Source organism: Mchenga conophoros, linkage group LG7, assembly GCF_057382185.1.
Source record: "Mchenga conophoros isolate Kocher_MC1m ecotype Shallow Benthic linkage group LG7, M_conophoros_male_GT1.1, whole genome shotgun sequence".
NCBI classification, from domain to species: Eukaryota; Metazoa; Chordata; class Actinopteri; order Cichliformes; family Cichlidae; genus Mchenga; species Mchenga conophoros.
Window position 1 is genome coordinate 2,806,679 of NC_140532.1, and position 114,574 is coordinate 2,921,252.

The window sequence follows — 114,574 nt, forward strand, 5'->3', positions numbered from 1 at the left end:
AGTGGTGCTGCTTTCAATCATTGTGCAAATGTCCTGTTTATAAGGTTGGGAAACCTGCAGTCATCTGAGCCTGAAGACGTCACCTGGATGATGACGAAACGTTTCTCCCACTGAAAATGTCCAGATGAACAGAATCAGCGTTCTGGGATTTCCTTACCTGGATGACTGAGCTTGTAATGACATTTCTGTGTCAAAAAACTATCCTTGTTTTCTTAGAAGACATAATGATACCATAAAAAGTTTTACTGTGTTTTTGTGGGTATTTTGTCAACTCCATTTACATATAGGGGATTTTCACATATTTCACTGAAGAGGCATGTGCCACCCTGCCTAGACCTCTTGCCCCTCCTTTGTCCCCCCATGTAAAAAATTCTACAGCTGATTCTGCTTTGCTGCTTTGAGTCCAAGACTTGGCAATTAAGGGGATTCACAGGAAAGAACATAGCCACTGAGAAGTGAAAGATTAATTTTAAAATTACTTTTATCCATCACAGTCAAAGGAGCTTGCAAAGAAAAGCGTCTGGACTTCTTTAAGTTGCTTGAAGACGTTTCACCTCTCATCCGAGAAGCTTCTTCAGTTCTAAGGTCAAATGGTGGAGAGTCCCAGATATAAACCTAGTGGGAGTTTCCCCCCACAGAGGGACAAAAGGACCCCTGATGATCCTCTAATCGCCTGAGCCAAGGTGTGAAACTGGGTGTGGGTCCCAATCAGCCAGAGTTTCGGGTGTGTTCATTGTGAAACCTGGCCCCACCTTATCATGCGAATTCCTGAGGTCAGATGGCCCAGGATGTGAGTGGGCGTTAAGGCGTCTGGGAAGGATCTCAAAACTGGATTATAGATGGCAGAGAGTTGGTGTCGTAAACCCCGCCTCTGTTCAAAGATGGTCGCTCACAGTGGACATAGATGGCTTCTTTCACTCCTCTTTCAAACCATCTGTCCTCTCTGTCCAAAATGTGAACATTGGCATCCTCGAAAGAGTGACCTTTGACCTTAAGATGCAGATGGACTGCTGAGTCTTGTCCTGTGGAGGTGGCTCTTCTGTGTTGTGCCATGCGCTTGTGAAGTGGCTGTTTGGTCTCTCCAATGTAGAGGTCTGAGCATTCCTCGCTGCACTGTACAGCGTACACCACATTGTTAAGTTTGTGTTTTGGCGTTTTGTCTTTCGGGTGAACCAGTTTCTGTCTGAGCGTGTTGCTGGGTCAAAAGAGTGTCCTTTATCCTTAAGATGCATTTATCCTTAAGATGCATCTTAAGGTCAAAGGTCACTCTTTCGAGGATGCCAATGTTCACATTTTGGACAGAGAGGACAGATGGTTTGAAAGAGGAGTGAAAGAAGCCATCTATGTCCACTGTGAGCGACCATCTTTGAACAGAGGCGGGGTTTACGACACCAACTCTCTGCCATCTATAATCCAGTTTTGAGATCCCTTCCCAGATGCCTTAACGCCCACTCACATCCTGGACCATCTGACCTCAGGAATTCGCATGATAAGGTGGGGCCAGCTTTCACAATGAACACACCCGAAACTCTGGCTGATTGTGACCCACGCCCAGTTTCACACCTTGGCTCAGGCGATTAGAGGATCATCAGGGGGTCCTTTTGTCCCTCTGTGGGGGGAAACTCCCACTGGGTTTATATCTGGGACTCTCCACCATTTGACCTTAGAACTGAAGAAGCTTCTCGGATGAGAGGTGAAACGTCTTCAAGCAACTTAAAGAAGTCCAGACGCTTTTCTTTGCAAGCTCCTTAGACTAAGATGACCTGGATGACTGAGAACCTTCACAGACTTTATCCATCACACATTCCTAAGCAAATTCAATCTACAAAAATGTATTTATTTGTATTTATTTATTTTACTAATTTTTAAACATTTAAAATAGAATTAACCAGTACTCTCAATATTTGGGTTAAATTAAATGAATAAAGAGAAGGTTCATATATGTTTGAGGGGTTTGCCACATATTAATGTATAATTTCACATGAACTGTGCTGTTTTGAGGTATTTGTGTTTGTGTGGCTAATGGTTCGCCCCCATCATGTAATATTTTTATTGACATTGTGTGTGTGTGTGTGTGTGTGTGTGTGTGTGTGTGTGTGTGTGTGTGTGTGTGTGTGTGTGTGTGTGTGTGTCTAACACCTGGCTGTGACTATATGTGGCCCTGTCAAGAAAGTGCAGCGACAGCCTTCAGCTGTCTGCTTTCACCGACTTCTGTGGATACATACCATTATTGCTTTTTCCAACAGTATTTTAATGCAAATTCATGTCTTCCTGCAGTAACTGTATCCTTCATTCAAGCTGAAAACATGTTTAAAAAAAAAATAAAAAATTTCAAATCATATCCACAAAGGTTCAGGAAACACAAATGATATACTCTAGCTATTTGCTTCTGGGTTTAACACAAAGTAATACATCCTTGTGTTAGTAAAGGATGGGCTAAGAAAGCAAAGAAAATTGATTGGACAGAATAGAAAAATAGACTCACAGTTGAGATATAATGATGCTGCAACCATGTGACAAAACCAAGTGTCAAGAGGTTAAACGGCATCCAAACTGGAAGATTTAAATGTGAAGTAGCTTGATCCTTACTTACTTAAACCTTAATTAGGTGCAGCCTCATTAAGGTTTAAGTAAGCTTAATCTTCAGTGAGTGTAACTTTTTTCTTGTAGTTTATTCAGATACAGTTCATAGTAATATATGGTAGGCTTAGTGCACCATGGATGCTTTTATTTTCAATGCAAAGCACCAAGAATTTCATTATTAACATGCTACATGGCAAGTGTCACAAGGCTTTGCATATAGCATTTTAAAATATTACATATTCATCTGTTACTCATCACTTTCTAATCATCTCGATTGTTGATGCTTCATGCCATCCTTTCCAGTGTTGTCAGATCAAATAATGTCAAAGAACCCCAATGTTCTAACTCCAGGATGGGAACATTTTTCAAAAACACTTATCAAAGACTTTTAAGTAACAAAAAAAAGATACAAAGCTACCTTAATGCAAGAAAGGGCAGGGGGCAATACCAAGTTCAAAGTTTGTACAAAGTTGCAAACACTTAAACTTGTGACTATTTTAGCTACAGCAAAAACCATAGTTACATGTTACCAGCAGGCAGAGGTGGGTAGTAACTAATTACCTTTCCTCAGTTACATTTACTTGAGTAACCTTTTGTAAAACAATTACTTTTAGGAGTAGTTTTACTTTTTACTTTTACTTGAGTAATATTATTATAAATCGCTACTCTTACTTGAGAAAAATTGCTGGCTACTCTAGTCAGTGTGAGTAACTTCACTGAATGAATGATAAACAAGTTTAAACCAAAAATGAATGAGACACAGACACAAACCTACAGTTTGTGTCAAAGCGACACTTGTTGTTTGTACATAAAGTTTGTTGATTTAATTCTATTCTATCTGCTGAGCCTGTTGTGCCATTTGGAGATCAAATCAATTAACACCATATATTGTCACTGGGAGTACTTTACCCAATTTTAATATATGTGTGTGTGTGTGTGTGTGTTTTATATTGAACAAAAATTGATTTGGAAAAGTGTTTCTTCTGCTTAGATGTATTATTTTGTAATCATGTTATTTATATGTAGCGAAGTTGGGCTAAACTTTATATTTTTGTCTGTCTGATTGTCTCATTTTTGAACATTAAATCAGATGTTATGATCAGTTACTCAGTACTCAAGTAGCCCTTTTTTACTAAATACTTCTTTACTCTTACTTGAGCCATTTTCTACTTTTACTTGAGCAAAACTATGTTGAGGTAGTGCTACTAAAGAATACAATTTTTGGCTCCTCTACCTCTGCCAGCAGGTAAGGTAGGCTGCCCTGTAAAGAGAGTTCACAGGTGTAGCGTCACCAAACTTCGTCACCCAATCAGAAGTCAGCTGGGTGTGACGCGAAATAACCAGGCGAGATTCAGCGCTGTTTGTTGAGACCGCGTAAAATGTTTGTAGCCTACTGCACACGGAAAGCAACCCGTTATTTCCTAAAACTACAAGTGCTGAGGAAGTTTATTGATAGTACGAACTTCTACTGGCTTGTTATTAGTTTCTGAAGGGAAAATTCGCTGTAAGCTAACAAATGTATTCTTAAGTTCACCGGCGTTGCTGAAGCTTGCTAGCTAACTGATTAACTTCAAGGCCACGTTTTTACAGAACGACTAAATGTTGTAAAGCATGTTTTTTCCTGGTCTATTTGTTGCAAGTATGCTATTTAATGTTCTCTGTACTCTGCCAAAGAACGTGTGAAAGATGGGGCGGGAGAAGGACGCTAAAGAAGACGAGAAGGCCAAGCACAAAGCGACGAAACTGAAAAGACTGAGTGACAGTGAACGCGCAGGAGCTGGGGGAGATAACATCAAGAAGAGGTGAGTGTTGCGCGTGTCTGCTGGAAAGCTATATATACACACATGTATATGACAGGCACAGTTTAGCGAACACTTTATCATTATTCCATCATGAGAGACTGAGGGGCCATTATCAAATCAGCTCCCCGAGCCACCGTGTCCTGATTGCAGCTCCCTGATGATATATGCATGTGACCTGACTGAAGCACGTCCAACATCTGTTCAGCGTCGACACAGGGACCAGATCAAAGCTGTTTTTCGCAGGGAGCTTTGCCTTTCATGTTGTAGAATGTGGAGACAAATTAATTTGGATTAAAAAATGTTAATGAATAAGTTGAGCCATATGGCAGTATGGGTGCCGCTAAATGGGGGGAAACAGTGTTACTGGAAGACTGCTGTACTGGCTGAGCTGTCACGCAGGCTGATGCCATTGAGTGCATGCATTAATTTCACTGTGTACAGTGGGTACTCCATCTTCATATGAATAAATTAATTTACTTTGATATCTGATGCGTTTATTAGCATGCATATGTGAGCAGACAAATGAATGTGGAGTGATCTGTCATTGGCTTGTGTAATTGATGAGAGCAGAGAGATGAATAGACACCTGAAAGCGGCACTGGCAGCAGAGCAGACGGCTTTCTGTGACAGCTAGCCTCATGTTATTTCATGGCACACTGACTGAATTACTGATAAAGGATCAACTTATCCTTCTCAGGTACAAGACTCGGGGAACTAATTTTCCTGAGCAAGTGGCTCCTGCTTTAACTGGCGAACTGCCTCATTCAGATGCTGAGGATTTGTAATTTAAAAAAGAGAGGAGTAATTACAGCTCAGTTTCATTTGGCATCCTGCTCTGAAGGTTGGAAAGGTCACAACTCAAAAAAAAAGCAGGCTCAGGGCTGTGGGAGGCTCCTCTGGGACACTGCTTGTCTGATTGGTGGCATTTTGTAGTGTTGTCTGTCTAGAATAATCGTATCTCGGCGTGGACACGAGTCTAACATCATCCTAATATGCCCTCAAGCCTTCACTTGATAACAGCATAGCTCTAACTGTCTGTTAATGCAGTGCTTCTCTGACTTGTCTTGTTTCAAAGACGGCATCATTAACAGCATTTTTCTTTTCCTTTCGTCTGTCATGGCATCCCGATGAACAGCCCAAATCCAACTAAAGCCACGGAGAACATGGATAAAAGAAAATCTCATAAAAAGGTAATTTTTAAAAAGCGGCCTATCAGCCACTGAAATGTGACCCAGTGGGGAGGGATCATTCGTGTCCGCCTATAACTCATGCATATTCCACATGAACATGAACAAATCCCACAACATTGTCTAACTCAGTGGTTCCCAAACTTTTTTTGCTGAGCCCCCCTTTGTTTTACAAGAAAAATATTGAATCAAGAATGTGGGATACTGTCCGTGATTTGAACAGCCCAGCGCTGCTCCCGACGAAGGGAAAAGCAATTCTGCAGGGGAGACCTACCTCGGCACTTGTGCAGGTGAAGCCAAAGGGAAGATTTGCTTCACCATATTTTCTAGACTTTGGCTTAGAATGAAGTTGGTTTGGAAACATATTCAGCGATGCTTCATCTCCTGCTTTGCGTTTGTGTGGGCGCCCCGTGCTAGCAGTGTCCAAGCGTTTAGTTTTTTTTCTCCTTGGCATACGGGGGTGGGCCCCACACTTTGGGAAGGTCTGGTCTAACTGTTTGCATATTAATAATAGTACTTTGTATTACAGTGTGTAACATAACCCGATGCTATCCGGTCGTTAAGTGATGACACAACGAATCCTATTTCCGGGCCTAAAGTAGTCTGCGTTTAATATGGCTTTTGTGTTGTTAACATGTTTAATGTTTTGTATTTTCTTCTATTTAATCTCAAAAAGCTCCTAAAACAGTCAGTGATCACTGTTGACCTCCCTCGGCTTTTATTACCGCTAATCATTTATTTAAGCTCAGTTTTTAAAACCTTAGGATGTAACTACAGCCCAGCCCATGCAGCAGTATATGAATGACTAACCTCGTATTGTGGATGGATTATCTCAGTTGTTCTCCTGGCTGAAGTTTGGTCCTTTTACAGCATCCTGCCATGCGATTGCATTTGTTCCTGACCACCGAGAACACTCACGGTAACTTTTATCGAGTGGAAAAAAGTTAGCTTGTTTATATTATGCTAACATAGCTGTGTCGCTAGCGGTCACGTAGCACATCATTATATACCAGCTAGCCCAACTTCAGTAACCCTACAAACGTCACTGCTGTTTAGTTTTCTGTCTTCATTTATGTTGGAAGTGATAACAGAGCTGTACATTTTAATTTGTTTCCAAAACCCCGCAGTCAGGACATGCTATATTGTATTTAGATAGAAGCTAGCGAGCTAACTCCCTGCTAACTTCTAACTCCGTTAAATGTCATAAATTCCGTTTTCATGGATGCCTGGATGTTAAACTCAATTGTTACACCTGGTAGAGCAGAACGCTGATCATTTTATTAAAGATGAAAGACTTTAGACAGTTTTTCAACTCTCAGTAATGCCACAGTGATCGTTTGATATATGGACCTGCAGCGGAGTTTAGACCCAGACACGGCTAGTGACGTCAGACTGAACGACCGGATAGATTTAAGGACTGTAGATATTGTTTCATTGTAAGGAATCTTGATTATTCTCGGAAAAAGTTGCTATTTAAGAAAAGCCCAAGCTTGTAACCTTGAGGTGCAGCACTGTTACAGAGATGTGAAAGAAATGAGTCGCACTTTTTTTTTTTTTTTTTTTAACACTTCTGGTGCTTTGCTTAAGATCGAGGTCCAGCTGTCTGTCCTTGAGCTTTAATCTATGTTATTCCCTTAGGTCAAGACACCAAAGATGGAGAATGTTGAATCATCCAGCAGCATCAGGTAGGGTAAAAGTCCTGCTACCAGCACTGGATTACTGTTGAAATGCTGAGATAATAATCTCACTAAGCTTTGGTGTAACTGTGCCAGAGTTTTCCTTTTTTCTTCTTCTCCCTCCTGAGGTGATGAAAAATTAATTCTTGTGTTTTGATGTTCAGGGTCCCTGGACAGAAGCATTCCCATTTTCTACAGTGTGTTATGTTGTCTTTCAGAAAATTAATTTTACTGTGCACTGACGACAAATATCTTTGGCTTGTCTGCAGTGAAATAAATGAGACTGCATAGTTTGAGTAGTTGGATGCTCAGCGGGGTGTTGCCAGGATGGCAGGCTGTGGCCGAAGGCCCGCTGCGTCAAATCTGTTTCACAGCAGTGTTTCCATAGAGTTGTTAATGGATTATTTCCCAGATGTGGATTTAGCCCAACCCAATGTTCTGAGTGACATTTCAAAGGAGATGTCATATGGAAAAACGTTTTGTGAAATTCTGGCTTTTAATGTTTCCCTTTAGGGTTTTTTTTTCTCCCCCCACAAAGGCTCAGGTGGTAACTGTGCTAGTTGAGTGGGTTTCGTGCAGAGAGCAAAGTTAAGGCCTTGCAGGAGAGTTAGTGAAGAAACATAAGGCTATTAGAACCACAGACCGTAAATGTCAGTGCACACAGACCCAACCTCCTTTTTATAGCTTTTTATGGATTTTGCTCAGTAGTGCAGTATACCACAAAAATATAACCGTTTCTACTAGCGCGACGTTTTTTTCCTTTCATTGAGCAGTTGAACTGAACATCTTGACCTCGGTACTCTTACGTTTGCAAAGTTTGACTGAAAAGAGAACAGAACGACAGATAAAGCGTTTTCCTTTCATCGTCTTTTTCCAAAGTGAGCATATTACACGTTACATTAAAAATCCCTCACTTCCTCCATAAAGCCTTACACAGAGTGAACCTTCACTAACTAATCTATTCAGCTCGGCTGCATTTGGCTCAAATCCTTCTCTTCCTTCTCATGACTTCATGTTAAGCGTCTGATTTGTCAAAGTAGCTACAATAACACAACTTATCATAGTAAGACTCACTAATACTAATGATGATAATTACTGGTTGTGTTCTGTTTCAGTGTTTCTGAAACTCACAAGTGTGATAGGTTGTCAGGCACAGAGTCCACTTTTCTGTCACATGTTGTGAGCTGTGTGGATTCTCTCCAAGTACTCGGCATTCCCACAGTCCAAAGACGTTAGCTTGGGTTAATTGATTCTATATTTGTTTTATTCTGTGGGGTATACTGGTACTTTATTCTAATTGTATTGTAAAACAGATATCTTTGTTTTTCTGCCTGAGTTCATACAGTATTGGGTGCAGTGACCGGATGGAGTCATAGACCTGAGAACCCCAGGAATAGCTCATTACCTTCAATCTGAAAGCATCAGGGTCCTGCTGTAGCAGAAAGAACATTATCCTGATAAATGCACAGTGAATAGTTGCTACTATAGTGCCTTGTAATTTGGATCAGTAAGCCAATTTGGCAATTATGTGCTACGCTGCTTTACATTTTCCACATTTTGTTCATTTCCAGAATGTTGTGGGAGGAAAAGGAGAAAACTAATTTTTATTAGCAGCAGTGACTGTAATTTGTTGATTTCTTAATTTGGGCCATTTCTCTACCCATCAAATCTTCACTCTGCAGGGAAATCCAGGCTTGCACTTGTGTAATTACTCCTTTTTTTTCTCTCCTTTTTAAAATCTCTAAACGCTGTCATTATGTCATTATCATTACTGTCGATAATTTTACTCAATTACCACAATTATGCTTGATTTCTTATGGTCAGTGAGTCATCACGGTGTGCTTAAAGATTTTCTTTCTACGCCAAACAGGAGGGCAGCAGTGAAAAATAAGGCATCAAGCTTTTATTCTGCATGTTAACTTTATTAAGTTGATACAAAACCATCTACTCAAGTGAGATTAAAAATGAATAAAATATAGAACACTTGATAAGAATTCAGAAATGTGTTAGTCTAAGTCTTAAAAAACTAAAATAAGGTCCGACTTGGGTCCAAAAAAATTAAAATTAAAAATTGTGAATTAAATTTTGAAGGCTTGCTGTTAAGACTAGAGCTGCACTTTGGAATGAGTATTTTAATAATTATGCTAATATGTCAGCAGAAATGTGTAACTCTGATGCTACAGAGTGGATACATTTGTAGCTAAAACTGTTCATTTTGTCGTTCAGTGAATCTGTGAAACAGGAACTACAGGATGATGCTTTTACAGCAAAGAAGAAAGGAGTGAAAAGGAAAAGAATTAAAGATGACCCCAAAGAAGGCACCAGTGATTCTGCCAATTCACCCACGTAAGTCTGACCAGGTCTAGAAAAAATCCTTGTGTGTCCTTCTTCATGTAGGATCACTTTTACTGAAAGCTGCTGCAGAAAAATGTACCTTTCATGAGTAATTCACTTAGTTTTGTATGCAAGCCATTAGTTTCTTTCATTCCCATGTTGCATGCAGCCTGAAGAAGAAGAAAAAGCAACGTCATCTCGAAGAAGAAGGTGATGGAGTGGCTCAGACAAAGACGTCAAAGAAGAGAACACAAAAGGTAAACTTCTGTCTCCATCGGGGTAATCTTGCACCTACAACAAGTTCAGCACGAGAAACATGGTTCATGGTGAGTTTTTTTCTCTCTTCTGCACAGATGGTAAAGAAGGAGGAAGAAGAGCAGGCTGTGTCAAAAAAAAGTAAGAAGACAAAGGAGGAGATTGAAGAAGCAAGACAGCTGAAGATCAAAAAGAAGGAGGAGGAGGAGCAGAATCGCTGGAGATGGTTGTGGAGTGCTCTTTTCATCTGGACACTCTTCCCACCCACACATACAAACACAAAGTGCAATTTTAACTTTCACTGATGCGTCTGTACTTTTTTATCATCTTGGTTTTTGTCAGGTGGGAGGAAGAGAAGTATGAAGATGGGGTGAAATGGAAGTTCTTGGAACACAAAGGACCCTACTTTCCCCCTGAGTACCAGCCTTTACCTGACAATGTTCACTTCTACTATAATGGTCAGTTGAGTGTGTGATTGAAACAAGGGTGACGGGTACAGGAGCTCTACTTTTGTGTCTTACAGATACTGTTGAGACAGTGTTAAATGATTTTACAAGTTAGATGCACTTCAGTGTAGGCTTCTCTGCTTCTATACAGCGCAGTCAGACATTACCGACATCATTTACTGATACGTCTGCCTCACTCTAAAAGCCAGAATCAGCTCATGTACGAAAAGCCTTGTGTAGGTCTCATTTATGGAGAGCGTTACAGTTGTCCTAGAAAAATTATGAATAAATAATTATACAAGAATTTCATTTTATGCCAATAATTTACGTCATGATTGTCTGTATTCCTAATCTAGGATTACCAGTTATGTATCAAATCAATAAAATGTAAGAGTGAGTTCAATCTTAGACAGAAAAAAGGTTCAGTGTCGATTCAAGAGGCTGTGATGGATAGTCTGTTAGTTTCTTCAGAAGCTTTTAAAAAGGTTTATTAAACTTTCTTTAAGAAAGATTTTAGACTGATTATCAAACCTTCATGAGTGTCCTTCCAGAGCCAAGGCCAAAGCTCCATCCTCTTTAGTTTAAGTGCTGCTCTGGTCACGGCTTAGTTTTGTAGAAGAGCAGTCCTTTCCAAGAAACCTCATCAGTTGCTGTTGGAAAAAAAAATAATGAAATGTTACATTGCAGTTCTGAAAGGTATTCATGCAGTCCTGTGAAATTTTCTTTATGCAATACAGATATTTAAACCCCTCACATTCACACACCCAGACTTCAGGCCTGCATCAAGATCATGTGTAGAAATGAACACGGCTCTCACACTGATACAAAAAAGGAATCCCTCCCTGCTCATGAATAACCTCCACTGCCTGTGATATCCATGTATGGCTTCCAGATATTCACAAAGTGCCGTTGTTTGCCCATGGCAATGTATGAATCTGTGATTTCCTTCTTCCAGAGTCCCATGGAGGCTGCATCCATACTTGTCCAGCATAGTGCAGTGGCTCCTCAGGCTCGAAGCAGTCCATAGTCCAGTGATTTAGTCTGCTTTATCAGTACACAGTTTAGCCTTTAAGGGGATTTTAACCTTAAACACTTCAGACAAACACTTGGTGACATCTTTCCAGAATTCCTGAATTTTAGGACATTCCCATAGACAATGGAGAAGAGTTCCTTTTTCTGTATTTCGTACAAATGTCCAGAATGTCATTGGACATATGATGGAGCCTGACGGGTGTTATATAGGTTCTTATGAGCCATTTATATTGCAAAAGTTTAAAGTGTGTGTTTGTTTGTTCAGGTTACTTTATAAAGTCACTTCAGCTCATTGGGCATAAAGGTGCAGCCACACAGTTTCGCTCGGGATGAGGTCTGAGCTTGGACTGTAATTTTAAGACAATCTTGTGAACGCTAGCGTACACACATCCTGACTTTGTTTGCTCACACAGAAGACATAGCCGCACGCTATTGGGCCTTTAGGATTCAAGACGTGTTTGAAGCTGGATACTGATTGATGGCTGTAATTGTTTTTGCTTTGTTTAGCAGTCCAGCTGCAAACGGGGTCCTACGGGGACTTGGTTTGTTCTGTTAATTCCTGCACGTGCATGTTTTTAAAGGTTGGTCCTAGCAGTGGACTTGAATGTAGATCACTGTCCTTGCCTCTAATCCTACCTCCCTCTATCCACGGGCTAGTCTGACAGCCTGGAGGAGCTAAGGTGGGGGTGGTACTGGGTGGTGGATCTTCAGAGGACCCCGAGCTCCCAAAGGCTTGTGTTCTTGACTAGTACGGCTCGATAAACGTATAGTTCTGACAATAAGGCTTGGTTGGTTTAATGCTGTTAAAAATGATCTCAGTGTAAGTGATGCTGCTTGTGTGCAGGTAAAAAGGTAAAGCTGAGCCTGGCGGCAGAAGAGGTGGCGGTGTTCTTTGCCCAGATGCTGGATCATGAGTACACCACCAAGAAGGTGTTCCGCGAGAATTTCTTTAAAGATTGGAGAAAGGTAAAGCCAAATGCATCATGGAAGTTGGAGTAAGTTACCTTTAGGTGTGATTATGAGTTTAAAATGTGCTGCAGTAGACTGGTGGCTCCAAAGCCAGCTGGGGTTGGTGTCACCACATCTGCAAACTTTGTCTTCATGTAACAGTTTTGCAAAAGTTGCGTATGTTCAAGCCTTTTGTTAGTGTGAGTGCATCATAAATAGATTGTATGTGTGTAAATACAGGACGAGTGTGACTGGTACATGCTCGCTGGTGTCTGTCAGGGTGTCCTCTGCATGGAAAAAACACCGTGCCAAGCCCCTAGGCATATCATGCAGAATTAATTTTGCGCTGCTTAGTGCTCAATGCACTTGAAAATACGATTTATGTGAAGGCATTGATATGCTAATCCAGACAACTAGCTCTCCTGCATATGAACAAATCCAATTAAACTGTTTTATTATAGCCGGAAAAAACTCTCCTCGGTCCACTGCCCTCAGTGCCCGCCCACTGTCGGGTGTCATTCATGCTTAGACACGCAGGCTGACTGCCTGTCCACGCTGTCAGTGTTCCTGGAGGTGTGTGTGTGGTTATGTGTAGGTCTCTATTTGCATCTCATCTTCTATGACGGTAGATAACAAAACTGGGCTGTATCAGTTTGATGGATGAGAGTCATTTCCTTTATTCCTAAAGTTTGTGCCCATGATGGATTGTGTGTGTGTGTGTGAAACATTTAACCATTTTGTGTGCATTTCAAATTACGGTCAGTATTTTTGTGTGATTATTACTGCACTGTTTATAAAAAGCACCTCTGTGGCAGTAAGTGACAACTTATTAATACACTTGATCATTAATTATTATTAGCAATATGTCATGAAATACAGATTCTTTCCCTACAGCTAGACAGCACATTGAAAGCCACTGATGATATTTCAGCATCACAACAGCTTAGAGCTGCAGCTGAAACAGAGTTGCTTTGCCCTGTTGGTCACCTCTGATATGACCTCTGGTGACCCCTTGTGAAACAACTTTTGGCAATTAAAGTTGAAACTCAGCTGCTCCACCTGGCCTGTCAGGATTCTTTATTTAGCCTGCTTAGCAGTGACCTTACAGTGTTCACACTCATAGCTACTGTAGTTCTGGGAGTGATGTGTTGTTAAAAGTGCTAAATACTGGAAAGCTGTAACATTTTCTTATGTTTCTGTGATGCAAAACTGCAGCTTTGACTGTCCCCACTTTTTAAATGGCTTGTTAGGAGAAAGTACTGTAGCCTTTTATGACAGCACCAGTTGTTTTTTTTTCGACTCTGCTTCACCTCCGTAAAAATTAGTAATTAAAGGAAAGGTCGGTGATCTGTTTGAATCCTCCTCATCTAGTTTTTCTTTTTGTTTTTAATGATGCATTATTGCGTTAATTTGTTATATGAATAGACAAATGTTATGCACTCTGTTTTCATAGCTGGTCAGTAGGGCTGCCACGATTAGTCGACTAGTCACGATTACGTCGACTATCAAAATCATCGACGACTGATTTAATAGTCGACGCATCGTTTGAAGCTTTGTAAGATCACAAAGGACGCAGGAATGAGTAGTAGGATTTAAGAGTGTAATAACGGACTGAAACAGAAGATGGCAGCACTGCATGTACAAGGATGCCAGCTGCCGTTAAACCCCGAAGAAGAAGCTGTGTCCCAGAATTCATAGCGCGGCCCAGCTCAGTTTCCAACAATGGCGGCAGCTAGTTAGTGTTAATATTACTCTTATTATTCTTTCTGGGTCACAAAATAAACGTTTAACATATTTTCAGGTAAGAATGTAGCTGTGTAAACCTCAAATATCTGCTCAGTTTATCAGGACACCGCATATTTTCAAAAGCGCTCCGACGTTTTTGGAGACGTCTGTTACCCACTAGCTCGATAGCTAGCCGGGGGCTAGGCTCACTAGCGCCGTGAGAACACCGGACTCCCGGCAAATCGTTTTCAAACCCACCGTCTTTTGCTACTCAGGTTAAACATGACATATGAGTCACTTAGATAACTTAAACATGTTATTGTTTGGCTTTTTTTAGTATTTTATTTGTTCCTGAGTAAATCTGTTTGGCTGAGATTAAAGTTTTTACACAGCTGAATAAACGTCAAGCAGACAGCTGATTATCAGAAGTGTGAGATGCTGGACTATATACTATCATGTCTTTATTTTTAGTTAGCACAGACCGTAAACACTTAAAGCTGTAAGCTAATGATAGTTATATAAGAGCAGATGCTGCTGGTGCAATAAGCTGTACGTTTTACGTCCAATGGATGCTGATCTGATTAGTCGACTAATCACAAAAATAATCGGTGAATGGTCGACTCAAAATAATCGTTTGTGGCAGCCCTACTGGTCAGTGAATATAACAAAGCAATGCTCTGTACAGAACTCTTAAGAGCTTCTTCTGCTGACTTTATCACAACACCGTCTTTGACCCCTTCCTCATTTCTTATTTTTTTTTTGCATATTTGTCACACTGACATGTTTCTGTTTTTATTAAAGCTACATTCTAAATATAAAATTTAGCTTTTAAATGAGTTCATCTATTCAGGTGATGAAAAAACTATCCCAACCTGCCTGGCCTAATGTGATTAAGTTACGGCCCCTTAAACCTAATAACACAGTTAGTGATGATTTCATTTATTAAAGGCAGAAAAGCCCAAACCTAATCTGAAACTGCTTGTGGCACCGTTGGCAGCGAGAACTGCAATCAAGGGTCTAACTGTCAGTCTTGTTGTGGAGGAATTTTGGCTCTTTTTTGCAGAATTGTTTTAATTCAGCCACAGTGGAAGGTGTTTGAGCACGAGTGCCAAGAGAATCCTAACCGGCCTAACGTCCGGACTTTGGCTAGGACACTTCAAAACATTCAGTATTTTATTTTTGAGCCGTTTTGCTGTTATGTTTCCAATCATCGTCCTGCTGACTGTGTCTTTGGTTTTGGGCATGTGTTGCTATGTATTTTTAAACACGTCTGGCAGTAATCTGCAGTGGGTGTGGTCAGTGAGACTGAACTCAGCTTTCCAAAATTGTGGTTAATCAGATTTAACAGGTGGGTGTTCGTCTTCACAAGAAACGGGTAGGTGTGGATAGTTTTTTTTTTCTCCTTTCATCAGCTAAATAATATAAAAAGTGCAGTTTTTAATTGCTCAGATTATCTTTCTCTGATATTTGTTTGATCTGAAATGTGTGAGAAACTAAATGGATAAATGGAGGTTGTTATAATTTTTACAGCAGTGTAATTGCTGTTTGCATCACTGGAGGCGAAGACACACGATCAGTTTCTGCAGTTATTCTATCATCACTTTAATTGGAACCATTTACATCATGTTATTTTTTTCCTGTAAATATAAAAATAAAGAATAATGCTCACTACAACTTCCAGATTGTTTTGGTTAATAGCTTGCGTGTTCTTTTTGTTGCTGCTGATATTCTCAGACTTGAAATGAGACTGTATGCCTCAACACACTTTGTGCTTGTGTAGGAAATGACCCATGAGGAGAGGTCACTGATTCAAGATCTTGATAAGTGTGACTTTGGAGAAATCCATGCCATGCATAAAGCCAAAACAGAGGCAAGGAAAAATATGTCCAAGGAGGAGAAACAGGTAAAGCTCGCGTTCCCTTCTTTGTATTTGTATGCTGCTGTCTTCATAATGTGTAGCGTAATAACTGGAGTAAGTCCAGAGGAGCACCCTGTCCGTTTCTGAGGTAACGCGATCTGTATCTGAAATCTTTTTGTAGGCTTTGAAAGAGGCAAACCAGAAGATAGTGGATGAATACGGCTACTGCCTTCTGGACCACCACAAAGAACGCATTGGCAATTTTAAGATTGAGCCTCCGGGGTTATTCCGAGGTAGAGGTGAGCATCCCAAGCAAGGCATGCTGAAGAAGAGGATCCAACCAGAGGACGTCATCATCAATTGCAGCAAGTGAGAGTGTGATTGTGAAATCAGTGTATAGTTGAGTACAGCTTTAGTTTCAGTCCCCTCCGTGTGCCCTTGTGGCTCAATGCAGAGCAGTGACATTTTCACTCAAAGAAACAAGTTCTTAATACACAAACTGTTTAAATGTGTAGAATCACAGGCTTGTTTTGTTTTTTCTGACAGTGTTCAAATCAACATGACTAATATTATTTTTTTTGTTACTTTTTTTTAGGCTTAAATCTGTATTTGAGCTGTGCATCAGTGCTGGTCATTTACATACTGTATTGCACTTGTTCTTGCTCTGGCAGAGAATCTCGTATCCCCGCACCACCCGCTGGGCACCACTGGAAGGAAGTTCGACACGATAACACCGTGACATGGCTCGTCAGCTGGACTGAAAACATCCAGGGCTCCAATAAGTACATCATGCTTAATGCCAACTCAAAACTGAAGGTGAGCTATCTGTTGCATAATGGGGGGGATGCACATACAAGTGGGTACAAAGAAACATGCTGTCAGAGCTGCAGACTTTGGGTTCAACAAAGTTCAGACTACTTTAGCAGCACAGTTCTCAAACTGGTTTTGAAAAAAACTAGTATCTCAGATTATTAGAATATTGTTAGATTTGTCTGCCAGTCCACAGGTGGTGGTCCCCATCTTTAAGAAAGGGGACCGGAGGGTGTGTTCCAACTACAGGGGGATCACACTCCTCAGCCTCCCTGGGAAAGTCTATGCCAGGGTGCTGGAAAGGAGAGTTCGTCCGTTAGTCGAACCTCGGATACAGGAGGAACAATGCGGTTTTCGTCCTGGTCGCGGAACACTGGACCAGCTCTTTATCCTCTCCAGGATACTTGAGGGTGCATGGGAGTTTGCCCAACCAGTCTACATGTGTTTTGTGGACTTGGAGAAGGCATTCGACCGTGTCCCTCGGGGTGTCCTGTGGGAGGTGTTGCGGGAATATGGGGTGTCTGGCCCATTGCTACGGGCCATTCGATCCCTATACAACCGTTGCAAGAGCTTGGTTCGCATTGCCGGCAATAAGTCGGACTCGTTCCCGGTGGGTGATGGGCTCCACCAGGGCTGCCCTTTGTCTCCGGTTCTGTTCATAATTTTTATGGACAGGATTTCTAGGCGCAGCCAAGTGGCGGAGGGCTTTCGCTTTGGTGGCCTCAGAATCTCATCTCTGATTTTTGCAGATGATGTGTTTCTGTTGGCTTCATCGGGTGAAGGCCTCCAGCTCGCACTGGAACGGTTCGCAGCCGAGTGTGAAGCAGCGGGAATGAGGATCAGCACCTCCAAATCTGAGGCCATGGTTCTCAGCCGGAAAAGGGTGGAGTGCCCACTCCGGGTCAGGGATGAGTTCCTGCCCCAAGTGGAGGAGTTCAAGTATCTCGGGGTCTTGTTCGCGAGTGATGGGAGAAGGGAGCCGGAGATCGACAGACGGATTGGGGCTGCAGCTGCAGTAATGCAGACGCTGCACCGGTCCGTCGTGGTGAAGAGGGAGCTGAGTGTAAAAGCGAAGCTCTCAATTTACCGGTCGATCTACGTCCCTACCCTCACCTATGGCCACGAGCTGTGGGTAGTGACCGAAAGAACGAGATCGCGGATACAAGCGGCAGAAATGAGCTTCCTCCGAAGGGTGGCTGGCCTCTCCCTTAGAGATAGGGTGAGAAGTTCGGCCATCCGGGAGGGGCTCAGAGTAGAGCAGCTGCTGCTCCACATCGAAAGGAGCCAGCTGAGGTGGTTCGGGCGTCTGACAAGGATGCCCCCTGGGCGCCTCCTGGGTGAGGTGTTCCAGGCATGTCCCACCGGGAGGAGGCCCCGGGGCAGACCCAGGACACGCTGGAGAGATTATATCTCTCGGCTGGCCTGGGAACGCCTTGGTATTCCCCCGGATAAGCTGGAGGAGGTGGCTGGGGAGAGGGAGGTCTGGGCCTCTTTGCTTAGGCTGCTGCCCCCGCGACCCGGCCCCGGACAAAGCGGATGAAGATGGATGGATGGATGGATGTTAGATTTGTATTGTTGATTGTCATTTATGCTTAGAAATATTTACTTATATACTAAGATCAATTCATACATTTAAAATACAGAAACATCCAACTTCTGAAGCATGTGTTCAGTCACTGGTTGATGATTCTTTACCATAAATGACTTCATTGTGTGCCGCATGGAGCCGATCGGCTTGCTGCTTCACTGTTATTGGCTGCTTTGATAACAGCCTTTAACTTGCCTGTTTCTCATTTTCTTTTCTGACTAAATGATAAATTCTCTATCGGCCTCAGGTCGTCTGAGTTATCTGGTCTATCAAGTACAGCAGTAACACCGCTGGTGTGTCACTGCATCAAACTAAACTGAGATAAGCAGGATCAACATAATATTTCATTTTCTCAAACTTGAAATTTTTTTCACAAGCTGTAAGTCAGATTAAAATGACAAAGGCTTGAATCATTTCACTTTACATGTAATGGACATGATATAAATAAATTTTTGAGATGCATTAGTCAGTGCTTCAGTTCTGATATTTTCCAAGCTCGCATTATGCCATTTTAAATAGAAAAGAATAAATAAGTATAAAGATATTTTGCTGTGTGTTTCGCTCATCTTCTACTGTTGTTCATGTGGTGAGCAAACACTTAGCCACTGTCCTTCAAAGATAACTTGATAAATGTTGGAATTCATCATTCAGAACATTCAAGCTTTGTTTGATCTGTCACCAAACATCTCTCTATTCATTCTGTGGACTCCTTCAACCAACATTGTGAATGCTTTAATCCCACATTAAAAATATGAAATGTAACAGAAGCGTCCCGTTTCCAAAGGATTTACTTTTTCTTTCCCTCTTGAACGTAAGAAGCAAAACCAAACCGACTGGAAAAGCAAAAAAGCAGAACTTCAAAACACCATTTTCATCATCACCAAAAACTGCATGTGCACCAAACGTTTGATATAGAATATTTAAAGTGAAACTCCTAAGAACCTGTTTACAAGTCATGGGTGGAACTACATGTGAAATAAGTTGTGGCTTCAAAGTGAGTAGAACTGATAAGTTTCTTCATTTGAACTAGTTTGATTCTGCAGACTGCAAGTTTGGGGAAAAAATGAAAAAGAAGTTTGTAGAATTAGCTGCTCGTGCAACATCCTCCTCCAGGCTAGAGGCTGGCTGTAAAATTAGACGAACTGTTGTGCTGCAGAGTTGCGTAGTAAGTAAATCAAGAATCAAAACCTTACAGAAAGAATGCAGGGGAATGCAAATAACATTATAACCAAGTTATAATAAAATAAATAATTTGAATGGTTTGCATTTTGTCAGTTCAGCTCCAGATCTGCCAACTGACAAATGGTTGTTGTCCTGCTTCTGATATTATTCACAGAGCTGATTTAAATGAAACGTTAGCATAAACACAGCACAGATTTACAAACAAATCACAAACCTGGACACTTTTACACATTATGTTGAGCTATAATGCATAAAATGTATATTCTTAAACAAAATTCGTAATTACTTTTGCACAGCATGTCTTTTATCCCGCCTTCCTTCTCTCGCCCCGCCCCTCCCTGAGCCGGAGGTTTCTTCCTGTTAAAAGGGAGTTTTTCCTTCCCACTGTCGCCAAAGTGCTGCTCATAGAGGTCATATGATTGTTGGGTTTTCTCTGTATTATTGTAGGGTCTACTGTACAATATAAAGCGCCTTGAGGCGACTGTTGTTGTGATTTGGCGCTGTGTAAATACATTGAATTGAATTTGATAATCCAATATGAGTAAACCTTTGCAACATGTTGTTGTTCTGTGCTCTGTTTGCTGACTCGTCTTCCTTTCCATCTTTCATGCATAAAGGTTAAGTTATTCCGCAGTTCTCCGTGACTGTATCGGCACGTTGACTGATGGAGGGTTTAATTGTATGTAGATAGCAATAAATAACCAGAAGCAAACAGCAGACACAGAATGTTGTCTTATAGTGGAAGATCCTGTGTTAGTGATTGTTTCAGGGCTTTTAAAGGAAAACCACTTTTTCATCATTTTATTTTATAATTGTCATCACCTGTCACTTTTGCTTCGTGTTTCCGTTTCATGTTTAGTCTTTTCTCTCTTCCTGCTTATCTTGCCTTTCTTTCTTGCAGGGAGAGAAGGATTGGGAGAAATATGAGGTTGCTCGGAAACTGAAATCACGCGTGGATGACATCCGTTACCAGTACCTCCAGGATCTAAAGTCCAAACAGATGGTTACACGTCAGAGAGCTGTGGCGCTGTATTTCATAGACAAGGTTTGGGTTGCACAACTGATATTACAAATTGTTACATGTTCACACAGCAGAACTAGAAAGAAACCTTCACACGTGAGCTTCTCTGATATCTGTCCACACGGCCTCTGTCGTAGCTTTGCTTGTGATGTTTGCATGAATGTCGAGAAAAACTGACGACTGCAGTGGCCGTGTAAATAGGCTGGAGCAAAGTGAAGATATTGGAAATCAATTCAGTATGTCTTGATTGCCTTTTCTGTTTTCCAACATAGTTGGATGAAAATCTTTTGCAAAGTAAATGGATTACATGTAGCCATTTTCTTCCAGAGACTTCAAGCTAATTATCTCAGTCTGTATGAAGTGAAATGATGGATTGAGGACATGATTGCTTTTGGCTCATGCCAGAAACTGTTTCAGTTGCCATTTTTGTCTTTCGTTTGTCACGAAGGTCTTTTTATTAGTGCGTGTATATATTTTAACGGTTGTCTGACTCGCATGCGTGCTGTGTACCTTGTGATGGAAAAGCTCGGCGTGTACTTCTGCATCTGTGGTAATCTCTGTATCCTCTGACCCAAAAAGCTGGCCCTGAGAGCTGGCAATGAGAAAGAGGAGGGAGAGACGGCGGACACGGTGGGTTGCTGCTCGCTTCGTGTTGAGCACATCACTCTGCATGAGCAGCTGGATGGCAACGAATGTGTGGTGGAATTTGACTTCCTGGGTAAAGACTGCATTCGTTACTACAACAAGGTTCCTGTCATCAAAAAGGTAAAGGAAGAAATGACATAAACACGTTGGCACTTAAACGGGTGGATGCTAAACAGTGTTCTCATGGGTGCACAGTGGTCAGCGTGATCGCTCTAAGATCACAAATGGAGGCAATTTTTAGCCTGGTTTCTCATTAAGATAATCATGTGCGCATCTTTGCATAAACCTGTACTTGTAACACACACAACCACACAATGTTGGCAGCTCTTTCCTCTTTGAAATCATGGATGTGTGTGGGGAGCAGCTACACTAATCTCATCATCAGGAGGAGGAACAGGAGGGTATCTTTGTTGATTTGATTTTAAACTGGAGCTTAATCTGTCTTAGTTTATAAACTTGTGTGTAGGGAATTTTGAATGGAGGAGAGACGGCTGAGCCGCTTTACACACAGCAAACAAACTGCCTGAATGACTTACTGGACTACAGACCCGAGCCAAAACAGAGCCAGCCAGATGTTGTGACAGATACTGTTTTAATACTTTATATGGTCACTAATTATGGTGCTTATGAGCAATATCATTACCTTAACAAGTACATGCACTTGTTAAGTGCACCTGCAGTGATGATTATATTGATTAGAGGTGCTGTTTGTTTCAGTAGCTAACACCCTGGAAACTCTGGGTTTTCTCCTCCAGAGAGAGTCAATTACTGGGGAAAGACTCAGGTTTTCTCCCCTCTGACCTCTGCTTCTACTGCACCTGAACCAGCTGTTTTATTTCGTCATTCATAAAATTGCTATCAAACGGCACAGCAGAGCGAATTCATTTGTAGAAGTTTTAAAACCCCTGTTAGCTGTTAGTTCACTTTTTCCTTGTCTTTTTTGTGTGACTGCTTTTATAGTTTATCAGTACTCAATACAAGGACAGAGATCAGCTTAGAATAAACTTTGTAAGTTTCTAATTGTGTGACTGTGATGCAGCTAACAGCTAATTCCTGCACTGGAATCACTGCCCGTAATAACGTTTCTCTGTAAAGTTGTAGGCGAATCATAAAATCAAACACTGACGTCACACAGATAGAAAAATGACTATTGGGATCCTGGAGATGATGAATAGTATATAATATTTGAGAAAAGTTGAGGAGGAAATCACTTTAAAACAGAACCTAATACATTTTAAAATCACTTTTTAAATACACGATGCAGGAGGTCTGATTGTAATTTGATTACATTTCATGTTGAAATGTGTTCAGATTGAGATTTAGTCCTTGTACAGTTTCTGAAAAGTCAACATAGTTTCCACTGAAACTCTAAATCAGAACTGGATCCGCTAACTGTCCAGTTTGGAGTCCACATGCATGATTGTTCCAAAATGGGTCAAGATTACAAACTGAGACTGGATCATACCTGGATCCAGTCTGGCTCCGGGCATTTCCAAGTCTTATCCCATCAGGATCCATTCATAGTGGCTTATTTAAAACGGCTCAGCCTTCGTCCAAAACTGAGCTGAAATGTCTAAAATCTAGCCGATCAACGTGTCGATGGCTCTTTAACAGCCCGGACACTCGTGCACATGCTCGGTTCAATTAACTGTGTTTGTTCACTCTAACTCTGCTCAGCTGCTCAGGAACCGAAAACTATTACAGAGATGATCTTAGTCACTCAGCTCGGTTTATTTTTAAACTCAGTTTGTTGAAGATGTTTCCTGGAGCAGCGCCCTGAATCTGCAGTTTGTAAACAGTAACGCTGTTTTGGAAAAGTCTTTACTAATGTAGTTCATGTGAGGCAAATCTGTCCATTCTCAGTAAGACAAGACATCAGCAAAAGCCACTGAGTCCAGTTTATATCATTAAAATAATCAAGGTTTTGCCCTTTGGTTTTTGGCACAACTCACTGTGGAGAAGGTCACACGTGTCGATGTGTGCAGAGCCCCAAGCGCAGAGGGAACTGAGATTTGTCCGAGGGATGCAGTTGTGGATTGGATCGCTGCGTTGGTTTAATTTGTCAGGCTGCTTGAGTAGTTCAGTCTGCAGCTCTCGGATCCAGAACCACAGCACGATGCTTACATAAAGTGCTGCTTCTGTCATCTGGACGCTGCACTGATACGCATGTAGTTCTGGGAAATAGATGGTATTGCAAGTTTAAGCTTGTGTTGCCATGTATTTACAGATAAAGGTGTATTCAAACGATTTATTATTGTGCACACATACAAATGCTTTGTTTTCAGGAGAGAAAATAGAAACTGAAGGCAGCAGATAACCTGTACTTTTGCTCCTAGTTCAAAACACTTGGTATTACATTTGCTACAACGTAGCTTAATAGGATCTGTCAGCAGACCTCATTTTTAATGTCACCTCACATGACTATAAGTCCTTTTTTTTTTTTTTTTTTTCGAGCCTTCTTGATGATAAATCAAACAGCTTACTTTCAAAGTCACCAGAGAGCCGTTTTACAATGTAGCGACAAGAAACCTGCTCAGATTGTTTCCAGTTCGCTGTCCTGACACATAACAGGCAACGTTTGTGAGAGAGCACTTTAGTAAAATAACTGAAACTCACTTCTGATTGATTACAGTTAAAAGAAGGTTCATCATGTTTTGTCACAAATGATTGCGAAATTAGTCTCGATGTTTGTTTGCTGGACATTAGTGCAGAGAATTGAGGGGCTGCCTCAGACTTGCAGGACCTTGACGTGTCTGTATCTGATGCACTAAATGATAATGCAGACTTAATGAGCAGGTTAGCAAATATCACAACAGAAGAACAAAATGTGACTGAAAACTTGACAAAAGAAAGAAGTCTAGAGTCTGTCAAACAGCTGTCTCGTGCGGATGTGTGTGTCTGTGTGCGCACACGTGCATATATGCATATGTAAATTTTTAACTCCTCCTCTGGTGTCAGCCAGTGCTATCATCTGTTGCAGAGATGGGAAAAGAAATGTTAGCACCTGACAGCCAAAGTGTTTTGTTTCTTGGCAGAATGTATAATTATTCAAATGAGTGCATTCAAAAGCATCACATGAGCTAGAATTAATTAGTCCCTGCATATTTTAGCATCATCAATTCCATGGAAAATCACTAAGATTGCTGCTAAATGTCACCAGGAATAAAATGGAACAAGAATGGAAGAGAGGAATGTTTAGTTCTAATATCTGGAGATATCCCAACACATTGAATGCTGTCATATGTATTTCACTTATCCTGTACATTTTGCATTGACAGTTTTTCTCAATTTTTTCGAGTCATAGAAAAAAGCACTGGAATAAATAACCGAATCATTTTAAAGGGAAGTCCTGTATGTTGTTCGTTAGCATCAGGCTGTCAGTGCGTGGCCACCGCTGTATCAACTTGGACGACGGCCTGACTTTTTCAAAGAACCCAGAGTGTGAGGACACATGTGGATGCGTAAATACAGACACATACTGATTTACATCTCACGCCCAAAGCATCGGTGCTTTGCTTTTTATATTTGCAGCTCGTCTTTCAAAGGAAACAAAATTGACACACAAATCAGCCGGTGAATATGTCAGCGTGTTTTATGAGGCAACACATCTGTGGCTCGTAATTGGTGTCTTGCATATTTTAGTAGTTTATTTGGGGAAAGGATGCATCTGTGAAACCCACAGAGTCACTTGAAATGTCAGATTTAATTGTGCCAGTTTTAATCCTCTGGCTTTGAGATGGACAAATAAAGCGAGGCTCCAAACATGCCCCACAATTGCACTCTGATGTGTGTGTGTGTGTGTGTGTACCTGTAGTTTTGTGGTATTTTTAGACCTGTCAGAAAATATTTTCTGTTTGGTTTTTTTTAATTTCATCAGTTTTTTTCAGCCAGAATCCACCAATGAAACATAAACCCAAGAAAAATCTAGTGCAGCACCTGTGCAGATCTATTAAATGTTCTTATTTCTCTCTATACATGTTGATGTACTTTACCTGCATCTCTTTTCAGGTGTTTAAGAGTCTTAAACTTTTTCTGGAGAATAAACAGCCCGGAGACGAACTCTTTGACCGCCTAAATGTGAGTCTGTCTCAGCATGCATCTCCTCCAACATGTTGCACCTTTTATATGATCATTGCTATTAATGTGTCACAACATGGGACATTATGGGAGTTTTTTTGTTCACATTTTTAGCTGCTACACAAATGTTGGTGTCAAAAGCAAGCAGCTGATTTGATTTGAGTGTGAGGTTGTTTAAAAAGGGTGAGGGACCCCCCCCGAGTAATATTTTAAGAAAACAGAAAAAAATGGTGGAAGCAAAGTAGAATTACACTTTTTATATTTTCTAGGGACAGAAAGCTGCAGTGAGGGGAAAAGTAGGGACTAAATTGTGAGGTGTAAGAGATGAGATTGAATGAGGATGAGCCGTTGGTGTGGAGAGATGAAAGGGCTAAATTAAGGAAATGGGAGGTGCAGAGAAGGGCTCGAATATTGGAAGCAGGGGGGAGACTGAAAGCAGAAAGGGAGTTTCAAAAGGGAGAGGGGATGGACCCTGGCAGATAAAAATGAAACTGTGCGCGTGAAAATTGAGAGTGAACATGTTGGGCGGATGAATTTCCACACATCAAAATGTGGCATCCTCTGAACCTTCTCCTCTAGCTTCAGGCAGACGGCAAAGCCTCACAGAGTGCTCGGCTTTCTCGAAAACGACCTCACTCATCTGTTTGAGACAATAACTGATTTCTGAAAAATACCTGACTTTGCGATATGTTCAGAGTAACAGTGTTGTATAAAAACATACAGAAGAAAATGCAGATTAAGATTCATGTGCAAGATTAGAGAGCCAGTCACGTGTTTGGCATATTAAGACTGACAGGCAGGAGAAGGATGTTGCAACACAGGACAGGAATGTGAGGAAGAGATGAGAAAGATGGAGCAATTGAAGGAGGGAGTACAGTGCTTCTGCTCTCTGCCCTCCTGTGTGTGTCAGGAAATGTCAGTGTCTGTTGGAGGTGGAATGGTAATGGCTGCAGAGGGCAGGCCTGATTGACACCTGGAAAGGCCAGGACACCGAGAGAGCAGAGGCAGAAGAGGTGTGTAGTAGTAGATGAAGCAGTAGAAAAGTGCCAAATGGTCCAGTTGAGGGGTGGTTTAGTAGAGAGGGTGGATGATTGGTAGAAAAAAGGATGGGGAAGGTGGTGGGAGGGCAATTTGGAGAGGTGACAGGCAGGCAGCTGAGAAGAAAGGGAGAGTGGGGATGGAAGATGGGTAGAAATGTAAGGAGGGGGGGAGATTCTGACATATACCCAAATCAGCTTGGCTCATAAGTTTGCTGTTCATTATTGCAACACTGATGATATTATACCAGCACGAGTTTTCTTCTTCTGTAGAACACGCAGCCTAAACAAAAGGGCAGAATAAGAGCATTGAAGCAGCTGCATTTGTCGATTAAATGATGTATTCTCAAACACAGACTCAGGAGTGCTGAGTTGTCAGCGTCCCCAAAACAAGCTAGTTAATGTTGTGTAGTTCAGCCGCATGGCGAGGTAAAAGTGTTTGTTTTGAATGCTGCGGCAGACGGCTGGGTGAAAAGATTTCTATGGCAGAAATGGTGCAGATCGTGATAACGACAAGTACTTTTTTGTGCTTGGAAAGTGCCTTAGTTGAAGCCTGCAGGCACAATTTAAACTTGTTTTTATCTGCTTTTTTCAATTTTAGAAAAGCAGAAAGTTTATTTTTCTACATCTGCACTCAGCTACACAGACTGGAGGAAAGACATCAGGAGACGAGGCTTATGAGTTAGACATCAGTGAAGATGAATTTCAAGGAGTGTGTGTGTAGCTGCCATCACCTGTGTGTGAATGGGTGGATGACTGAATGTAGTGTGAAGCGCTTTGGGGTCCTTAGGGACTAGAAAAGCGCTATACAAATGCAGGCCATTTACCATTTGCACACTGGTCGTGGGTGACAAAGCACATTCATTATTTCATTATTTGGAGATTTTGTTTAAAAGCTGCACATATTGATGGTGAAAGAAGAGCTAGAGTCTCAAATAGGACAAAACATCCTGGGCAGATGAACTTAAATACTTTATTTCAGTGTTTTAGTTAAATGCATTCACTTAAAGGAATCACTGTTAATTTTGTGGAGGGTGAAGCTGAAGGAGAACAGGATGAGTGTTTCGGGTTTTTTCATCGGCCTGCTCCTTCTTATGGTGCTGCTTTGTAGGCCGTGAGATTTCACATCTCTAAGCATTCAGTGTCGTGTCTTAGTGAATAACATTTTAGAGAAAGACGAGGAGAGTTGATGCTCATCAATATGATTGCAGAATGCCTCGCTAAGGTGATTGTGGGTTTTATGAGCATGCACACAGATAAACACACACATAGACAGACATTATGTTAAGGTCTGGATGTCTGATCTGTTTTGAAATTGCAGGTATTTTCAGCTTCTCTGGAAGCCTCTTTACTGAACTCCACATCATTCAGGTTAGCTGTAATAACTACATCTTACAAAGATGAATTAAATTACAACCAGCAGTGTGTTGTGGTCCTTACGAGCTCCTTTATTCGGTACATTTTCCCTCCACTCTTTTGTATCATTTACCCATCTATAGGAACCGGTTTTGTTTTTTGGCCGAGGAACCGATGCACGCAAATTAGACCCAGTGAGAAATGAAAAGCACCTCATCATAGGCGGTGTAGAAAGGCAATAGTCGATATTTCCCTGGCATTAGTAGCCATCACAACAAATTGGATAGCAGTATGTTAATGAGAAAGTCCAGTATGTTGCATCCTGTATTATAGATAGGAAATTAGAACTGTGGTAATGACGCATTTTAATAACGCCTTAGGAGAAGACATGGATGACACACACACACACACACACACACACACACACACACACACACACACACACACAGCGCACCATGCCGAGGGAGTTGGGGGTGTGAGAGGTATCGTACTCGCCCCATAGACTTGCAAACTCCTTCATTAGCATCGTAGGGCCAGAGTTAGGTAGCTCGTTAGCAAGGCAGCCACAGCAGCAGATGCTTCTACCTGCGTGCTCGTGCTCCAGCACACGCATGCACACATACACTATATGTATACATGGAAAAACACCCACTCAGCTTGCAGTGAGACACAGTGATACAGGCCTGTGGCCCCAGTAGGTCCTGATCCTGATGATTAAACCAGCATCATTATTATAGACTATCAGAATTACTTCTGCTTCACATCTGAATGCTTTCATCCATATTCAAAATGCATGTGACGCCTTCCTCATCAAGTCTATATTTGCACCTGAAACTGCCGTGTGTGCATGAGCATATGGTTTTTGCTCTAACTCCAGTGAGTCCTCTCACACTGTTAACTCTGTTTCATCTGTTTTGTAAAGACTGCTGTTTCTCAGGTGTTAATGGAAATGTAAACTAGCTATATACAACTTAAACTTGTTATAACACCTGCAGAAATGTCAGTGAGACATAGAATTATGATCTGTTTTATTCTCCCTGATCTAATGGATGATGATAATGAAGTCAGAGATTCTATTTTGATTTATTTGTAAGATGGAGATTCTTTGCCACCGCAGTGGCACATTACCACAGTGCCACCTAGTGGTAGATGGCATGTGTTGATTGATGTGTTTTCTTTCTTGTTCCTGTTTCTCGTTGCAGACCAGCGTTCTGAACAAACACCTGAGTTCTCTGATGCCCGGTCTGACTGCGAAAGTCTTCAGGACATACAACGCCTCCATCACTCTGCAGCAGCAACTTAAGGAGCTCACAAACAGTCAGTCACACCTGCTCGCTGCACTGTAACAGTCTAAATTGACTTTAAATGCTCTGCACCACACATGAGCATTTTAAAGCGGTGGCTCGTGTTCCTCAGGTGCTGGTGCAGGGCGGTTAATAATGTAACTTGCCATCAGTTCAGCTCATTGTGTCACAGGGTCCAGTGAAAACAATGCAGTGACCCTCTTTTATATTTAGCCGGCTTAGTTCAAGGTATCCTGATGTCAGTCGGGTTTCTCAGTTATGACAGGAGTACATTATCACTAAACCCAGAGCCGTGCATCTCGGTCTCGCTCTTATCAGAGTCCCATTGGCTGCCTCGGCCATGATTTTTCCCTTTCAGAGATAGAAGTGTCATACTCGTCTCATTTCTGGCTTGCCACTGAGAGCCAATATGCAGGCTGACATGTGGTTGCAGGCAGTGTTGTGTGAACCACAGGAGGAATAGATGAAGTTAATACACGTGTATAAATGAAATAGGAGAATGTAATTGTATGAATGTGACTTGAAGCTTGATGTTTTGTCGCTGTGTGAGGTAATGGCATTAGGCGTGTCAGCGTGAGTTTCTCTTTAATAGTTTCTGTGCATAATTCTGGTTTGATATCTGTTCTCACTTGGATTTTTTTCCTTGTTTAAATACAAATTACTTTTTTTTTTTTCGTTCCTCAGAGTCTGACAATGTGGCAGAGAAACTGTTGTCCTACAATCGAGCTAACAGAGCAGTTGCTATTCTGTGTAACCACCAGCGGGCGCCGCCAAAGACCTTTGAGCAATCCATGGCTAACCTTCAGGCAAAGGTAAGGGCAGCTTGATTGAAAGTTACTTTAGTTTATATTTTATTGGACACAGTAATTTAAATTGGATTAGAAAGGGGCGATCGTGGCTCAAGAGTTGGGAGTTCGCCTTGTAATTGGAAGGTTGCCGGTTCGAGCCCCGGCTTGAACAGTCCCGGTCGTTGTGTCCATGGGCAAGACACTTCACCCGTTGCCTACTGGTGGTGGTCAGAGGGCCCGGTGGTGCCAGCAGCCTCGCCTCTGTCAGTGCGCCCCAGGGTGGCTGTGGCTACAATGTAGCTGCCATCACCAGTGTGTGAATGTGTGGATGACTGGATGTGTGAAGCGCTTTGGGGTCCTTAGGGACTAGTAAAGCGCTATACAAATACAGGCCATTTACCATTCATTTTTTTGTATTCTTCTCATTGTTAATTGACTGAAGAACAGATGAGAATTCAAGTGACAGTAAATGGCCTGCATTTGTATAGCGCTTTACTAAGGACCTCAAAGCGCTTTACACATCCAGTCATTCACACACTGGTGATGGCAGCTACATTGTAGCCACAGCCGCCCTGGGGCGCACTGACAGAGGTGAGGCTGCCGGACACTGGCGCCACCGGGCCCTCTGACCACCACCAGTAGGCAAACACGGGGTTAGTATCTTGCCCAAAGAGATTTGGATCCACAGCCTGTCCTTTTGAATTTAAATGTGGTGCCTGTGTGAGAGCTTGTATCCATATGTTCTCCACCCAGATTGATGCCAGGAAGGAGCAGCTGGCCTTAGCCAAGACGGAGCTGAAACAGGCCAAGAAGGAGGCCAAGACGAAGGGGAGTTCGGACCCGAAGTTGCAAGCGTGAGTGTCAGTAGTGGTGCGGAGGGGGACAAAAGAGAAGCTTTGGTAACATTTTGTCCTGTCCATGCGTTGGACTGAGGGCTACCACGAAGTAGCTTTAACCATTTTGGCAGATACCTGATATCCTCTGTCCTGAACATTTTATTTCTTTAATACAACCAAAAAAAACAAGAGCATGAAACTTTACAGGTGTGTACCCGAGATCAGAATAAAGGTTTTAAAATGGTTGCGGTGGAATCCACGGTGCACTGCTGGAGTTACGTCATCGTTCTTTCCTTTTTCTTGTATGCCTCCTATTTTTAGAATATAATTAATTCATTCATTCGAGTGACCCTCAGGCAATGAATGGTTTCATGATATCTAATATTTTCATCACAGGGTAAATAGGAAAGCGCTGAACAACTTTGAATGCGTTTGCAATGACAGCATCAGATTTATTTCCCCCCCCCCCCAGTAAAAATGTTTGTTTTCGGGTCTTTTCTACTATTTTCAAATATTTACACAAACTCCTCTTTAATTGTTACACTGTGAGAGGAAGTGATACAAAAAGGTTCTTCCATCCACACATATCTGTACCAGTGATGATTCCTTCTCTGTCAGGCTGGTGGAGCGGAAAAAGGCAGCAGTGAAGCGTTGTGAAGAGCAGCTGCTGAAGCTGGAGGTCCAGGCAACCGACAGGGAAGAGAACAAACAGATCGCTCTGGGTACCTCAAAGCTCAACTACTTAGACCCGCGGATATCCGTGGCCTGGTGAGTGAACACTACCAGCTGTTAATTATATAACACAAGACGTATACTGATATTTTCCCTCAGACTCAGAAGTGATAGCTGGTTTGTTTGAACTTTACCGTCTGTGTACCTCTGTTTCTAGGTGAAAAGATCTAAACCTGAATAAAGACGTTTAGGCTCATTTTTAATATTCCTCCCATCTATTCAGGTGTAAAAACATGGAGGTACCTATAGAGAAAATCTACAATAAAACCCAACGGGAGAAGTTTGCCTGGGCCATCGACATGACAGAGGCAGACTTTGAGTTCTAACCTAAAACTTGTTCAAGTCTCTCGTCTTAAAAGGTGACATAAGCTGCAATTCAGGAACCACTCCGTTAATTTTACATACAGTACTTCAATGCTGCATTTATTGTATTTTCAAAGACTGCCCATGTTGTACTTATAACTGTGTGGTATGATCGAGCTGTGCTTAATGTGCTTTTGCTTAGTGGTGTTTGTTTTTGTTCAACACTTTCTTTGGAAAAACTGCTGTTATTTGCTGTTTGTATGTTTTTGTTTGCATTAATCTGAATAAAGGTTCCCATTAGGCAGTAACGGGCCAAAGAAGCTGTCACGAGTTCTTAAACACCACTTTTGGGGAAGTGTTGTTTCAAATGCATAATTCTGCTGGTGTCGGTTTGCATTAACAAAGACAGTTTGTATAAGACTGAGGGCCAGTTCATTCTAAACACAGTGCTTTAAAATTAACAATGGGAAACACTGATTAGAATGCAAATAAAAAGGCAGTAACTTTAAAATCCTTTAAACCCCATATTTAATTAAAATGGTACAAAGACAACAGATTTTGCTTTTTGGAAAAAATCAATGAAAATATATGCATGCGCTGATTTTTATTTAAGGGCAGAAATACATTTAAACAAACTTTTATGACCGGTGTTTTCCAGCGTGTTGCGTGACCTCTTCTTGAACTGATGAGACTAAATGTTGTAGTTTTTAAAGTAAAAGTTGCATTTTCCAGTTCATAGTACACTAAAGTTTACAGTAGATAATTTCATCTGTGGATGCGATGACAGAGTCTTTAATGACAATAAGTGCTTCTGAGCCCAGTGACTGAAGATTCTTATTTTTGTGCCGTGTCACTCCATACATCTGAATATATTATGCACTGTCCATGATGGGCTCACATACTTATTTGCTGTGTCATTGTCCTTATTAATTCTGAAACCCTTGGTGTCCCTGTGGTGCTCATGATGAAGTTTCAACATGCAGGGTTTAAATGATTCCGGTTCGTTTTTATTATTTACATTTTACAAACTGTCCTAACCTAAGAGGTTGATTATAATTTCATTACATTATAAACAATATAGATTTAAAAACCATGCAACACTGAGACGTTCCACAGAATTTGCATCTGAAAATACGATTCTGGTTTAAAAAAACAAAACTACAGAAAAATGCAGAGCACCTCGGAGTTGGATGTATTGTTAAAAATTCTGTCAGCACCAGAGGGGTATGCTACGAAGAACATTCAACACAGGCAGGCTCTCTTTGCTGTAGCTGGCTTGACAAAACGTAAATCTCCAGTAAGAGATTTGTTTTCAGCTCAGTGCGCGCTCGTGTAAAAAGGGGTTTCATGCATCGTGACTCTGTGTCCACGCAAAATGATCCAAGTGCCATCTACTCCAATCTCAGACGTTATCAGATGGTGTAAAAACTGGATTTGGTGCATAAAGTGGTAAACATTAGAATTTATTATGTTATTGCCGAGTGTAATTTCAGTGCTGTCACCTTAGAAATAGTTCTGAGTCTTTTAGACTGGATACATTAAATGTGCCTGATGTAAAGGAAATGCACAAATCGCTTTCATTTGTCAGCAGATTGCGAAATGAATTTCACATTAGTACTCTTTGTGTGGGTTCTGTATGCTGGACTAAATCAGGGGTGTCTAACTCCAGGCCTTGAGGGCTGGTGTCCTGCAGGTTTTAGATCTCAGATCTCACCCTGGGTCAACACACCTGAATGAGATGATGAGGTCATTACCAGGCCTCTGGAGAACATCAAGAGATGCTGAGAAGGTCATTTAGCCATTTAAATCAGCTGTTTTGGATCAAGGACGCATCTAAAACCTGCAGGACACCGGCCCTCGAGGCCTGGAGTTTGACACGGCTGTACTAAATAGTTGGGATAGGCTCCTGCCCCCACACACACACATCTTAACTGGATAAGCAGGAAAGAGATGGAATGAAGTTTAACATTTATACATTTTTTTTTTTTGCTTCACTAAAATAAACATGCACATACATAATGCAATTTCCTGACGATGATTTTAGTGGTTCCACTAAAGTGCAGCTTAACAACTTGTGACACATAAAACTTATTCCCCGAACATGCGTATAAATAACACTTTTTAAAAATGCGATGGATAAAAAAAAAATAAATAAAAACTCTGAAAATATGGATTTTTAAAACAAACTCTGAACATAACCTGCGGCCGAGCGGCTTACGTCTTCAGGTTAAGTGACCATAGTGACTTAGGTTAAAAGAGCCGCTTATCTTAAAATCAGTTTTCATTACAGAAAACTGATTTTAAGTTTGACCAACTCCAATAACTCACTGATCTCACTTCATAGTGCACCCCTCTTTCCAAGTATTGACCATACATGACAAACAGCCGTGTATTAAATAGCTTTAATAGAAGACTATCAGGATTGGAATGCATCCCACACAATGGTTGTAACAGTGCTCACTGTGAAACACTGCTAGCTTTAGAGATTCGCTGCACCGTGTTGGTGCGGACACTGGGTTAGAGGTTTGTACTAACCTGTTAGCCTGCAAGTTTTAGTCCTCGTCAGAGGCTAGGGCAAAACCAACACTGTCTGCTTTCGTGTCAAGGAATTCAACTACTGATATACATGTATATGAAAATAACCTCCAGGTTAGTACGCTAAATCTGCAATCCTGCACATGAGCACTTGAGGTGCTGAAGGGCATGTCACACTACTCTAGCTTACAAGTAACGTTCAAATTTTCAAGTCATTACATAACCATTTCACAATATATAAAAAAGCATTTCACACAACGACACACCAAATCAATATTAGTCATTTTCAGAATGGAAAAAGTCTGCTGCTCCTGAATACAGGACCGACTTCACGCCTTGTGATTTAGGAACCTGTGGGACAGATTTAGAAAAACATTCACTATTAAAGCTGACATTCAACATATTTACAGGAAAACTGACAAAGCTAGATGTGCCGACTACTTGATTACCTTCATTATGATCCTTGACCCTCTTTAGCTTTTTCTGGTGTTGCCTCGATCTCCTCGACACCAGCCTGGGTCATCAGGTCAGCAATGTTTTTTTCCAAGTCATCAATACGTGTGCTCATTTCATCAAGTGGAGAATTAGTTAAGGCTGGTAATTACAACTGGAAATCACAAAGTCAGCTAACACGGAACAAATGACCCAGCCTACAATTATTAACTTTGATGCATATAATCAATACAATGTTTTAGATGATTATTAGGATATTCCTTCCAATGATCTGGTCTGACATGGTCTGGAACTTGTCCTGCATCTGTTGCAGCAGAGTCTGAACCTGTGGAGGGGAAAAGAGCAGAAATTATAAATGAAACTGGAGCCACTTAGTAGTTAAAGTTTATGGAGATATAAAGTGAAGTCATAACACTGCCAGATACAAACACTTAAGCATATGGTCTGTGAATCTGTTTCTATGCCAACAACTTAAAAGCTTGACTATGGATCTATGATTTACTGTAACAAGTACACCTGCAGCGCACACCCCCCCCCCTCCCCCCCATCTCTTCATTCTGCATCTCCTTCACATAACAGTCAAGTTAATCCTCAGCTTCTTTAAATCTGTGTGAATACGACTGTAGGAAACTAGGTAATGCATAACAACAAATGACTCAAACTAGCGGAGGTGGTTTTTAAACGTTTGCGAGGTTTACTGAAGCTGAACGTCTCTCACTGACCCCCATCTCTATGGCAACACTCAAACACTGCCTACGCAGGCTTTGTCGTATAGGAAACACTAAAAGAATCATTAACATATAATCTGTACATTTTAAGGTCTGTGTGAAACTGCGCGATATTCAGTAGTCAGACACTGATAAGGGAAACCTACTATATATAAGTGCCAGGTGAATAAGGATAGAAAATGTACTGCAGGTAACTTTTACATAATTCTGTGCAGTTTACTCGTTGGAATTTGGTGATGCCATTTACATGACCGGTTGACCATTACATAACATTCTGGAGCTAAAGTCTGGGATTGTGGTTTGGATGCAACAAGCTCAACACACACTTTGAATCTAGAGTTTTACACACCAAACAAAATCCACGAAACACCGCATAAGTGCTAAAATTTGCTAGCTCAGATAGCTTGCTATCGTTAGCATTGTTATTGGCTTTGCTAGCTAAGGCTAAGCTACTGTGGCTAAAGCTAGCTTGCCTCGCGATCACGACTCACCACATTGGTAAGGTCCTGCACCGATTTGGGGTCCGTCTCAGCCATGTTGTGATGTAAATGATTATCAGCGCCTAAACAGCACAAAAATTCAAACCGCTATCTAGCGACTGTTTTGCTATCTACTCGAAGTAAGCAATCTCGCACAACACCCACAGCACAGTCAGCTGTTCCAAAGCACAGAGAATCTCGCGAGAGCTGCTCCAAAGTACAGCGAGTTTTGAATGGGCAGTACAGAGTTGTAGATTTTATTTACCCCACGTAGCTTCATAAAACTCCTGACATTCAGATATTTGTTCAGTGCAGTAGTCTGCCTCATTTAGGCGTCCGGGTCATAGAAACATGCACACAAAAGCCTTTGTTAAATCTGTATTAACTAAAACAAAAGATAGAAGTCGATGTATCCGTGCGAGTGCGTGTGCGCCTGCCTGCGAGTGCGTGTGCGCCTGCCTGCGCGCGCACGTTTCTCCTCATCTGAACGAGTTGGATTTGAAAGTTGGAGCTGCCGGGAGCCCGGTGTGTTTTGACGCCGAAGAATTCGTGTGCGGGTTTTGTTTATGTTACAAACGGGCGGAAAGTGAACGACGAGGCTTGGTAAGTAAAGCTTGAAGTTTTAAGTTAACTCTTAAATTAGGGAACTTACTGGGGTATAAAATCCTTATAAGGGGCGATACAGAATCAGCCCCAGTGAGCTCGCTCTACTATTATAGAAAACGGTAGACTTTCTTTGGTGATTTAATTTTTGCCCTTAAAAGTTCTTATTTGCACAGGCTTATACGAAACCTTCATCTGTTTATAACAATGTAACCACTCGCTGTGAATGCTGGGCCTCTGTGTCTTGTTACTCTGAGGCTGGCACAGTAGCCTAAAATTGATGTCTGGAAGTTCAGGCATGTTAGCCCAACCCAAAGAAGCTATGCTTTGCTTACGTAACAAAGCTCGTTGTGTTATCAGATGTAGTCCATCACATTTGGGCTGCTCTCATGTGATGGTTAACTTCTACAGCAGGCGGAGGGAAGTAGCTGGAGACGCCTTGGATTGTTAAATTTCCTGAATAATATTTAACTTTGGAAAACACGTAGAAACCTTTTTATGGAATGTGTTAAAGGTCTGCTGCAGGTTTTCATTCACTTTGCATTGTTAATCATCACACCTTTAAAATGCTTTCTGCAATGTTGGTGTTTTTACAGCCGTTATGTCCTTATTACAAATAAATGCCCTCTGATGTTAATCAGGCTGTACACAGGAGATTCCACTCAATGCATCTGCTGTTACGTTGAGGAGAAAAGGTTAACAGCAGCAGTCTTACAAGAAGAGAACCTGTTGGTGAGGGTTTTGTGTTATCACGACAAAAGTGTGTTGACCCAGTGCTGACTGGATTTCCAGGTTTGACTGATTCGTCAGCTGAGCCTTGTGACCAATCAAAAGAGCACATTCATTCTAGCGCGTTTCAAGGTTTGATAATGAAAATATTACACAGTCATTACTGAACAGGAACACAACAGTACCCACAAGCATGATGCCACTGCTCACTGTTGTTCAGCATGTGTAGGTCAGGGTTTTGTGTACACAAAATACGTTTGTTTTTGTTTTGTTTCTACTGAAGAACAACAATAGGGAACTGGAGTTTTAGGGAACTGTATGAAATCAAATTTACTGAAACATATTGTAACACTGTTTGGAGGGAAAAGAGAACTACTGTGACCATTTGTAATAAAGTAAAATAAAATTCACTTCCTGCTGTGACAAAACAAATTTCCCACGTGTGGGACTAATAAAGCTTATCTTATCTTATCTTATCATGCCAAGTAGTCACAGTAGTCACTTTGCATTGCTAATAATAATATTAATTTGAAGATTTAATTTAAGAAAACATTTTGAATTACCAGGACCTTTGTTATGAAGACAGCCTGGTAATAGAATATGTTTAACTGAACATTTAAGCTAAGAAGAAAAAAGAAAAGCTGGTGTATGCAGTTTGACAGAAGTCGGTGCAGATATGCATTTTGACTTGTTATTTAAACAGTGTGGTAGATCCCATACTGGTCACCTTAGTAACGCCCCTAGCTTCACCAGCCGGTGACTGTTTAACCTCTCCTGGCAGTCCATGTCCTCTGTTGCTGTACATTCCCAGACCTTTGACTCCCACTTGTGATCCCTGTTCTGATATGTGGCCACTATAAAAGACAAGAAGTTTAAATAATAGAAAAGTAGTTTGCTACTTGTCTGTCCTCCTTGACCTATTTATGTAATGAATTAAAGTACAGTATACTATTTCCAGACAGTCATGGGTCCATTTATTGTAACTGTTGGGAAACCTGAATAAAAATGAACATTTTCTTTGCTGCACCTCTGTTTGGAATCACTACTACGCCTGCCTGTAACAGCAGAGCTTGCCTAAGATGTGTTATTGAATGATTTTGATTGATGGAAATGGATGTAAAACGATTAGAAAAATAAGATAACTGCCAACATTTAGAAGTTGTATTTGGACAATAATGAGCCTTTTGTACTTTAAAAAAATATAAAAAGATAAACATTTAACAGCTGTTTTTGACTAATCAACCAGCAAATATGTGAAACTGTAACAGACTATGCAACAATGACATAGTTGTCTACTTCAACATTATGTTCTGCATAAAGAAGCTTAAAAGCAGTATTATGCCTGCCTTGTATGTGTGCATTGATAGGCCAGAATCAGCTGACTGAGATCATTTTGGCTCTAATATGAAAGTATATTGCTTCATGTTTTATGTAAGTTTGGTTGTTTTGGTCATCATGCACGGGCTACTTTCCTGTAAGAGATTTAGTGCTGGAAATAAACATGAAAATTGTGATGTGAGATATAAGAATGAGGCATTTAATTGCACTCGGGCAATGTTAATCTCTGGTTAGTGACTCTGGGCGCCTCATAATGCCCATTAATGATAACGCTGCTGACCTCCCATTACTTTGACTCTCTGACAGTGGCCTGCTGTCTGTCAGATCTCCTACTGCTACTCATCCACCTCCTGAACACTCGTAATATTCCCTTGCTGTGATGGATGCCGAGGTGGTTCTCCAGGAGGAGGACATGGAGGGCTCGTGGACGCTGCTCTCCTGGCTGGCATCATTCGTAATGGTGTTTGGGGGAGCCCTGCCTTATGTGCCGCAATATCAGGAGATCCAGAAAAGCAGCAACACTGAGGGATTCTCCACCAGAGTCTGTCTGGTGCTGCTCATAGCTAACATCTTGCGTATATTTTTCTGGTAAGAAAGCATTTGTTCTTTACTCATAATTTTTATCCTTTTGCTTTTCTGTTTTATTCCTTTTAAAGGTGCTAACCTGTCATGTCAGCCTTGAGGCTCTGTATTTAAATACAGCTGATCCTACCGGACTACATGCTGATCTATAAGAGCTCTGTATCTAAAGTCCTGATTGATTTTGGTTGCCTTGGTCTTGTTCTTGCAGGATAGGGAAGCAGTTTGAGCTGACCCTGCTGCTTCAGAGTGTGGTCATGATTCTCACCATGTTTGCCATGCTCCACCTTTGTTGCACTGTGCAAAACGCCAACAGAGTAAGCACCAAGCAGCATCGCCTTTCAGGTAACCGCAGCTTACCATGCAATCACTGTCATGAGCATTTACAATTACAGCAAGTGACGCATCCAACATTCAATGCTTCCCTGTGTCAGCAGTTTTAGGCGAGAACTCCTGCTTCTTTCCAAAAGAGGGAGCTAGTGGAAAAGCTAACATTGCAAGATTGCTGTTCTCAAAACACCTTACCTATGAGAGCTACTTTTTTATATTCTGACTTGTCCTCTGTATATTGAATTCTTCTTTTCAGTTTCCAGTGTGACGAATACGCAAACACACTGAACACAGTAAAGCTTGAAATATCATTAAAATATCACGTTAAAGAATGTGTAAGAAGTGCAAAGCCAAACAGAGACCATCCACTATAACTGCAAACCCTTCTTTAACCTTATGGCATAACCTGAAGTGCACCTCCCTCAAAATGTAACTACATGTCATGTTCATGCAGCCTGCAACTAGTTTTTAATTTATCAATAATCACGGTCTCAATGTAAAAAAATGGAAACTAATATAAAAGCAAAATTCTGGAGTGAGATCACTGAAATTGTCCAAATTGATGTGAAGGGATGAACAAGGCACTTTATTTGTTTCTATTTGCTGGCACTGCATGTAAAGCACCAGGACTCAACCATAAGGTGAATATGCACCAGCACAAGTATAAATGTCGGCAACAACGTCGACCACTAAACGTAGGTTACGTCGTAGACGCTACCGCAGACGTCTAAAACAGCCATTAGTCAGTTTGTGTGGAAATAAGCCGGGTTACATGGTGGCATTGTGACAAATATGTCTTCATAACATGAATTATAGAGTACAGCAAGGTAAAGATTTGATTTAAGGTGCACAGGCAGCAGGTCTGCAGAATGTCGGCCCATCCCACCCTGTGAATTACAGGATATCTCTTCTTAGAGTGCGTGTGCACGAAGTATAAGAAATGTGATGGAAACACAAGCATGTGAATGTGTTTCTTAGGAGGCTGTGGATGACGTATTGGTACAGAGTGAGAGCAGATGATGTGAGCTAAGATTAAGCGCACCAATATCAGTGTCTCCTCTGAATTGTGTGTGTGTGTGTGTGATGCCAAGACGGGGAACCCAACCAAGATTATTTACAGGGTCTATTTTTATAGGCTGCTGTCTTTTATAGGTAATTGTGTTTTTTACAGACGCTCGAGTTGATTGCCAAATATCCTGACAGAAATTCAATCTTAGTGCAGTTTTTCTTTTTTTGTTTTATTAGACAACGAAGTAAAACTGAATAATGGAATCTTGTAATAGTCTGATCATGCAGAGCACAACGTGTTATTAAAGACATAAATCACGATAACTGATTTTAGGTTGATGGATATGAAACAGGGAGAATATTTCTTTGTAAAGACGAGCAGAAAGCATGTCTGTTTGTTAGGCTGTCAGAGGCAAATCCCTCTAAATGAGTTTTGATTGAGGAACTACAGACTGAGTGTGTGTGTGTTTAGACAGGAGAGTAATGATCATCTTTATGTTAGACTGTGCTTCTCTTGCCTTTACAAAGAACTGATCTATTACTCATCAGCAGCCCCCTCCCCCCTCTGTTTATATTATTTCAGCCTACGCCAAACAGTTTTTGTGGTGAATAAAATAGTTTATTGTCTGATCGTCTGATTTCCATATAGGCTGTTTGTGAACGTGTAGCAGTGAACAACAATTCTGCCTGCAAGCCACTGAGGCGTAAACTGTTAATCAGAGGAAACAGAGCGATTGATTTAAAGCGATCTTTATTTTTTAATCACACTATCAGATAAAACACATCATGAACACTCTTTCACATTAAGCCCCTCGCTCTCTCTTAAGGGCAGCTCTGAGGTCCAGTTGCGATGGGGGATGGTGGGGTCGGGACAAGAATAGATCAGAACGGCTCTTCTCCCCAGCTGCCTGCTCTTCCCTCCACGTTTCTTGTGCAAAGTCTTTCCAACAGATCAGGGTCATCTCTATGTAAAATAGTTACTTCTAACCATGATGCATGTCGGCGTGGTTTACAAACACGGAGCTATTTTTGTGGCTCCTTCATTTCTTAGCTCCTCGCTCAGAAGTCCTGACTGCTCTTTATTTTTCTCTTCTTCTTTTTCTCACACCTTCCTCCACTGTTCTTCTACTCTCCCATCTCCTCCTCCTGTCGATCCTTCTGTTGCAGTTTCAAGGGCTCCCACTTCTTTTCCTTAACTTCTACTTTTATGAACAGATATCTGAGACTGCCAGAGTCCATGCTGAGGTCATCTCTGATCCACTTGCTTTAATGCCAACTTCTGTCATCTGCCTACTAACCTCATTTCCACTGCCTCAAAGCACACTCGAGCAGAACATAACCTGACTGACTGAGGCCAAACAGAGAACTGCATGTCTCCTGTGAGTGTCATTCTCCCACAGTTAAAAAAAAAAAGATTAAAATTTTGCAGTGCTGAAAGTTTTTTTCTTTCTTTTCTGTTGGCTATACCAACACATTGTTGTTGCGTTCCTAAATACATTAAGATATAGTGAAATGTTTCTTTTATAACATTGCTCTTATTACAATATTACATAGTCCAGTGTATTACTTACCTTTTTACGCTTTATAGAAAGTAATTTATGAATTGCTCATTACATTACTTTTTGCATTACTCCTCAGCATCACATAGGAAGCACTGTCACTTAATTGCCTATATAATATGAAACTTTCCATCTACATGTATATATGGATATCCTGACAGTGAAGACTTATCAATGATCTCCTTTCAGTATTTAGTTCTTATCACAAAGCTGAAAACAGCTGGGAGCACTCGACAGCTGCTTCGTGTGTTAGCACGCTGCCATTGAAGCTGGATGCTGAGATTTGATATCGTGCACAGGAGATGGGTTTGTTTTTTCTTCTGGATTTCACAACCTTGTGTCCAAAACATTAGCATAATGTGCATATCTCCACCCCTGAAGATCTGTAGACCACTGTGCCATTTAGGCTATGGTTCACTAATGATGTTTTACTCAGAGCTGACTCTGGTCTTCTCAGCCTTCCTGTCCTTTTGTATCTGAGTTCAGCCTTCGACACGATCTCTCCTTCTAAACAGACTTTCCTCTCTTGGCGTCTCCGACACACCCCCAGCCTGGTTCCAATCATATCTCCTTGACCGTCTATTCCCGGTCACTTCTGATGTACCCCAACGTACAGTCTTAGGCCCTCTTCTCTTCATAACATACATCCTCCCTCTTGGTACCATTTTCCATAAATTTCATCTTTCCTTTCACTGTTTTGCTGATGACACCCAGTTAAATCTCTCCTGCTGGCCTGATTCCTCCCTCCCACCTTCTCTTATAGAATGTTTATCGGAATTAAAATCCTAATTTTCTAAAGCTCAATGAGGATAAAACTGAACTCCTTCTTGTCGGCACTAAATCCAACCCACTGAAGGCAAATCATTTCACTCTCACTGTTGATAACTCCACAGTTTTCCCTTCTCCTCAGGTTAAGAGCCTTGGTGTCATCCTAGACAGTTCACTGTCCTATAAATCTCACATCAGTGATCTCACCTGTTCTGCTTATTTCCATCTATGCAACATTAACCGATTACGTCCTTCTCTTTCCACCCAGTCTGCGTCCATTCTTGTTTAATAGTCTCGTTACCTCCCGCATTGACTATTGTAATTCTCTCTTGCATGGTCTCCCCCAAAAATCCCTCCATAAGCTTCAACTGGTTCAAAACTCTGCTCCCGGCATTATTACCAGAACCCCCTCCTTTTTTTTTTCTTGCGCCTGTCCCGTTTGGTTCTTTTGCCATCAGAATTATTGTCTAAAGGCAAAGAAAGATGCCCAACAAACTTCCTCCTACAAGCGCATCACCTGTCATGTGATTACTGAATTAAGGAAAGTACCACTGCTTATGAGAATCACAGTTAGGCGTCTCCAAATAGGTTTGAAACTGGTGACTGGGAGTTCCTTTTTGTGTTTCTGTCACTAAGATGTGGTTAATAGTAAAAATTTGTAATTGTTTTCTCCTCAAAGGGTAGGTGTAAAGCCATTGTTGCCCGGTAACAGTGCCTCCTGCTTTTGTATTGTATACGTGAAAACAGGTAATTGTATAAAGTTGTTGCCAGAATGGCACGACAAAGAGAAATGTCAGTCAGATGAGCAAGCTCGCTTCTTTCAAGGATGAGCTTGTTGTGCAAGTTTTATGCCCACACTTTTTTTTACTCCGGCTTTCTTATAAACAACCAAAGAGTGCCAGTAACTACATCATGGCATGTGAAAAAGGAAGTGCTGTTTTTGGCTTTATGCACAAACTGTAGCACAGTCTGGAAGTTTCTTCAGACTATCTCACCAGGAGTGCTCAGACTTTAGAAGTGAAGCCAAGCTAAGAGATAACAAACACAACTACACAGCCTGGATTTTCTCGTCAGGTCACCTTCATTATTATTTATTGTTTTTGTACTAGATGTGTAAGGTGTGTCTGTGTGTGTGTGTGTGTGTGTGTGTGTTTGCATCCTATACAGTAGCTCTTTCTGTCTCCTTAATCCATTGATGATGCAGTGATATCAGGATGAAAAGTCAGCAGAAAACAGAATCTGTTTTTCGTCTGCATCAGCATTGTTACTCTGCCCATTTTGATGCCCTCTGCATAATCGTTCATAGAGGTGAAACTTCATATATTTGTGGTTAAAATGTGTTCTTGAGTCTTTGTCATAGTCTCTGCCTGTGCTCACTCAGAGTTATGACTTTGCAAAGTCTTCAGTACCTGCCCCAGGGTGCCACATTAGCAGTCCTGGCCTTATAATGCAGGAGTTTGAAGCCAGATAGAGAAGTAAGGGGTCTGAATATATTCAAAGACACACGTGACCTCAGGCTAAGTGTCAGATTGGTGCAGACAGTAACTCTGAGTATGTGAAAGAAGAGAATTCTGGGGCTGGATAAAAAAAACTTGATTTAAAACAAGTCAAGAATATCTAATGAAGTGTAATTACTGAGCTACTGTGAGGTCACTGAAAGTGGAACACCATAAAAGCTGAACAACATCCTCCTCTGTTGGCTGAAACGGGTAAAGCACACACATTTAACGTTGTACTTACAGCTTACGTTTGTGTGAAGAAAGCGTGTTTGAAAGTTAGCAACAGCTGCTGTTTAACATTCTGTTTGTTACCTTACCTCACTATAAACAGAAGAGGCGGGGCTCTTGATAACTAGCGTTGACCCTGTGGTCTTCCCTAAAAGCATTATCACTCAAGACAGTGGAAGCATGATAGGAATTGTTGAAGTGTTCACGAATCACCGTCTCTAATGTGATAAAATGAACTGCTACTCTGTCCTCTGTTGCCTCATAAATTCAGATCATAGCTGCCAGATGCAGCCGCAGTTCTTTGAAACAATACTGCTAACTTGATTTTAGAATGTAACAATTTCAATGAATTAATAGATAGAAATTAGACACGAGACACACCTGTGGGTTCAGCGCATCAAAATAAAAAGTGAAGGAAGCTGAATATTTGACTTATTTTTGAATTTCCACATCAAAGTTATGGTCGTGTTGTACTTAAATTGCTCGTGTTAACATACTAATATTAATTCAAGTACAACTTTAACATATACTCATAGTTTCATACAGTCCAACAGCTCAGCTTTTGCTGACAAAGGTTTTAATGAAGTTATTGATGAAGGCCACAGTTAATGAGACTGATGCACTGTTGTCTCTCTAATAAATGAAGTGTGTGTGTGTGTCTTTGTTGTTTTCTAGCATCTGTTCATCAGGTCTGCTGTAGAGCTGGGTGGGTGTATATTTCTGTTCCCTCGAGGAAGTGCACTTGTATTTTAGCCAAAAGCTGTTATCCTGTCACAGCAGTTAGACACAGGTCAGACTTAGGGCCCGTTCTTCGTACCTCGCTAAGTAAGTTAGCCGGATTTGACTGTTGACGATTTCGCGTGATCCTGGATCGTTCGGTTCTTCGAAGCCCATCCGGGACTTGCTGTCATAGCAACAGAGCCGTAAGCGTAAACCTGCTGGGGAGCAGGTTTACTTTATGTAAACAGGATTAGATCGCGGCCACGCAGGTATGCCCGCGTCATTCATACGAAAGCAACAGCGATATTTTACCACTGTTTCACCATAAATAAATAACATCAATGTAACTAAAGATAATGCAGTATTTGATCCTTTTATTGATGTCACACAGATACATACAGGTCATTTCCTAAAAAAGGGAAATGTACTATTAACATTCTATTACATGTATGTGATTATTACAGATGTAATTCATATTTCAGAGTAGCAATTGCAATTTACTTCGTGTAATCAAGATGGGAGACCACGGCTATAAAAGCGAAGGTGGATTTGGGAAGCCTGTCGCAGCCATGTCCTGTCCGTATACGCGAGCCACCCATTGTGGAAGGTGCAAGATTGATAAGGAGAGTCCTCAGAATCCAGCGTATATTGCGGGATAGACAGGATCCTTTAGCTCAGCGCGACAGTGTGCTCATAGAGAGATATCGATTTTCCCGTGAGGGTATTATTCACTTAACCAACTTGTTGACGAGGGGGTGCAGGACCACCACCTGTCTTTTTTTGCGCTGCCCCTTTTCTTGGTTGCTGTTATAAACAAACAAACAGATTATTCCAGGGTCTCTGTCCAAGAGACGAAAAGCAATATAAGTGATAAATATTACCATTCTGTAGAATATTCTTATATTTCACTTTTACTTGTTCCCATGTTCTAGTGGGTCCTGTTGTGGCTCTAATGTGAAAGGGGATATAATATAACATAATGTAATATAATATTGGATAATATAGTGTGATATGATAAATCTACCCTACCACCTACTGGTGTTGGCCAGAGGGGCCGATGGCGCAATATGGCAGCCTGGCTTCTGTCCCAGGGCAGCTGTGACAGCTACCAGTGTGTGAATGTGAGAGTGACTGAATAGTGGCATTGTAAAACACTTTGGGTGCCTTGAAGAGCGCTATATAGATCCACTCCATTATTATTGTTATTATTAAATTACTTACGAGTTTAATTTGTCAGCAACTTTCGGCCAGCCCTCTCTCCTTGCTTTTGCAGCCTTTGCAGTGTTCCCTTGCGTTTTAATTAAACTCTGAAACTCCTGAAATCCCTCACTCAAGAGTTCTTGCTCTGCTGCCGAAGAATACCGAGCGCGCTCCTTCGACATTTTCGCCGACCAATCAAAGGGTTGCCAATCAATGTTTCTACTATCGATGCGTAGCCCCTGTTGGGCCACCCAGTGATCTCACATTACTTCATCCAGCTATACTAATCGTCAACAACAGGTGTGTTCGGGGAACCGGAATAGCGAGCTCAGAGTTAGCGCGATGATTTGATCTTGGATGTAGTAAGCGACGTACGAAGAACGGGCCCTTAGTGTACTAGTAAGCCTGTGTAGCGTCAGCTTGTTGTACACTGTCTGTGTCCAAAGCTCTTCTAATCTCCGTCTTATGTCTCTGCTACATATCCAGCTCATACTGTGCAGCTCTTTCTGAACTATATGCAGATTTGTCACTTGATGTGAAGTCGCTGTGGATGCTATCTGTAGTTATTATCAGCTGTCCAACAACTGAATCACTGTGGTGGTTATCTCAAAGAAAGAGACTAATGAGGGCTGAGGTTGTGTTTGATATCAGGAGTAAGCTTGAATAGTTTTTAAAGTGACATCAAACCTTTGGTTTTATTTTATTTTTTTAACTAGCCACACATATAGTCAAGGTAAAGGTACCAATGTTTTATGTATCAGGACACAATGATGAATCATGTGGTCCTTAGTGTGTCTTAAAATAATTTCAATAAAAACCCAAATGAACAACATTTGAAAACTAAGGCTAAATACAGAAGCAGTATGGGAAAGTTGAGCTTATAGAACCACCTTAAGCAGCTTAAGCAGCTTAAGCAGCTTTTAGAACCACCTTAATCAGCGATAAGTTGTTTTACAGTTTAGAGTAAAATTTCAATCATATATATTTAATCTCTGTAGTATTCTGGATAAAGCTATTTCTTATATTTTGTAACTTTGTAAAATATTGTATTATTTACCCCAACTGGTCACAGCAGATGGCCCCGCCCCTCCCTGAGCCTGGTACTGCTGGAGGTTACTTCCTGTTAAAAGGGAGTTTTTCCTTCCCACTGTCGCCAAAGTGCTGCTCATAGGGGCTCATATGATTGTTGGGTTTTCTCTGTATGTATTATTGCAGGGTCTACCTTAAAGCGCCTTGAGGTGACTGTTGTTGTGATTTGGCGCTATGTAAATAAAATAAAATTGAAGTGAATCGAATTGAATTGAGTTCAGTCTGTTGGAGCAACTGTAACCACATAATTTCCTTAGAGTAAAGTATTCTGTATGACTTCAACAGTCTCTTACATTGTTGTGGAGGCATTTTGGGCCACTTTCCTTTACAAAGTTGCTTTAGTTTATTGAAGTTTGCAGGTATTCATTTATAAATCGCTAGTTTTAAGGTCTGGCACAGCATTTTAATAAGTTTGAAGTTTGGACTTTGACTAGGTCATTGCAGCTCCTTGATTATTTTCTCTTTCAGCCAATCTGTTGTAGATTTGATGCTGTGCTTGGTTTCACTGACCTGTCGCTTGACGGCTAAAGCTCGGCCCATTTTGGTGTGCAGAGGAGTTCAGCGTCAACTCTGCAAAGTGCCCAGGTCCTGTATGGCTGCCAAATCATCACCTTTCCACCACCGCTGTGTTTGACAGTTGGTGTGAGGTGTTTGTGCTAATATGCTGTGTTTAGTTTTCCTCCAACTTGGCTCCGTACATCATGGCCATATATCTTCACTTTGCTACTTTATCAGTGTCCAAAGGACATTGTTCCAGAGGTCTTGTGGTTTGTTTAGGTGGAATTTTACAAGCGTTCACCACGCTGCCTCGTTCTTTTTAGAACAAAAGGAGACTTCTCCTGACAACCCTTCCACACAAGCCATGCACATTTAGGCTTTTTCTAGTTGTACTGTCATGAACTTTTACTTTTTACATGCTAACTGAGACCTGTAGAGTCTCAGTCCGCAGCTCTTTTTCTTTTGCAGTTTCTCTGAGCATTGCATGTTCTGTCCTAGGGGGGGGATTGTTATGATGTTCACTCCTGAGAAGACTGGGAACTGTTTTCCACCTGTGAATAATCTTTCTGACTGTAGAATGATGGACTGGAAATTGGTTGGAAATTGACTTGCAATCTTTCCCAGGCTGTTGGGCAGCAACAATTGCTCATGTGAGATCACTGCATTGTGTTAACACACAGCCGGAACGCTCCGGACCACCAAACTGCCAAAACGTCTGTTTTAAAAAAAGGTGCTCACACTTGCTCAGGATCAGATAATCATTAGCAAGCACGTTCTGTTAACAGCAGTTGGCTGCTACTTAACATCCTAATTGCTATAGAAACAGACACTGATTCTATATTTTGGCATAAACAATAATAATAATAAAAATGATAATAATAGCACAATCTAGTATGTCTTATGTTGTTGCAGTGACCTAACTGTAAAACCTGCTACAGACCAATTTTCTGTTTGTTTTTCTAATGTACTGATATGTGAAATCCTGGATTTGAAAGAATGCATACTTTATTTATTTAGCATGACTGTAGACACATGTATGGGTGGGCTCAATGTTAGCCTGTGCATGAGATTCATCTGGATGCCCGTTCAAGAGCAGTGCAACTGAATTATTGCAGGTAAAAGTTGGCAGCCCTATTCCTCCTGCAGTAAATGACTTCTGTTCACTGTTCTCTGGTGTAAACCCTCAACTTGTTTTCATTATCATATTGAGAAAGTATCTTTTTTCAGATAAAAACTGTGTGGTCTCAAGACTAATTCTACTGTGTACTGTCTTTATTTTCCTATGTTCGTTTTTATTCACCTATAAGGGCACACAAGCTGAACGACCAGACACCGTCCAACGATGGACTCTGTGTGTCGTCCAGTATTAAAGGTGCTTCACATGATGTGCTGAACAAATAACTTGCAGTTTCAGGCTCTGCCCAACATACCACAACAGTAACACACTCACAGAGCAGCGCATTAAATGAAAACCGCTGCTCACGCACATCTGCATCACTGCGGTGGCACAAATCAGGTGTAACAAACATTGACCGAGATTATGTGCAGCCTAAATTGAATTTACATATCCTGCAACAGGAAAAAAGTGTTTTGCTCACTTTCAAAGTGATGTATTTTAATTAAAGCCCCGATAACAGCTGAGTTTTATTAGCAAGTCAAATGAAGTCAGCTAGGTGAGAGGTGTTTTATTAGCAGCCAGGCATACTGGATTACTCCAACAGGATAGATAAAAATGCAAATAAAACGAGGGGGGGTATTTGCAGTGATAATTTTTGTTCCCGGAAGCTCAAAGGAAAGTAGCAATGAGAAAACATTTTTGAGACGAGAGATAAGTGTTATAATTAGTTTTGGATTTGATAAGGCTTTATTCATTTATTTTTATATATTGCATTTGCAACAGGAGCAGTAGGTTTTTGGTTGGTAATAAAACCAGAACATTGGCGACTCTTCCATTGGTCTCATGGACCAGGCGACGGTTCATCCCTCAGGGGCGGTTTGTTCCCAATCATGCAGCTAGCATTTTTCAAAGTTTATGGGCTTTTTAGATTTGTACCATGTAACACATAAACCTAGCAGGAACAGTACTGGTGCAACAGGCTTTTTCATGGGTCACATGTGCACATAAGAAAGTCTTTGATAATGTGGCTCTTTCAGATCAGTGCTGTGATATGGAGCCTGGTGGCACTGTCGGGAATAATCATGCATTCATATGGCTTCAGATGATTCCATTTACAATATTGGCAAATTGTCTGTGACAGTGTGAAGTTTTTTCATACTCTGGGGGAAAAAAAGGATTGGTTCACCACTCAGGACCTGACTTTTTCTGATTATTTCACACCCATGTAAAACTTTTCAGCTGCAACAGGCAAAAAATGTTTTTGTAGCTCTTTTATACTCCAGTTGTACGCACGCATTAGCCTGCTGTCCGGTCAAATTGTCAACACGTCTTACGCGGCATCCACTCTGAATTTCTTCCGAAGAGAGGATTTGGTTCTTCTAAACCAGGGGTAGGCAACTCCAGGCCTCGAGTGCCAGTGTCCTGCAGGTTTTAAATCGCACCCTGGGTTAACACACCTGAATCAAATGATTAGTTCATTCCCAGGCCTCTGGAGAACTTCAAGAAATGCTGAGGAGTCATTTAGCCATTTAAATCAGCTGTGATGGATCATGGACACATCTAAAACCTCCAGGACACCGGCACTCGAGGCCTGGAGTTGCCTACCCCTGTTCTAAACCAACATGTCTGCCCATAGCTGTGCCTCAGTGTAAAGTTTACAGCAGCTTGTCAGCTGGTTTGATTCTGCCCATGGAGCAGCTCCATCAGTCTTCTTTTAGAGACGTTTTCTGAAACTTGGATCGAGTTTAAATCAGAATGCATGTTTTAATTGAACTACCTGATGCCCTGCAGGGCTTTGCTAACAGAAGAGAAACCCCTCTGGTCTGTCCTGATACCTTGTGGTTATTTATGGATGTGGGTTAGTAATTCACAGAGTTGTCTCTGACCCTGTTGACCTGGTTGTGTCAGTCAGGACAGGGTGTCGCCTCATTAGACCAACACTACGGAGAAGACCTGACAAACAGATAGCATCCATCACATCCGTCTCCACTACATAACCTGACAGCTGTGTGTGCCTAAAGAGAGGTTCGGACATCTACCCATCTGTTAGTGTGGTCTGCTGTGTGTGTGTGTGTGTGTGTGTGTGTGTGTGTGTGTGTGTGTGTGTGTGTGTGTGTGTGTGTGTGAAGGACAATCTCAGGGGGTGTTGTACATCTGTGAGGGTGTGTGTGTGTTATGTCAGTGACGACCTCCATCTATCAGTCCAGGTAGATGCTAACTGAAGATGAAGGCAATACCATGTAAGTTAGGTAAATGAGATGGTGCTCTATGAATTACAAAGAATGAAATATAAAATTACCACTCGTGTAAATGTTGTTTGTTCTGATTTATACTCAAGAAAGAACTGAAACCACTTTTCTTTATCATCTTTTTCCTTCTCAGTTTTCCGTCATGGTGCTAGCTCCTGATACGCTCTATGCTGTGTATACTGATCAGCCAATAGCTGATAATTAGCTGGCTTCCTTGTCGGTGTCTATCCGTTTTCCGCTCTCATCTGTCTGTCTGAGATGTCTGGAAAGAAAGATTTGTTTTAGTGGCTCATCTGAGTCAAACTGATTATACAGATATAAACACACCAGACTCACAAATACAGTTAGCTGGAAAAAAAATTTTCTGTACTCGATTTCTTATTTTTTTGCAAATTTGACTATGAAACAAAGATATCCCAAATAAAAAGTTTCAAAATTATGGTTTATGTATTAATGAATGCATTTCTGAATGAATTAAGGGAAAAAGCAACCCGAGTCTACCTGGCTCTGTGTAAGTAATTCCCCCCTAAACCTGATAACTGGTTTTGCCACCCTTGGCAGCAACAACAGCAGTGGTGTTTGTGATAACTGGCAGTGAGTCTTTTGCATCACTGTGGAAACATTTTGGCCCACTCTTCTTTGTAGACTTGTTTTAATTCAGCCACACTGGAGGTTTTTCAAGCATGAAAGTCTGACTCTGACTGGGCCTTTCCAAAGTTTTCATTGGTTGTTATTTTTTCTTTTTTAGCCATTTAGAGGTGGATTTTCAGGTGTTTCCAAACTTTGTCACGCTGCAGTACCTGAGTGCCTTCGAATTTCCAGGGTATGAACTGATCGCTGCTCATTCTCCTGGTATAAAATACACTCATGGTTTCATCGGTTACGGGAACTTTCAGGTCCTGAAACAGAAAGCAAACATCACACTATCATCAGTGTCCACGCTACCATTCTGAGATCATGTGAACTGAAATGAGTGAAGTATCCTTTTCAGTCATCGGTGTGCTTTTTGCCTTGGAACTCTCCTGTGGATGCCATTTGGCTCATTTTTCCCACCTTTCTTTAAGACTGATCTTAACTGAGGCAAGGTGATGCCTGCAGTTCTTTTGTTCTTGGCTCTATTTTGGCCTCCTGGATCCGTCATTGATGTGCTCTTGGAGTAATTTTCCTTTCCTGTGAAGGTTCACCGCTGTCCCTCCAGAGGCTTTCTCTCCATTGTGGATAATGGCTCCCACTGTGGTTTGATGGAGTCCCAAAGCCTTAGATGTGGCTTTGTAACCCACTCCAGACTGATAGATGATGCTGATAGTTGTTTTTAGTTAGTGGCACGATGTGTTGCTTTTTCGAGATCTTTCCTCCTTCACTTTGTCAGACACGTAATGTCTTGATTCATCATGTCTAACAGTAATCAGATCCAGCCAATTGGAACTCAGTTTTATAATAACAGTTAATTCATGATTTTAAAAGGGAGGAAATGACTTTTGCACACTGGTCAGGCAGCAGTGAAATCGTCATTTAAAAACTTCATTTTTTGTCTTTAGTTGAACGATATTTGTTTGATGGTCTGAAACATGTAATTGTGGCAAATACGCCCAAAAACGTATGACGGGGGAAATGCGTCTTCATAGCGCTGTACATTAAAAATGCTGATCATGGACAGCTGGCACCTCTAAGAATTCCTTCTATGCTGCTGCTACAAACACCTCACAGTTCTTCGTGGGTCCGTATTAGTGTTTTAGTCATTTGCTTCCCAAAGACAATGATGCTGCGTAATAAACACTGATTGCTGTGAGGTTTAAGCTCATTATTTCCTCATCCAGTTGTGCTGAAATGCAGTTGGCCTCAGCCGTTCCTCCTTCGCGCTCTCACCGCTCAGGTTTTGCGCTCTGATCAGGCGTGATCAGAGGGAATATGAGTCAAATTTTAAAAGCCCTCAGGCTCTCTCATTAGAAAACTTTCTGCCTCTCACTAAGACCGAACCTGCTTTTACTGTAGCCCTGAACTTTTTTTGACATTCCACTGTGGGTGTGAGGACGCAAATGTCTGGACATGGAGTCGTTTTGAACAAAGTGTTCGGTGGTCTCCATGTGAGGAGGGTTTTGTCCTGAGAATATTCACTCTTCCTTATCAGTATCCACATTTATGTGGATATTTGGCCAAATATGTCATTTCTAGCCTGTTTTTGAAGTTTGTGACACGATTTAACGCGTAGTCCTCGTGTCAACCACACGAGTCACAACAGTTTGAGCTCCACCTCAAACTTGCCACAAAGTCAAATCTGCCAAAGTTTTCAGTGTTAACTCTACAACAATTTAGAGATAATAATTTTTGCACAGGAGCAGGAACTTCCAGTGGTGTGTAGTAGATGATGTAGCAGGGAGCTTTCCTGCTGTCCTAATTGGAGAGGTGATGCTGCGCCCTGGGCACTCTGCCATCTACGAGATGCTAGACTCGTCTCCAGCATGTCACACAGCGCTTCCTGAGAACATCGGTGCCTGGAGGACTGCCCTGAAACAAACACACACACACACACACACACACACACACACACACACACACACACACACACACACACACACACACACACACACACACACACACACACACACCACTAATATCATAAGACAGTGATAGAAAGATAGACAAACTGCAATGCCACTGAGGAAACAGGATATCACAGAGACAAAAACAGACAACCAGGTGATGCGAGTGTCATTATTGTTTGTTTATGCTCGTTCTTGTTTGGATGAGTAATTTTTAATCTCTTGCTGCTTCCACAGTTTTCTGAAAGCAGGCACTCCACAAACAGCTCCGGTTTATCAGAAGCGATGGAAGCACAGACAGTGTTAGTACACACTGATGCTTAATAAGGCAGCGATTGGCAATGTTTAATTATTATTTGAATGTCGCGCGAGTCATTTAACACATGGCACACAGTGCAGTGCGGCCATGATTTAAATCTTTTCGAGTTCACGCTGTGAACTTTACGCCGTGCTGTTATTGAGTTTTCCGTTCCGCTTTTAGACGATTGATTTTCTTCTCTTAGATTTAGGAGAAAAAGAAGTTTTGAGTCTGGAAACCAAAATGCTGTTTGAATGTTTGGATATGTAACTTGGCTCTGCAGTTAACGTCAGAGTCGCTCTGTCGTAAGAAGGTGTAAAGTAAAATATTCTCTCTACAGTAAGTCGTCTGTCTGTTTTCCCCGACATCCTTTTTTGCATTATTTGCACGAACTTTTTAATTTATTTTTACTTCCTGCTCATCTCTCCAACCCTATAAATCTTTCTTCATTCATCTACTCTGTTGAAACAAGTGGACACTGATGCAATCTCGCAGCAACTGCCCGGCTGCTGATGCTCAGGCTGCTGCTGCTCAGGCTGCTGCTGCTCAGGCTTCTGTCCGTACCGGTATGACAACGAGCACCGATGCACGTCGCCTGTTATTTAGATCAGTGTCTGACAGAGTGTTGAGTGATGACTTTTGAGAAGATTTTTTTGCGGAAATCTTTTCGCCGTCGGCTGAGGTCCTTTAGGGTTCGTATGAAGCGCTATGTTTGCACCTAAAGATAAGCCCAGATTCAGCTTATTAGCCTTTGGCAGTCAGTAGTCGCCCATGTTTTTCTCCGCTGTGTAGAAATGTTAAAAAAGCCAGCTGAAGCAGATAACCTCCCTCTGATTGACAACATCAGGGCTGCAAACACAAGAACATAACACAATTTCATGCTTATAAGTGTGTATTTGTTATGTACTTGGCATATCTGCTGTTGTTTGCTGCAGTAGCAGAACATCTGCTCTGTGGACACCTGGTATCAAGAGCTGCTGATAAACGCTCATTAAATTGCTGTGGGCGCTAACTTTGAACAATGTTTCTCAGCGAAATAATGACTTAATGTTGCTGCTGTGCTTGTAATTGTGCTCTCTGACTGAGTAATGTGATAATTATACCTGTGTGTGTGTGTGTGTGTGTGTGTGTGTGTGTGTGTGTGTGTGTGTGTGTGTGTAACACTGTGGATACAGACGTCCTGTGTATCTCGCTAATGTTGCCAACTCGTGTATCACTTCCAGTCGACGCACGTCGTTGTCTTTGTTGTCTTTGTTGTCTGGATCTACGGAAACATTTTTTTTTACAATTTTTTTGCTTTTGAACATGAATGCACATCTGGCAGAAGATCACACTGTCAGGTACGGATTCTTCTTATTCCTTTACATCTTTGTACGAGCTGTGAGAGCATTTGGATTCATTTATAAAATGATAACATTTTTATTGCATTCTCCATCTGCACGCTTCAAGTACTTCTGACAAAAGTGCAGCTGTACAAATATAACGCTGCATTTGTCAGCCTATTGCAAAACATGCCTGATTATATTTTCATGCATCAGGTCTGTGTTCCTGCTGCAGGGGGGTCGCGGCGGTGACGTAGATGGAGCTCTCGCCGCTGTTGCTCATGTCATGTGATCCACGCAGTCACGGCGTGCACGACCTCACTCCTAGCTCTGTGACCGAGCGGGGAATGTGCAGGGCTGTTCAAACATCTACGGCGTTAACCACGCTGTATCAGCTTCCTGAGTTTGCAGGCATGTGAATCCCAACATGTTTACATGCGTCATTGGTACAGATTTGCATAGATCAGCTAAAAGTCGTCCTGCAGCCTTAATGCTTTTGCGTAGCTGCATGTCTGATATTTTCCAGTATTTCAAAGGAAAGTCCAGTTATTTAATGTGAACAGAGTTTTTAGACATGTGGGAGGGTTGAACGTGGTTTATGAACGCTCCTAATTCTGTTGCTTAACATTACATGACATTACATAATGTTGTAATGTCAATACATTCTATTTTTGCAAGTGCTGTGAAGTCTTTGCCCTGTAATGCTGGTCTGTGTATATCATATGTTCACTTAAGGCTTTATTCCCCTCCAGGAATCTGCACATATTAATAAAGCACAGCATTAAAGCATTAAGAGGTCTTCTTCCAACATAACCCTTAGACTAATACACAGACACGGCCCACATAGCACATCTCTGCCATGAAGGTCATGTTGTTTGGTCAAGAGAGCTTTTGTCACACCCAGTGGTCTGCAGCAAAGAACAGTACTGCTGCTTATCTTTGATTAACACCTGCTTATCTGAACAGAAAGAAAGCCTCCCATTGATAATGTATCTGCCGAAGTAAAGCTTTAATAAACAGTGTGTACCTTTTTCCTTATCTGGACCTCCTGATTCTTCCATCTGGTCAACAGCTGATTATTATCAGAACAGATCACCTTCACACACACGCTTAGCTTTGACTGCATTAGAGCGTCTGTGTGTGAGTGAATCTGCATTAAGCGGAAAGTTGGGAGAGAAAAGAGGAAACAGGTTGTGTTCTACATATGTGTGCACCGTGTATGTGCATGCACATCATGTGTGTGTTTGTGTGTCTGCGAGAGACCGTCAAGACAGGACGAGAGAACAACAGAGCCAAAGTGTAGTTAATTTGATCTCATGCTTCTCTGTGTCTGTCATGCTCTCGCAGTGTGGATTAGAGTGGGTAGAGTGCTCCGCTGACACCACACCTCCTCGCTTCTGTTCACTCCACTCCTTCATCCTCAGCACCAAGGTCACAGCATTTCAGTGCTTCGGCCTCAATGCTGGTTGTCATCCATCAGACACTCTCCATCCTGGACAATTCCAACTGTTCAGTCTTTCACAGCCCTTTTGAATCTGCTGTGTGGACACAGAACGGAGCTGCTTTAGAGCTGTGGAGCTAATGGAAGGAGCCTGAGTGATCCAGGACATTTGGATGTTGTTGTCTGCCTACATCCACTTCAAAATGTCTAATAGCTTTGCCTTAATCTGAAGAGTTTTTAAGCAGAGATATTTGGTGTAACGTGTAATGACAGAAATGGGTAAAGAGAGCAGACGCTTACTAAATGCCACATAATTTGCTAAAATGCAGCTCCTGAATATTTTAACTGATAGCTCAGCGGTCCCCCGCCTGTCCCCAGCCAGGCAGTATTTTCACGGACCGGCCTTTAAGGTGTTGCGGATAAATACAACAAAATAAAATGATCCGACCAAGACAAAAAATGTGGTATTTTGTAAATATAATAATAAACATGAATTCACTGTGTAACTTTATTAGCAGCGTCCTCCTGAAATGCGCCTACAACACTGAGTAACATCCTCCGCTCTGCCCCATAATGCTCTCTGGTCGCTATGGTCATGTGTAAACATTTCTTTCAAAATGAGACACACAATTACAACACAGGAAAAGACCCCGAAAACCATAAATGTCACACCCGAGCCTCAAGTCTCGCGGCCCGGCGCCAAACGACTCACGGACCGGTACCGGGCCGTCGCCAGGGGGTTGGGGACCGCTGTGATAGAAGATATATTAATAGTAATAATTGTGTAGTACTGTTTGAGACAGGTATCATAACTCTAAAATCTTCACCATATAAGCCCATCGGCGTGTCTGGTCCAAATGAATTCCTGTCAAACATCAGCATTAGGAACTGTTTTTTATCGTAAGCTACAAAGCTGACGTTACACGGCCGACTCTGTCTGGGAGCAGGTGTACGTGAACATCACACAATCATAGATTCACAGATGTGTTTTTGTTTCTCATGCAATGTGCTGAGTGCAGCGAGAGCAACAGAAACATTGTTATTCTTGTACTTATCCTGGTGCATGAAGGGACATTAGCACAGTCAACTTTGCTGGACTTTGCAGCTCAGCGTCAGCTCTGTGCTTTGACGTATCAAACAAGTCCTCACAGCTCAGGCTCGTGCTACTCTGACAGCATGAGCTGCCAACACTGGCTGAAAGTGCCAGTCTGCAAAAAAGTAGAAGCGAGGCCACGGATGTTTTGCTTCATCTGAATCACCTGAAGTTGCTCCTGCTGAAAACAGACTCCGATCCGTCTGTTATTATCTTTAAAGTTTCTGAGAAGAAAAGAATGAATAAAAAATGACTACTTTGGAGAAACTGAGGACTTCTTGTCTTTTATGTCAGTGTGTTAGAAACGGGCTTCGGTGTTTGGGATTAGAGGGTGACGGCTTATCAACTGGCATCAGTAACAAAGCACAGCTGCTCACTCAGCCTGTATCTGAAAAACATGTGAAACACAAGAACAACAGCACTTAATTTGAACCAATGTTCTGCTTTCATTTTGCTGCAGACAGCAAATTCTAAGCAAAAAAACAACTTAAAAAAGAACTTGCTGAAGTGTCTTGAGGCCAAACTACCTTCAGACTTACCCAAATTTGGGAATTTCAAAAAGGTTGAAGACATTTACGGATTGAACGGGCATGCAAGGTAAGATAGAGGATTATGCAGCTGCTGTTGGGGCAAATGAAGGACAGTGGCAGCAAAAAAAGCTTTTAAATTTTGATTTTCTCTGCTTAACGGATTTTACAGTGTAAGAGAAACACAGAAGGACTGAGGGAGGATAAGAGTCATGGAAACATGTGCCAAGTGCTCCTTGTGACTTGAGGTTGGTTGCACAGTTTAGCTGTGTTGTACTGCTTCTATCGGATAAAGTGAGATATCAAGGATATCTGTGAGTTATTAATGCTAATACAGCTCGTTAGTTAGTCCTCATCTCAGTCAAAGGTTAAAGAGAACACACACACACACACACACACACACACACACACACACACACACACACACACACACACACACACACACGCCTTCATCTTCAGTTAGCATCTACCTGGACTGATAGATGGAGGTCTTCACTGACATAACACACACACACAATCTGGTACCCACACACCCTCACAGATGTACAACACTCTCTCTCACTCTCACACGCACACACACACGCACACACACACACACACACACACACACACACACACACACACACACACACACACACACACACGGGGTGTAAAAACAATCACTAGTGGAGAAATCAGTCATGGATCACAGGAAGGTCAAAGCCTCCCACCTTCAAAAAAGTGCTACTGCAGCAAAAATGCTGTTGACAAATGACTGTTTGCTAAAAACCACAAAGAAAAGACTTTCAGCTCCTTATTTTCTTAAGTATTTTTCAGAATGTGTCTTTCTCTTGTAGTAGCCAAAAGGACTGTAAAGCTGAATAACTCATTTAAATGGTAATAGTAACGTCGCGGTGTATTGCACTCACTGTTTATTCATTTTTAGGAAATCATTTTATTAAGTCTCCCGTTGTATCACATCATAATCTTTCATGTAATACCTCCTGAGTGTGCTGTTAAGGCGACAGAATCAGCTCTTGCTGCGTCGGCTGTTTGCCCTTTGTTGCACTGGCTGCTAACATTAGCATTGCTAATCTCTGTTGTACAAAGAAAAAGTCTGACCTTTGCCCTTTGACCCTTCACCCCCGGAGTACAACTTGTTGTATTATCTTTTGCACACACAGGAACAGCTGTTTGGTGGTTGATTTGGAAACTGAAAAGTCCAACACATCCCATCAGACGTTAAGAGCTCTTTATCCTTCCAGGTCTAGTGATGCCTGATTTGAGAATGCACCACGTCACAGTGTGGGGTGTTCACTGATTGTTGGTGGGTATATTTTGTATCCTGCATGCTTAAGGCAGCACCCTCACCTAACACAGAGGTAGAGACGCGGACTCACATGTGGTAAGTCAGCTGTTGTCCTTATGTTGCTTTATTTCAGGAAGAATCGGCTGTTTGTTCCACTCGGTTTAGATATTCCACTATGACGATTTCCATGAGGGAAGAGATTCAATTTTCTGAAACCAGTTGCTTAATGCCAGTGTTCACATTTTGACGACAGCTTGGGGGCATTGATATTCCAGCCCATAGATTTGATTGGCTATCATTAGCCATCTTATGGCTTTCCCTTGACTGATTGCTTTTCCAGCCAAGTAATCTCAGTTTCAAGTAAGAGTGCCAGATGACGCTCTAAACCCAGAGAATTGGAGAGATTCAAAAGTGTGAACCCAAGTGACTCTCTTACCTTGCAGCCTTTCAGCTTACGGCACCTTTTTAAAAACGTTTTCCTTCATAAAGCCTCTGTTAAAAGGCTCACAATGCCTTAGCCTTAGGCATTCAGGCAAGCCACTGAGAACTATCGACTGCTGAATGCATTACTTGGATGTTTTTGCATGAATGACTTTGATGATACACAGAACATTATGCAAATTTGTGTTCTTTCTGTGAGTAGATATTTATAAAAAGATGCACGCAGGCTTTTTAGCTTTGCCAGATGTGGCCATGCGGGGATGAGAGACTTTACCGCTGTGCTCCGTGGGATTATAGAACAAGTTATTTTATTAATGTGCTGGACATAAAAGATTAAAATAGAAGACATACTTACAGTAAATTGGGCACTGAAGCAACAAATAGAAAACTGTATTAAAATGAAAATTGAAAAGATGCTGCAACAGAACACAAATTGAAATTAAAACAAAACATTGTTAAGGTATCGCGCAAACAGACAGAAGCTAATGGAAATTAAAAAGATTGCATTAATTGCAGTGGACATTGAGAATTCCCTCGGTGATGTACGATGATGAGATTTAACCTCTTTTCCTTTAAAGGACCAGCCTGAAGCAGTCTGTTAAGTAATCATGCTGAAAACGACCTAAATGGCATTTTCACAACTTACGCTGTTTCGTTGTTTATTATATTTTTTACGTGTCCCACATACTCGGAACAAAAACATGTTTACTTGGAGCTTTCCTGGCAACTGGAAACGTCAATTAAGGAGCCATCCTAAAGGGTCGAATGTTTTCTGTCTTGAACGACTGAGCACGGATGGTAACGTTCTTCAGAAAATCACCTCATATTTCACAGAAATAGCCCCTTTTATTACCACAGATAACTCTTGTAATGCATAGCTACTTCAGAGCGTCCAGTTGCCCGCTCTTCTGTACTGTTGCATCTCAGAATTGTTCTTCACTAAGAAGAGTTTCAAGTGTGTTAAAAAAGGACGGTGAAATGAAGCTGTTGATGTGGATGAGGGTCCATATGAAACATTACTGGTAATATCTAGAGTCATTTCAAATAATGGTGATCGCTGCTTCCTTTTTATATTCTGCTTTTTATTACTTTTTTTGACTGAATTGTTCTGTGCTCAAGTGAAAATGAATTTTAAATAGATTTTATAATCTGTGATCTTCATCTCAGTCAGCGTGACTCGACTCAAATATAGTAAAAGTTTGACCACAGGCTGTGTGTTCATCCATCGCGAGCAAAATCTAAACTAGTTCAAGACATTAATCTGCCGGGAAGGCAGTTTATTTATTTATTTATTTATTTATTTATTTATTTATTTATTTATGTTTGTAGATTTGTGTGTGTGTGTGTGTGAGAGAGAGAGAGAGAAAGGGAGAGGCCCAGTGTGTTTTACATTCTCACTATATCCTAATGAGTGGACATTTGCATTATTCAGAGAGCTTGCAGAGCAGTGGACCCTTTCCTGTCTGTCTTCTCTCAGTCCTGTTCAGTTAGTGAACCAAGCTGGGAAAACAAGACCCCCCCCCCCCCCCCCCATCCCACCCCCCTTTATGTGGTATTTCTGCCCATCCAAATGATTGCAGAGCTCCTGCAGCGTCCCCATTAAAACCTATGAAGGAGGCGTGTCTGTTCCTCGTGCTGTCAGTATTCTGTGGAGCTGTGTTGAGGAGACAAAACCAAACTGCGGCTCAGTTCGCGGATTCTGACACGACCGCCGGCCACAGCTCCTGGATTGGATTAGAATACGGTGAGGAAGTTAGTTGCTCGCATTGCCTGCGTTATCTAAACCGTCTTTACCCGGGCGACCGTGGCTCAGCGGGTTGGGAAGCGCATCTGTAACCGGAAGGTCGCCGGTTCGATCCCCGGGCTCTCTGTCCTGGTCGTTGTGTCCCTGAGCAAGACACTTTACCCTACCGCCTACTGGTGCCGATGGCGCGATATGGCAGCCTCGCTTCTGTCAGTCAGCTGTGGCTACAACCGTAGCTGCCTCCACCAGTGTGTGAATGTGAGAGTGAATTAGTGGATAGTGGAATTGTAAAGCGCTTTGGGTGCCTTGAAAAGCGCTGTATAAATCCAATCCATTATTACCCATTACAGCGATCTCAAAAGTCCACTCCATCCAACACAACAAGAAGTCCCATCCATCCGCAGATTAGGCCAGCGAGCCGAGCGGCGAACGAGACAGCCTACAAGAGATGTCAAACAGCAACTTTCACACATCTTAAAATACACAGAGCTAAGTCGTTGTACACGCAGACTGACAGTGCTGAGTCGGCACATCTCAAAGCTCTCTAGCTGTCAGTGTCAATTCCCATCTCTGTCTCTGCTCTTGGTTCCACGCTGCTCTCTCTCTCTGCTAAGCCTGATGGGAAATTAGTTTAGCTTCTCTGCTGTATATCTCAGGACTACTCTTTGACTCAGGCACCTTCTCCAGTTATATATATGCTTCCATCTCTAATCATCTTTTCCAGCCTCTGTGCAGCCTGCATCAAACAGCCATTGAAATAATGTCTGGAGTTGTACGCTGTAGCTCCTCCTGCCGAGACACTTCCTCCCAGAATAACGTCACACGCAGGTATCGACATGTCTTTTACTCATTAAATTGTCTCATCTCCAATGACCTTTGTGTAAACAAAGACTCTGTGTCAAGGAAGAGTGCTTCCTCACCTCCTGGCACTTCGGAGTCTCTGGGGTCTTTGAAGTACGCCTCTGGTCTTCAGGCCCACCAGACAAGGAGGGAGCTCTTTGAGAAAGGCGGTCACTTGCCCTTCCCGACGAAAGGATTCCAATATCGTGAGGGAAAAGGTGAAGTGGTCAGAGAACGGTGCAGGAGGATAATAGAAGCGACTCCATAAAAGACGTCGTCTTCTCTTTTGGTTGTACTTTTTAAAGGCTTTACAAAAGAGAGAGGGGGGTGCAGGGATAAAGAAGGGGAAGTCGGCGTGTTGCTTAATGTATGAAAATAGATTGCAGCTCTCAGGAAGAGAACAAGAGAAGAACATTTTTTGGCATCTTGGCGTGTGTGCTGCAGATAAGCAGAAGGAAGGTTAAGCTGAGCTCAAAAATTGAAAATGTAACATGTGAGAGGCTCAGAAAGGAGTGCTACACAGAGAGGTGACACTGATTTTCACTACTCTCATTGGTGCAGCGCCTCGATACTTCACCACCTCGGCCTCATTCTTAAGGAAATGAAGCAGCTTTTAATTTTGTGATAAAGGCCAACCTCTCCTGGCACTTCCTTCCCTCTGCCAAGCGCCGGTGGCTGCAGTAGCTCAAGTCAGGTCTGTTTATTCGTGCGGAGCATGAAACACAACAAATGCTGTCTGAGGGGCTGCACAAAATCAGACAACAGTCCAAAGAAATTAAGCTATTAAGAAGTAATTAAAACAACAAATTAACCCAGTTAAAACAATTAAGACAATTAAGGTCTTTAATATTGTAAACAAAAGATAAGCTTGAAGCTGGGACTAATCTGAGAGTAAAGGAGGTTTTTCAGGTGAGGGGGAAGCTGGAGTGACTGAAGACTGTTCTTCAGTCACTCCAGCTTCTTCTAGCCCATACCGCAGATAGTTCACGTTGAGCGTAATAGAAATCTGAGTCACTCAGTCAGTGATTGAAGAAAGGAACAGTTTACGTTGACCTTGACCTGAAGTCTGTGACAGCAGATTTAACCTGCAGGTCTAATTTATGTCTTACCCGTGGTTTTCAGCATGATGCCCAACTTTATCAAGTTGGTTTATTTTCAGGTTGACAGAGTTTTGTGAGAGCCAAGCAGGGTTTTAATAGTTTTGCAATTTTCATTAGTTTTTATTTTTATTTAGTTTTGACTTCAGATTTTCAATTTTATATCAGTTTTGATTAGTTTTTACCGATTGTTTGCTAGTTTAGTTTAGTTTTTATTTTTTTGAAAATCCTTAGTTTCAGTTTAGTTTTGATTAGTTTCAGTTATAGTTTTAGTCGTGTTTGCAATAATTAAGTGCAACAAAATCCCAGTTTCATCATATCACGCAGAGACAGACAACTCACATTCCCACCTATGGGTTCTTTAAATAAATAAATAAATACATAAATAAATAAAGCCAGATGAACAACCATTGATACCAGGCAACTATAAAATGTATATCTTGGCCCCAATGAGACTATTAGCTCTTGCAGCACCGGGTGTTCGTAATTTTGGTTCAAGTGAATTGATACTTTTTGAAGGCAATTGACTCACAGTTATGTAGATGTCCCCGTCCTGTTGTCTCGGGATGCATCACGCTGCCTTGCCTGGGGTTAGCGTCTGTTTCTGGGGATGAGGGTTGAGTGTGCTCCCTTCTCAAGGTAAGCTAGGTTAGCCTTCTTGTGTGAGCTTTTCAAGTTCACTTTAAGGTTTGTGGGATTTTTTCCCTTTAGAAATGTCCCTCATAATTTGTCTCTTCCCACTACAAGACACTTGCTTTATCCAAAACACAGTCATATTCAAAGTAATCCCAAATTGGACTCTGGCGCTTTCTCCCGACTTTTCCTGACATGATTCTGCGCGTGGACGGAGCAGCAACACAGACGACTCGACTAACGTGCTGCCACCTGCTGGCATAATGAGACAGCAAGAAAAATCTGGAAACTAAACTTCATTTTCACCCTTGACTATTGTAGGACACGCACACATCAATGAAACTAAACACATTTTTGCTATAAATTCAGTTAATTTTAGTTAGTTTTGTGAACACTCATTACAGTTTTAGTTAGTTTTCCTTTTTTTGTTTTTATTTTTATTTCCGTTAACGAAAATGTTTTTTCACTTCTAGTTTTTGTTATTTTGTTAGTTTTCGTTAACAATAATAACCTTGGAGCCAAGCACATTGAGGATATTCAGCCGGTTTAGAGAAGTCCTTCAGATGAAAATCAGACACAACAATAAGGTCCAAAACCAGCACATACGCTATTATTATATTATTATATTGTTATATTAGATTAGTCTTCTTTAGGAGCGGATGGACTTTTTACTTCTCCCCTCTCAACTTGATTTATTTATTTCACGGTCCAGTTACGGAGGAAAGAGATATTTTAGTCTTACGTTGGGGGTTTCAGCTTAGTTAAAGCTAACAGGGAAATGAGCCCGCTGGCGTTCTTAAAGATATTATTGACAGATTTAATGGTGTTAATTATAACGATCTGCTTTGTTAAAAGCTTTCTAATTTCTGTTCATCTCATAGTTTGTGATGAACGACACAAGTCTGTCCAGAGAGGCGATATTTGTCCTGTCGCATGTGTGTAAGAAAGCTGCGAACCCTGTGTGGGGGTGATGTGTCTGCTGCAGTATGTTCTAATAAAGCCATTAATCACATTTGCTGTTTGCTGCAAACATGCAGCACATGTTGCAACACGTCTCATTCTGTGTGTCCCAAGACAGCGCAGCAGATGCAGCGTACAAGAGTGAAATCAAAAATGTCCCAGTCAGGTGTTTGATGCATGTGCGCGCTTATTCTGCGCAACCACACGTATGTATCGCGTGTACGGTTAGAAATGGAAAAGTCCTTGTTCAGACGGAGGAGCTGGAAACATTTCTCTCTGAGTGACACAGAAACATTGACTCCTGTATCTTTGTCACCACCGCCAAGAAAAGCAAGAGTCGTGCAAAACCGTCGTCAGGATGCGATCAGAAAGTTCTGCGATTCCACACATAAAAATCCAACTTCCAGTATTTTGGTTCTCATTAGCTCATTTCCTGGAAGTCCCATTCTGACCACTCATGCATCTGCAGTGTGCACTGAATTTCCGTTTTGGAACGAGGACATTCAGCATATGTGGCATGTGTGAAACTTGGTGAGGAAGGTAGTGATGGTCCAGCCAAAAACCCCACAAAACAGTTCAGCTTGTCTGAAATGAGCCACCGCAGTGTGAAGTGTTTCCACTGAATGTGAGATGGAAACACGTCAGGATGAGATTTTTAATAAACTATGAAGAAATAAAAGCCACTAATAGACTTGTGTTGTTTAATATTTCAGAAGAAAGTTATCATATAACTTTTCTACATGTATAAGCTGATATTTGTACTCTTACTGTGTCCTTAATCAGGCAGTACAAGTGGAGTCAAATGTATATACAGTAGTAACAGAAACTTGCTGTGTTTGAATCGTAACAATAAGTTTGACTCTCAGCATGTCTGATCTATTCATCTGACACAAGTAAAGAAAATGCAGTTTAATACCTTTAATAAGTTTCTAATGAATGTTGTGAGTCTGCGATCATTTCTTTTCTTATAGCATTGCTGTCTCTAATTCTTATACTTCGATTATTTTAACTGGAATCAGGACTGATGTCTGTTGATCTTCCTCAGATTTCTTCCGTTGTTTTCTCTTATTTGATTTGATAGTCTGGGGTCGGAGTGTGAATGCTGGGATGTTTGCTTATACAAATGAAACTGAATTGAAATGATTCATTTTTAGTTTAGCTGACAGCAAACTAAATGGTTAATTCCACCTTAAGTCTTAGTCTGGATTAATTCATTCTTAAAAGATGAATTGATTAATTTGGAATGAAATAGATTCTTCTTTTTCGTTTGTGTCATTTTGAATGCAGTATCTGTATTTTACCGTCTTGGTTGAACCAAAATGCAATTTGAAGACATCTGTGTGTCTGACGTCTTCTTAATGACTGTTTTCTGTTCATCGAGTAGATCACAGTAGACACCAGGATAGAGCACAGAAGCATCATTCAAACCATACAAGTAAAAAACATCAGCTGACACAGAAACGTCAGTTTGTGAGCTTAAAATCACCTACATCTACACACCTACACGCCCCTATTTTTGCTCATGAAGCGAGCGTACTTGGACGTCTGAAAAGTATCTACCTCAGGTGGAGAGGTCAGGTGCTTCACAGCACACGGCGTGCTCCAGTCTCTACACTAACTAATGTGCTCTTATTTAGTCATCAATCCCCTCTAGCTGATGTCAGCCGGTTTTCCACGGTCATACATACACAATGAGAGATTGTCCATCATCTCATATAATGGTCCACTGGTACAATACTGATGGTTGATGGGAATTCAGCTGTAGTGAGCCTAATGTTCCCGCTCATAAGATTTCCTTCTGAAGCACGTGGAGTCGCCGCTGTTACTGAAGATGGCAGGACAGAAACTGCTAGACCACAGTGTGGCTGTTCTCGTGTTCAATTTTACTTCACAGTCACACTGACTCACTTTTTCTTTAATGTTTCTGCAAGCTAACAAACGCTGTGGTCTTTTAATTTTCCTCTGAATTGTAACGGCACACGTGATAAATACGCTTGTGTCAATGAAAAGGTTTAAAGGTAATAAACGTAAATGTATAGCTCAGCCTCGCTAAAGTTCAATTTATTACAAAGTCATAGAAATGTTAAAAATCTCGTTTTTCTTTGTTACATTCACGTATGCATGTGCTCAGTGATTTTAGTGCCGTCTTTGCAGAATTCTATGCATCCTGTAATGAAATGTGCTCATTGGTCCTTCTTTGTTGCACCTGTCTCAATCACTCCTCTTTTCCCATCCTCACATAGCGTAAGCATGTCGTTACCCCTCAGCAGCCACACACGCGCTTTATCTCTGTTTCATCATCTCTGCTTTCTGTTTCTGACTCTTTTTCAGAATCTTTCATTTTCTCTGTTCTGCTCTCGTCACCATTTCTTTCATTTTTGACTAGAGTCCAAAAACCGTCGATTACCAGTAAATGTTTGTCTGCGTTTCTATCTCCCGATTATAGACCTGAACTTGCATTACTTCTGGAAGTGGAGCGCCTTTGAGGACTACCTTCTCTTCTGCTTCGGCTTCACCGTCGTGTGTGCAGTCATCACCCTGCTGCTGCTGGACTCTGTGGTGTTTGTGGAGACTTTGGGTTCGCTGGCCGTGATGTTCGAGGCCATGCTGGGCGTCCCGCAGCTGCTGCAGAATTTCCATAATCGCTCCACAAAAGGCATGAGGTACAGTGTGCTCCAAGGTCAAACAGAGCTCTGCTCACTGCCCTCACACTGGCATACAGAGGCACAGTCAGACTTCACTCCTGTCAGGGAGTCTCAGCAGTGATTTATATTCTCATGAACACATTATGCTAATAAGGTCATTTATAGTTACTGAAGTCTCCATGAAAAGAAAATGGAGAGTCACATGCATCTTAATTTCACTAATGAAATCATTTTTTAAATGTTTGAATTCTTTTAAGACAATAATTATAACAAAATTGTTTTAATTTATTTTATTTAACAATTCAAAGCCAAACAGAAAAATTCAAAACCTACAAATTAAAAAATTAATAATTTTTTTCCCTACTAGTCTTAGGACTGTGAACTGCTTACTAACAGTATGTGTCAGCACAAAACTATCTCATGGCTTTAAAAGGTTAATGCCAGCATCATGTTTGTGATGTATTGTTTGTAGTTGGACTTATCGTGTTTGCTTTGTAAGAGTTTCAGATCAGATCATGCAAATGTGCTTTATTTTGGTTCGCAGCACACAAGTTTGTGAAAATTGTCCTGAATTTAGGGTAAAAAGAAGGCATGTGTTATTTTGTGTCCCACTTGGTTGTGATAGTTGCTGCTTAGGAGTGTAAATTTACTTGGAATGAGAGGCTTTTAAAAACAAGTGTGTAATCAGCGCTGGTGGATCACTCAAAGGTGTGAGGATCGTGCCCAAGCTCTGGCTGTGCGTTGTAGCTCTTCACCCTGCATTTTTAGAGCCGTGCACGACATATTTCCAGTCTTCAAGAACACTAGTATTTGGATGAAAACAGAGCAGATCTTAACTAAACCGACTGTCTGAGCTGAGGCAGAAGGAGAGTCCTGATACGCGATGTATAGCAGAATGTGTCTGCTTGTACAGAGAACTGTTGCCACGATCTGGAAGATTATCAAAAACTTATTGTCATTCAGCTGCCTCTCATTGATCTGAGTTACCATGTTTTCCATTATTTTGGTTAGTGGGCTACTTGCACCCTCTTCAACTTGCTGATTTGGGGATCTGCTAATTTGCGGTGCTCTCGGTAGAATGCTGGCATTATTTAAATGGACTGTCTGAGTCTTTGTAAATTAGCATATTGTTAGTAGATCATCTGCAGAACTTTTTACTCCCATCAGAGCATTTTTGTGATTGCAACCTCACTTAATTTGCTCCACTAATGAAATCTGGTCCTTAGTGTCCTACAACATCTGCAGAGCTGCACACTACAGCTTCTGATTAGTAAAGGTTTCAGTGAAAGATCAAAGATCTGTTTAACATATATACTCAGTTCCACTTGCACTTGTTGATTTCAGTTTGTGTGCCAGAGGCTGAAAATAGTGTCACAGTCTACAGCGTGTACCGGGACGTCACTTTGATTCTTATTGCACGAAAGGACGAGAGCGCGAAGTCGCATCACGGATAGAAACAACTGGGTTATGCTGCTAACACAACATGCTAATGCTAAGCTAGCCAAGACTGAGTGTCTGCTGATCCCAGCTCAGTAGCCAGACCCTGAACTTCAACATGAGCTCTCAGGCTCCAGGCTCTGCTTCTAGAATCACCGTGATGATCACATCAAACTCTCGCTGCGCTGGTTTTTATCTTTGGTTTCTGGTGTCAACTTTGTCTTCATACCTCAATACTAAGAGAAAGATCATATGTGTGTCATTAGGGATTTGTGTTGTGTGTATCTGTAGCTTAAAGGTTTATATTGTTAAATGGTAATTTTGAGACAATGTGTTCAAGTCGTTTTATGGAGAAATGGGAAAGTAATGAAATGAGATTTGTGATGAATTACTTTCTGTATTTGATATGTTGCCTAGCGATGGTGGTGACTCTCAAAGTGGAGCCAGTGAGAACCAATCAGATTGATTGTCTGCTATCCTGTCTTCCTTCTCTCACCCCAACCAATCACAGCAGATGGCCCCGCCCCTCCCTGAGCCTGGTTCTGCCGGAGGTTTCTTCCTGTTAAAAGGGAGTTTTTCCTTCCCACTGTCGCCAAAGTGCTGCTCATAGGGGGTCATATGATTGTTGGGTTCTTCTCTGTATGTATTATTGTAGGGTCTACCTTACAATATAAAGCACCTTGAGGCGACTGTTGTTGTGATTTAGTGCTGTATAAATAAAATTGAATTGAATTGAATAAGCAATATCGATAATGGAACTGGAATCTCTAAATTCTATCAATTCACATCCCTAACAATGAAGAATTTAAAAATCCAATGTTGCTCTAATATTTAAAGTATATTGCAAGTAAAGGGGATTCAGCTTTAGCATTAGTTTCTGTCAGATATCTAAAACGTCACAGAGAAAGCTAGCCTAGATGCTTTTAGTATGTGACCAGAGCAAATGCAGGTTTTCTTCAAAAGACTAAAACTAAATCAGTCTCATGCCAAAATCGACTGTCTGTTTAAAGACAGGAAACACCAAAATAGAGCCTTCAAAAGAGTGAACACCAGGAAAGCAGCAGGACCAGACGGCATCCCAGGTCGTATCCTAAGAGACTGCGCATACCAGCTAGCTCCTGTGTTCACTGAGATATTCAACATCTCTTTATCTCAGTTGGTGATCCCCACATGCTTCAAAGAGTCCATCATTGTTCCTGTCCCGAAGAAACCCCACCCTGCTTCTCTCAATGACTATCGCCCTGTAGCCCTCACCTCAGTAGTGATGAAGTGCTTTGAACGCCTGGTCAGAGACTTCATCATTTCTTCACTACCAGACACACTGGACCCACTACAGTTCGCTTACCGTCCAAATCGTTCCACAGACGATGCCATCTCTCATCTCCTCCACAGATCACTCACTCACTTGGACACTAGAAGGGGGAATTATGTTAAAATGCTCTTCATAGACTACAGCTCTGCATTTAACACCATAATTCCCTCCACACTCACCACCAAGCTGGAGCATCTGGGACTCAGCTCATCTATGTGTCAGTGGATCTCCAACTTCCTAACTGGCAGACCACAGGCAGTAAGGATGGGCGGACATGTCTCAGCCTCCACCACTCTCAGCACTGGAGCCCCCCAGGGGTGTGTTCTGAGCCCCCTGCTGTACTCTTTGTACACATATGACTGTGTGGCCACTACCAGCTCCACCACCATCATCAAGTTTGCTGACGACACCGTCGTGGTGGGCCTGATCTCTGATAACAACGAGACGGCCTACCTGAAGGAGATTAGGAATCTGGAGAACTGGTGCCAGAGGAACAACCTCCTTCTAAACGTCAGTAAGACAAAGGAGCTGATAGTGGACTTCAGCACTAAGCAGGAGAGGAACTACCAGACCCCCGTCATCAACGAGTGCCCAGTGGAGAGAGTGGACAGCTTCAAATACCTCGGAGTTCACATCACACAGGACCTGTCATGGTCCTGTCACATCAACACCGTGGTGAAAAAGGCGTCTCTACCACCTCAGACGCTTGAGAGACTTCCAACTGCCCTCCAAGGTGCTCAGGAACTTTTACTCCTGCACCATAGAGAGCATCCTGGCGGGAAACATCTTAACCTGGTTCGGGAACAGCACCATGCAGGACAGACGAGCTCTACAGAGGGTTGTGCGGTCAGCTGAGCGCACCATCCGCTCCGAGCTCCCTGACCTGCACTCAATCTACAGCAGGCGGTGCCGGACCAAGGCCAGGAAGATCGTGAAGGACCTCAGCCATCCCAACAACAGACTGTTCTCTCTGTTGAGGTCAGGAAAGCGATTCCGCTCCCTGAAGACCAACACAGAGAGACTGAGGAGGAGCTTCTTCCCGCAGGCGATACGGTCTCTCAATCACACCACCACACAGTACTGACCCACACATATGGTTCTTACACACACACTGGACTTTCTGGACTTTGTTTTTGCACAACACTGGTCACTATATTCTTCATTTCCGGTTAATACTTGTACAGCTGCTGTTATTGTGTATATATTTATTTATATTTAGATTTCTTCATACATTCTTATATAGTTCTATATTGTGTATTGTGTATTTTGTTGTACAGTTATTTTATTTTCAACTTTAATTTATATATTTATCTTTATCTTATTCTTCCCAGTTAAATTTACCCTTCATTCTAATTTGTGTTGTACAGTTATTTCATTTTTAACCTTAATTTATATTTTATTCCTTCCTAGTTAAATTTACCCTTTTTAATTTTTCATATTTATTTCCTATCTTATTCATAGCCTTTTCCTTTTTTGTTTTCTTTAGGTCACGAGCAGTTGTCCAAGCATTTCACTACATATCGTACTGTGTATGACTGTGTACGTGACAAATAAAATTTGAATTTGAATTTGAATTTGAAATATGAGTGACAGTTATTAGTATTAGCATTAACATTACCACTAATGAACAGGAGTCCACAGATCCCTTAGAAAATATAGTATAGAATTATTTTTAAAAGCAACATTTAAAAGGGATCCCTTAGGTTTGGGTCACCCCCCACTTAAAATTCAAGGTTTCAAGGTCACCTTGAATGAGAAGAGAAAGCAGAAGGTGGAAACGGGAGGCAAACAAAACCCTCAGCTTACGTTATGAATGCTTTCCCAGTTAAGATTGTGTCAGAGTGAGTTAAGGTCAGTGAGCATGCTTATTAGCCTCTCAGGTAAATGACTGTGAGATCAATTACACTCCTAATGGCACAGAACCTCATGCTAATTATGATCATTATTTCCTTATTATGTCTGTCGTCAGTATAAAATCTGTGTGTTTATTAATATGCATTTATAAAAAAATACTTTTAATCTCTAGGAAACAACTGGCATCTTTTCATGAGGTTTTCAGGAAGTTACTGAAGTTGGTTAACATTCATACCAGGGGAGCGTGGTGAAGAAAGAAGAGCTAAAATTAGGAAATTACAGTGACGTCAGCTGGAAGTAGCAACTCTCCTCGGCGCGGGGTTTGTTTTCCTTTAGTCGAGATTCCTTTTTGTAAAAATGCACAATGGATACATAACGTGTGTGTGTGTGTCTGTGTGTGTGTACGTGTGTGTGTGTGTGTGCAGATTGTTAGCTATAGCAGTAGACTTATAACTGATGTTTTGATCCATGTGCACTTACTATAAAAATGAATTAATATTTTAAATATCATGAACTGATTGGTTTTGCTGTGTAAATATTTGCATTATATTTTCCAACATGAAGAATTATGGAGCTATTTTTAGTGTGTTGTGAGGTGAGAGGGGACCCGTGATATACTGTCAATGTTTTCCTATTAGAGACGTTTGCTTTGTCTGCACTGAGCAGCAGAGTGACCGGTGTGTACCGTATATCTTTATATCTTCAGTATGTCCCCACTTCCACTTCAGATTGCCATCCATGCTTTCTGTAACTACCTGCACATACTGTGTTACACCACCTGCATCTCTGATTGCATTTTTATCTTCAAGTTGCTGTTTTATGATTTACTGTTCTCTCGCAGTTATTTACCATTTCACATGTCCTCAGGATCTAGATCTAGACTTGAACCTGAACATCACACAAAGATTGGCAACACAAAAGGTCTTTGAAGTTGGGAACATCAAATCCTTAAACTCAGATATGTGAAAGTCCCCAAAAATAAGAAAGGAAGTCAGCTGTGTTTGTGTAGGAGGTATGAGTTAATCATAGAGTAATACTGCACAGTATTGGATGACTCATTCCACAAGATTATGCATTTTCAACAGGAATATTTCATAATTTCAGTATAGATATTGGCTTTATGGCACAAATGTTGCTGACGGTTGGAAACGGCACAGATGATCCCTCGCGATGCATACGTGAGGATTTTCCAGTTTCTAGATATTAAACACTGTTTTCCACACGACGGTGTGGCACACAATCAACACTTGCTCTAATGCTATCCCAGGTGTAACAGTAGCTTGTTTTTGTGCACTCACATTCCCCTGAGCCCTATTACAGAGGTGTGATGCTGAGTGTATGGATCTGTTTCATGAAGGACTACGCACCTTTTCCAGGTCACCCAAATAATGACTTTCCATGAGATGCATGGAAAAGTCAAGTAAAGGATGTGAAAGAAGCATGGAGTATATTTGACAGTTTGTTTAATATGTTTCCAGGCAACATTTTTTCATTTGTGCATATGTGTGCACACTCATTCTACTACTACTAATACTAGGAAAATTAAAGAGGTGACAGTTCAGTGAAGAAAAAATCCAACAAAAAAAGCAAAAGACTGGATGAGCCTGACTGACGTGATTGGCAAGGAAAATTAGGTGTAGGTTTGAAAAAGTATTAATCCAAAGGGTTAATGTCATTAGCAAAATCTAATTAGTGTCAGGTATCAAGAGACAAGGTGGAAGCTCCAAATCAATGAGGATGAACTGAAAGCACAGGTTAGAGACACTTGTTAAAAAGAGGAGAAACGTGAGAGGAATTGATGATTAAAAAGAAATCCATGTTGTACTTCATGGCGTCCCCCAAGAGACCCTGGTCTGCACCTTGAATTTAATGTGTAAACTGTTGTTTGTCTCTGGGGTCCAACAATCAAATGAAACCCGTTTTTTTTGCTTTCGTCGTCTTCTCCTTTTCTTCCTCCTCCTCCTTTCAGCTGGTCCCTTTAAGGGTTGCCACATTGAATCATTTGCCTCCATCTCATCCTATCCTTAGTGACATCTACTGTCACACCAACCCTCTGCACGTCCTCCTTCAATACATCCATGAATCTTCTTTTCTTCTGCCTGGTAGCTCCATCTTCAGCATCCTTCGCCCATCATATACACCGTCCCTCCTCTGCACGTGTCCCAGCCATCTCATCTCACCTCTCTTTGTCTCCAAATTGCTCAACCTGAGCTGTCACTCTGAAATAGTCATTATTAATCTGGCTGGTGACTGTCTGAGTATCAGAACTCTGTAACTGCTAGCTCCGTGCTCTGTCTTTTTGTCAGTTCCACCATCTCCCAAACCATACCTCACAGCAGGTCTCACTAGCATCTTGTCATCCTCCCCTTTCACTCTTGCTGCTGTCCTTCTATCACAAATCACCTCTGACACCCACTCCACCCTACCTGCACCCGTGTCTTCACCTCTCTTGACTGCTGCCTATTGCTTTCTGGTAATGTCAAGTTGACCCTTAAGTGTTTAAACTCATCTACCTTCACCACCTCTACTCCTTGCACATGTATTCTGTCCTTTCATTCCTATTTTCTCCAGAGCATACCTCTACCTCTCCAGGCTCTCTTCCACCTGCTCCCTACTCTCAGTACAGATCACAGTGTCCTCTGCAAACATCATAATCCAGATGGCAGTCCTCATCTGTTAGTAGGGCTGCCACGATTAGTCGACTAGTCACGATTACGTCGACTATCAAAATCGTCGACGACTGATTTAATAGTCGACGCCTCGTTTGAAGCTTTGTAAGATCCAAAAGCCGCAGAAGTAATAGGATTTAAGAGTGTAATAACGGACTGAAACAGAAGATGGCAGCACTGCATGTACAAGGATGCCAGCTGCCGTTAAACCCCGAAGAAGAAGCTGTGTCCCAGAATTCATAGTGCAGCCCAGCTCAGTTTCCAACAATGGCGGCAGCTAGTTAGTTTTAATGTTACTCTTATTATTCTTTCTGGGTCACAAAATAAACGTTTAACATATTTTCAGGCGAGAATGTAGCTGTGTGAACCTCAAATATCTGCTCAGTTTATCAGGACACCGCATATTTTCAAAAGCGCTCCGACGTTTTCGTAGACGTCTGACTCCCGGCAAATCGTTTTCAAACCCACCGCCGTCTTTCGCTACTCAGGTTAAACATGATATATGAGTCACTTAGATAACTTAAACATGTTATTTTTGGCTTTTTTTTTGTAGTATTTTATTTGTAGTAAATCGGTTTGGCTGAGATTAAAGTTATAGTTTTTACACAGCTGAATAAACGTCAAGCAGACAGCTGATTATCAGAAGTGTGAGATGCTCGAGAATTTACTCCGGTGTCCTGTTATATTTTAGATAGCAAGGAGTTTATTAAACTTTACCGAAACAATCTGCAAATTTCATTAAAATTGAATAAACTATCATCTTGTCTTTATTTTTAGTTAGCACAGACCTTAAACACTTAAAGCTGTAAGCTATAGTTATATAAGAGCAGATGCTGCTGGTGCAATAAGCTGTACGTTTTATGTCCAATGGATGATGATCTGATTAGTCGACTATCAAAATAATCGTTTGTGGCAGCCCTAGCTGTTTATGTGTCCATCAGCACTGCCAAACCTATGAGAGCCATTTTTCATTCTTGGATCTATATAATGTCAGAGAGAGGGGACTCCTAATGTAGTCAGGCATATAGCTTTGGATGTGCTGAAAGCCAAGCAGGTGATACTCTAGATGTCACTTGAATTATGGCCTCAGTGAGCGTCTGTTCTCAGTAGCTTCAAGCTCCCTTCATGCAGTAAACGTAGTCATATTGTATTATTGTGTTATAAAAAGCAACACAGACTGCAGTACTTACTGGTATCTAATGTTTCAGTGCTCGGCTACGTTTTGATTGACAAGTTGCTGCTGTATGTGTGTACATAGTGTGCAGATCCACTTTGTGTTTGTACAGTTCCAAAAAACCAAGACAGCAACAGACAAATGCCAAACCAACAGCTTCAAACTAATAAGTGGCTAGGACTGTCGTTCCTACACAGGTATGAAAGCAGTCTTAAATATTTAATGAATTTACTATTTTGCATCTTTCAAATAAGTAGAAATTGCATAATCATCAGTTTTATGTGCTGTTGATGTCTAAGAATAAACTGGTTTCTTGCTGTTTAGTAAACACTGACTATGTAATGTTCTCAGGTTTAGATCTGATGGTGTTTGGTCGTTGAATGAAGCTGCCAACCGCTCGGCTTTTTAAAAGCCTTCATTACTCAGGTGGATGCTGCAACCGGTGCTGGAGTTGCTATTTGTTTATGTAAACAACGTGTGTGTGTGTGTGTGTGTGTGCGTGTGATTGCTCAGCTGCCTGGGGAGTGTGTCTGTTTTTTTCTTTCGTCTCATTAAAGTTTATCACTTTTGCTTCCTGTCCCATTCTCCTTTGCTAGCTCTGCACCAAAGCCTCCAACCTTCACAATGTCACGCTGTGACAGTAAAGGGAACGCTGACGCTGGCCGTCTCTCTCACTGACAGTATGCAGACAAATACAGTGCTGGGCTTTCTTCTACTCTTTTTCTCTCTTAGTTAAATTTTCTTTATTGTCATGAATGTGAGCTATTATATAACACGTACATAACGATCCGTCCCTTATTCCCCATTTTTATCACACACTCTTACACATACACTCTAACACCTTGTTTCTTGCTCTCAGCTCAGGTTAACACTCTTCAGGCGTTAATAACGCTCCTACTGGGGATGGTAATGGGACCGTGGCCATTACCTGTAGGCCATTTCAACCAGTACCTTTACCTTTACAGTCTGGCCCTCGGGGGCAGCGCTAAGACCTCTAAGCAATTTGTGACCTGTGTATTAGAGCTATATCCCAGAGGAACCAACGAGTGTAATGTTGTCACTCTGTGTCCTGCTTCTATGCTGTTGCTACCTTGTGATGGAAGATTTAATAGAAGCAGAATGCTCATCTACCTCACAATCAATCTAAATTCACAGGTTATTGCCTCTAAAACAAATGACACCTTAACCCTGAGCTTGAGCACAGTTTGAAGACCCATTAGGTGATCGTGGTCTGTTATTTGAATAAATTCTTACCTGTGATCTAAGGGAAATAGCGATTATTGTGAATAAATGACCGATGTCTCTCCATGACATAAGATAATTGGTCCAGCAGCCCGATGAGCGACGCTAATAAGCCCGATATGACGGTAATTCTAGCTTTTAATTATCTTTATTTTTACCTGGACACATTTTACTTTACTTATTTGTATTTGGAGAAGAGTGATTTAGGAGATTCAGCCTGCCCTTTGTTGTTATTGCTCTTTCTTTTGTACGCATCATTTCAATGTCCGAAAGCAACTGTGTTAAAACTGTCAGCGAAGGTTCTCAGTCATCCAGCTCATCGTAGTCTAACCATGTGCAGTGCAGCGAGGAATGCCCAGACCTCTACATTGGAGAGACCAAACAGCCACTTCATGAACGTATGGCACAGCATAGAAGAGCCACCTCCACGGGACAAGACTCGACTGTCCATCTGCATCTAAAGGTCAAAGGTCATTCTTTGAGGATGCCAATGTTCACACAGGCACACACCACAATTGAAATAAAAAGATGGGGGCTCCTGTTATAGCAGCTTGGCTTGTTCTTAGGACATGTTTTGTCCTCTCACACAGATTTCCTTTAGCAACAGTTTAACTTAAACGGTGATGAATATGAGCCGTCGCACTCTCACTATTCTCCTGTGGTGTATATTCGTAGCCCCGAGTGCCAGCACACTACTGCAGATGGAAAGAAAGAAAAGATGGTACTCAACCAACGCACAACACCTGTGTCTCACTCTGCGCCTGTCAGCAGTTCCCACTATCTGTTCCTCTTGCTGCTGGGCTCTGATCAGGCCCCCTACCACAAACAGTTTTCAGCTGTGCCAGCATAATTACGAGAATTATTCTTAATGATCAATTAGCCTCTTTACGTGATAAACCTGCACTGGGTAATGCAATTTACCATTGGAATGATTGCTGTGCTTCTGTACACCTAGTCAGATATTCCATTTAAAAACATAAATGTTTTATAATAAATAGAGATTTTGTTATTAATTAATGATTATTTATAACATTCTTTATCAGTTAGATGCTAAATTAAAAATGTGCCTTAGAAAGGGAAATTTCTGTGAGAAACTTTTAAGCTGATTTGTAAACTTTCCAGTACTGTGAATAAAGTTTTAATTACTGTGAGGACAATAAAAGTTTCTCATTTTTAATAAATAAAAGCATTTTTCTCACCGGGCTCCTCAGCCTTCACTTTCTCTGCTCTTCTATGCCGTCGATGCTGTTATCATAGTGACAGAGAAGAATTTATTATCAAGGTAAAAATAAAACAACAATAAAATGGAGAAATTCTGGTGAAGTTTTTTAGAGATACAGTGGTCCTTCGTTTATCGCAGGAGTTGCGTTCTAAAAATAACCCACGATAGATAAAAGTAGCCAACTTTATGTTTTTTACAATTATTCTAGATGTTTTAAGGCTGTAAAACCCCGCACTACGCACTTTATACACTTTTCTCAGACAGGCAGGAACATTTTCACACTTTTCTCACTTGTTTAATTAAACTCTCAAAGTTCAAACCTTCGTAAAAAAATACGTCCAGTATTATAGAAAGAAACCAAAGATCAAACCCTGTTTTCAGGTTTGATTTCAAGAAGAATGAGTTGAGTAAAATTTGACTCATCTGACTCTTTTGTTTCGCGTTATGTGCCTTAAAATCCAAAAAATACAGTAACTTCTACCTTCCTTTAGGATGTCCAGAAGTCCAACTTTTTGTGCGATGGTTAGCATCTTCCTCTGGCTTTTGGGTGCCAGCGCAGGAGCCTCTGACGGTGCAAAACGTTTCGTCGACATTGTTGTGTTTGTTGGGGAGAAAACTTACAAACATACATCTTGTTTTTTCAAATATTATTTAATTATTTTCAAACCGTGTTGACCGATTTTGAAAAACATACTTGCATTTATAATTATTAATGAATGAGATGTTTCTCATTCATTAATAATGTGTGTGTGCCACACCAAGGTTTAGTCACTGTGTTTAATCTGAATGCAGTGTGCAGTGTCTTGACAGCCTTGCATGAAATACGTTTGTTTAGCTTTGAATCAGGTGGTATTTGAAAAGCAACGCTACAGCATCCTTTCAGATTACACAAGATTACACATGTAATAAATATATTTAAATAGCCAGCACCAAAAAGCTTCCCCATCTATTCTGTCCTGTTGACATACTCCAATGAGGGATATAAAATATCCGTAGGCAAACTCTGTAACACCCCTTCTTCTCCTTTCCTCCCTTCTGCTTCATTTTGTTTAGCAGAATCCATCTTTTTCTGGCAGGTTGGGAACTTTTCGGTGTTTGCCTGTGTGCGATCGATCAACATGCATAATTCATAGTTAGTGCGTTAAGAGCAGCTAGGCTCCTCTCTCACTGGGCCCTTTGATTTTCGTCTCTATCTGCCCCCCTCGGGGAGATCTGCAGCCCCGCTGCTAAATCACCTCACCAGCATGTGTGGGTGCACATGTGAACACGCACTTAAAACAGCATGTGTGGACACACATTTTAACCCAATGCACACATGCATGTTTGCTTTAAAAAATAAAGATGGAAAAGGGGATCTGAAGCTCTTCAAAGCTTTTAAGCATCAGCCCCTGTTTCTCCAGTGGGCCTTTTTCCACAGAGCTTTGTACTGGATCAGCAGTTTCTGGGACCTTCTGAGCCCCCCTCCCATTGAGACTTTTTTTTAGGTCTCAGATGCAAAGTGTGATTCCCAGCTCAAAGCTTAAAGCTGTTGTGGGTTGGATCAGCTGCTTATTTATCTCAGTGGCAGCAGCAGTGGAAATGTGCTGTTTTTCTACTGAGATACCGAGGGCAAGATTTTGGCTCTTCGTTGTGGAAAAATCTACAGACAAATCTATCTAAATCAAGGACAGTTAGCGGAGAAACAACTGTGAAGGCAACTATTAAGTGTGACTCAGTTTCTATTACAAGTCACGTGGCACTTTGCCAATGACTCTACTATTATCTTCACTGTTATACACCAGCTTTACCAGCATTTAGAAGAAGGGCAGGAGGTATACATATAAATATATATTCCCCCCTCGCCCCTGTGGGCGGTCTATCCTTCAAGCTCGGGTCCTCTACCAGAGGCCTGGGAGCTTGAGGGTCCTGCGCAGTATCTTAGCTGTTCCCAGGACTGCGCTCTTCTGGACAGAGATCTCCAATGTTGTTCCTGGATCTGCTGGAGCCACTCGCCTAGCTTGGGAGTCACCGCACCGAGTACTCCGATTACCACTGGGATCACAGTTACCTTCACCCTCCACATCTTCTCGAGCTCTTCTCTGAGCCCTTGGTATTTCTCCAGCTTCTCGTGTTCCTTCTTCCTGATGTTGCTGTCATTCGGAACCGCTACATCGATCACTACGGCCGTCTTCTTCTACCATCACTATGTCCGGTTATTTAGCCACCACCGTTTTGTCCGTCTATATCTGGAAGTCCCACAGGATCTTAGCTCGGTCATTCTCCACCACCCTTGGGGGCATCTCCCATTTTGACCCCGGGACTTCCAGGCCATATTCAGCACAGATGTTCCTTTACACTATGCCGGCCACTTGGTTATAGCATTCCATGTATGCCCTGCTTGCTAGCATCTTGCACCCTGCTGTTATGTGCTGGATTGTCTCAGGGGCATCTTTACACATCCTGCACCTGGGGTCTTGCCTGGTGTGATAGACCCCAGCCTCTATGGATCTTGTGTAGGGATGGGTATTGTTTAGGTTTTATCCGATACCAGTACAAAACCGGTACTTTTGAAACGGTGCTGGTGCTCAAGCGGTGCTCAAACCGGTGCTTAAAGAATGGAGAACACAAAATTGGTCCAAAAACCTCTCATGTTCAGCTGTTTTTTTGTAAAAAGATAACAATGTTAGCCTTTTCTGCAGCTATGGGGCATATATGGTATCACTCTTGGCTGGAAGCAGTGCTTAAACAATGGAAAAAACACAAACTTTATCCAAAAACCTCTCACGTTCAGCTGTTTCCCACTTTTTCTTTGGTCATTTTAGCCTTTTTGGCCAGGGTGAAGGGAGCATCTGCCATCAAACAAGAAGACAGCCGCATGTAGCTATGATGATGTTTGCTAGTTCACCTTACATGCATTAATGTAATAACGTGGTTAGCCTACTCAACGTAAATTACACACGAACAACATTAAGCGACTCACGCAGAGAAGAACGGCTGCTGCTGCATCATCATCCTCATCATTTCTGCTACACTGGCAGGGCTAGGGGCCAGGACTCTCCTCTTCGGGTTCTTGGGGGATGTTGCTAACTCCGGGTCCGATAACAGGCACCACACCCGCAGTAGATGTGCTTGGTGTGAGGTCTCACAGCAAGCTATCAAATACGGCGCATTTCTCAGCTTTGAAAAAAAACGCTATGCGTCGCCAGGTGTTTCATCAGATTTGAGGTGTTACCTCCTTTGACAGTATCACAGTATCAGCTTAAAGCACTTGTTGCTGCTGAGTTTGCATCTTTTGCTGTGAAGTACAGCCAGACTTTTGAACGCTTTGCCTTGGGCATTTTTAATCTGTAGCTCTGTTCTAAAAGAACATACGTACCTGGGCCCGCCTACTATCCTCGGAAATGTAAAACGTAAAACGATTGAAAAAAAAAAAAAAAAGCACCGAAATGTGCGCTGCTTTTCGGTCTGGTTACTACCGTTTATGTCAGATACCGGTACCCATCCCTAATCTTGTGCTCAGAGCTTGTTCTTGTGCTGCCATGATTAGTGCCTCTGTGCTGTCTTTCAGTCCAGCTTTGTCCAGCCACTGGTAGGATTTCTGGATATCAGCCACCGTAGCTATCTGCCGGTGGTACATACCGTGCAGGGGCCTATTTTACCAAAGAGTAAAACAGTGAAATGTGGATTATTAAATATTAGGTCTCTCTCCTCCAAGTCTCTGTTGGTACATGACTTAATAATTGATCAACAAATCGATTTACTCTGCCTTACAGAAACCTGGTTGTAGCCGGATTTTTTTTCTGCTCTTGACGAAGGCGGTCGCACTTTTCTCCTCTCGTCCTCCTCCTCTCCCTTAGCTTCCCCTTTGGTTTGGCTAAAACCTAAAAGTAGTCAGGTTCTATTGGCTCCATATACATTCTGATGTCTGATTACTTATTATCTTTAAAACATCCATCAGACTCAGAAGATGGGATGTTTTCATTGCATGTAATTAAAAAAATGCCATTGTTGCAGGGCACAACTGCCTGTCCCAATACAGGATGTTTTGTAGAAGTGGAGTCTGTCGGTTTTTGGCTTCTACACTGAAGCTGGTTTAGACTGAAGTTTTATGACACAGTATTTCCTTCAAATAGTCCTTATTTAGATGTTAATGGCTGCCCATGTATAGGTAGTAACTCATTTAATCATGGTTATTTTCTTCATTCCTCCACTACCATCAGCTGCTGCAAATACAATATTAAACACTATTTTAGGCACGTTCCATAACACAACCATTACTTTCCTCTGTAACAGTGACATTAGTAATGGGTGTACTCACTTGCAGTTTGTGCACTGAGAGACTGTGCAGTGGAACTCACTGATGTCTTCACAGACATCTTCAACATATCACTCATCCAGGCTGTCGTCCCCACATGTTTTAAAGCCACCACAATCATTCCGGTCCCAAAAAAGTCATCTCCCTCCTGCTTTAATGACTACCGTCCTGTTGCACTTACTCCCATCCTGATGAAGTGCTTCGAACGACTAGTCATGCAGCACATCAAGACTGTCCTGCCCCCCTCCCTGGACCCCTTCCAGTTTGCGTATCGGCCCAACCGCTCAACCGATGATGCCATCTCCACTGCACTCCACTCAGCACTCACACACGTGGACAAAAAAGATTCATATGTTCGAATGCTGTTCATAGATTTTAGTTCAGCATTCAACACCATAATCCCCCAACAGCTCATTCAAAAACTGGTCCAGCTGGGGCTCAACACCTCACTGTGCAACTGGCTGTTGGATTTCCTCACCGGAAGACCTCAAGCAGTACGGGTCGGCAGTAACACATCCAGCACCATCATTTTAAACACGGGGGCCCCGCAGGGATGTGTGCTGAGCCCCCTCCTCTTCACTCTGCTGACCCATGACTGCACTCCATCATACAGCTCCAACCTCTTCATCAAGTTTGCGGACGACACAACGGTGGTGGGTCTCATTAGCAACAGGGATGAGACCGACTACAGAAGTGAGGTGAGACGCCTGGCCACGTGGTGTGCTGACAACAATCTCTCTCTGAATGTGGAGAAGACGAAGGAGATTGTTGTGGACTTCAGGAGAATGCACACCCAACATGCTCCTCTGACCATTGACGGAGCGTCTGTGGAGAGAGTGAGCAGCACCAAGTTCTTGGGTGTGCACATCACAGAGGATCTCTCCTGGACGTACAACACCACAGCACTGGCCAAGAAATCACAGCAGCGTCTCTTCTTTCTCCGCAAACTAAGAAGAGCAGGAGCTCCAGCCCCCATCATGTACACTTTCTACAGAGGCACCATCGAGAGCATCCTGTCGAGCTGCATCACTGTGTGGTTTGGATCCTGTCATAGAACCCTCCAACGCATAGTGAGAGCTGCAGAGAGGATCATTGGTGTCTCTCTCCCCTCCCTCCAGGACATTTACAGCACCCGTCTCACTAAAAAAGCCCTTTGCATAGCGGCTGATCCCACGCACCCAATGCAAAGCTTCTTCAAGCTGCTGCCGTCAGGGAGGAGACTGCGGAGTCTCCAGGCCAGAACCAGCAGACTGAAGGACAGCTTCACCCATCAGGCTGTCAGGAAGCTAAACTCCCTCCCGATTCTGCCCCCCTCTCCCCTCTTCTCCACCACGGTCTCACTGAACTCTGTCACACACACACTCACTCTCTGACGCACTCACTGGCCTGCTCCAGTCACTTTGTGGAGCATTGGACTGCCATTACCTCATAAGACTTTGCTGTTACACTATCTCTTACCGTACACTACTAAATCTCCATTTGCACTATTTGCCTATTTTGCACCACTATGCCTTCTTACTTGAATATTGTATATTGTATATTGCATAGCTTTTTTTTGTTATACGTAAAATTGTATTGTATTTATTTAAATTTTTACTTTTTAATTATTTTATTTGCATTTTTCTAATCACTAGGGTTTGAGAGTAACGCAATTTCTATTCTGTGTATGTCCTGTACATGTGGCAGAATTGACAAATAAAGTTGACTTGACTTGACTTGACTTGATGAACAAAATATTTGCGGTTTTGCATGTTTGGAGTCTTCAACTAAATGAGTTGAAATAACTTGATTGACACTGTTTTTGTGGTCGTTGCAAGTGTTGTCCAATGTCCTCACCTTAAAATTCACCTTGCCACATATTTGCTTTGGGCATTTAACACCTGCATGAATTGAAACCCAGACCGGTGGGAATGTTTTGGTTAACACAGGGCCTGGAGTCAGCTTCAGTTTTCACTGTAAGGTTTATTTCTCTGTCTTAAACATCGTCATTGAGTTGTCACAGATAAAACTGTCTGCCGCCAGCTTTGAGGCGACGTTACAGTTTGTAATTGATTTTAGCAGTTGCAAAGGAATTCAGAAATGAAATGCTGAGATTCTGTTTCACAGAGTGACATTTAAAGATGCACCAGGCGTCTTTGTAAATATTTGGGACGTGAAATTAGAAAATAGCACAAACTGAGTCGTTGTCCTTTTCATTCTCTCTCCTTTCATCCTTCTCTCTCTGTCTCTCTTTCTAAATGTCACTCAGCCCTGCTTCCTGTAGTAGCGTTCCACTTGTCCACTCTGGGTGCTTAGAGGAGTTAATAGGTGGCCTGGCAGCGCTCGTTCAATACACAGTCCCATTACTGCGAGGCTCACATACCGCACTGCCACAGCAAAGTGCAATCAGACCCCCTCTCTGTTTCTCCATCTCTCTCCCCTCTCCTGTCGCTTCCATCACCATCAGGGTGGCTTCGCTTCTCACACCTCTTCAGATTTATCATTCCTCTGCCTGGTTACGTCGTCATCCATCTCTGGGAATTTTCTTCATTTTGTCTCCCGTATCCTCCTGTGTCCACGTCCACACCTGAAACACACAGTTCAAGATTTCACCCTTTCCTCTCCCGTTTCTAGCCTCTTAGCTCAGATGAAGGTGTTTGGTCGTTGAATGAAGCTGCCAACCGCTTGACTTTTTAAAAGCCTTCATTACTCAGGTGGATGCTGCAACCGATGCTGGAGTTGCTATTTGTTTATGTAAACAATGTGTGTGTGTTTGCGTGCGTGCATGCGTGTGTGTGTGTGTTTTGGTGAGAATGTGAGAGAAAATGTGCATTTTAGCACACCCTGTTTCTGTTTCCCTTTTAGTACAATTTAACACAAAGTGGTGATGTTGAGTTGTGCGTGTGTGCGTGTGACAAAGCTACTCACTCACTTAGTATTCTCAATCAATAGCATAATCACGCCTCTTCCCTGCGGGCACTCAAAGCCTTAATCAGGACCAAGTTCAATTGTTCTGTAGGTCTTTCATCAACTGTCGAGTGAGCCACAAACGGCGTCTCTGCCAGATGGACCAACATGAGAGTAGCATGACAAACAGTAACACGTGGGAAGCATGTTTGTGAGTTTGTGCGCGTGCCTGCGAGACACAAACGACCTCAAATTGGTGTTTTGTCTTCATTTTCCCACTCTGTTGTGCAGACTTCTTCTATACAGATGACCCACTCTGCTTAATTACATTGTTAATGACTCTTCCTCATTAATGATGTTTGCTGTCTCCTGAGCAAAGAAATGAGTCAAAGCGGGGCTCGGAGTATTCGGCAGGGTGAGGTTTAGGCTCCGGCAGAGAGGCTTGCCGGAAAAACCGAAGCTGTGATTAGGCAGAAGAATAAACGAGGACAGAAATAGACATTCAGTGAAATAAACCAAGAATAGTTTGTGTAAAATTATTTTGACCTCTAAGAGCTCTCGTGGGTGTAGTTTTCAACTTTTTTACTCTTCTTTTTTCCTCTTCTTCACCATGAGCTGCTCACTTGTCTTGACCTATACCCAAATTTGGGTGCAGAGTCCCATTGAGCATATCCACATGACCATATACACTCACTGGCCACTTCGTTAGTTATATCTAGTATGGGGTTAGGGCCCCTCTAACCTTAAGTACTTCCTTAATTCTTTGTAGCATTAATTCATCAAGGTGCTGGACAGAGATACTTTTTTCAAGTAACGAGTAAAGTAAGGGATTACTATTGCAAAAATGGTAATTAGATTACCGTTACTTTCCCGTAGGAACGTTGCATTACTGCGTTACTAAAACCGTGATTTTTTGCGAGAATGTCTCATGACAGTGACGTAAGCGAGTGCGACGTTCGTGACAACAGCTGTGTGCAGATCAACAATGGATCATATATCGAGTGCAGAGAGAGTGTGAGCGTGCAGCGTTTAAAGCGTGGAAGTACTGACCTTACTTTGAGTTTGATTCCATAAAAAGTGACAAAAACATTAGTGTCCGCTGTGCGTGGGAAGAAAACTTCTTTTTACAGCAAAAAAACCCCTAAACAAGCACCGAGTAGCTACGACGTAATGGGAAATTCACAGAGAAACTGCCGTATCCTTCCACTGACGGCTGCAGCACACCTGCACTAAAGCACACCTCCGCCTACCCCACTCCTGCTTTACAGGTGAAAATAGAGCAACAGGACCGCTGAGTCTTTGATTTTATTTATTTTCTGCTGTGTTTTACTTGCATCTATTTGAAAGACTGAGTGTAAACACAAAAATATTTTATTTTATGTGCTGGAATGTGCAGAAAATAGGTTTAAATGTTAAACTAATTTCTTCCAGTCAGAGAATGTTGCAGATAATTAAATTTTTGCTTGATGCATAAAGTTAAAAGATTAAAACTAATAAAACAAGTTTTAAAAAGAGACTTTTCCATTTGATTACATTTTGTATGATGGGTTATGTAGAAAAAGTAGAATTGGGCTGAAAGATCTATCACTTTATCACCTCTTCAGGTTGTAAATCGTGTTTTTAAAAGTAACTAAGTAATTAATTACTTTTGAAAATAAGTAATCAGTAAAGTAACGGGATTACTTTTTTGGGGAAGTAATCAGTAATTAGTTACTGATTACTTTTTTCAAGTAACTTGACCAACACTGGTGCTGGAATCATTTCTCAGAGATTTTGGTTCACACTGACATAATCGCCTCACACACTTGCTGCAGATTTTTCAGTTACAACTCCATCATGTAAGTCTTCCATTCCACCACATCCCAAAGGTGCTCTATTGGATTGAGATCTGTGAAAGTCATTTGAGTGAAGTGAACTCATTTTCTTCTTCAGAAAACCAGTTTGATATGATTTGAGACGTGTGACATGGCATATTATCCTTCTGAACATGGCTACACATTCCCAGATAGCAAAATTGGTATGGCCTAGATCTGGCCCACACAATGTGCTTACACATGGCCCACATACCGCAAAGAATGACGGCCCTTTGGTGGCCCAGATCTGGTTTAACAGAGGTGGCCTACACATGGGCCAGCACAAGGCCAGTTGCAGACACACTGCTGGCCCTGTGCTGGCCCAGAACAGTTTCAGTTCTGGCCCCAGATGTCAGCCTAATGTGTACCTTAATCAAGCCATGTAATAACAACATGTGCCAGAACATAATAGTACATAATAAAGTGTACACTCACAAACCTGCATTTGAAACGTTGGCTACCATAGCAGTATAGAATTGCAACATGGCATTTGGGTCTTCTAACAAAAATAGGAAAATAGGAACATAAACAGTGCCATCATTGAGATACATGACACCAGTCAGTCAGAAGTACCAGCTTGATGCCAGATCTGGGCCAGACCCGTTTCCTATGAGCCTGGCCACATAAACCAAACCACAATCGAGCCAGATGTGGCATGCCATCACATAGACAGTGCCATCTATGCCAGGCCTGGCCATATCTGGATGACATACCACTCACCATGCCAGAAGTCAGGTAGCAGTGCTGGCTAAATACCAGCTCTGGGCCAAACCTGGACCAGGCAGTGCAAATGGTTCAGAGTAGCAGCTAATAAGTCTTTTAAGTCTTTTTAAATACTAATAATGAGATAACACTTTGTTCCTTTTTATGCTATGGAGAGGAGCAGAGTAAAGGGAAAGACAGAGTCAGTAAAAACAAAGATGGCAGTTGTGCAGGACAATGGAGAAAAGGGAAAAAGTGGCTCAGTGAAAGGAAAAAAACAGCAGAGATAAAACAGCAAAAGAAATCTCAGCGTCACTTAAGAGCCTTCTTTGAAGAAAAAGAACTTCAGCTGAACAAAAACCAAGTATTTTCCCTGAGGAATACTGGCGTCTCTGAGAGAGAGAGTGAAGTAAAAGCACAATGATTTAAAATTCCTTAGCTTGCCTATTTTTGGAGCAGTTCAATCAAACCGTTGAATGTTTACCCCGAAAGTTTAAATTGTTAGGGGAGCGTAACACACCACTGACACTCCCTGATCAGCCTGTGGGAGCAGTGGGAATAGCCTGGTTCTTATGAGCCTGAGCTGGTTAAACTGGATGAAGCCAAGTCAGCTGGACACTGGAATGTTTTTAAAGCTTTCAGAGTGAAGTTGGTAATAAAATACATTTTGTGACTTTGAAACTTTGCTGAGAAAAAAAACTCAATAGAAATGTGAAGAATCCTTCAGATCCAGTCAACAGCCTGAATGACAAACCTTTTAGAAGAGCACGTTGTTGCACTGATGCATGGCTGGCAGACTTCTCGTTACTGACTGAATGCTGGATTGTGCCATAGATTTTGCGTAACTTTACATATGCATAGTAAAAGTGTAACCTTCTAAAATTTATTTTAGACAGAAAATTCCCAAACTTTTAAAGCATTTTTTTTAATCAGTACCTATATGTGCAATTTTTATGTCCTGCTGATGATTTAAATTACAGCTATTACTCTCTCCATTCAGATAAGTTAGGGGTTTCAAAAAAGCTGCCTATAGAGTAATGAAGTTGGAAACAGTTTCCAGAGGGACTCGGGCTATATCAGAGCATAAAAAGAGTCACATATTTCTCCAGACATAAAAGTGTCCAAAGGAATCGAGTTGCAGTTGGATTATCACCGCTCTAATATGAGTGAGTCATCTGAGTTCATTGTAACAATAGACCTTTGGTAGGATCCTTTGTGATCTTACGAGCATGCATAGGAGCGAGACTGTCATCTGCAGCTGATCTGTGACGAATTAAAAATGAGAAAGTTTAACCATTCGTGTGTCATTGGTAGCGTAGTGAACTGAAGCTGTCATCTGTGTACAGTAGACTCGTGCATTCTTCCGGTTCTTATATTAGAAATGGCTGAGATCATTTTCACTTCCTCTGGCCTGTTTGTCAAAATAAGAACACTTGGTTTAAAGGAAGTCACCTTTAAATGAAGCTATTATTTAAAAGGTGCTCAAATTGAATCATTAAAATGCGTCACTGTGCAGAAGAGTCACAAAGACATATAACCTGAACCATCTACATTTGGTACAGTTACACATATCTTGAATAATTTCTATGGCAGGGCGAGCTTGTTTGTGTTCCTCATCAGCCTGAAGGGAGCCCAGGGGAGAGTTTGATGCCGCTCTGCAAGGGTAGCTGAAGGATAGTGCAGGACTGCCGTCCCCACGGTCATTAGGCTGCCTGTGCTTGACACACACTCATCATCCATAGCGATCTCGCAGAGGTCTCCGTCCCGCTCGCAGAGATCCCTCACTTTCTCTCTGGTGGTTTGACTCGTCTTAGCCCCGTCTCTTTCTTGCTGCATGCTGGATGAATTCTGTTTTCCGCAGCCTCTCTGTCTCTGTCTCTCTGCACTCCCTCACCCCCTCCCGTGTGACCCTTTTACTGTATGTCTCACTGATGACTGATTGTCCTGGCCAGGCCCAGCCAGCTCTAATAAAAAGAATAAACTCATATTACATTCATGCCTATGGGTCTTTGCTGTTCACAAAGAAAGAATAAAAAATAGAGGAGAGAGCAGAGAGTAGGTGGAGTGGGAGTGAGGTGCTGTAAGAGCATAGAGCATGAAGGGTAAGAGTTGAAGGAGCTTGACAGTAAATGAGTCAAGACTGCAACAAAAAGGAGAAAAGGGTGGGAAGGAGGCAAAAGCTTGAGAAGGCAGTGTGAATAACTGATGGAAGAGTGCAATAAGCAGTGATGAGACGGTGATTTCTGTACTGTGCTTTTCGCAAATTTTCAGATGACTTCTTCAAGGTCCCGTGTTAGGAGCAGGCTGCCAGCTTGGCTGATGACTCGAGTCTTTCTTTTCAGCCCCGTGTCTCCGACAGTCTTTCCTTTGCTTTCTCTAACTTGCTCTGATCAATCAGAAGCTTAGACTAAACTTCACTCTGACTAATGATTTTTCACTGCCTCTCCTGCTGCTTCTTAGACAACAGGAACTTAATCAAGAAAATAAAAAAATCAGTTTAAACTTTTCAAATGAAAACAAAAAGCTACTTTTGGCTGATAGTGCTGTTATTTTGGACTCTTTGGGAGGCCTAATCAACAGGAGGATTGTTTGTGTGCTGTATGAAAGAAAGCATTTTAAGGTAATAATTTAACATTTTGGGAAATAAAAACTTGTTTGCTTGAAAAAGCATTCCCTCCTTTTATGCCTGTGCGATAAATATTCACCTGAAGTCAGCAAATTAGTTAGTGATAATAAGCAACTCCAAGGCCAACTGACAGAATAATCATCTGCTGCATCTGTACAGCTGAACTGTGAAACTGACATGCATGATTTTAGGTTAGAGTCACGTGAAAAGAATTTTTCATTAAATTCTGTGTTGTCTTGTTAAGAGGCTGTGTAGCAGCTAGATGCTACTAATCAAATGCACTGGATTAATTAATCATGAGCTGATGTGACCACCTCTATAAAGCAGAGGGTTAGGCAGTTTGCTGGTCTGGAATATTAAGCTGTGTGTTAATAATACAATGCCACAATCTTCCCTGGAGTGGATGTCCCAGCAAAATCACCCCAACATCAGACTGCGCAATACTCATTGCAGCAGTTTCCTGCACCTTAACAGCGGGCATGTTGGAGGGTATACTGGTGCTTCCTGGAGTCTTCATTGGTTGCCAGTCAATACATTTCTCACTCATAACCCTTCCTAACGTGGAGTTGTAATTTTTACACTTGTTGTTTTCAGTACAAATTTAACAAATGATTTCTATCATGTTTATGAGTGATGGGTTAATAAGCGGGTAGGTACAATCCAGCAGAACCAGACTAACTGTTCTCGGTTTGACGTTTAGCTTTATGCTAAAGTTATGCTAACTGGCTCCAGTTATGCTAGCACACTAGCATCTATCTTCTGTCTAATGCTGAGCAAGAAAGCCAGTTTGCAAAATGTCAGTGCTTTGAGGAAAGCTCACACTTGTCTCTTTGTGTTTCCATTGCTCCAGTGTGAAAATGGTGCTGCTGTGGACAGCTGGTGACGTCTTCAAGACCACCTATTTTGTGATGAATGAAAGCCCGGCGCAGTTCTGGGTGTGCGGTTCAGTCCAGATCCTGATTGATGTCGCCATCCTCCTCCAGGTCCTGTTTTACAGCCAAGACACAAGAGCCAAGCTGGGCTGAGCATGGCTGTTACAGTGACTAACACAAAAGTCCGAGTGTTTGAGTAAGTTTCGAGGACTCTGATGACTTCACGCCCTTTACAACATGCTGCAGTGTTGATAACGTTTAATGTTTAGTGCCAGAGTAAGGACAAATCAAAGTCAAATAGTGTGTTTGTTTTGTTTTTCTTTGGTGTGTTTGTTCACTTCTTTTACTGTTCATACTATCCTAGTGTCAAAGAGACCCAACCGAGTGACCTGTAAACGCCGTAAAGCCAAAATTCATGCATTAGCATCTTTAATCATGCCCTAGCACCTAAATGCATTTGCCTGTACATTTGTCCTTATTTTGCTACGTGTCTCCTGAAGTGTAGTGGGCATGGAAATTTTAAGGAGGATGCATTACTCATATTGGCAGCTCACTAACGACAAATATGTGCTTCTGTAACAACCGTAACAACCAGTCCTGCACTGGTAGGCCTCCACTGGACCCTGCTGCCTGACTGATGGCTCTCCCACTTCACACTCCTCACTTCACTGGACTGTTTCTCATGATACATAATATGTGAGCTTGTCTGTGCCTTTGCATGTGTGCGAGGTTGTCGTTCTCTTTGGTGTGTTAGCACAGCTAAAATTGATTTTCGCCGTTGGCATCAAGAGCCAAGCCAAAGCTTCAGAATGTACATGGAGTAATCTACACAGGCCATCAATCTGTGTGTTATGTATGGTGGTTTGATTGACGTGCAGTACATGTCTCCACACAGTATACATAGAAATATGAAAAATGTGGGCAGTGATGGTTTGCACTTTTCCTCAGCTGCAAAATGTGTTGCGGGCATCGGAAACACAGCAGACTTCAGGGCAACTAAACTTCTCGAGGGGACAGTGTTACTGAATCTTTGTGCTATTGCAATTTCTGCCAGTGTATTTAGGTTAAGCTGTTTTTTGCTCATCTTTTCCTCATTCAAAAGGAGGAAAGATTTATATATATATATATATATATTTACCTTGGTTATTGACTAGATGGTGTCCACACCCAGTAAATAATAAGTGTGCTGCTAACAGATATTTAAAAAAGGTCAATTGTTTGTGTTCAGTTTTCTTAAACTTCATCATTAAGTCAAATCCCTTCATTATCAAGCCCATCGTTAAAATCAAAGGTGATTTTATTTTCAGCAACAGGAAATAACTTTTCTTTTAACAATCATTTCCTTTTCTGATTGGCTCATTAATACACTCGCTGTGATTTTAATAGGTCACTCAGTCTAACTGCAGGTGGCTGATTCTTCGCTTTAGTCCAAGAGGTGAAGTGGTGCAAAAATTATTATTTTTTCTTCCGGTCTCGTTGTTCCAGATCAATTATGTGTCTTTCAAATTTTGTTTCCTCATTTTAAAACATAATCAGGCTTATATGCACTGATTTACCTGTAAAACACTTAAAAATAGCTCATTAAAATCGTGTCTAAGATACTAACTGAGGGTCTAAAACTGAAGTTAGCCGATGCACTGAAAACAGGCGGATGCTGTGAAAAGAACCGAAAATGCTTCCAGCTCATCATTTCCACAGTCTGAATGACATTTAAGCGAAACCATAGAAATCAAAATCAAAAACAAAGACCCCTTTCAGACAGCTTAATATTTCATTTTCATTTAATCTAGGGTCAGTTTTTAAAATATTAGAAAAGCAAATTCTAGCAATATTTAACCTCCTAAGACCTGAACTCTTCCACAGCAGCATTTTTAATTTCTCTTTGCTATTTGGGCAGATTGGGACCTGATGAATGTAAAATTTTATTATTATTTTTTTAAACCTGACTTTTGGTTCTGAATAAAATGAGATCCACATATGAGGACATTTGTTTTAAATTTCGATAGAACAGTGGCAGTATAATGTCCTCGTAAGTGGATTTCAGGCCCTTGTAGAGCAAAATCTAGTATTTTGGTCTAGACGACCCAAAATGTGATGTCCACATATGTGGACACCAGGTTCTAGGAGGTTAATGAATGATTTGCTTCTTAGTAAAGCTTAATTTAAGACTGGTTTGCCCTTATTTAAGTGGATTCGGGCCAGTGATTCAGAAATCCAAAGTTAACAATGGATTCTGCCAAAAATCAGCAGATTCTGAATGCAGATGTCTTGCAGTGAAGTTCGACTCACAGGAGGAACATCAGCTGAAACCTCTGGAACAGCCCTGCAGTCTCTCAACCTGAACAACATGCCGTGTGAGCCCTGTCTCACAAAATGATCTGCAAGAAGACGGGCTGACAATTCATGTGTGAAGGATGACTTGTAGCTGACGACATCTCTCAGGGATGCCCCGACTTTTATATAAAACTGTACATCAACTAATGGCTACAAAGAAGTCAATAAAATAGAACGACTCCCTATTGTCTCTCAGAAAGTCAGACCCACTTTAGTGTCTCCACTCACATAGAAATGTGCTGCTGGATGGGGCAAAGGTTATGTAATGCACGGAAAACGTGCTAACCTTTGGTTTAGTTCCTTCATGCTTCCGTGTAAAAGCTCCGATGAGCTCGGCTTTAGAGGCAGCAGCGGCTGGAGTGTTTTCCACGAGGTTCACGTTTTCACATCTTCAGTTTGAATGCGCTCTCTGTTTAATAGGTTTTGGGGAAACCTTGCAGCCATAACAGAAGCAGTTAAACTCTGCATTCTCTGCAGCTTATAATATGCAAAACAGTTCACATGTACTTTATTCAGAGGCTCTGTCTATAATTGAAACAGCAATTTAAAAATAGAGCCTTAAGGTTAGTTTTGGTTCTGTTACCTACTGCTTGATAGTTTCCTCCTACAAAAACACTGCAGGGTCAAATACATCAGTCCCAGCAGCTGATCAGTACTCGGAACAGGTTTCTTTTTAGTTTTCCACTTGCATGATTTAATTAAGTAATGAAGTTTCAAGCTGATTAAATCTTCCACACTTTTACCTCACCAGTTTCCATTAGTTGATCTACACCTGTTTATCTCAGTGAACATCATATTTAAATTATCCGCTTTTGCTGTTATGGTTTTTATAATGAAGGCAGCAGCAGCAGCCTGCAGCAGCCAGCATGTCGGTACCATTAGCTCAATAATAAAAAAATATTGTTTGGTCTGCTTTGGAAACAGACCAAGTTTGCATGCATTCTTTAAATCCACATATCTCAGACCTGTTTGCCATGTTGTAAGCTGCATGTGGCTTATCGCCTCTATCCTGCACACCACAGTTGTATTTTGTTCCAGTTCTGTGTCATGTATGCTCTTATCATCAGATGTGTATTTTTATATTGTTTTTCCTCTGCAGAGGCTCAGAATAGCACCCACACCGACTTTAGTTTAACATTTGCCTGCTCTGTAGCCTTTTCCTCTCAAGGACAGCAGGACAAATGAACACACACACACACACACACACACATACACACACACATACACACACACATGCGCCTCAGGTGTGATAATCAGTGAAGTTCATATGATGGTAAATCTACTTGTTGCCTTTCTGCATGCAGAGGGAGGATATGCTGTGTAACAATAATAAGCCAAAAGATCCTTTCTGTTGAACCAAAAGTACAAACAAAGTAACTTTTCACTGGAATATAATGAATATAATGTAACTGTGATGTAAAATGTAAGAGTTTGTGACATCAGGTATGTAAAAATACTGCAAAAATGTTAATGTCTGAACGTTTTACTGTCTTATGGCAGCTCTATGTATGTATGTGAAATATTTATCATCATCAAATATAAACTATTTTGAGTCCATGGTGTAGTGCTGTGTGCTTTCTGTCTCTGTGAACTCTGTGAATGTGAAGCATGTGAAGAAGAAAGAGTTTGACAGACAGAATAGAAGCCTGGTAGTCTGAGTGATTAGCTTTAACATGGCTAAGATCTAACATATAACATTTCCAACAGCTTAGCTAGAAACACCAGACGTGAACCACATATATGTTCTCTACATTCCCGTACAGTAGATATATCTTTTCTACAGAACAGGTCCCAGTCGAGCTGTCTTGCAGTGAGATAAAGTGCAGAGGGAAAACCTTGAATTCTTTTATTTAAAAGGATTGAGCACCAAATAAATAATGAAAAAGACTGAGGTAGAGTTCAGACTTTTCTGTTGCTGAACGCACGGAATTGAAGATCTGCGGGTTAATTAAGACTCGTGTCCCTCCAAGGCTTTAATCCCCTCTACCTAATTCAACATCACACACGAAGATGGTTGCGGCATCGCTTGGTTCAAGATAACTCACAGCAATAAAGAGGAGCGCTGCAGCGTGGATAGTAAAATATTAAGGAAGCTGGCTATAGTTTGAGTGTTGGACAAGGACAGAATGTGTGCTGCACCTGTCGGTCTCTAGCATATCGAGACTATCTCTCCACACGTTACATGTTCCATATGCACGGGGTACGACCCCCTTGGTCGTGGCGTGTGGATATTTCTTTAAGACACTCCGGCACACCCGGCTACGCCCCACAGCTCACGTGTAAAACAGCTGTGCTTTCAGTGGATTCATGTTTTGGCCTGGCTTGTACATCCATTAATAATAGATAAACTGGAATGCAGGCTTGAACTTGAACGCTGTATCTGATCCTGATACCTGTAACGTGTGTCTCATTGGTATCACATAGCATGATGGCAGTCATGACTTTGTCTATGGGTTTTAAAATGTTTCATCATAAATCTCATAATGGATCTATCTGACCACCTGCTATCAGCTACGTCTTTCCATCCACCCATCCATCAGCTGATAATTCCAACATGTCTGTCTTTACAGTGGCTTGTTTTAATGATGGATGAGGTGGGCTGAAATAGTTCACCTGCACCCCATGTCCACGAGGTCTGCTCTGCTCCGGTCTGCTCCATTTATTAATGATAGGTGACGAATATTGAATAATAATGAATACACCATGTTTCTTAAAACACTGATTCTTGTTTATGTGTTCCAGGATAACTGTCCTTATTGTTTCTACCCTCATGTTCATCCTCTAGTTCTTTACATATGCTTCTCCTGGCTGTTACACAGAGTTCCTGCTTTATTTTGGTAATTATTTTCTTTGCTTTTCTTCTATTGTTTTACTTCCTGTCTTTGTCCTAGTTCTCTGCTGAGGTTAGTTTCATGTGTCTTGTGCTAGTCATTCAGTTTCTATTTAAACACATCAGCCGCTTAATTAGCCATACACCTGGTTAATTGCTTGTTAAATATCTAATTAGCCAATTACATGGCTGTGACTTTAAACGTGGCATGGTTTTTGGTGCCAGACGGATTGGTCTGAGTATTTCAGAAACTGCTGATCTGCAGGGATTTTCCCATGCAACCATCTCTATGGTTTACAGAGAATGATCTGAAAAAGGAAACTATCCAGTGAGCGGCAGGGCTCTGTTAAAAACCTTCAAGGAGATGGTCTACACCAGCAGACCACAATTGGTGCTTCAACATGAAGGCAGGAGGAAGGAAGGCAAGAGTAACAGTAACCATTCTAGCCAGAACGGGAAACTGAGACTGGCACAGGCTCACCAAAGTTGGACAAAAGAAGAGCAGAAAAAATCTGCCTGGTCTGATCAGTCGCAATTTCTGTTGCAACATTCACATGTTAGAGTCAGAATCTGATGTAAACAACTCTGCCTTGTAGCAATAGTTGTTGGCGTAAGTGTGTTGGGGATATTTTCTCGCCACACCTCGGACTCTTTAGTACAAACTGATCATTTTCTAAACACCACAGCCTGCTGAGTATTACTGCTGAACATGTCCATCCTTTCATGACCACAGTGTACCCATCCTCTGATGGCTGCTTCCAGCAGAATAACACGAAGCTCAAATCATCGCAAACTGGTTTTTTGAATATGACAATGGCCTCCATAGATCTCAGATGGACTCCATAATCACCAGGTCTCAATATTTCTTCATATTTCTGACATCTTTCCTTCCACTTATCCAGTTTAGGGTTGCAGCAGGGCTGGAGCCACATGCATGTCTTTGGACTGTAGTAGCACGCACACGCAGGAAAGCACAAACTCCACAGCGTTTTCAGCCAATCAGTGGATTTGACCTTCTTGCTGCGCTATCAACCCTTGTGTAGCTGTGTTTTACTGCAGCGGTCCCCAACCTTTTTTGCACCACGGACCGGTTTATGCCCAACAATATTTTCACGGACCAGCCTTTAATGTGTCAGAGATGGGCGTTACTGTAATCCGATTACTTTTTTCAAGTAACGAGTAAAGTAAGGGATTACTATTGCAAAAACGGTAATTAGATTACCGTTACTTTCCCGTAGGAACGCTGCGTTACTGCGTTACTAAAACCGTGATTTTTTTGCGAGTGTCTCATGACAGTGACGTAAGTGAGTGCGACGTTCGTGACAACAGCTGTGTGCAGATCAACAATGGATCATATATCGAGTGCAGAGAGAGTATGAGCGTGCAGCGTTTAAAGCGTAGAAGTACTGACCTTACTTTGAGTTTGATTCCATAAAAAGTGACAAAAACATTAGTGTCCGCTGTGCGTGGGAAGAAAACTTCTTTTTACAGCGAAAAAAACCCCTAAACTTCCAACAAGCACCGAGTAGCTACGACGTAATGGGAAACTCACAGAGAAACTCACGGATTCTTCCACTGACCGCAGCACACCTGCACCAGGGTAAACCTCCGCCTACCCAACTCCTGCTTTACAGGTGAAAATAGAGCAACAGGACCGCTGAGTCTTTGACTTTATTTATTTTCTGCTGTGTTTTACTTGCATCTATTTGAAAGACTGAGTGTAAACACAAAAATATTTTATTTTATGTGCTGGAATGTGCAGAAAATAGGTTTAAATGTTAAACTAATTTCTTCCAGTCAGAGAATGTTGCAGATAATTAAATGTTTGCTTGATGCATAAAGTTAAAAGATTAAAACTAATAAAACAAGTTTTAAAAAGAGACTTTTCCATTTGATTACATTTTGTATGATGGATTATGTAGAAAAAGTAGAATTGGGCTGAAAGATCTATCACTTTATCACCTGTTCAGGTTGTAAATCATGTTTTTAAAAAGTAACTAAAGTAATTAAGTAATTAATTACTTTTGAAAATAAGTAATCAGTAAAGTAACTGGATTACTTTTTGGGGGAAGTAATTAGTAATTAGTTACTGATTACTTTTTTCAAGTAACTTGACCAACACTGGTCGCGGATAAATACAACAAAATAAAACCAGTACCGGTACCAAAAAAAAGAAAATTTATTCATAACACACGTGAAAAGACCCAGGAAAACCGAGTAAACGATAAAAACGATAACAAAATAACGCTGAAAACCAATAAAAACCCTGAAAACTACACATTTCACACCTGAGCCTCAACTCTCGCGGCCCGGTACCAAACGACTCACGGACCGGTACCGGTCCGAGGCCCGGGGGTTGGGGACCGCTGCTTTACTGTATGTCTATATTGGTTGAGCAGCATAAAGATGCAGTTGTACAGTTCTCTCCCATAGTTCTCATTCTGAAATTAAAGTTTGATAGATCCTAAATCTTTATTTCTTGTCACATTTTGATGTATAATGTAGCCTAATGATTTGGCTTAAAATAACCTACAGGTTCGACTGTTCATCATAACACTTAAATGCTTCCTCGACCGTAGCCAATAGTTTGATGTAATGCACGATCCAAACTACCATCAGCAGCTGCAGTGAGCGTCTCCTTTCCAAAGTTATCCCTTATTTGGATAACGGTGTGCACTTTAATCAGCAGCAGCCAGATGTGTTTGTTTTGAAAAGCCTGTCTTACATCAGCTCAGCATAATCCCTAAAAGGACATGTTGGAAAATGGACAACATCCATGTGAAGGTTCCCCACTGATTACTACAGAGGATTCATAGGACGTTTTCTTCATCTTTTACCTTTTCTTACGACATAAATTAGGCCAAAAAAAGCAGAGCAGGAGAGAGAAAGGGATACAACTCGCTTCTGAAAATTCAAGCTCAAAGCAGGCTGATGGGCTCATAATAATAAGCCCAGGTATGTGACACAGGAGTTTTGAGAGCTCTTCCATTTGAGAATGACAAAAAAAATTCAGCTTCTTATCCTGTTATCAAGACTAATAAAAGCATTTCACTGCTCGTTTCCTGTACAAACAATTTCTGAAAATGACCCTTGGCACTTCTTTGGTCAAAGAGTGGAGGATAATGCACCAAGACAAGAGTCTTCAATGACAGATGGACAGACAGAAAAAATCTTTCTGTATTTTGTAGAATTTAATAAGCAGATGGTCGTCCAATCTGGGATGCTCTATAGCCTGGAGATTGAGCAATAAATTGGAGGAAAAAATCAGAGTAAAATGGAAAAGAGGAAGAGAACGATTCTCTGCTGGCTGCCCTGTCATCACTCACAGAGCTGATGACATTGAAAACACAAGAGTAAAGTGCACGATGTATGAGGCACCTCAGGAAAAGACAAAGCACGAGTCAAACTGTATACTTTTGGGAAATGCAGCATATCCAGATGGCTTGGGTTTAGGGCCGCCTCATGTTCCTGCAGTACGGGACAGTCAACCCCCCAGGTATGTAATGACAGGCCGGGACAGGATCAAACCCTCAAGATGGAGGAGGTTGTTCCGAGGTCACAGACTGTGGAGAACAGAGGAGGTGTAGGGGGGAAAAGAGAAGGACAAAGTGAAAAAAACACTCAGGAATCTTTAAAAATTCAGGTGTTGGAGAATTTAATGAAATCAAAAGCTGACCTTCTTCCACCCTTCGTTTAAAAAGATTAAAAAATCATCTGAAACGTCCACGTGAGGTTTAAACTTGTACTCCGTGACAGATTGGAAGTATCAACCTTGTGTTTATGTTTGACGGTGGAGGCATCTCGTGGATCATCACGGATCGAGTGAATCGTGTCTCCTGATATGGCAGAACAACATCGCTGAAAAAGAAGTAGGAGATCCTCAAAATGATGATCATACTGAACACTGTATCCCAACTTCTGTGCAGATTAGATATGGAGACAGCATCAGTTTGGTAAGACTCTACCATGTAATCCAGATTGTGGTTACTCTTTTGGTGGCTGATCGAAATAAAATAAGCAGGAAATGATTTAGTACACTTAAATTCTATGTAATAACTCTGGGAATTTTTAATATTAACACATTTAAACAGTTTGCAGTGCAAACAATCTATTAATCAACAAAATCATCACATCAGATTTTCAGTGCAAAACTAGTTGCTGCTGCTTATTTTGACTGTTTTGAACAGTGCTGCTCAAAAGTCTTGAACCACTGCTTTTTCATATTTTCCAAGGAGCCAGACTATGGATTAGTTTGTTAAAGTGGTCTTGAGCAAAGGTTTGCTAGGTTTTCTGCAGTTTTTCTTTGGACACTGGCTGGTTTTCGACTCATTTTCAGTTCAGCTCTTTTGTGTTCCTTCCTTTGTTAATATCACTGATCTGTGAATCATTTAAGCATAAAGAGGAGTCAAACTTATAGGATGAAACGGTGTCTGTAGCACCTTAGCAAATAAACTATTTTAAATTGCATGCTTAGGCACTTTGTCACAAAATCATAGGGTTTGTTTCCATTTCTTTAGTAAAATTTATGAAAAATTCCAACGATCAAAGAGTTTGACGGGCATAAAATGCCAAGTGCCACTCAGCTCAGCACGACCAGGAAGAAATGACCCGAAAGACTGAAGCTCAAAGTCCTGATCTCATGGACTCGTGTGGAGTATTGACTATGTGCACGTTAGCATATGCTACTTCTGGTGCGGAAACTCCTGTGGGGAGCTTTGTTTCCGGTGTCCAAAACAAGTTTTGCAAATGAATGAATCAAGCGGCGATTTACATTTCTATAGATGTCTCGGGCACCCAATATATCTGTAAATGATGTTCATCGACTTGTCGATATTTTTCCCCGCGCCTCAGAGCAAAAGAGAAAAGGGATTCAAATGTTAGGTTTCTCAGCTGTCCCTCGTTTATCGCGGGTGTTATGTTCTAAAAATAACCAGCGAGAGGTGAAATCAAGGAGCCAATTTTATTTTTTGATGGTGCAAAACGTTTGGTGGACATCGTGGACATACAGCGCTGCACCTCAGAGTCACACTGCTAGCATCGATGCAGCGATTCTGTACTGTACAGGAGAGACGTCACGGAGGAGATCGTCTGCAGCGATCAGGACACAGGACACAATGTGATGTAAAAAAAAATAAGCAGCAAACTTGCACTAAAAAAAAATCTGCGAAACAGCGAGGTGAAAGGTGAACCGCGTTATAGCGAGGGACCGCTGTAATTTTGAAGGTAAGTCACAACATACCCTTCGTACATACTAATGTATAGAAACCGTTACAAGCAGTCGTTCATTTTTTGTGTGGCTTTTTTCACGGTTTGTTAACATGCTGTGTAGGTGTGTACTTGACTAGCTGATCTCGACATAACGGGAAACATCTGGTTTGACTATTCTTCACCTGTAGTTTGAACGCTGAACATTTGCCTGTTTAAATCATGAGACCAGTCACTATACAGAGATGTGCTTCTGAATGTGGACGAGGTGTCTTCTGCTGCAGTGATGCAGTTCTGCTTGTGTTGAGTGATGTAAACAACTGATCGATCTAAACGCTTTAAACGTCAAAATTGATCATTAGATTTTTCATGACACAACAGCGGTGAGTGTTCCCGCCTCTGCTCTTTGTAACTTAACGCCATCTTTCCTTTTTTCGAGTTTTGGACATGATTTTGGAGGATATATCTTCACAGTAGCGATTGACCGCAAAGTAAAGCTACCGGAAATGTACAACCCCACATCCGGTCTCAAACCAGGAAGTTAGCGTTTTCTCGTGCACAGGGTCAATTACAGCAGCCTGGAGGTCAGAACCAAACAGACCAAAGTGCAGGTCACACAGTAAATCTTGAAAACACTCTGATGGATGCTTTATGCACTGATCTCTATATGAGACGGGATGCTGCAGTCTGTTTCGTAATAGAAAGGCTTATTTTTATCAAAGTCTCCTTCGGGATAAACATTGCCCTTGCTCACCAACTGTTCCCCTGTGGAGTTCATGTTTTTCTTTGCTCTCACTGACATTTCAACATCTGAAGATCGAGTCCACAGATGGCCAAATAGCTCTTTTTTGCATCATCTCCTTCTCACTCAGATTTATTTTGGAATCATGAGCCCAGCATAGGGGGCAGGTTCTTTTTGCTGGTGACGCCAGTTTTTTTCCTTCATATGGCGTTTTGATGCCTGCAAGCTACACATCGCGCGAGTGTGCACTCATGTGGGTGTGTGCTGTCTATCATGATGGAGAATGCAGTATAGCAAGTGTCATGTTAGTAGAACGAGGACATTAGTTACAGTGGAGCCAGACGATAAACAGATACTTCATGAAAGGGACGATAACAGAAGAAAGTGAAGTATTCAGCAAACACACAATTTCGATGCACAAGAGCTGGAGAATGTCAAGCGGAAAGTTGTTTTCCTCAGACAAAAGTTTTTGACACTGGCTTTAAAATGTGTGACTCAGATTGTTCAGATTTTTTTTCACACATCCCAAAAGACATGAATTAAGGCAGCTAAACAGAGCAGCAGCAGCTTCCAACAGAATAAAGGGCAAACGTAGAACTCGCAGTCAAAAGCAAAGAACTAAATGCTCGGCTTAAAGCAATGAATAATCAGTAACAATGAGTTTTAAGGAAGATGGCACATCTTATCAGTGCTAAGAAGAAGTCAGTTGTTCGTTATTGAAAACTCGCTGACTTATTGGTTGTTTCATATCTAGATAATTGGCTCTATTCTCACGGTTCTGGGTCATTTTGACCCAGCATTTTGAGTTCCTATGTTTTGGTTTAATTTTGGATTGTATTCTGATTCTTGTGCTTTGTTGATTATTATTAGAATTCTATGTTTCTGTTTCTTCTTGTTAAGGGATTCGTTCTTAGGTTTGGTGTCTCATGTTTAGTGTAGGTTTAGTTCTGTGTCTACTCTGCGTCTTTGTGTAGTTGTTTCTTGTTTTCTGTTTTATTGTGAAGGTCCGTGTCTTATGTGAGTATATTCAGTTTTGCTTCCCTTGTCTCGTCTCGTCAATTACTTCCAGCTGTGTTCCCCACCTGTGTGTAATCTCCCTCTGTCATCCTGTGTTTCCCCCTGCATCTGTCTACGTCTCCCTGCATCTCCGTTTGTGTCTCCAGGTGTTTTATTCTTAGTTTTCCCAGTTAGGTTTTTTCAGTTCTGTTCTCGCCATCCTTTGCCTTTTGTTGTACGTCATCCTCCTCAATAAAAGTCCACTCACATCACTAGTGCCTGCGTCTTGGGTCCTTTAATAAATTACACACGGCTCGCCCCGCTGGCCGTGACATCTATTTTTTAAGTCAGTAGTATAAGAGATTTCTTACTGGCTTTTACTGACTGTCTATATCAATACAGTTATAGTTATGGTACAGTTTTTTGACGCCTGTCAAAGTGGAAAATTGCAGGTCACCAACAGATATACAGATTCTTGTGTGATATGAAGAAAATTACCCCCACAAAGAGGAAACAATACAGTAAATAATGGGATCAAAATGGGTGAAATTGATGGAAAGTGATTGTCAGAGACCTTTGTTCATGTTTCCAGTATTTCCTGTCATGTTGATGGATGCACTTCACTGAAACCCAAATGACTACTAAACAAAACGGCAACTAAATAACAGCTTATACAAGGACAGGACAATACATGAGAATAAAAAGACTTTTACATAAACGTCAACTTCCTTTTACTCACATAGAGTAGGCAGAGCGTTGAGAAGGTCACGCCGCAGTAAAATATATATCTAACGACACCGCTTTTGACAAGCCATGCCACTTTTTTCCTTCATTACTTTTCAGGACTATTAAAAACACATTTCTGAAGAAGAAAATGAGATTTAAGCTCTGCAGTAGCTCTGCTCTACTGGTATATTGTAACATAATTGAGTTTTTTAGTAAAAGTCTCTCTCTGACTTTGTAATGGGCATGCACAGATATGACAGAAAGCAAAACATCACTGACTCTGCAACTTTACCATTGCATAAAATCCCCCATTGTCATTAAATTGTTGGGTTATGCTAAATCATCCTCGATCAGAACTGAGACTAGGACAGACAGTCCGTCCATCCATCCAATCTCCATCCGTCCATCGATCCATCCATCCGTCCATCCATCCATTTGTCCATTCATCTGTCTATCCATCCGTCCATCTGGTCCTCCATCCATGCATCCATCCATCCATTATTCGTCTATCCATCTTTCCATCCATCCATCTATACATCCATTCGTCCATCCATCCATCCATTCGCCGTTGAGATGGTGGTGGGTCTGGAGCCTATCCCAACTACCATAGGGCAATAAGCGGGATGCACCCTGGACAGGTGGCCAGTCTGTTACATATTGGATTGGATGGTTATTAGTAATTAAAAATAAGTGATTAGAAAACATAACTGACTTCAAGCGGTATTTAAATTATCAAGCACCCAACATTTGTTGTAACGGTGTTTGTGTAAACTCTCTAAATTGCATTTCTTGTGTTGAGGATAAGCTGGGCTTATAGAAATAATTCAATAAAAAATGAACAAGTAATAATAATAACAAAATACTTTTAGTTCACTGCAATCAGGAATGCATGCTATGCTATGCTTTCAGAAAGCCATTGTGGCTGCTTCCCCCTCTTCCACCAGCACCAGCACCCCGAGCCACTTCTGAGCCACATTAAATGACTCCATAAGTTAGTTTAATAGAGAGGAGTGCAGGCCCACAGTGAAATATCCACCTTGTCAGTGTGCCACAGCTGGCCCTCAATTTAGGACTGAATAGCTAGCATTTCGTGTTGTTTGCCCATATGTTCTCTGGCTCAGAGGAGTGTGTGTGCGTGCTTGTGATTGTACGGGTGTGTTTGCAGTTCCACAGGCTCTTTTGCCTCATGATTGCTTCGGCAGCACTCTACTGCTTTCTCTCCTCTATTTGCAATCGGCATGGAAGGTCACGCATGCAGCACGCTCATACAAACACACACACACACACACAGATACATTCACGCCAGCTGTTTTCTCCTCTCTAAGACAAACTGCGAGAGAAAAAGCAGCAGACGGGGGAAGATTTCCTCAAACTTTCAAATGTGTTTTTAACCCAAAGACCTCTCAGACTTGCTCAGTGTTTTAGGGTCAGATGAAGACAGCAGGGCTTTGTGCATTCACACTCAGTTCCTCCATTCCCTGAGCAATTAGCTCAGGATTAGATTGAGGTCAATACCTTCACCTTCGTTGCAGTCCCTCTTTGTGGAACATTTTAATCAATCCAGCCCCTCTACACACAAATCAACTTTCTTTTTCACCTCCCTCCCTCTGTTTTTATGCCTCAATTGAGATTCAAATGAAACCTCATCTAATCTGGCAGTTAAGCAGAACATTATTTTCTGCTCTCAGGTGAGGTCGTTACATTGTCTTTTTATGCTGAAAGACATGAAACAAAGGGGCCGCGTGTACTGTACCACTGAACATCATTATTAGCCCCCAAACTCTCTTTTGAATAGGTGATTTAAGCCAGAATAGAAAGGAGGATGATGATGATGAGGAGGAGGAGGACAGTGCTAGATGTGACAGTGCTGAAGGTGATGATGATGATATGGGTCAAAACCCTCATGACCATCAGCAACAAACTGATTTCCTCCCACCGTTACTTTTGAAGGAGGCAGAGTGGCTGTCTGCAATACTTTACAGTCCATAGGTTTTACACACCATTACTGACTCTCACTGGTGGGTATTGAACTCATTTGCATGTTATGATACTGCATTAGTGTGATGACCTCAAGCTTTATAGCACATCGCAGAGCATGTGGCTGATGAGGATTTATCCAGAGGTCATCTGTGTGATGTGCACGCCAAGATAACATCAACTTCTGCAGAGCTTCCCGACATTAAGTCACCGATAATCATTAGTCACGTGCTGGAAGTCAGAGCAGATACACAAGTTCATTAAACTACTCTTGTTTTTAATTTCATAAATTAAAAGGTTCTCCCTGGATAATGAGGAGAGATGTTCAATGTCACTCAAAGTGTTCAACAGAAAACATCAAATTTACAGAATATTAATTCATCGAGACAGCTGAGTATGTGATATTAATCTGCTTTGTTTAAAATACATTAGTTCCAGAAACAATTGACCTTGTTATAAACCCATCAATAATGAAATAACTGAAATAATCACATAAGGCATGACTCTTTACTTTGGCCTAGTCTAAACTAACAATAAATACTAACAGAAATCATTGAGATTCTTATCCCAGTGTCTTTGTTTTCAGTATCTCTGCTTTTACAAAACAATATGGTTGCTACACACTTACCTCAATAAATGTCAAGGACCCTGTGGTTCAGTTATAGCACAGTATGGCACTGCGAGGTAGCGGCTTCCTGTTATGATATGATGGCATTAGAGAATCTCCAGACTGCTTTCCTTTAGTAACAGGTTGAAGTAGGTTATGATAACTGTGTCCTGCTGCTCTCTGCTGCCTGTAATGCTGTGGCTTTGTTTTGACATTGTAAAGTGAAGTAAAATAAAGCAGCAGTGTAGGCATTCCTATAACGTTGTCCTCTGTTCTCGAAGCCAGCTAACTGTATCATATCATACAGCTTTATTGCAACTGATTTTTTTCCAGTAGTGGTTTAGCATGTTTTTGGCAGCAGTGATCAGAATACTGTAAGGTCTGAGAGTGGCCTCCTCTATGCTCTGTACTCAGGCCTTGGAAAACCTGGCATGTGATGGGAGACTTTGTCCAATTGCCAGATGAGGTGATTGTTGTAAAGAGTGATGCATGAGGTTTGAATACCACGTTTTTATATGCATTCAAAACGCGCTCATGTTCAAACATCTTCTAGATTTCTGCCTACTGAGACTTTCAATTCTAAAATCTATTTGAAATATTTGAAAATACAAATACATTTTCTTTTTTGAATAAATGTCAAAAAAAATATTTTGAATCAGCTGTTTGTTTGTTGTTATGTTGGCAGGAAAACATACCAAACAAAATACAAATAAACAGATACAAGTTGCCTTTGTGTCATCAAGATGATGCTTTTTGAATGCAAACTTTTATACATGTCATATAAAGACATTTTCATGATTAATGGGACTAACAATGATTGCTGCTTCAGCAGGGTCATTGTGAAAGCCAAGCCACTGTCACTGGATACTTGGAGAGTTAAATAAACAAAGGCGTTGTAAAAAGACAGAAACCCACCTGTGCTGCTGTGACAGTGTTTGCACTTGATCTCTAATCACACTTATGAAAGTATTAAACATGAGATTATTAGAAATTTTTCAATGGCTTAAATTCTATTTATTATCTTTCTGGCTGTGTAAAATTACTGTACTCACTGATGATACATTGGCATTCATAAACACATTATTTTGGCTTCGATGTATTCTAATGTAGCCATACAATGAATAAGGCTGAAAAACCGCCGCCTGGCATCAAACCACCAGAGAGGCAATAAGGTAAGTATCACTGCCAAGAAAGCTGGTGAGTCTATTAAAGGGAGACAAACTACAAGCGTAGTACTAGCGCTCAAATTTGCTAAATGTAATGTTCTGTGAGGCAAACCAACAGAGATGTGTAGTTTATCTTTCCTTACCAAACTATTCAACTCTGGAGCCATTAAAGCATTTTAGGATAGGATATGTTTCTGAAGGTGGTTGGTGTGCATATGTGATGCTTCACAGTGTAGTGAGTTTACAGTATGTGGCAAGGGGTGAGTGACATTTTTACACAAATTTTGTCAGTCCTTCAGAAATCCAAAGGTGTGCTCCCCTGCTTCACCACGAGAGAGAAACCTGATGGTTGGAGGATGAGAAAACAGAGTAGGAGATGTGAAGGAGGGGGAGGGAGAGTCGAGGGGATCAAGGAGCAGTAAGGATGAATGTGCAGAAAGTGGCTCGGAAGAAAAGCAACAAGACAAAGACGGAGGAAAATAACATAAAGATGAAATAAAGCGTTAAAAGGCTGTGAGGATATTTAGCGTGCACGGCTCAGGTGATGAAAATCTTTTGGCCTCTCCATCACAGTAAACCTTTATTCTGACACAATAAAATAACAATTACCTCTTTCACACCTTTCTTTCAAACACTGTCCTCCACAGACGTATGCACGGCTGTCATGTTTGATGCTGTCGGGAAACTGATTTTACAGCAACATGTGCCACAGTCTGTATTTCCTGTAATGTAAATCTAATGCACGTGTGTTCAAAACTATTTCTGTGTATACTCTGTATAACGCCTGTAGAGCTTTCTAAAAGGCCAGATGTTAACTGATGCATCTTGGATTAGATACATCAGATAACATCAGATTAGAAATGTAAAGAAATTAAGTCGACTCTAATTAATATTTTTACATTTCTAGTGGGTCAAATAAAAATGTGAAATGTAGAGGAAACCAAAAATACATCAATAAGAGAGGGAAGATTAGACTTAATGCACCAGGAGACAAGAGTATCTGAACCCTCTGCCTGAATATTAAAATAGAAAGAAACGCTCAAAAACATCTTACTTTACTGTTATTTGAGACGGACTGAATCAAATACATTATTACACAAAACCCATATTTATTTTTCCCGTTACATTGCTTGTTATCCCTGAAATGTGGCAAAGAATGACAAGGTAAGGTTACAATGTTTCTTTTTGTGTCATCAATACGAGAGCTGGAAGAGAGGCAACCAATCTGAAGGTGAAACCTGGGAAAAGAGGAATGAAGGCAAATAGGAACGGGGAAAAGCAAAAGAAAAGATGTGGAAAAAACACAAGCACCCAGAGAAATGGCTCCACGGACAAAATATACTTTTAAATGACCATGTGGTAATATACACGGTAAAATGAAGTAGGATGGAACAGGATAATTACTGAAAAAACAAAACAAGACAAAAAACAGTCAATTTCATAATTTCACAACATTTTAAGTGGAGATATTGTCTGAATTACAGGAGCGGGACCACTCCTCCTTCACGCCCCTTCCAACCTCAGACTATGTATGCCTCCTTCTCCAATACCTGCTGTTGTCATTTTCATGCCCCCCCCCCCTTTCCCCTCTCTTCTCCTCTTCTCTCCTCCTACCTTCCTTCATTCACCTCTCATTAGTACATGGGGTTCTGCCCGGCCCGGGAGCCTTCGCCAGTCCCCTTCGAGGCCTTCCCCAAACCGCAGCACCAGTTCATACTCCCTCATGCCTCCGCTCATCGTTCAGAGGATGTAATTCCAGCTACTGAAAGTGAATTTTAAATGTAAGATGTCATCATGAAACTTTCCCAGTTAACTCCTCACACTAAGACAGTTATTTCCTGTGTATTAGGAGGTTTTCATTAATATCCAAGAACATAATAATAATTCCAGGTTTTAAATCCTTGTTTGGTTTTGGTGACATTGTGATTTCACAGAGGAACCTTTTTTTTTACACTCAATACTCTGAACTGGCACAAAGAGTCCATCCATATAATGCTCTATGAATCAGGTGTTGACAGAAGTCCCACTATAATGACATTCATAAACTTTTGTTTCGTAAAACTGAAAATTTTCCTGCATGTAAGTGTTGAGAAAACGGGCCTTAGAGACATTCAGTTGTGGTCGTTTCATGGTCTCATGGTCATTTTGGACTCTTAACGCTTCTTTTATAGAAAAAAAGAACCTGCCCACAGGGAGGAACAAAATGTTTTATGATTGAGATATTTGGTCACAATGACAACCTGTATGTTTGGAGGAGTGAAGGTGAGACTTTTAACCTGAGAACACTGTCGAGCATGGTGGTGGTAGCATCACACTCTGGGGTTGTTTTGCTGCCAGCTGGAATAGTGATGATGGAGGACTCTACCTCCCAGTTCTTGAACTTCACATGAAAACAAAAGCTCGATGGTTAAAACAACACAACAGGACAATAATCCCAAACACATGTAAAAGCTGAGTTTGGCTAACATTAAGTTTCTTGGACAGCCTTCCCAAAGCACCGATCGCAAACCACTCAACATTTCTAACTATGCTTAAAAGCCAGTTCTGCCAAGAAGAGTGGTCAAATATCCAACCAGAAGTATTCCACAAGCTTGTTGGTGTTACCAGCATCATCTATTCAAAGTACAGTTTGCTTGTGTCTGTTTGGGCCTGTTTGGATATTTACTTTGTGTGTGGAAGAGAGAAAATCCAAAATAAATTCAGTGTTTGAAAACACAAAAATGACCAAAAATGCAAAAAAAGCTTCTTTACAGATCACATACTGTACACATACATGTGCTTGTACAATGTTATTTATACACGGACACACAAAAGCACACTTAGTCACCATTACAAAGCCCCCCCCCCCACACACACACTCCTATCTGCTGCTGTAAACAACTCCTCAACCTTTTTCCAGTCTCAAATCCTCTGTGTGATTTACCTGCCCACATGAACAGCTTGCATGGAAGCATCATGAGGTCAGACACGCACAATTGCACACTTACTGTCTTTCTTTTCTCTCGCTCTCCACTGATGTCAGCGACGTGCAGCAGAGAAAGAACGAGCGGCTGAGTGAAACGGACAGAGTGGACTTCTCCCTCCCACACACCTAGCTTTCTATAACAGTCTCCTCTGCTGTATCACTGCAAGCCTTTGTGGACCTCTTGTTCCCAGTGTGAATCATTAACTGGCTCTACAAGCCCAGACAGGCGAGTGAGAGGAGAAGAGAGCATTTCTCAAACACTCGGCTTAAAAGCAGAGAACTTCTTTTGTTTTTTTTGCTGCACTTTTCGCTCTCACTTTCCAACAAGTCATGCAAACACAATGAAATGCGCAGGGTGTTTTGGTGAAGTGGGGTAGTCATCGTGCTCGATCATGAGACACATTTACATTTACGTGGCCTTTTGTCGTGCTGCTTCCTTTGCTTTGTCTCTTATGAACGTTGAGCCAAAAGAGAAATCTAATGCTGGGCAATTGAGAAGATGGAAATCAATGAGAGATACCACAGGTGAGTGTGTGTTCTCATGTATATTTGTGTGTGTGTGTGTGGAGCATTGGAGCATTAGGGATTATCCTTTTACTGCTACTCTGCTTTAAAGCATCAGGCTCTGATTTCATTAAGCTTCTCCAGCCAGAGTCTGATCGTACTGAGGAAAAGGCTGAATGGGTTTGTGATCTTCCTCGCTGCTCTCTGCACGACAGTGGAAACCTGACTTACTAATGGCGCGGTCTGAGTCAAAGGACTGACAGCAGGGGTAACCACAAGGTGATTAGCACACACACCAATTCAGGCATTATTCTCATTAGAAATGCTTATGATATACGGTAGTTTGAATAAATCCCTGAAATGGAAAACATTTAATGGGACATCCATGCAAGTAAATGACAGCTCCAACGGTCAGTGTGCTGAGCTGCATGTTGGGAGTCATGGTCAAAACCATAAATTATGCATTTGCTGTATGTTACAGTGAGACACTTATTCAGAGAGTGGAAATCCTTTCATTATCTGATTATTATGGCTCCCTTGTTCTTTGCAGCATGTGATGTTTGACTGTTCTTCTATCCACTGGTGGCCTCTTCCGTGCAAGAATTGGTAACTTGGCTGTTTGGACTTTTAAATCATCAGTTTTTTAAAAATCATCCTGCTGGTAGTACTGTATGTGCAACGAGCCACACACTGAATTTAAACATATGTGCATGTGGGTGACCATCTCTCCATATTTTTTGGTTTGTCGTTTGACCTGGATCCTTCACCTCCTAAACTAATGATCCAAAGGCTCTGCTGTTTGACTCGGACATGGCTCATAGTGTCATCAACTCACTTATTTTGTCTTTTAACAATCAATGCAAATCTATTTTAGATACGGTGGCACCTCTGAAACAAAGTGTTGTCCATTCTTCAAATTTCTGTCCTTGAATAAATGAAACTAATCAAACTTTTAGGCGATATTGTTGCAAGTTAGAATGTTTATGGAAGGCTTCCAAGCTTGAGGTTCATCAGGTTCATCTCAAGGAATCAATTTTCTCACTTAGCGACATGATAAAAAATGCCAGAACTGAATATTTAGCAAATCTTATAGCTTCAAAAAAGAACAATCCTAAAATGTTGTTTGATAAGAATATCGTCTGATATTCCTCGTGTACCAGTTTCTACTAAATCTGATTGTAATGAATTTTTGAACTATTTTGTAAATAAGGTCGCTGCCATCAGGTCTAATATTTCCCCATCATCCTCTCATCACGCTGACACTTTGCTTACTTCTGATACCTGGACCTCTTTTGCTCCTGTTACCTTACCATCAGTGCTCTGCTCGGGCATATGAAACTGACTTCAAGCCACCTTCATGTACTTTCTCCTTCAATTTTTGTGACGGAGTGACCCGTCTCAAGGCAGAGTCCGCTGAGTATGGCACCGCCACCATTAGATCGCCACCATTAGTTCGATTTGGCACCAGGGGCGGCGTATCTTCCTGTCGACCGAGTAGAGGAATAAAAGGGGTGAGGAGCAAGTTGTGAGCCGCATCGGGGGTGGCTAGATTTTGGTTCCCACTTACTTGTTAAGGGCGTCGGTCGGGGAGACGTGCGGGGGATCGCCAATCGTGCAGGGTGACGCAAGCCGATGGTATGGAGGTGTGGGGTTTAAATAATGAGTTCACGTGTGTCTGGACCGTCATGAGAATGGCCTCATTACGTGGGCCGTTAATGTGTATATGAAGTCGGGTAGACTTCTGGGAAATAGTTGAGAGCCTGTATCAATGTATGTGTTTTGTGAGTGTATAATGAAAAAGAAATTCTGGGGGAGGGAGACGGGGATTAAAGTTAGAATAAAGAATTGGTGGTGACGCCAAGGGGGAGGGGTTACGGGATATAAGAGACGGCGAGCCGGATATGAAGGGGAGTGTGTTGTAACATACAGGCTGTGTAGCGCGGATCTCAGTTTTATGTCTTTGTAACCATCTTTTTATGCACTGGGGAGGCCGTTTCAAATAAAGTATCCACACTAATACCTTACCGACTACGCCTGTGTTTGTCCGGGAGAGGTCTGGAAGGGGACCCCGTGACAATTTTCATTAGTGTGTTTGACTCTATTGGTATTGTGGAAATAATTAATACTTCTCTTTAAACTCCAATCATCTCTCCTGCATTGGCAGAAAACTGAAACCACTATTTCTGAATTCCTTCACAGGGAAGCCAAAATAAGTGAAGAACTCACTACAATGCAGGACTGTCAGAGGCCAATGGTCAATCAATGGTCAATGGTAA

At 41.5% G+C, this 114,574-nt stretch overlaps 3 protein-coding genes across 10 annotated transcripts; 2 read left to right on the forward strand and 1 right to left on the reverse strand.

Annotated features, from left to right (window-relative positions):
- The first annotated feature begins 3,823 nt into the window (after nucleotides 1-3,823).
- LOC146569319 (DNA topoisomerase I, mitochondrial) lies at nucleotides 3,824-31,845 on the forward strand. Of its 6 annotated transcripts, none has more exons than XM_085281502.1 (20): nucleotides 3,824-3,964; nucleotides 4,258-4,385; nucleotides 5,521-5,575; nucleotides 7,211-7,257; nucleotides 9,475-9,594; nucleotides 9,752-9,839; nucleotides 9,936-10,063; nucleotides 10,180-10,295; nucleotides 12,160-12,281; nucleotides 15,769-15,891; nucleotides 16,028-16,215; nucleotides 16,518-16,662; nucleotides 20,328-20,471; nucleotides 21,027-21,212; nucleotides 25,101-25,169; nucleotides 28,765-28,879; nucleotides 29,551-29,678; nucleotides 30,408-30,508; nucleotides 31,109-31,258; nucleotides 31,446-31,845. In XM_085281502.1, the coding sequence occupies exons 2-20, from the start codon at nucleotides 4,270-4,272 to the stop codon at nucleotides 31,546-31,548; spliced, it is 2,244 nt and encodes a 747-aa protein (XP_085137628.1). In that variant the 5' UTR covers nucleotides 3,824-3,964; nucleotides 4,258-4,269; the 3' UTR covers nucleotides 31,549-31,845. The 6 variants fall into 6 exon arrangements, with proteins under 6 accessions (XP_085137628.1, XP_085137629.1, XP_085137626.1 ...); XM_085281503.1 differs by having other exon boundaries at nucleotides 3,858-3,927; XM_085281500.1 differs by having other exon boundaries at nucleotides 3,912-4,038.
- A 184-nt stretch (nucleotides 31,846-32,029) lies between these two features.
- hsbp1b (heat shock factor binding protein 1b) lies at nucleotides 32,030-35,915 on the reverse strand. Its single transcript, XM_085281509.1, has 4 exons — nucleotides 35,733-35,915; nucleotides 34,772-34,838; nucleotides 34,510-34,636; nucleotides 32,030-34,411 (listed from the first exon to the last, which is right to left on the reverse strand). The coding sequence occupies exons 1-3, from the start codon at nucleotides 35,775-35,777 to the stop codon at nucleotides 34,515-34,517; spliced, it is 234 nt and encodes a 77-aa protein (XP_085137635.1). The 5' UTR covers nucleotides 35,778-35,915; the 3' UTR covers nucleotides 32,030-34,411; nucleotides 34,510-34,514.
- LOC146569321 (solute carrier family 66 member 2) lies at nucleotides 35,291-96,131 on the forward strand. Of its 3 annotated transcripts, none has more exons than XM_085281507.1 (5): nucleotides 35,291-35,431; nucleotides 38,697-38,978; nucleotides 39,181-39,314; nucleotides 67,905-68,121; nucleotides 92,225-96,131. In XM_085281507.1, exons 2-5 carry the CDS (start codon nucleotides 38,770-38,772, stop codon nucleotides 92,397-92,399), a joined length of 735 nt encoding a protein of 244 aa, XP_085137633.1. In that variant the 5' UTR covers nucleotides 35,291-35,431; nucleotides 38,697-38,769; the 3' UTR covers nucleotides 92,400-96,131. The 3 variants fall into 3 exon arrangements, with proteins under 3 accessions (XP_085137633.1, XP_085137634.1, XP_085137632.1); XM_085281508.1 differs by having other exon boundaries at nucleotides 35,296-35,431; nucleotides 38,715-38,978; XM_085281506.1 differs by lacking the exon at nucleotides 35,291-35,431 and adding an exon at nucleotides 35,955-36,323.
- Nucleotides 96,132-114,574: the final 18,443 nt, after the last annotated feature.

What these genes read in the sequence shown, in the direction of transcription:
- hsbp1b (XM_085281509.1), bottom strand. Translation starts at nt 35,777, where the DNA reads ATGGCTGAGACGGACCCCAAATCGGTGCAGGACCTTACCAATGTG. An exon ending in TGCAGGACCTTACCAATGTG is followed by an intron (nt 34,839 to 35,732) that starts GTGAGTCGTGAT and finishes TCCCCTCCACAG; the next exon opens with GTTCAGACTCTGCTGCAACA. An exon ending in AGACCAGATCATTGGAAGGA is followed by an intron (nt 34,637 to 34,771) that starts ATATCCTAATAA and finishes CTAATTCTCCAC; the next exon opens with TTGATGAAATGAGCACACGT.
- LOC146569321 (XM_085281507.1), top strand. Translation starts at nt 38,770, where the DNA reads ATGGATGCCGAGGTGGTTCTCCAGGAGGAGGACATGGAGGGCTCGTGG. An exon ending in ATCTTGCGTATATTTTTCTG is followed by an intron (nt 38,979 to 39,180) that starts GTAAGAAAGCAT and finishes TTGTTCTTGCAG; the next exon opens with GATAGGGAAGCAGTTTGAGC. An exon ending in CAAGCAGCATCGCCTTTCAG is followed by an intron (nt 39,315 to 67,904) that starts GTAACCGCAGCT and finishes TCCCGATTATAG; the next exon opens with ACCTGAACTTGCATTACTTC.
- LOC146569319 (XM_085281502.1), top strand. Translation starts at nt 4,270, where the DNA reads ATGGGGCGGGAGAAGGACGCTAAAGAAGACGAGAAGGCCAAGCACAAA. An exon ending in TGTCCAAGGAGGAGAAACAG is followed by an intron (nt 15,892 to 16,027) that starts GTAAAGCTCGCG and finishes ATCTTTTTGTAG; the next exon opens with GCTTTGAAAGAGGCAAACCA. An exon ending in AGGTTCCTGTCATCAAAAAG is followed by an intron (nt 21,213 to 25,100) that starts GTAAAGGAAGAA and finishes ATCTCTTTTCAG; the next exon opens with GTGTTTAAGAGTCTTAAACT.